The following is a 144,179-nucleotide window of genomic DNA, read 5'->3' as shown; positions in this document are numbered from 1 at the left end:
ACCAATATAGTTGCAATACAAAGTTCTTTCTACAGACTTTTGTTTGATTCATATATTACCTACCTGCGTTTGATGTTTTTACATATGTGTAAGCAAATGTTCCTTTTATGGACATGCTTGCTAATATGTTTTTCTAACTTGCCATATGTTTTCTAATGTTCCTACTATGGGCATTTTACGATATTCTTATGACAAGGGCTGTGATGTAATAACGTGTTTTCCTGACTACTGCTTATGTTGCAGAATACTGAGTAACCTGTGTGTTATGTGTGACTACTGCTAATTTGCAGAGTAACTAATGTGTAACGTTCTGACAACTGCTAAGGTAGCAGGATAGTACTGATATGTGATGTTTGGTCTAATAATTACGTTGTGTACAATACAGTATATTTTCATATAATCTGGTGTTGTGTTTCCTTTGTGGTGGGGATATTGCGTCACGTGTGTTGTGTGTGTTATGCAAACGCTTTACACATTGCCCCTGGGTTAAGCCTGACTGCCTGTGCCAAGCTACCAAGGGGGTGAGCAGGAGTTATCTTAGACGTGTAACTCCCTTGCCCTGACTAGAGTGGGTAAGTTCTGCCTGGCTGAGGTGCATACCCTAGCCAACCAGAAACCCCATTTCTAACATTGGTCGTCAGCGGTGAGGATAGGACTTGCGCTTGCACAATACCATTGTGACTCATTATTTCACTACAAGGATTGCGTTTAGACCATCACATGTTTGGCTTCTCTTAACTTTCTCTCTTTGGTCATTTTTCCTGTTTTCAGTTCTCACGCTTGGGTATTGTGGTTGTCACAGTTGAGTTATTTGTACCTTTTCAAGATGGGGCTTACCTTTGATTTAGAGGACCTGCCGTTTTACACGCAGGAGGAATTAGAGGGGTTCTGTAGAGAGAGAGGGCTGCCTGTAGAAGGGGACCTCAGGAGATATCTGAATTTCTTTGAAAGGTTTGTGACATATACCCAGGGAGAGAGTGTGCTGAGGGAGTAGCCAGAGGATCCTGAGTGTAGCGAGGGTTCCCAATGGGAGGGCTCCTAGACCTCATCCCTAGAGAGTGGTAGAGAGACTGATCAGGAGGGTGAGAATGACCGGATGGGGATGCCAGTTGACAGGGAAGGCCCCAGTGATAGGGAGTCCCTTGCTGGGTCCAGTGTAAGAAGCAGGGCTACCTCTCATTCCTTGACGCCTGATGAGCTAAGAGATAGGCGGGAAAAGAGGCACCTGAAGTTGCAGTTAGTGCGCCTAGCTGTTGAGAGAAGGGCTGAGGTAGAGAAGGCCTTAGTACAGGAGAGGATGGCAGAGGCAGAGGGGGCCTTTGCCAGAGAAAGACTCGCTCTAGAGCGCAGTCTGAAGGTTCTGGACTCACCAGCGCTGCAGGTGGAGTCCAGTGGTGGCAGCAATGTAGAGTGCTGTAGCAAAGATGTTCCTCACATACCAATAGATCTGGTACCTAGGTTCCAAGAGGGGGGTGACATACGTCAGTGGTTAAAGGAATATGAGAGGGCTCTGGTAGAGCGCAAGATCCCTGAGAAGGCTTGGGGAACTGGCCTAGGGAGCTTTATTCCGGAGGAGGGGAGGGATGCCCTACTGACTCTAGAAGAGAGTGATAGGGAGGGGTACTCCACTATGAAGAACGCACTGATTGAGAAGTATGGTTTTTCCCCTGAGGAATACAGAAAAATGTTTAGGGGTGGTAAGAAACTGTCCCACCAGTCTTGGGAGGAGTTTGTGGAGGATTGCTGCATTGCACTAGATGGATGGGTGAAGGGTAGCACAGTAAACAATTTTGAAGGGCTGTTTAATCTGATTGTCAGAGAGCACCTGCTTCGTTGTTGTTTTTCAGAGTTACGCCAACACTTGTCAGTGTGTGAGCTCTCTGACCCCAGGGAGCTTGCAAAGGAGGCAGACTTCTGGTTGCGTACCAGAGGGTCTGGTGTGGCATTAGGGGGTGTTCCTAATGAGAGTCACCTAGGTATTTCCCAACCAGGTGTGGTGGGAAAGGCTTGTGTCCCAGGTAGGTCCCTGAGTATTGGGGCAGGTAAGGCACCCCATGTCCAGTCTCAGAGGAGAGGGAATGGGGTTGGGCTGAGGCCCAGGGTACCCGAGCCCCAGTCCCAGGTCCTGGAGGGTTCCATGAGTGAACGCCAGGAGGTGAGCCTAGCCTGTGCCGTAGGGCCAGCTGTTCAGAAGGATCCCATTTTGTCATTAGGACTTGGGCGGGTGGCTGGTGATAGCGTTCCGCCGGTCCTGGTGTCTGATAGTCTTGCTCTACAGCGGAGGAGGCAGAAATCTAGGCATAGGGTTGAGAGGGGGCTGCGGACCCCAGTGGAGAACCTGGAGGGTCAGGGGTCAGCTCTGAGAGCAGAGCCCCCCAGGAATGACCTTGGTGAGACCATTTCTGGGCTGGGGGGAATCCAGACTCAGATGGGCAGAGGTCAGGAGACCTGCGCCCGCCAGACTCTTGTGTGGCCCTTGGGGAAGGTGTTTCCCTGGTGGGGGGTAGGTGTGCCCCCCAGGAAGTCCTGGTGCGCCAGGCAATGATTCAACCGCAGGGTAGTGACTCTGGGTTGGATTGCCAGATTCAGGGGGTAAGCTCTGATCTGGTAGGGGGTAGGTGTGCTCCCAAGGAAGTCCTGGTTTGCTGGGCAATAGTCCAGTCTAAGGGTGTCGTCCCTGGACTAGATAGACAGGTTCAGGGGGTAAACCCTGACCTGGTTGGGGGGGCGGTTAGTGTGCTCACCCCTTGTGTGAAACTTCTGGTGGCTTCTCCCGAGGTGGGGAGACGAAGGACTCTGGAAGTGGGGTTCAGGGAGGGGGAAGACCGCCCCGGACCCCGGTGCAACCCCAGGGTGTCGTCCCTAGGTTGGGTGGTCAGTCGCCAGGTAGTGATCCTGGGCTGGCGAGAGAGTTGTGCAGGGCTGCTGTACCCAGCACCCTGGCAAGTGTGGATTCTGGTGATACCCCTCCTAGGAGAGGAGGGCGGGATCCTAGACGGAGGGGTAGAGGGAGGAGAGCCTCGCATCTAGCCCCTGTAGAACCTATCGGTGTGGACCCTAGGTTGGTGGATCAGTGGCAGGGTAGAGCCCCTGAACTGATTGGAAGTAGAGTGGAGACAGGTTGCTTTGCACCTGGGGCTACCGCCTCCCACTCGTAATGGTTTCAGAGACCAGAGGCTCCTAGATGGCCTGGGGCCTGGTTCTGGCCATTGGAAGCTAGAAAACCCCTGTGGGTTGGCCTAGGCTGCCTGGGAAGCATTGACAGAGAGATCCAAGTGGAGTCAGGAATGCGTAGAACTGGAACATGCCCCTGCTGTTGTGGGCCTGGGTCCTTGTTCTATCGCCCCAATCAGGGAAGTACATTAAGGTATTGATTGTTCTCCCCTGGCTTTTGGCTGGTAGGGGGCTGTGTTGGACTTTTTGCCTTACACAGGGTCATCCCCACTCTTTTTGCCTCCTTCCTCCTGGTTTTCTGACCTCTCGCTGTTGGCTCTAGGACTCTGAGCAATTTATCACTGCTGACCAGTGCTAAAGTGCAGGTGCTCTCCCATCTAAAGTTGGTATGATTGGCTTATACCTAATTGGCATATTTAATTTACCTATAAGTCCCTTGTACAGTGGTATCTCTATACCCAGGGCCTGTAAATGAAATACTACTAGTGGGCCTGCAGCGCTGCTTGCGCCACCCACTGAAGTAGACTTTCAAACCTGTCTCAGGCCTGCTAGCGCATGGCCTGTGTGCGCAGTTTTCTGCCACAGGGACCTGGCATCTAAATTTACTTGCCAGGCCCAGAACTCCTCTTTTACTACATGTAAGTCACCCCTAAGGTACGCCGTAGCTAGCCCTACGGGCAGGGTGCCATGTATGTAGAAAGGCAGGACATGTGCCATATTGCATGGCCTGTCCTAGTAGTGACAAACAGCCTAACTTGGTGTCTCACTGCTGTGAGTGCTGCCTTCTCATAGGATTGCATTAGAAATGCCCTGCCTTATGTGTAAGGGGTATTGTCTGATTTATGAGGGGTAGCGTAGGCGTGTTTGGTATGGTTGTGATGGTGATAATAAATGCTGCTTACTGGTGTGGGTATATTTTTATTACTATCACAGAAATGCCACTTCTAGAAAGTGCACATTTATCTGGTGTTTTGCAGCTTGACTCCAATCCACGTCTGGGCAGAGTGACAGTTGGGGCGTTGTGCATACTTTTCAGACAGCCTGTACACAGGGAGGGTGGAGGTGTCACAGAGGTGCATCTGCATACTGAATAGTCTTCCTGGGCTGAGAGAAGGGAGAGGCGGGGCACACCTGCATTTGTAAAGACTGTGCCCTGGCCTCACACAATAGGGTCATTAATCCCCCACTGATGTTTGGAGCCTGTGCTGAAAGGAGAGAGGGGCACTCCCAGAACCAGTTGTAACTGGCTGGAACCTCCTCTCCCTACCATTGTAAAACACTATAAGAACTGACTATAAGTACAGGGGAATTTTCCCCACAATTTGGAGACTCTTGGAATCATCTTGGAACTGGACACCAAAGGCTGAAAGGACTCACCAGGAACCGCCATGGACTGCTGCTGCTGTGCTGACCTGTGACCTGCCTGGTCACTGTGAAGGACTTGCCACTTGCTGCCTTTCCGTTGTGCTGGCCTGTAGCTGGGCCCTCCACCTGAGGACCTTGTCTTAAGATTCTGCTCCCCAGGGGCAGGGTGCTGTGGCCCCTGATCCCTGCATCCATTTCTTCACGAGGGGTGCTTCTCCGTGGTTTGCAGCGCGCATATGGAGCCTTGGGAGCTCGTAGGCTCCTGGCTGCATTGTACCCCTTTAAATAAGATCACTGCAGCGGCCCGGGAAGCTGGAAGAACACTCACGCACCGCATCGGGATCAGGCGAGTTTCTGCTCGGGCCCCCGGAGGGGTCCGATCTTCTTGTGGCTTCACGGCAGGACCAGGGGAAGGTGCGGGGAGTGCCCACTTCCCCCTGGCCTCTGCGTTAGGAGCAGGACGCTCCTTTGCTGCTGTTTGGTAAAACTGGCATTATTGTGCCCCCCCCCCCTTGGTGGAAGGGCCAGTGGAAGCCCGGGGGGGGGGGCCCCAGAGATCGCGGGTCCCAGGAGGGGACTGTCATTAAACCGGAGGGGGTGCGTGGTGCCCCCCTCCTGCCCTAAGTTGTTTTTGCTGGCTTTGCCCCCCCTCGTGAGGGCCGGTTGAAGCCCTGGGGGGCCCCAAGTAATCATGGTCCCCAGATGGGCCTGTCTATAAAAGAGAGGAGGGGCATGTCGCCCTCCTCTGACCCCAGAGTATAAGGGAGGCCCCGTTTGGCGCATAGGAGCGCCGGGGGCCCCATTGTTCGCCTTCTAGGCCCTGGCGGTGCCTTCATCCAACCAGGTACTGTTTAAAGGACCAATATAGTTGCAATCCAAAGTTCTTTCTACAGACTTTTGTTTGATTCATATATTACCTACCTGCGTTTGATGTTTTTACATATGTGTATGCAAATGTTCCTTTTATGGACATGCTTGCTAATATATTTTTCTAACTTGCCATATGTTTTCTAATGTTCCTACTAAGGGCATTTTATGATATTCTTATGACAAGGGCTGTGATGTAATAACGTGTTTTCCTAACTACTGCTTATGTTGCAGAATACTGAGTAACCTGTGTGTTATGTGTGACTACTGCTAATTTGCAGAGTAACTACGGTGTAACGTTCTGACAACTGCTAAGGTAGCAGGATATTACTGATATGTGATGTTTGGTCTAATAATTACGTTGTGTACAATACAGTATATTTTCATATAATCTGGTGTTGTGTTTCCTTTGTGGTGGGGATATTACGTCACGTGTGTTGTGTGTGTTGTGCAAACGCTTTACACATTGCCTCTGGGTTAAGCCTGACTGCCCGTGCCAAGCTACCAAGGGGGTGAGCAGGGGTTATCTTGGACGTGTAACTCCCTTGCCCTAACTAGAGTGGGTAAGTTCTGCCTGGCTGAGGTGCATACCCTAGCCAACCAGAAACCCCATTTCTAACACCAAACAAAAGATAACAGACATGATTGGGGCAGTGTAGGAAGTTGGCTCTATATATACTATTTCAAAGTAAGAAATAGTGTGCAGAGAGTCCAAGGGTTTCCCTTAGAGATAAGATAGTGGCAAAAGAAGACAATTCTAATGCTCTATTTTGTGGTAGTGTGGTCGAGCAGTAGGCTTATCAGAGGGTAGTGTTAAGCATTTGTTGTACACACACAGGCAATAAATGAGGAACACACACTCAAAGACTTACTCCAGGCCAATAGGTTTTTATACCGTAGAAAATAGATTTTCTTAGTTTATTTTAAGAACCACAGGTTCAAGATTTACAGTTAATACTTTAAATGTGAGGTACTTCACTTAGATACTTTAGGAACTTTGAATGAAAACAATATAATGTACAGTCTTTGTAAAAATGACAATAAGCTATTTTCAAAGTGGACACAGTGCAAAAACCAACAGTTCCTGGGGGAGGTAAGTAAAGGTTAGATTAGGAGGTAAGTAAAACACTTACAAGTCTCAGTCCTGGGGCATAGGCAGCCTACCATTGGGGGTTCAAGGCAACCCCAAAGTTACCACACCAGCAGCTCAGGGCCAGTCAGGTGCAGAGGTCAAAGAGGAGCCCAAAACACATAGGCGCCTATGGAGAACAGGAGTGCTCCGGTTCCAGTCTGCCATCAGGTAAGTACCTGCGTCCTCGGGGGACAGACCAGGGGGGTTTTGTAGAGCACTGGGGGGGACACAAGTAGGCACACAAAACACACCCTCAGCGGCACAGCAGCGGCCGGGTGCAGTGTGCAAAACAGGCGTCGGTTTTGTATAGGTTTCAATGGAGGGGTCTGGGGGTCACTCTAGCGGTGCAGGCAGGCACAGGGGGGCTTCTCGGGACAGCCACCAACTGGGCAGGGCAGAGGGTCACCTGGGGGTCACTCCTGCGTCGAAGTTCCTTCAGGTCCTAGGGGCTGCGGGTGCAGTGTTGGTTCCAGGCGTCGGGTCCCTTGATACAGGCAGTCGCGGTCAGGGGGAGCCTCTGGATTCTATCTGCAGGCGTCGCTGTGTGGGCTCAGGGGGGGTCGTCTCTGGTTACTCACAGGCTCACAGTCACCAGGTCGAGCCAGGGGCGTTGGGTGCAGAGTGTAGAGTCTCACACTTCCGGCGGGAAACGTGATCTCTTTGGAAGTTGCTTCTTTGTTGCAAAGAAGCAGTTGGTTTTGAACAGGGTAGCTGTTTATGGGAGTTTCTTGGTCCTGTAGTCCAGGGCAGTCCTCTGAGACTTCAGAGGTCACTGGTCCCTGTCGGATCCGTCGCTGAAGCAGGTTTTCGAAGTTGGAGACAGGCCGGTAGAGCTGGGGCCAAATCAGTTGTCATCTTCCTCCTTCTCTGCAGGCTTGTAGGTCAGCAGTCCTTCTTCTTTCTTCAGGTTGCAGGAATCTGATTTCCTGGGATTTAGGGAGCCCCTAAATAATGAATTTAGGGGTGTGTTTCGGTCTGGGAGGGCAGTAGCCAATGGCTACTGTCCTTGAGGGTGGCTACACCCTCTTTGTGCCTCCTCCCTGTGGGGAGGCGGGCACATCCCTAATCCTATTGGGGGAATCCTCCAAACTTAAGATGGAGGATTTCTCAAGGCAGGGGTTACCTCAGCTCAGGACACCTTAGGGGCTGTCCTGACTGGTGGGTGACTCCTCCTTGTTTTTCTCATTATCTCCTCCAGCTTTGCCGCCAAAAGTGGGGGCAGTGGCCGGAGGGGCAGGCATCTCCACTAGCTGGGATGCCCTGGGGGGTTGTAACAAAAGGGGTGAGCCTTTGAGGCTCACCGCCAGGTGTTACAGTTCCTGCAGGGGGGTGGTGAGAAGCACCTCCACCCAGTACAGGCTTTGTTCCTGGCCACAGAGTGACAACGGCACTCTCCCCATGTGGCCAGCAACATGTCTGGTGTGTGGCAGGCTGGCAGAAACTGGTCAGCCTACACTAGAAGTCGGGTAGGTATTCAGGGGCCATCTCTAAGACGCCCTCTGGGCGTATGTTACAATAAATTGCACATTGGCATCAGTGTGCATTTATTGTGCTGAGAAGATTGATACCAAACTTCCCAGTTTTCAGTGTAGCCATTATGGAACTGAGGAGTTCGTGTTTGACAAACTCCCAGACCATATACTCTTATGGCTACCCTGCACTTACAATGTCTAAGGTTTTGCTTAGACACTGTAGTGGCATAGTGCTCATGCACTTATGCCCTCACCTGTGGTATAGTGCACCCTGCCCTAGGGCTGTAAGGCCTGCTAGAGGGGTGACTTACCTATACCACAAGCAGTGTGAGGTTGGCATGGCACTCTGAGGGGAGTGCCATGTCGACTTAGTCATTTTCTCCCCACCAGCACACACAAGCTGTGAGGCAGTGTGCATGTGCTGAGTGAGGGGTCTCTAGGGTGGCATAAGACATGCTGCAGCCCTTAGAGACCTTCCCTGGCATCAGGGCCCTTTGTACCAGGGGTACCAGTTACAAGGGACTTACCTGAGTGCCAGGGTTGTGCCAATTGTGGAGACAAAGGTACCGTTTAGGGAAAGAACACTGGTGCTGGGGCCTGGTTAGCAGGGTCCCAGCATACTTTCAAATCATAACTTAGCATCAGCAAAGGCAAAAAGGTAGGGGGTAACCATGCAAAGGAGGCATTTCCTTACACAACCCCTCCCAAACGAAAGAGGATGAGACTAACCTTTCCCAAGAGAGTCTTCATTTTCTAAGTGGAAGAACCTGGAATGGCCATCTGCATTGGTATGGGCAGTCCCAGGTCTGTGTTCCACTATAAAGCCCATTCCCTGTAGGGATATGGACCACCTCAACAGTTTAGGGTTTTCTCCTTTCATTTGCATGAGCAATCTGGGAGGTCTGTGATCAGTTTGAACTATGAAGTGAGTACCAAAAAGGTATGGTCTCAACTTCTTCATGGACCAGACCACAGCAAAGGCCTCCCTCTCAATGGCACTCCAGTGCTGCTCCCTGGGGAGTAACCTCCTGCTAATAAAAGCAACAGGCTGGTCAAGGCCATCATCATTTGTCTGGGACAGGACTGCTCCTATTCCATGTTCAGAGGCATCTGTCTGCACAATGAACTGATTAGAGTAATCTGGAGCTTTCAATACTGGTGCTGTGCACATTGCTTGCTTCAGAGTGTCAAAGGCCCTTTGACAGTCCAAGGTCCAGTTAACTTTCTTTGGCATTTTCTTGGAGGTATGTTCTGTGAGGGGGGTCACTATTGATCCATAATCCTTCACAAACCTCCTATAGTAACCAGTCAACCAAGGAATGCCCTGACTTGAGTCTGGGTTTTTGGAGCTACCCAGTCCAGAATATTCTGGATCTTGGGTTGGAGTAGCTGAACTTGGCCTCCACCTACAAGGTGTCCCAAGTAAACCACAGTACCCTGCCCTATCTGACATTTAGATGCCTTGACCGAGAGGCCTGCTGCCTGCAGGGCCTGCAAAACCTTCTTCAGGTGGACCAGGTGATCCTGCCAGCTGAAGCTAAAGAGAGCAATATCATCAAGATAAGCTGCACTAAAGGACTCCAAGCCAGCAAGGACTTGATTCACCAACCTTTGGAAGGTGGCAGGGGCATTCTTTAAGCCAAAGGACATCACAGTAAACTGGTAGTGCCCATCAGGTGTAGAGAATGCTGTTTTCTCTTTTGCTCCTGGTTCCATTCTTATTTGCCAGTACTGCCAGTGCTGGGGCCAGGTTAGCAGGGTCCCAGCACACTTTCAAATCATAACTTAGCATCAGCAAAGGCAAAACGTTAGGGGGTAACCATGCCAAGGAGGCATTTCCTTACATGCGGCAATTATTATAAACAAATCCCTCAAAAGTATAGAGAGGGAAAGTCCCTAAGTGTGAACACCTACTGTTTGTTTGTCTTTGTCACTTGATCTTGACGCCTTAGCGCGGTGGCACTGATAATGCAAAGCATAACAAGTTACCTAACTATAAACAAGTCAGCCATCTTATATGAATTAAATAATTAAATGGGCTAAGACAGAGCAACCTAAGTAGGTTAAAAGTCACTAGATGACGGGAGCACGAGTCTGCAAGAAAAAAGCTAAGCTAACTCCTGTTATCCGATTAAAACAAACTAGGATTCATTACACCCTCTCCGTTGCGTAACAGGTATGACGAAGGTACAGGAACCCAATGGATGGCCGATGGGATGACTCCGAAGACAGTCTGGAAGATGGACACGAAACCAGACCCGACAGCCTTAAAGAAATGGACAATCCCAGTAGTGCTCGAAGCATTGAATATTCTGGATACCAGTTCTCCAAAGTGCTTGGGGAAGTTGGTAATTAATAGGGATTTTTTCTCAGCTGATCTCGCTATCTGGAGAGCAAATGTCTCTCTAGCAGATGTCAAGGCGACCTGTTTTTGAAACAATAGCGCCTTTAACCTGCTCAGCCTGTCATAGTTCACATTAATAGTATCTATGTGGGGCCACATGTCAGATACTTTTATCTCTTGTGTGGGGGGGAATAAAATATGTCCACAAAACGTAACGACCTTCGAGACCGAGATTGCGTAGGCAATTCCTGGTCGCATGCCGCAACAACTTTGATCATTCAGTACCATATAACTTCCATTGGAAAGTACATGAAATACAGGTTGAATCAAAGGGAAGGGAGTACCCTTCAGAAAGCAGGCCAACTTCGCGACCCCTGCATTGCAAAGGCCGTGAAGAGACACTTGCTTACATATCATTGAATGACTAACAGTAGTCTCACATTCGCTTCCGCTAAGAAAGACCTCTGTTTCGCCGTTCAGACATTTATAATCAAAGGGCAACTACCACTCTGCCTTAATATAGCTATCGCCTAGTTGCTCGTACCTTCCCACTGCAAGATGTTTCAAGCAGCTTGAGAAACAAAAGGTCAAAATGGGTAAATTAAATATGCCATGCAAGAGCCAAATAGTTGAAGGACTCTCTACTACAGTGAAGGACAACTTGTCTAACTTCTCTACGTGAAGCATGGTGAAACTAGCTTCCCTTTTAGCAATTGTCTGTTGTTCCACGGAAAGGTTAAAAGCAGTGAATAATTTACTACCGTTAATATACTTCCATGGAATGCGGTCATTTTTCAGAGTCTGTAATGTCCAACCCAGCTGCATGATGGAACGTAGCTGTGTTTGTCCATAATATAACTGGGACAAGTCTGTCAGAGTGATATCAATAGCAGACGACACTATGTTTGATAGTGAATAAATCCTGTTGGGCAGAGTGTTCATGCCGTTGTCGACAACTGCTAAAGCCTTCTTTAAGTTTTCCTTATCCAATAGCCTCAAACGTGTAGCAGCTTCTATCTGTGAGAGTTTCCAGATTTCATTATACATAGCATTTAGGAACCTTTTCGAGCGCTGTTTCCTAGAACCTAGCAGTACATCCCGCAAGTCTACATCCTCAGAAAGAGTGTTCAGATGTTTCTTAACTGCGGCTAACATGTTAGTCTGTGCCCATTGTTGGCACAGCTTACCCAATCTGTATGTTGATATGTTGACCCAATACAAATTTCGTGTCATGCCCAGAAAAATATGTAAATTTATCAGCATAATATTTTGGGCTCCCCACTGGTGGTGTGGAACAGTGTTCCCACTGTGTGTAGTTTAATACTGGTCTGTGTCTAGTGGCAGGGTGTAGGTAGTAATGTCCCCAATTGTTATAACAGAACATTTCCCTATAATTCATTGTATGTTCATATACATCATCACTTTAAAAAATGGAATAGTCCTTCATTTCAGTTAGCAACTGTTTGGACATCCCAATCATCAGATACAACATCAGGTGTAATTACATCTGTCATAGATATTTTGAACACATATAGGCCCTCATTCTGACCCTGGCGGTCGGCGGAGAGGCGGCGGTCGGACCGCGAATAGACCGGCGGTCAGAAAAATGGCATTCTACCAGGCGAACCATGGCGGTAAGCACTATCGGGGCCAGGGAATTCCTTCCCTGGCACTGATAGGGGTCTCCCCCACCCCCCACTACCCACCCGAGTCCTCCCCCCACACCCTCCACCCTCCTGCCACCCCCCAGAGGTACGAACCCCCTCCCCACCCCCACCCCGACATGCACATACATGCACCCCGACATGCACACACCCCCAACATGCACATATACACACCCCCTACACACACATACACAACGGGGACACATAGCCGCACACATACATGCAGACATGCGCACCTGCCGAACAGCACACATTACCCATAGACACAGCAGCACCCCCCGCCCGCATACACGCACTCACACACCCCCTCTACACACTCACACGCACACCCCCATGCACGCCCACATCACACAACACCCCCCCTCCCCCTCCCCTCACGGACGGTCAACTTACCTTGTGCGTTGGTCCTCCGGGAGCCATGGGGAGGTGACCGCCAACAGAACACCGCCAACAGAAGACCGCCACACAGATATGTGGGTCGGAATTCTGTGGGCGGTGTTCTGCTGGCGTGGCGGTGGAGGTTGACCAGTCTCCACTTTTCCGCCGACCGCCAGTGTGGCTGCTGGCGGTTTCCCGGCGGAACGCTCCCAGCGGTCGGAATGCGCACAGCGGCATACCGCCGCGGTCGGCGGTCTTCACCGCGGCGGTAACTCGGCGGTCTCGCGAAAAGACCGCCAAGGTCAGAATGAGGGCCATAGTATTTGAATAACCTATGTAGGCCCATATATATCAAAGGGAACTTTGTCCCACACAATCCCATCAGAAAGGGATCAAAGGGATCAGAGCATACAGCATAAGAGCATATGAGGGTATAAAGATGATAGAGACTGGCAGAATATGGGGTAATCACCTTCCATCCCGAAGGCCACAGCGCATCTGCTCTTTATTTCCACGATGTATTGTAAATAGGGGATGCTAGCAGCATCAGGGACCTCTGTCGGGGGATGCCACCCCATTCTGTTATCTACATAAGCAATGCCCTCTAAATGTGTGTGCCAACATGGGAGGCGCTAACACCACCCGCGATATCGGGGAGATCTTGCTAGGTTCCCCCCCTGCATGGAAATACCGAAAGGCCGATATGGCCAATGTGTGCGCCCTCGCTAGAGGGAATGTGGTAATTTGTGACGAGCCTCCTGGCAGACCTATTGTGTCTGCCTGTGGGTCGAGATTGGAACCTTTTGCACAATATGTGGATGTATTTCTGAAACCTTTTCTAAGTATCACCCATGCCTATGTCTGTGATTCGATGGACATGATTAACAAACTTGAAGGCCAGAGTTTTGACAAAGAAGTACAGTTATTGGTCAACTTTGATACTGAGGTGGTCATTACAACCCTGGCGGACGGTGTTAAAGCTGCGGTAATAACGCAAACAGTCCGGCGGACAGAAAAAGGGAATTATGACCGTGGCGGAAACTGCCAACATAGACAGCCACTTTAACACCCCGACCGCCACAGCAGTACAGACAAGCAGCGCGGCGGTCACCGCCAACAGACAGGCGGAAGACAATGTACCGCCCACAGTATCACAACCCGCCAATCCGCCACCTTTTCGGGGGCGGATTCACCGTGGATAAAAACATGGCAGAAACAGCTTTTGCAATGGGAAAACGCTCACCTTAACACACTCCACGAGGAAGGAGGCCACCATGGAGCACGAACTACAAATACTCCCTGCGCTTGTCTTTCTGCTCCTCTACGATCACCATCTACGTAGGCGCCGAAGACAACGGTGAGTAGTGCACCTATGACATAGGGGAGGGGGGAGGCAAAAGTCAGGGGGACACACACGCAACACCCCCACCCCCAACCCGACCCTCACCCACTACAACACACACACCAATGCATGTCCAAACAGCACAGTAACAAACCCCCCCCACCCCAGAAGAATGCAAAGATAAAACTAAATCAGTTCAAACATTGTAATGTATAAAAATACAGTAAGCTAATATATACAGATATATATACACATTCCAGAATTGATACATTACGATTGGTAGTGCAGGTATGCACATATCAATGTCCGTGCACCACTGGGCCCAAAATGCATGGGCAAGGCCCACACTAGATACCTGTCCACAAATGGAGAGAACACTGCAGGGGCATCAGATAGAAATACAACAGGCACCTCAGGGGGAAGGGAAGTGGGGGGCACCTCAGCCGGATTACAGCACCACGCCAGATCCACAACGGGGCTCCATGCCCATTGATGTATCCTGGGGAGTGCAAAGCCACAGTCTCTCAAGTCTCTACAGTGGGTGGGTTGCCCACTGTACCATCCTGGGGAGTGGAAAGCCACAGTCTCTCAAGTCTCTACAGTGGGTGGGTTGCCCACTGTACCATCCTGGGGAGTGCAAAGCCATAGTCTCTCAAGTCTCTACAGTGGGTGGGTTGCCCACTGCATGATCCTGGGGAGTGCAAAGCCACAGTCTCTCAAGTCTCTACAGTGGGTGGGTTGCCCACTGTACCATCCTGGGGAGTGCAAAGCCACAGTCTCTCAAGTCCCTACAGTGGGTGGGTTGCCCACTGTACCATCCTGGGGAGTGCAAAGCCACAGTCTCTCAAGTCTCTACAGTGGGTGGGTTGCCCACTGCATGATCCTGGGGAGTGCAAAGCCACAGTCTCTCAAGTCTCTACAGTGGGTGGGTTGCCCACTGTACCATCCTGGGGAGTGCAAAGCCACAGTCTCTCAAGTCTCTACAGTGGGTGGGTTGCCCACTGTTCCATCCTGGGGAGTGCAAAGCCACAGTCTCTCAAGTGGATAACAGTCTCCACTGGTTCTGGAGGGGGACTGGTGCCCAGACTGCATCAGGCTCCCCGTGACGGTTCCTGTTCCGTCACTGTCCCAGCTGCACATGGGCTAACGATGCTTGATTTGACGGTCTTTTCCCTGTTCAGCGGTGCTTTGCCATGTCGGTCTTTTCCCTGTTCAGCAGTGCTTTGCCATGGCGGTCTGTGCCCTGTTCAGCGGTGCTTGACTTTGCAGTTTCTGACCTGTTCAGCTGTGCTTTGCCCTGTTCAGCGGTCTTCACAATGGCGGTCTTTTCCCTGTTCAGCGGTGCTTTGCCATGGCGGTCAGTGCCCTGTTCAGCGGTGCTTGACTTTGCAGTTTCTGACCTGTTCAGCTGTGCTTTTCTCTGTTCAGCGGTCTTCACCATGGCGGTCTTTTCCCTGTTCAGCGGTGCTTTGCCATGGCGGTCTGTGCCCTGTTCAGTGGTGCTTGACTTTGCAGTTTCTGACCTGTTCAGCGGTCTTCACCATGGCGGTCTTTTCCGTGTTCAGCGGTGCTTTGCCATGGCGGTCTGTGCCCTGTTCAGTGGTGCTTGACTTTGCAGTTTCTGACCTGTTCAGCGGTGCTTTGCCCTGTTCAGCGGTCTTCACCATGGCGGTCTTTTCCCTGTTCAGCGGTGCTTTGCCCTGTTCAGCGGTCTTCACCATGGCGGTCTCTGACCTGTTCAGCGGTGCTTGCCTTTGCTGACTGACCTGTGTATTGGTGTGTGGCATGACGGTCCCTCATTGCCCAGCAGGGCTGTGGCTGCCGGGGCCCTCCAGGGCACTGACGCTGGCGGTGCTCTCCGGACCAGTGACTACAGTGCTGCCCTCCTGGGCACTGACTCTGGCGGTGGTCTCCGGACCAGTGACGATTGTGCTGCCCTCCTGGGCACTGACTCTGGCGGTGGTCTCCGGACCAGTGACGATTGTGCTGCCCTCCTGGGCAATGACTCTGGCGGTGGTCTCCGGACCAGTGACGATTGTGCTGCCCTCCTGGGCACTGACTCTGGCGGTGGTCTCCGGACCAGTGCCGATTGTGCTGCCCTCCTGGTCACTGACTCTGGTGGTGGTCTCCGGACCAGTGATGATTGTGCTGCCCTCCTGGGCACTGACTCTGGCGGTGGTCTCGTGACCAGTGATGACAGTGCTGGCGGTGGCGTCCCGGCCATCGGGGAGGATGTCGCCCTTCTCCGCCGTGCTGCTCATCCCAGACTGTGCAGACTTCTTCTGGCCCTTCACCACCTTTGGAGGAGTCACAGCTGACTCGGCACTCCCCCTGGGACCCTTTTGAGCAGTTTTGCCGCCAGGAGTCTTCACCCTGTCCCGTCGGCCACTTTCCAACTTAAGGTGCTTTACAGGGGGTGGACTGGCAGTGCTTTGGCTCCATGTCACACTGGCTGCCCTGGTGGCCGGTGCACTCCACACACCTTTAACACGCACCACTGGTACTGGACCTTTTTTGGCTGAGGTGCTACCACGGGACCTATGAATTGGAGGGGTGGGGGTGGTGGCAAAGAGGTCAACGTTGCTGAGGAAGAGTTGCTGACGAAGACTGGGATGGGTAGCTGGAGGGGGTCTGGGAGTGGAGGAAGAGGAGGTGGTTGTAGGAGGTGTAACTTTAGGTGATTTGGGTGCAGGTACTGGAGGCTGCCGTGAGGTGGATGGATTTTGGGTGTGTGGGTGCCCGCGATTGTGTACTTTGGGAGGGGGTGTCACAGACACACTGGGAGTGGACACAGGGGACGTGTAAATGGTAGTGGGGGTGGTGAGTGCAGGTGAGCGGGGTGTGGTGCTGGGTGTTCTGGTGCGAGTCCTAGTGCCTGTAGATGTAGTGCATGCAGGTGAGAGTGTAGACGACACTAGGAGGGAGACGACGACGAGGGGGACACAGTGGAGGCAGTGGATGTTGTTGTGTCTGTATGTGGGTGATGCTTGTTTGAGTACCTGTGGTTTGTGTGGTGCTTATGTTTGCCTGAGCTACTTTTGTGTGTTGAGGTGTATGCATGCTTGTCTGATGGTGTGCTTGGGATAGGCTGGGGTACAGGGGACTGGGTCTGGGTGGAGGGAGTTGGAGGGGGAGGCTAGACACAGGGACAATGGCTGCCATCAGTGCTGAGGCCAGAGATTGCAGGGTTCGATGAAGGGCAGCCTGACCAAAATGAATGCCCTCCAGGAATGAATTACTGTGTTGCAACTCCCTTTCTACACCCTGGATGGCATTCACAATGGTAGACTGCCCAACAGTGAGTGACCTGAGGAGGTCAATGGCCTCCTCACTGAGGGCAGCAGGGGTGACTGGGGCAGGGGCTGAGGTGCCTGGGGCGAAGGTGATGCCCACCCTCCTGGGTGAGCGGGCACGGGGCGAAGGCTGAGGGGCTACTGGGAGGGCGGTGCTGGTAGAGGAGGTGGCGGCTGTACCTGTAGAAGTGGGGGGCACAGATGGTGCCGCCACCACAATGTAGCTCGCATCGGCGGACGAGTCCGTGTCGCTGTTTGGTGATCCAGTGACCGACATGAAGCTCCCCTCGCCCTCCGTCCCACTGGTGTATTCAGAGTCTGTGGTGTGGCCCTCCATGGCCATGTGGGATGCAGCTCCCTCGTGCTCCGGTGCCACTGTACCTCCGCCTGATGATGCTGATGCACACAAGAACAGGGAGAGCACAAAAAGGGGGGGACGACAGAAGAAAGACAGGTTGAGTGCATGGCTTACTGCTACAGTTGGCGGACAATACAGACACAGCAGCCCCCTGCACTACGCCGTGCTCTTGGCCTCTATAGATGCAATTCCTGGGATCTGCCCTACATGGCTATGGTGGTCATCTGCACACATAGATGACACAGGGGCATGTATACCTGTACTTGGCACTCTACAGAGGTGGGGTGGAGTGTCACATGGCTTGCATTACGGAGGGGCCTAGCCTACGGAACTCGCCCTGGCCTAGGGAAACCCACAGCCCTCCTCCCCCACCCAGACCCCTCCACTGCGCACAAAGTCCGCAGAATGAGAGTGTACTCACCCCCTTGTATCTGCTGTGATGCCCTCAAGCGCCCATCCAACTCAGGGTAGGCCACCGCCAGGATCCGGAACAACAGGGGGGGTCATGGTTCGACGGGCACCCCTCCCACGTTGGGAGGCCTTCCCCAGCTGAGCCTCCGCCATCTTCTTGCTCCAGCGGCGAATGTCCTCCCATCTTTTCTGGCAGTGGGTGCCCCGTCTCTGGTGGACCACCAGGGTCCGGACGTCCTTGGGGATGGCACGCCAAATGTCCTTCTTCTGGTGGGCTCTGACCTACATGACATGTACAGGGGAAGAAGAGAAGTCATTAACAACAGCACCGTCGAAGTGGGTGGCCCCCATCCCTACCCTTGCCATGTGGCACATGCATTCACAGTCCTTCATGTTCCCTGACCTCTGCCCCCTTCCTACTGACATCCAGCCCTCTCCACCCAGGCATAGCCCATACAACGTGCTCCCTGTGTACTTACCTGTTGGTCTGGAGGACCGTAGAGTAGCGTGTACTGGGGGAGGACCCCTTCCACGAGCTTCTCCAACTCCTGAGCAGTGAAGGCAGGGGCCCTTTCCCCAGACGCAGCAGCCATTGTCTCTTCCAGACCGAGGTCACAGCAGCACTTGCAGTATAGGTCCTCTCCTGTCGAAGATCAGGTATTGAGTGATTGAACAGATAGAAAATGGCGGTGACGTCCGCGGCGGTGACGTCCACGGCGGTGCGTATCATCACCGCCGGCACACTTCATCATTGGCTCCTGGGACCCATAGGGTCCAATGTTAACCAATGCAGCATTGCGCCACGGTCTACGACCGCCTACCGCGATGGTGTACAACGCCAGCGCAGATACCTCACATCCCATTGTCCCACTTTAGAGGTCAGACAGCCACCATTTCAGGGGCCCACATGGCTTCATTTACTACTGCGTCACACATACCTAGGTCTACACTCAACCCACATACAGGAAGAGTTTTGTATTTGGTGTTGTGTTCTGTGTAGCTGTGGGTACATACCTGGGAATTTGTTGACTCTGTGGTCGCTGTTGTCCTTCCTAGGCACCGTCAGCTGGGACATGTGAGGAGATGGCGGAATCCTCCGGTGTACCGACCGCTGGTGGACCTGTTGACAATGGAGGAGCGACATTTAATCATCACCTACAGGTTTGACCGTGCCGCAATCCAGGAACTGTGTACCCAGTTGGAGCCCGACCTGATCTCACCAATCCGCCATCCCACTGGAATCCCCTCAAGTGCAGGTGCTATCAGTGCTCCATTTCCTTGCAAGTGGGTCTTTTCAGACAACAGTGGCCATGGCATCAGGGATGTCCCAGCCTATGTTTTCCAACGTGTTGTCCAGAGTGTTGTCTGCCCTGCTGAAACACGTAAGAAGCCACATCGTTTTCCCTCAGGTGGAGGATTTGGCTACAGTGAAAGGTGACTTCTATGCCCTTGGACATACCCCCAACATCATAGGTGCTATTGATGGGACCCATGTAGCTCTGGACTCCCCCGCAGGAGTGAACAGGTGTACAGGAACCGGAAGAGTTATCATTAATGAATGTACAGATGGTATGTTTGGCAGACCAGTACATCTCCCAGGTAAATGCTATGTTCCCTGCCTCAGTGCATGACGTCTACATCCTGCGGAATAGCAGTATTCCGTTTGTGATGGGTCAACTCCAGAGGCACCGTGTGTGGCCATTAGCGGATTCTGGTTACCCCAACCTGTCATGGCTATTGACCCCAGTGAGGAATCCCAGGACCAGGGCAGAGGAACGCTACAATGAGGCCCATGGGCGGACTAGGAGGGTCATCGAATGCACCTTCGGCCTCCTGGAAGCCAGGTTCAGGTGTCTCCATATGACAGGTGGGGCCAGATGTAGCAAAGTGTTTGCGCCTCGCAAACGTCGAAAATCGCCGTTTGCGAGGCGCAAAAGCCACTTTGCTATTCAGAAATGCATTTTGGGAGTCGGCTCCGACTCGCAAAATGCATTTCCGACTCGCAAATAGGAAGGGGTGTTCCCTTCCTATTTGCGACTCGCAGTGGGATGCAATTCCATTTGCGACCGCGTACGTGGTCGCAAATGGAGTCGCAGTTACCATCCACTTCAAGTGGATGGTAACCCACTCGCAAATTGGAAGGGGTCCCCATGGGACCCCTTCCACTTTGTGAATGGACCCAAAAATATTTTTTCAGGGCAGGGAGTGGTCCAAGGGACCACTCCCTGCCCTGAAAAAATACCGAAACTAAAGGTTTTGGTTTTTTTTTAAGTGCAGCTCGTTTTCCTTTAAGGAAAACGGGCTACACTTAAAAAAAAAAAAACTGCTTTATTTAAAAAGCAGTCACGAACATGGAGGTCTGCTGACGACAGCAGGCCTCCATGTTAGCGAGTGCCTATACTCGCAATGGGGCCGCAATTTGCGACCCACCTCATGAATATTGATGAGGTGGGTCATTGCGACCCCATTGCGAGTCGCAGTCGGTGTCTGAGACACCGTACTGCATAGCAATTTGCGACTTGCAAATTGCGAGTCGCAGGGACTCGCAATTTGCAAGTGCCAAATTGCCAAGTTGCTACATCTGGCCCCTAGTTCCCTATTCTCACCAAAGAAGGTGTGCCAGATCATCATCGCCTGCTCGATGCTTCACAATCTTGCTTGGCGACGCCAGGTGCCTTTTCTGCAGGAGGATGGTCCAGATGGCGGTGTTGTGGCAGCTGTGGAGCCTGTGGACAGTGATAAGGAGGGAGCTGAGGAAGAAGACATAGACAACAGGGAGTCAGTGATACAGCAATATTTCCAGTGACACACAGATGAGAACATTTTTTTTTACTATTACATTCACTTTCACACTTCTACCTCTATCCTGTCTGTCATTTAGTAGCAGTATTTGGTAACTGAGTTGTACCTTTCCATTACGGTTTCACAGGTGTGGTTCCAACATGTGTCATCTGCTTGCATCCTTCATGGACTTGTGATGTGTGACATAGGTATGTTGGCATTACAATAGAAAACGCATTTTGACACTGTCATTGATAATACAAATTTTCCAAATCACAGACTGACTCCAGATTGTTTTGTGCTTCAAGGGTGTTTATTTAAGTGCTCAAAAATGGAGGGGGCTTGTAAAATGGTGATGGGGGATGGTGGAGGAATATCCATGGCAGAGTCCAGTCTATTCGTCTCACAGGTGCTTTGCCCATATGGGCATAGGAAGTGGAGCTGGGGCAGTTCCGATCTGGACAGGGTAACAAAGTGGGACAGTGGGAGGACAATCAGGGTGGTCTCATTTCCTGGCGGGGGTCTTGCCATCTTGCTCTGTCCTGTTCCTGGATCTCAGGGACCGCTTGCCGGGTGGTTCTCCATCTGCAGGGGGTGGGGTGCTGGTGTGGTGGTCCTGTGGCGGGGCATCCTGTCCACTAGCGCCGGCGGAGGTGGTGGGCAGTTCCTCGTCCATGCTAGTGTCAGGGGCCCCTTGGAGTGCCACGGTGTCCCTCATGGTCTTTTGTATATCCTTCAGCACCCCTACGATGGTGCCCAGGGTGGAGCTGATGGTTCTGATCTCCTCCCTGAACCCCAAATACTGCTCCTCCTGCAGGTGCTGGGTCTCCTGAAACTTGGCCAGGACTGTTGCCATCGTCTCCTGGGAGTAGTGGTATGCTCCCATGATGGAAGAGAGGGCCTCGTGGAGAGTGGGTTCCCTTGGCCTGTCCGCCCCCTGTCGCACAGCAGCCCTCCAAGTTCCCCTGTGTTCCTGGGCCTCCGTCCCCTGGACCGTGTGCCCACTACCACTGCCCCCAGGTCCCTGTTGTTGTTGGGGTGGTGGGTTATCCTGGGTTCCCTGTAGTGGTGGACACACCGCTGATTGACGTGTCCTGGGTACGGAGGTCTGGGCCCGCTGGGTGGGTGCTGTGCTGGTGTTACCAGAGGGTGGAAGGTCAGTGTTGGGCTGTGCCTGTGCGAGGGGAAGCAACTGTCCCGAGGCCCACGATGGTCCGGGCTGGTCATCTGGATCCAGTTGGACAGAGCTGCTGTCGTCACTGTGGGCCTCTTCTGTTGGTGGAGTGGAGATGTCTGGACCCTCCTGTGTGGTGACGTTCCGTAGTGGTCCTGCAGGGGAATAAGAGCATGATTATTGCATGTGTGTGTGTCATGGTGTGCAATGGGTGGGTGTGCGTGTACCCCAGTGCAAGCATTCCTGTGTGGGGGTTTGTGTGATGATGGTTAGGGGGTTGTTATGGGTATGTGCAGTGAGCATGCTTTAGTGAGGGGTGACCATGCTTAGTTGTGTCATGCAGGGCTTGGTGTTGGGATGGGTGGTTTGTGTTATTAGTACATTAGGGAGGAGTTGGAGTGATAGGGGAGGGGGTGAGGGTGGGGGTGTGTGATAGCATGCAGGTAGGGTGGGGGATATGATAGTTAAGATTTGACTTACCAGTGTCCATTCCTCCACCGACTCCTCCGAGGCCCTCTGGATGCATGATGGTCAAGACTTACTCCTCCCATGTTGTTAGTTGTGGGGGAGGAGGTGGGGGTCCGCAGCCAGTCCGTTGTACCGCGATGTTGTGCCTGCACCAAAGAACGCACCTTCCCCCGTAGGTCGTTCCACCTCTTCCTGATGTCCTCCCGATTTCTTGGATGCTGTCCCACAGCATTGACCCTGACCACGATTCTGCGACATAGCTCCATCTTCCTGGCTAAGGAGGTGTGCTGCACCTGTGAGCCAAATAGCTGTGGTTCTACCCAGAGGATTTCCTCCACCATGACCCTGAGCTCCTCCTCGGAAAACCTGGGGTGTCTTTGGCGTGACATGGGGTGGTGTGGGTGATGTGTGGGGTGGTGTATGTGTTGATGTGTGTGGTGATGTGTAGTGGTGTGTGGTGTTTTGTGCGTGGAATGTTGTATGGGTGATGGTGTTGTGTGCCTCTGTGTCACCACACCATCACCATTCCATTTGGCGGTACACATTGCAGCGCTCAAAATACACACACATCTCCAAAACACCGCCACATTGGACAATTCAAAATACACACACCTGAGACACATACAAACACCACTCCCACACACCCAACACAATATAAAACACACACCCACATCACCCACAAACCCCTACAACCAGAAATTTTGAGGAAGCCGAGAGACAGAGAGCACAGCAATTGAGAACCCCACCACACAGAGGCACACAACACCATCACCCATACAACATTCCACGCACAAAACACCACACACCACTACACATCACCACACACATCAACACATACACCACCCCACACATCACCCACACCACCCCATGTCACGCCAAAGACACCCCAGGTTTTCCGAGGAGGAGCTCAGGGTCATGGTGGAGGAAATCCTCTGGGTAGAGCCACAGCTATTTGGCTCACAGGTGCAGCACACCTCCTTAGCCAGGAAGATGGAGCTATGTCGCAGAATCGTGGTCAGGGTCAATGCTGTGGGACAGCATCCAAGAAATCGGGAGGACATCAGGAAGAGGTGGAACGACCTACGGGGGAAGGTGCGTTCTTTGGTGCAGGCACAACATCGCGGTACAGCGGACTGGCTGCGGACCCCCACCTCCTCCCCCACAACTAACAACATGGGAGGAGCAAGTCTTGACCATCATGCATCCAGAGGGCCTCGGAGGAGTCGGTGGAGGAATGGACACTGGTAAGTCAAATCTTAACTATCATATCCCCCACCCTACCTGCATGCTATCACACACCCCCACCCTCACCCCCTCCCCTATCACTCCAACTCCTCCCTAATGTACTAATAACACAAACCACCCATCCCAACACCAAGCCCTGCATGACACAACTAAGCATGGTCACCCCTCACTAAAGCATGCTCACTGCACATACCCATAACAACCCCCTAACCATCATCACACAAACCCCCACACAGGAATGCTTGCACTGGGGTACACGCACACCCACCCATTGCACACCATGACACACACACATGCAATAATCATGCTCTTATTCCCCTGCAGGACCACTACGGAACGTCACCACACAGGAGGGTCCAGACATCTCCACTCCACCAACAGAAGAGGCCCACAGTGACGACAGCAGCTCTGTCCAACTGGATCCAGATGACCAGCCCGGACCATCGTGGGCCTCGGGACAGTTGCTTCCCCTCGCACAGGCACAGCCCAACACTGACCTTCCACCCTCTGGTAACACCAGCACAGCACCCACCCAGCGGGCCCAGACCTCCGTACCCAGGACACGTCAATCAGCGGTGTGTCCACCACTACAGGGAACCCAGGATAACCCACCACCCCAACAACAACAGGGACCTGGGGGCAGTGGTAGTGGGCACACGGTCCAGGGGACGGAGGCCCAGGAACACAGGGGAACTTGGAGGGCTGCTGTGCGACAGGGGGCGGACAGGCCAAGGGAACCCACTCTCCACGAGGCCCTCTCTTCCATCATGGGAGCATACCACTACTCCCAGGAGACGATGGCAACAGTCCTGGCCAAGTTTCAGGAGACCCAGCACCTGCAGGAGGAGCAGTATTTGGGGTTCAGGGAGGAGATCAGAACCATCAGCTCCGCCCTGGGCACCATCGTAGGGGTGCTGAAGGATATACAAAAGACCATGAGGGACACCGTGGCACTCCAAGGGGCCCCTGACACTAGCATGGACGAGGAACTGCCCACCACCTCCGCCGGCGCTAGTGGACAGGACGCCCCGCCACAGGACCACCACACCAGCACCCCACCCCCTGCAGATGGAGAACCACCCGGCAAGCGGTCCCTGAGATCCAGGAACAGGACAGAGCAAGATGGCAAGACCCCCGCCAGGAAATGAGACCACCCTGATTGTCCTCCTACTGTCCCACTTTGTTACCCTGTCCAGATCGGAACTGCCCCAGCTCCACTTCCTATGCCCATATGGGCAAAGCACCTGTGAGACGAATAGACTGGACTCTGCCATGGATATTCCTCCACCATCCCCCATCACCATTTTACAAGCCCCCTCCATTTTTGAGCACTTAAATAAACACCCTTGAAGCACAAAACAATCTGGAGTCAGTCTGTGATTTGGTAAATTTGTATTATCAATGACAGTGTCAAAATGCGTTTTCTATTGTAATGCCAACATACCTATGTCACACATCACAAGTCCATGAAGGATGCAAGCAGATGACACATGTTGGAACCACACCTGTGAAACCGTAATGGAAAGGTACAACTCAGTTACCAAATACTGCTACTAAATGACAGACAGGATAGAGGTAGAAGTGTGAAAGTGAATGTAATAGTAAAAAAAAATGTTCTCATCTGTGTGTCACTGGAAATATTGCTGTATCACTGACTCCCTGTTGTCTATGTCTTCTTCCTCAGCTCCCTCCTTATCACTGTCCACAGGCTCCACAGCTGCCACAACACCGCCATCTGGACCATCCTCCTGCAGAAAAGGCACCTGGCGTCGCCAAGCAAGATTGTGAAGCATCGAGCAGGCGATGATGATCTGGCACACCTTCTTTGGTGAGAATAGGGAACTAGGGGCCAGATGTAGCAACTTGGCAATTTGCCACTTGCAAATTGCGAGTCCCTGCGACTCGCAATTTGCAAGTCGCAAATTGCTATGCAGTACGGTGTCTCAGACACCGACTGCGACTCGAAATGGGGTCGCAATGACCCACCTCATCAATATTCATGAGGTGGGTCGCAAATTGCGGCCCCATTGCGAGTATAGGCACTCGCTAACATGGAGGCCTGCTGACGTCAGCAGACCTCCATGTTCGTGACTGCTTTTTAAATAAAGCAGTTTTTTTTTTAAAGTGTAGCCCGTTTTCCTTAAAGGAAAACGAGCTGCACTTAAAAAAAAAAAAAAACCTTTAGTTTCGGTATTTTTTCAGGGCAGGGAGTGGTCCCTTGGACCACTCCCTGCCCTGAAAAAATATTTTTGGGTCCATTCACAAAGTGGAAGGGGTCCCATGGGGACCCCTTCCAATTTGCGAGTGGGTTACCATCCACTTGAAGTGGATGGTAACTGCGACTCCATTTGCGACCACGTACGCGGTCGCAAATGGAATTGCATCCCACTGCGAGTCGCAAATAGGAAGGGAACACCCCTTCCTATTTGCGAGTCGGAAATGCATTTTGCGAGTCGGAGCCGACTCGCAAAATGCATTTCTGAATAGCAAAGTGGCTTTTGCGCCTCGCAAACTGCGATTTTCGACGTTTGCGAGGCACAAACACTTTGCTACATCTGGCCCCACCTGTCATATGGAGACACCTGAACCTGGCTTCCAGGAGGCTGAAGGTGCATTCGATCACCCTCCTAGTCCGCCCATGGGCCTCATTGTAGCGTTCCTCTGCCCTGGTCCTGGGATTCCTCACTGGGGTCAATAGCCATGACAGGTTGGGGTAACCAGAATCCGCTAATGGCCACACACGGTGCCTCTGGAGTTGACCCATCACAAACGGAATACTGCTATTCCGCAGGATGTAGACGTCATGCACTGAGGCAGGGAACATAGCATTTACCTGGGAGATGTACTGGTCTGCCAAACATACCATCTGTACATTCATTAATGATAACTCTTCCGGTTCCTGTACACCTGTTCACTCCTGCGGGGGAGTCCAGAGCTACATGGGTCCCATCAATAGCACCTATGATGTTGGGGGTATGTCCAAGGGCATAGAAGTCACCTTTCACTGTAGCCAAATCCTCCACCTGAGGGAAAACGATGTGGCTTCTTACGTGTTTCAGCAGGGCAGACAACACTCTGGACAACACGTTGGAAAACATAGGCTGGGATATCCCTGATGCCATGGCCACTGTTGTCTGAAAAGACCCACTTGCAAGGAAATGGAGCACTGATAGCACCTGCACTTGAGGGGATTCCAGTGGGATGGCGGATTGGTGAGATCAGGTCGGGCTCCAACTGGGTACACAGTTCCTGGATTGCGGCACGGTCAAACCTGTAGGTGATGATTAAATGTCGCTCCTCCATTGTCAACAGGTCCACCAGCGGTCGGTACACCGGAGGATTCCGCCATCTCCTCACATGTCCCAGCTGACGGTGCCTAGGAAGGACAACAGCGGCCACAGAGTCAACAAATTCCCAGGTATGTACCCACAGCTACACAGAACACAACACCAAATACAAAACTCTTCCTGTATGTGTGTTGAGTGTAGACCTAGGTATGTGTGACGCAGTAGTAAATGAAGCCATGTGGGCCCCTGAAATGGTGGCTGTCTGACCTCTAAAGTGGGACAATGGGATGTGAGGTATCTGCGCTGGCGTTGTACACCATCGCGGTAGGCGGTCGTAGACCGCGGCGCAATGCTGCATTGGTTAACATTGGACCCTATGGGTCCCAGGAGCCAATGATGAAGTGCTCCGGCGGTGATGATACGCACCGCCGTGGACGTCACCGCCGCGGACGTCACCGCCATTTTCTATCGGTTCAATCACTCAATACCTGATCTTCGACAGGAGAGGACCTATACTGCAAGTGCTGCTGTGACCTCGGTCTGGAAGAGACAATGGCTGCTGCGTCTGGGGAAAGGGCCCCTGCCTTCACTGCTCAGGAGTTGGAGAAGCTCGTGGAAGGGGTCCTCCCCCAGTACACGCTACTCTATGGTCCTCCAGACCAACAGGTAAGTACACAGGGAGCACGTTGTATGGGCTATGCCTGGGTGGAGAGGGCTGGATGTCAGTAGGAAGGGGGCAGAGGTCAGGGAACATGAAGGACTGTGAATGCATGTGCCACATGGCAAGGGTAGGGATGGGGGCCACCCACTTCGACGGTGCTGTTGTTAATGACTTCTCTTCTTCCCCTGTACATGTCATGTAGGTCAGAGCCCACCAGAAGAAGGACATTTGGCGTGCCATCCCCAAGGACGTCCGGACCCTGGTGGTCCACCAGAGACGGGGCACCCACTGCCAGAAAAGATGGGAGGACATTCGCCGCTAGAGCAAGAAGATGGCGGAGGCTCAGCTGGGGAAGGCCTCCCAACGTGGGAGGGGTGCCCGTCGAACCATGACCCCCCTGTTGTTCCGGATCCTGGCGGTGGCCTACCCTGAGTTGGATGGGCGCTTGAGGGCATCACAGCAGATACAAGGGGGTGAGTACACTCTCATTCTGCGGACTTTGTGCGCAGTGGAGGGGTCTGGGTGGGGGAGGAGGGCTGTGGGTTTCCCTAGGCCAGGGCGAGTTCCGTAGGCTAGGCCCCTCCGTAATGCAAGCCATGTGACACTCCACCCCACCTCTGTAGAGTGCCAAGTACAGGTATACATGCCCCTGTGTCATCTATGTGTGCAGATGACCACCATAGCCATGTAGGGCAGATCCCAGGAATTGCATCTATAGAGGCCAAGAGCACGGCGTAGTGCAGGGGGCTGCTGTGTCTGTATTGTCCGCCAACTGTAGCAGTAAGCCATGCACTCAACCTGTCTTTCTTCTGTCGTCCCCCCCTTTTTGTGCTCTCCCTGTTCTTGTGTGCATCAGCATCATCAGGCGGAGGTACAGTGGCACCGGAGCACGAGGGAGCTGCATCCCACATGGCCATGGAGGGCCACACCACAGACTCTGAATACACCAGTGGGACGGAGGGCGAGGGGAGCTTCACGTCGGTCACTGGATCACCAAACAGCGACACAGACTCGTCCGCCGATGCGAGCTCCCTTGTGGTGGCGGCACCATCTGTGCCCCCCACTTCTACAGGTACAGCCGCCACCTCCCCTACCAGCACCGCCCTCCCAGTAGCCCCTCAGCCTTCGCCCCGTGCCCGCTCACCCAGGAGGGTGGGCATCACCTTCGCCCCAGGCACCTCAGCCCCTGCCCCAGTCACCCCTGCTACCCTCAGTGAGGAGGCCATTGACCTCCTCAGGTCACTCACTGTTGGGCAGTCTACCATTGTGAATGCCATCCAGGGTGTAGAAAGGGAGTTGCAACACAGTAATGCATTCCTGGAGGGCATTCATTTTGGTCAGGCTGCCCTTCATCGAACCCTGCAATCTCTGGCCTCAGCACTGATGGCAGCCATTGTCGCTGTGTCTAGCCTCCCCCCTCCAACTCCCTCCACCCAGACCCAGTCCCCTGTACCCCAGCCTATCCCAAGCACACCATCAGACAAGCATGCATACACCTCAACACACAAAAGTAGCTCAGGCAAACAAAAGCATCACACAACCCACAGGCACTCAAACAAGCATCACCCACATACAGACACAACAACATCCACTGCCTCCACTGTGTCCCCCTCCTCGTCGTCTCCCTCCTCCCTCCTAGTGTCGTCTACACTCTCACCTGCATGCACTACATCTACAGGCACTAGGACTCGCACCAGAACACCCAGCACCACACCCCGCTCACCTGCACTCACCACCCCCACTACCATTTACACGTCCCCTGTGTCCACTCCCAGTGTGTCTGTGACGCCCCCTCCCAAAGTACACAAACGCGGGCACCCACACACCCAACATCCATCCACCTCACGACAACTTCCAGTACCTGCACCTGCACCCAAATCACCTAAAGTCACACCTCCTACAACCACCTCCTCTTCCTCCACTCCCAGACCCCCTCCAGCTACCCATCCCAGTCTTCGTCAGCAACTCTTCCTCAGCAACGTTGACCTCTTTGCCACCACCCCCACCCCTCCAATTCATAGGTCCTGTAGTAGCACCTCAGCCAAAAAAGGTCCAGTACCAGTGGTGCGTGTTAAAGGTGTGTGGCGTGCACCGGCCGCCAGGGCAGCCAGTGTGACACGGAGCCAAAGCACTGCCAGTCCACCCCCTGTAAAGCACCTTAAGTTGGAAAGTGGCCGACGGGACAGGGTGAAGACTCCTGGCGGCAAAACTGCTCACAAGGGTCCCAGGGGGAGTGCCGAGTCAGCTGTGACTCCTCCAAAGGTGGTGAAGGGCCAGAAGAAGTCTGCACAGTCTGGGAAGAGCAGCACGGCGGAGAAGGGCGCCATCCTCCCCGGCGGCCGGGACGCCACCGCCAGCACTGTCGTCACTGGTCAGGAGACCACCGCCAGAGTCAGTGCCCAGGAGGGCAGCACAATCGCCACTGGTCCGGAGACCACCGCCAGAGTCAGTGCCCAGGAGGGCAGCACAATCGTCACTGGTCCGGAGACCACCGCCAGAGTCAGTGCCCAGGAGGGCAGCACTGTAGTCACTGGTCCGGAGAGCACCGCCAGCGTCAGTGCCCAGGAGGGCCCCGGCAGCCACAGCCCCGCTGGGCAATGAGGGACCGTCATGCCAAACACCAATGCACAGGTCAGACAGCAAAGGCAAGCACCGCTGAACAGGTCAGAGACCGCCATGGTGAAGACCGCTGAACAGGGCAAAGCACCGCTGAACAGGGAAAAGACCGCCATGGTGAAGACCGCTGAACAGGGCAAAGCACCGCTGAACAGGTCAGAAACTGCAAAGTCAAGCACCGCTGAACAGGGCACAGACCGCCATGGCAAAGCACCGCTGAACAGGGAAAAGACCGCCATGGTGAAGACCGCTGAACAGGTCAGAAACTGCAAAGTCAAGCACCGCTGAAGAGGGCACAGACCGCCATGGCAAAGCACCGCTGAACAGGGAAAAGACCGCCATGGTGAAGACCGCTGAACAGGGCAAAGCACCGCTGAACAGGTCAGAAACTGCAAAGTCAAGCACCGCTGAACAGGGCACAGACCACCATGGCAAAGCACTGCTGAACAGGGAAAAGACCGACATGGCAAAGCACCGCTGACCAGGGAAAATACCGTCAAATCAAGCTGGGACAGTGACGGAACAGGAACCGTCACGGGGAGCCTGATGCAGTCTGGGCACCAGTCCCCCTCCAGAATAAGTGGAGACTGTTATCCACTTGAGAGACTGTGGCTTTGCACTCCCCAGGATGGTACAGTGGGCAACCCACCCACTGTAGAGACTTGAGAGACTGTGGCTTTGCACTCCCCAGGATCATGCAGTGGGCAACCCACCCACTGTAGAGACTTGAAAGACTGTGGCTTTGCACTCCCCAGGATGGTACAGTGGGCAACCCACCCACTGTAGAGACTTGAGAGACTGTGGCTTTGCACTCCCCAGGATGGTACAGTGGGCAACCCACCCACTGTAGAGACTTGAGAGACTGTGGCTTTGCACTCCCCAGGATACATCAATGGGCATGGAGCCCCGTCGTGGATCTGGCGTGGTGCTGTAATCCGGCTGAGGTGCCCCCCACTTCCCTTCCCTCTGAGGTGCCTGTTGTATTTCTATCTGATGCCCCTGCAGTGTTATCTCCGTTTGTGGACAGGTATCTAGTGTGGGCCTCGCCCATGCATTTTGGGCCCAGTGGTGCACGGACATCGATATGTGCATACATGCACTACTAATCGTAATGTATCAATTCTGGAATGTGTATATATATCTGTATATATTAGCTTACTGTATTTTGATACATTACAATGTTTGAAGTGATTTCCTTTTGTCTTTGCATTCTTCCGGTGGGTGGTGGGGGTTGTTACTGTGCTCTTTGGACATGCATTGGTGTGTGTGTTTTAGTGGGTGAGGGTCGGGTTGGGGGTGGGGGTGTTGCGTGTGTGTGTCCCTGACTTTTGCCTCCCCCTCCCCCTCCCCCTCCCCTATGTCATAGGGGCACTACTCACCGTTGTCTTCGGCGCCTACGTAGATGGTAATCGTAGAGGAGCAGAAAGACAAGCGCAGGGAGTATTTGTAGTTCAGGCTCCATGGTGGCCTCCTTCCTCGTGGAGTGTGTTAAGGTGAGGGTTTTCCCATTGCAAAAGCTGTTTCCGCTGTGTTTTTATCCACGGTGACTCCGCCCCCGGAAAAGGTGGCGGATTGGCGGGTTGTGATACTGTGGGCGGTACATTGTCTTCCGCCTGTCTGTTGGCGGTGACCGCCGCGCTGCTTGTCTGTACCGCCGTGGCGGTCGGAGTGTTAAAGTGGCTGTCTATGTTGGCGGTTTCTGCCACGGTCATAATTCCCTTTTTTTGTCCGCCGGACTGTTTGCGGTATTACCGCAGCTTTAACACCGTCCGCCAGGGTTGTATTGACCAACTTAGTTATGAACTGTTTTGAAAAGCAATAGATTTATGACAACTCAAATCCATTTAAGAAACAAATTATTCAGTGGCTTTGCTTTATTGATGATGTGTTCATTCTATGGGGGGGGCAGTAGGAAACAACTTCAGGTCTTTCATGAATGGCTTACTCAGCGGACTCCAGATTTGAAGTTTTCCATGACCTATGATTCGGATAGTATACATTTTTTAGACTTCTGGCTCAAGTCCAATGAAGAAAGCATTGAAGTAAGTTTATATACCAAACCGACCGATAGAAACACTTTAGTGCATTTTTCAAGTAACCATCCCAAGACTTTGAAGGAAAACCTTCCTTACAGACAGTTTCTCATATTCGGAGGAACTGCATGAATAAGGAAGACTTTTTTTGAATGCTGGATATTTGACCTCAAAACTAGTAGATAGGAGTGACCAGAAAAAAATTGTGAGGGCAGCATGCAGAAGGGCATGGTTTAATCCGAGAGAGGAAGTATTGGTTCCAAAAGATCACACTAGAAATACACATTTTAAGATGTGTGATTACATATAATCCAAAAGTGAATAGGGTAAGGTCTATTATAGAAAGGAACTGGAAAATCTTGACACCCTGAGGAATACCTAAGCCCTTGTTCTCATTTAGACGAGGACAAAATCTGAGAGATATTCTCGTTCATGCATCACTTCCAGATGAGAAAGAGAATCAAGATCTGAGGACAATGTTGAAAATACCACCTGTATATGGCCATTATAAATGTAATAGTTGTGCAGCTTGTCGCTTCACTGAGAATACAAAACGATAAATGTAAATGGGAAGGAACATAAACAGCTCACATTTTCGAACTGTCATTAAAAAAATGTAGTCTATTGGATAAAATGCCCATGTTACCTGATGTACATTGGCCAAACAATACAACCAAATACAATACAACCAGGAAAAGCATATAATTTACAATATAGGTCAAGAATTCGCTGTGGAGTACAAGGGGCCCCTCATGTAGAGCATTATTTGAACAAAGATCATAAGGAGGATGATATGGAGTGGTCAGTCCTGTTTGTGGTTAAATCAGGATTGAAAGAAAATGTTATTTCATCTGCTTTAGATAAAATGGAAGCCAGAATTATTGAAAAGTATGGCACCGCCAGGATATGTTTGAATGATGCTAATGAGATGTGGTCTTTGCTTTGTAAATGAGAGGATTTGTCAACAGGCTTCATCAATGCTACACTTTTTCCCATTTTCTTTTAGGACTATCTAGGAAATTAGACCCTTTGATGTTAAAAGCATATAACTATAAGGCAGCTGTATTCCACTGGGGCATTGGCACTGTGTCTTTATAAGGGCTTAGTTATTGTAACAAGAATCATTGTGATAGGCCCTATGATGCCTTTCCAGCGAGTCATGGGGATTTTATAGATACAACCTTTTTTCAGTGGGTGTCCTTTCGAAGGAGGTAGCCGCTTAACTATAAGCGAACAGCCACTGTAAATATGTGTATTAAGACGGCCGTTACAATTGGCCTCAACCGATTACTAACTGCAGCAATCTTGAGATGGTGTTAATGATGCTCGCCCCACCTGTATCTGCAAGTGAATAATGGTAGAACTAGTTTTTCTTGTGATACTAGAATATATTTTGGTTCGTGGAAAGTGGAATAGATGTCTCTACAAGTTACGAGCAGTGGCCTTAAAACGTTGTTCAATACTTTTACTTAGTGAATGCCATCTCTAAGGAGCAGACTTTCTATGCTTTCTACCACAGTGTATAAAGGTAGTTATATACTGTACCTAGTCCATTTTGGATTGGAGTTACATCAAGATTGGATTGCAGATGGCTGATTCGATCATGTATATAAGTGTAGACAGATGGCGCTTGGTCCCTCATGGCGTCATGATGGAAGGTGTGTTTGTCTCGGGTTACTTGTTAAATAATCCTTCACAACTAGTGGGTAGTTATATTCAAACACTGTTTTAAGATGGCATCCTAAGGACCTTTGGTTCCTTCGAGTTTGGCTTGTGGAAGGCGCCTGAGTCACAGTAGCGGGCTTACTTTCCACAAGCAGATTGGTCTGCTGTGGATACGTTGTTTTCTCGCAGCAGTCGGAAGACGGTTGCTCCGACAGGGCAAATTACGGAGATTTAAGAGTCCTTCGTGGTGAAGATTAAGATACGCATCATTTGAAGACTACAAAATAATTTACATATTTAATTGCTTTCGAAGTTCGAGCGCTAACCCGCGGAGGTGTTTATTTTGTCCCTTACGGTGCAGGCACCCAAATTAACGGAATAATAATACAGAATTTAAGTACACATGTAAGTGAAGAGACGTTTGGATAAGGGTTCTGTTTCAGCAGTGCTGCATACGCTGGAGATAATTGATGGCATATGCGCTGATAGATACACATGGTAGTTATCTGATCTATGGATAACAGTGTGCACGAGATGGGGTTTTTAGACGGTTGCTTCCACCTGCCACTCATGGGAGTTCACGCTTGTTGGAATGTGTGATGAGCACTTTTGAAGAACACTGTGCCAATGCTTCCTAACTTATTAAGGAGTTCTGTGCTCTCTCTGTTCTTTTTTGTACTAATTTTGAGACCTTTTGAAGGTGAACAGGGCTCTATGTGGCCGGCCTTGGTGGCACTTCTGACATCCTCATATACAGGTATATATGTGTGTATGTGTGTATATATATATATATATATATATATATATATATATATATATATATATATATATATATATATATGTGTGTGTAATTTTAGATTGATGGGTGTATAAGTATTATGGTGCATATTTATACTCTCTTTGCGCCGAATGTGCGTCAAAAATTTTGAGGCACAATCGGCGCAAACCCTGCCCCATATTTATACTTTGATGCCCGACCCCGCGGGCGTCAAATTTCCACCATGTGCGTCATTTTTTGGAAGGGGGAACCAGCCTTGCGTTAATTATGTGCTAGGTAGGCGTTCCCTTCCAAAAAATGACTTTAAGGCCTGTGCCCCTTATTTATACTCTGGCATCATTTTGACGCACAGGAGGGGGTGGGCCTTAAAAAACAGCGCACAGCCTGATGTGCGCCGTTTTTTAACGCCTGGGTCAGGGCAGACGTTAAGGGACCTGTGGGCTCGGAAGGAGCCCAGAGGTGCCCTCCCCTGCCCCCAGGGACAACCCCTGCCACCCTTGCCCACCCCAGGAGGACACCCAAGGATGGAGGGACCCATCCCAGGGAAGTAAAGGTAAGTTCGGGTAAGTATTTTTTTCTGATTTTTTTTGTGGCATAGGGGGGCCTGATTTGGGCCCCCCTACATGCCACTATACCCAATGACCATGCCCAGGGGACATAAGTCCCCTGGGCATTGCCATTGGGCAAGGGGGCATGACTCCTGTCTTTGCTAAGACAGGAGTCATGTCAATGGAGGTTGGGAGTCCAAAAAAATGGCGCAAATCCGGTTTGAGGCCTGATTTTTGCCTCAGACCTGACTTGCACCATTTTTTGACGCACAACCCCCATTTTCCCATACGCCGGCGCTGCCTGGTGTGAGTCATTTTTTTTAACACACACCAGTCTGCAGCGCCGGCTAACGTCATTCCATTAATAAGGCGCCCGCATGGCGCGTTGGAATGGTGTTAGCCGGCGGTAAAAAAAATTACGCACAACTGCGTTGGCGCAGTTGTGCGTCAAAAAGTATAAATATGGGCCTATGTTTTATTATTGTTCAGTAGGTACCTCTGTCTTCCTATGCCCTGATGAGGCCAATAATTTGAATGGACGAAACACGTCGACATATACATTGAGGAGTTTTTTCAAATTAATGAATGATATATATTTAAAGGGTATAAACCACATTGAACATCTACAGAGGAAGAACAACTTTCCATCTGCGGTTCTGACTACTTCAGTATTATGTGGACTGGGCTTGATAGGACTGCTTTACAGCCACTTGTGTTTAAATAACGCAGGAAGATTGGAGTACGGTGGTGAATCCACCATTTTTTTTTTTTTGTTGATCTACATGTATGTATCTATCTGTTGATGTATTTTTTATTGTCTTCCTTTTGAGAAAGTTATGTTGAAGGGTAAGATTGTATGAGACAAAAACTAATTGTGAAAAGTGTCTTAGACAAAAGAAAACAATATTTAACAGTGACTAATGTAGGTTTTCACTGTTGTGATAATATTTTATGCATTTTTCCCCATTGTTTGCCATTTCGTATGAAGTACAGGTCAGCACATAAACAGGGCAGTCCCAGTGGTGGTTCCTGGCATGATCTTCCAGCAGCATCTGGTGTCCAATCCACACAGTGTCTAAAAACCTGGGGAACATTTCCTGTACTTATTATCATTTTGTCTTTGATCTCAGGAGGCACTTCAGATGACCTTTAGAAGTGCACAACACCCCCCTGCAATCCCAGCCCTGCCTCCAGACATCAGTAGGGGATAAACGAGCCCTTTGTGTGAGGGCAAGATAAGCGTCTACAAATGTAAGTGCGCCTGCATCTCCCTCTCCCAACCCAGGAAGGTCTTTCAGTATGCAGATGTAATCCTATTAAACCTCCACCCTCCCTGTGTAATGGCCGTCTGGAAAACAAGCACAAAGCCCAGTTGTCACCCTACCCCAGACATGGATTGAAGTCTGGCTACAAAGCACAAGAGTCATAAGCACAGTGAAATGTCCACTTTCTAAAAGTGACATTCCCACAATGGTAATTAAAAAAATCCACCGACACCAATAAGCAGGATTTCTCACTACCATTCCAAACATTTCCACACAGCTCCTCATAGAACAGAAAATATCACTTAGACATTTGCAAGAGCATTCTTAATGGAAATCTATGATAGGGCAGCACTCACAGCTGTGAGAAACCAAATAGGCTGTTTGTCACTACCAGGACAGGCCACACAATACGCACATGTCCTACCTTTTACCTACACAGTACCCTGCCCATAGGGCTACCTAAGGCATACCTTAGGGGTGATCTATATATAGTAAAAAGGGGAGTTCCAGGCCTGGCAAGTAAATTTAGATGCCAAGCCAATGTGGCAGTAAACTTCAAACGCAGGCCCTGCGGTGGCAGGCCTGAGACAGGTTTGAAGGGCTACTTTTGTGGGTGGCACAAGCTGCGTTGTAGGCCCATTAGTAGCATTTAATTTACAGTCCCTGCCAATGTGCACTTGCTACCAGCAGGATACAGGAGGACATGAGTCCCAGCAGCCTCAGAGTCCGTCTCGACGAAACCCAGGATAGAGGTGGAAACATCTGTATCATAGCCTGTGTTAGACTTTTCATCCTTGGCGTGGTCTCCCTTAACTTTTTGCCTCTGTTCCCCAGGTTATTGATGTGTGCTGGGCTCTGATTTTGCTGTTTTGGTTACTCTGGGCACTTTACCACTGCTAACCAGTGCTAAAGCACAAGTGCTCCTTTACAAAATGTGTATGTAATTGGCCTATCTATGATTGGAATATTTGATTTACTAGTAAGTCCCTAGTAAAGTGCACTAGAGGTGCCAGGGCCTGTAAATAATCAAATGCTACTAGTGGGCCTGCAGCACTGGTTGTGCCACCCACATAAGTAGCTCTGTAATCATGTCTCTGACCTGCCATTGCAGTGTCTGTGTGTGCAGTTTTAACTGTAAATTCGAATTGGCAAGTGACCCACTTGCCAGGCCTAAACCTTCCCTTTTCTTACATGTCGGACACCCCTAGGGTAGGCCCTAGGTAGCCCCAAGGGCAGGGTGCAGTGTATGGTTAAGGTAGGACATATAGTAGTGTGTTTTATATGTCCTGACAGTGAAATACTGCTAAATTCGTTTTTCACTGTTGCAATGCCTGTCCCTCTCTTAGGTTAACATGGGGGCTACCTTTAAATCTGATTAAAGTGTAGATTCCCTTTGGGAGCGGATGGACATGTGGAGTTTGGGGTCTCTGAGCTCACAATTTAAAAATACATCTTTTAGTAAAGTTGATTTTAAGATTGTGTGTTTGAAAATGCCACTTTTAGAAAGTGAGCATTTTCTTGCTTATACCATTTCTGTGACTCTGCCTGTTTGTGGATTCCCTGTCTGGGTCAGTTTGACAGTTGGGCTGGTTGCACCTCACACTAGACAGTGACACAAAGGGAGCTGAGGTGTAGTCTGCATTTCCTGATGAGCCATCTGTGCTAGGACGGAGGGGAGGAGTGGTCACTTACACCTGAAAGAGCTGTGCCTGCCCTCACACAATGCAGTCTCCAACCCCCTGGTGAGTGTCTGGGGCCTGGCCTGGGCAAGGCAGGATTTCACATTCAAAAGAGACTTTACTTTTAAGTAGACCAACTTCAAAGGAGAAATTGGGTATAAGAAGGACACCCAAAACCACACACTTTAGAACACTTCTGGAAACCAAGAGGACCCTCTGCCTGGAGAAGAGCTGAGGAAGAAGAGCTGCCCTGCCTGTGACTGTGCTTTGTGGAGCTATCCTGCAGTTGCTGCTTCTGCCAGAGTAAGAGGGCAAAGACTGGATGTTGTGTGCCTTCCATCTTGAGAAGAAATCTCCAAGGGCTTGATTTAGAGCTTGCCTCTTGTTGTTTGAAGTCTCAGCTCAAGTCTCAGCAAAGACTTCTCCCTTCCAGCACCTGGAGTCTCTGGAGCGACTCCTACTCTGCCCTGTAGTGCCCATCCAGTTCCTGGGACCCTGAAAGGAGAAGCTGGCAGCCTAAGAGGATGAAATCCACGCACAGAGCGCTGTACGGAGAGAAGATCAACGCAACTCCGATCTGCGGCTGAAGCAACGACGCGGCACTGGCTCCGTGGTTGAAAATCGACGCTCGTCAGACACGCAACCGAAGAATCGACGCGCGGAGCAGGAGAAACGACGTGCAGCATCGCTGACGGAGGCTGGGAGATCGCAACCGTGCTGTGTGGTTTTCGGATCAGCGTGCGTCTGGATTTCCGAAGTAAACACCGCTGGGTATGTAAAAACAACGCAGGGCCTGCCCAGACCCGAGAGTGCTGACCGGATTGACGCATCGCTCTCCTGCGGAGAGAAGAAACGGCGCGCCCGACCCGACAAAAGGAGAAATTATGCAAGGTCTCGCTCGTGAGTGGAATCGACGCATGGCAAGCCCTTTTTGACCCGTGCAGGGTTATTTTTGACTCACCCCAAGGTACATTTTCATGCTAACAGTGTTAGTGTGTGTTTTAAACTACATAAAGACTCTTTTTGCTTTTTAATTGATGACTTGTGTATTGTGGATTTTTGTCATTTTGGTCTTGTTTTGTTTAGATAAATATTTCCTATGTTTCTAAACCTGTGTGGTATAATTTTGTAGTGTTTTCATTAAGTTACTGTGTGTGTTGGTACAAATACTTTACACCTAGCACTCTGAAGTTAAGCCTACTGCTCTGCCAAGCTACCAGGGGGTATGCAGGAGTTAGTTGAGGGTGATTCTCTTTTACCCTGACTAGAGTGAGGGTCCTTGCTTGAACAGGGGATAACCTGACTGTCAACCAAAGACCCCATTTCTAACAGCCTGAATATCCTGGACTCGCAAGGATGGATTAACCCAAAACTGCACTTTGTCCATAAAAGCTCTGATGAAAGGGAGTGTGTGAGAGGGAGTCAGGTGTGACTTCTGCATGTTTATAGTGAACCCCAGCAAGTGCAGGAGGTCCGCCATAGTCTGGAGATAGAAGGCGACAACCTGGGTAGAACCCGCCTTTAACAGCCAGTCGTTGAGACAGAGGAAGACTGGCACACCTGATCTCTGCAGAAGGCCTTGGTCATTCTTTGGTACTCGAAAGTAGCGGGAATAGCAACCACGACTTACTTTTGACATCGGGACCCTCCCTACTGCTCCCTTGGCCAAGAGAGCCACAACTTCCTTGAGAGGAAGAGAAAGATGATCCTCCATCAGCCTGTCTTGAGATGGTGGCATGGGGGAGTGGTATGTGAGAGGAGGCCTCTTTTTGCATGGTTAGCCCCCCACATTTTTGCCTGATGTTGATGTGTCCTAGAAGTTGTAGTGCCCAGGGTTGCTCCTAAACAGGTTCCTTGTGCCAGAGCTCTTTCTCTAAATCTGTTTTGATACTTGGCACAATTTGATACACTCTTAAATATCACTGTAAGTCCCTAGTAAATGGGTACACCTGTACCAAGGGCATGGGATATTATGGCTAGGCCCCCGAGGGAAGCAGCATTGGTTGTGCCACCCTTTAAGGCCCTCATCCAGATGCACCTAGCACTGCCATTGCAGGCTGAGTGTTTTGGGGCAAACCTAAAAAGACAAATTCAGGCGGCGTGGTCTCGTCGGGCTGCAAGATGGCCGCTCTCTAGAGGGGCTCCGCAGGCTGGAGATAATAATCCTGTACAAATCCGTATAAACGAATGACATTGAGCCTGCCGAGAGTGGGGCACAGCTGTGGAGGCCTACTGACGATCCGGGGACGTCTGCACTGTGCTGCGGCTGGGTGCAACCTGGTGGGGTTCTCAGACGCCGGCCTAGCGTGCTGCGCACTATAGCGTACCAGAGAGGGCCATGGCGGCTGCCGGGAGAAGGGTGACACTTCTTCACTGAAGAAGCGTAAGAACATAAGGAGATCAGCAGCTAGACACGGATTAACACATAGTCATATCAGAACCTGAGCCGACGGCATTACAACTGGTGTGTGCCTGGTGGCATTGAGGTGCCCCAGCAGAGGCAGGGTGGTCCGGTAGTTGCCAAGGTGGGGGCTCCTGGTCTCTGAAGTCGGGGCCAGATGGACGCAGGGTGGTCTTCGATAGGTCCCCCCCCTTCTGAACTGGGATGCAGGGCCTGCCACGCACGGTGGGGGGGGGGGTCTGGGGCCTTCTAGGCAGTGTAGCACCCCAACAGATTGCATCGTGGCATGACCTCAGGAAGAGAGGCGGCAGGGAAGCCGCCCAGTGACAAACTTGACTTCGCGCCCCCCCTGGGTTTGCCCGCTGTTGGAGGAAGCTGCGTGGGCCTGCTTGTGCCCCTCGCCTTCAACAACGGGGTGTGGCAGGGCCCTTGGACTCACTTGTGTACCTGGTGGGTGCGGCGACCCCTATAAAGTTGTGAGCCCATGTAAACTGTGACACAAGGTGCAGGCTGACGGCGCTAACTGGCTGAAATCATGGGGAAAACAGATACCAAGCAAGAAAAGCTCACCTTTGAGGGGAAAAAAACACAACCGTAATACATAAGGTGAAAGGTTCCACAGCGCAACCATGAACCCTCAGAAGGAAGAAGACCCCAACGAGCTCGATCTTAAAGGAATACTCATGGATATGAAAACTAGCCGTAGGAATATTGATAGCAAGTTGGACCTCCTCACTGCTCACCTAGACCAGGTCAAGCAACGTGTGGACACTCATGAATACAGGTTGGATGGTCTGGAGAATTATATATCTGATATTGACGACCAACAATCTGAATCAAGGGAGCACCATTTAAAATTGGGCAAGATACTAGACGTCATTAAGGTCAAAACGAAGATTTGGAGGCTAGGTCTCGACGCAGCAACATTCGCATTACAGGAGTCCCGGAGTCCACCACAATATCTAAAATGGAAGACTTTGTTGAGTCGCTGTTGCGCAGCCTGTTTGGCACAGACCTATCACTAGTGTTTATTGTCGAATGAGCCCACCGATCGGTGGGCCCTCGACCACTGCCTGGGCGCTGGCCTGGCTGTAATCGCCAAACTACTGAATTATCGGGACAGATACACGATCCTGAAACTGGCCAGAGAAGGAGGTCAGATACAGCACAATGGCAATGCCATATCCTTTTTCCTGACTTTACCCAGAGCGTGCAGGCCGCCCGCCGCAAATTTATACCAGTGAAAAAACTCTTGCAGAATGCTGAAAATCCATACGCTATGCTATACTCTGCCAAACTCTGAGTTACCACGGAGGGTAAACCACACTTTTTCATGGATGGCAAGTCGACAATGAAGTTTTCCAAGAGTGTAATAAAAAAACGATGTTTGGTGGGAGGGTCGCCTGGATCAATCAAGCGCACCCATCTCAGTGACAATGATTGAGCAACACCTGAGACCCTCAACTCCCCAGTAGCTGTTTGTGTACTGGGCCCTTAACGCTCCTGAACACTATTTCTAGATGGACTCAAATACTTCTCCGGCCATCTGGCCATTTAGTTAGGTTTACGCCTGTAGTCGATTGGCCCCCAGGGAGGTCTCCCATGTTTCTTTCCTTTTCAAGGGTATGGGGAAGTCAGGGTGGGGGGGAGGTACTACATCTCAACCAAGTTGGGAGGTTGGAGTGGGTGTGGGTGGGGTCGGATGTTGATATGAAGTTACGTTACTCATTTGCCTTTTTTCATATCTTCCACTGACGTACACGAAAAGAACTTCACCGCCCATGACCTGTGACACCGCACCACAACATGTGTCTCGTGGACCACGGACCCCTCAAACAGCATAGGCCTCACTGATATGACAACCCTAAAGTTCCTTAACCTGGAATGTAAGCGGCCTTAATGATGGCAGAAAGACACGCCTTGTATACTCTTATTTCAATAGACACACAAATTGACATCTGTTTTCTACAACAAACACACTTGACTGACCCACAGTCCCCCTTCCAGAGGCTGGGATGCTGCTTTCTCATCCACATACTTGAACTATGCCACGGAGGTCGCTATAATTCTACGTAGAGGTCTGGCATGGCAAGTGAGTAGTGAAGTGCTTGATCCTGAGGGTCGATATGTGCTCCTTGCAGGATCACTGGGTGGGCACTGAGTCACACTGGCTGCCATATATGGTCCAAATGCAGACAACCCTGAAATCTACTCTGCACTGTGGTTCAAGATGCAGGGGTAAGGTTCGCGGAATCTTATCTGGGGTTGTGTCTTCAATACCGTTTTGGAGGACCGATGTGACAGATCGGGCACTTGCGGGGAGCTCCATCCTCGTGCCTCCAAAATTCTCCATACGATCATGATGTTCAATCAACTACAGGACATATGAATGTTGACACATCCACACGCACTTGAAGGAACATGCATCTGCACATATCACAGAATGCGGTCCCGAATAGATTTTTGGGTGGTGTCACCTGAGGTGTGATCGTGGTTGGTTGAAGTCACCCACTACCCCCATACCCTATTGGACCACGCACTGGTCCTACTTGAGCTTCAGCTCCCTCAATCCACACCCAGGCCCTTCTCCTGGGTGTGGATTGCATTACATGACGCCGTATTTCACGAAGAGATCTGTAAGGGGATCGTAGAGTTTTTTGCCCATAATGTAAACACTGTTGACTCGCCCTCCACACTGTGGGAGGCCTTCAAGAGGCACATGCATAGCACATCAGACGGGTGTTTTGAGATCTATCCGTACAACGCTTGCTAATCTTGAATGTGAGATCCGCGCTGGAGAAACTCAATACTTTCACCTTAAAAGTGCAACCCTTCTGGCAGACATTAACACCAAATTAAAAGAATTCTGGGAGGAAGCAACCCGGGAAACTTATTACCTGCACAGGGATGCTCAAGCACATAGATATGGCGAGGGCGACCGACAGGGTAGAACACTAGCGAGATTATTATGCCCCAACCTCTCCTCACATCGCTGAGATCTTGGATTCTGACTACAACTTAGTAACCACCACACCGGAGGTGGCACAGGTCTTTTCATCATTCTATGCTAAACTGTATAGGGGACCCCAGTGTTGGATGGCTCGGATCTCACAGAATACCTAGACACTATACAGCTGGTGTGGCTGGACCGTGCCCATCATGCCTACCTTGAGGCTCCTATTACAATTGTAAGAGATTGCACAGGTAATAGCGGACCTCCCAGGTGACAAAGCGCTGGGTGGGGATGGCCTTCCTGCTTCATTCTTATGTTGCTCCCCTGCTGACCCCACACCTCCTGGCCATGTATCAAGAATCGTTAGAAAAGGGTAGCCTCCCTGCCTCGCTACGAAAAGCCATGATAGTCACCTTGCTCAAACCAGGCGAAGCCAACTTCACAATATGACTCCTACCGACCATTATCCCTAATTAACGTCAACAATAAAGTTTACACCAAGGTACTAGCCAACCTATTACTACCTCTGTTACCGAAACTAATCAGGCCAGATCAGGACGGTTTTATACCGGGCTGCTCCACCTCTCATAGCCTCTGCACTATTTTTGCCATGCATCACCTCACTCCCTATGCACAGGCCACTGCAGTTCTCCTGGACGCCACCAAGGTATTTGATACATTGGAATGGTCCTACCTCTTCCCCCTTCTGGACAGAATTGGTCTTAGCACACTATTCATAAAACAGATCCGCTTATTGTACACAAACCCACTCGCCCCAATTGTGCACAAACAGATTAGTTTCAGATCCCTTTCCAGTAACTTGAGGGACAAGGCAGGGATGTCCGCTGTCACCCCTTTTATTCACCATCATGATGGAGGCACTAGCTGCACCTCTTTGGCAGCTCCATGCCCACAAGGGCATAGGACTCCCCACAAGAGCCTTGGTGGTCTCCATGTATGCTGATGATGTGGTGCTGTACACAAAAGAGTGTTCAAAAGACAATCTGGACCCAATGGTACAGGAGGAGATCAGATTCAGTTGTTATTCAGGGCTCCAGATAAATTAGGGGAAATAGACGTTACTCCCTCTCAGAGATGAGACCCAGCCTTTTCCATCTGAGTTCCCTCTTCAGTGGGCCGAAGAGCCCATACAATATCTCAGCATATGGCTAAGCCACAACATAGCCACCGTATGGCAGGCAAACGACGGAAGGGCTATGACCTGATTGGAGGACAGAATACCACTATGGATACACCTGCCCCGATCCCTAACAGGCTGTATTGCAATAGCAAAAATGGTGGTCATCCCCAAATTCCTCTATCTCTTCATTAATATCCCTGTACCTCTGATGGCTGCTTTCTTTAAACGCTTCAAATCAAACCTAAGTAACCTGGTCTGGGCAGGCAAACAACCTCCGGCAACCTGCGAACTCCTCACCCTACCGCTAGATTGGTGCTCTAAACAAGGCCTTATATGCATACTGCACTCCAGCTCAATACCTGCATTTTTGGGTACATCCTACCTTGTTTCAACCACATACTGCCTTTGAGGTGGAGAGGGCTGCCCCATGCCCTCTTGGAACAGTGCTGTTCAGTCCCTATAAGAAGCCCGGAGTGGAGATAGATAATACTGCCTGTGTCCGCTCGGCATGGGAAGGGCTGCGCAAACACACCGGACTATCCGTGTTGTACCTGCTGTCTATATCCTTGTTTAATAATCCTATGCTCTTGCCTCTTCAGGAACCAGGTGTTAAAGCACGAGCACTCAAGCACAATGTCTCGCAATTTGCAGATGTATATCCCTGCGGCCATTTCATCACACAATTACCAGAGGTGGAGGGAACGAGAAACATCCTGCTGGACACACTGACATATTACCAACTTTGAGCAGCATGTCGTACCCTGCACCCCACTTTTCCGACAGCCCCTCCAACGATGATATCCCTGGAGATGGTGCTCAGGTCCACATCACCTAAACAACTGATTACACACCTCTACACATCCACCGAAGCCTCTGCCCCACTCTTGACCATAAAAGCCAGGAGGGGGTGGGACGAGGACCTCTCTATTACACTCACAGATGAACAGTGGGGCTACTGCTGCAACCAATTAAAACACCTTTCCCCCAAATACAGACTCTGCCTCATCCATCTCAATGTTCTGCACCGTCTTTAAAGATACCCCTTACACCTTTTCAAAATTGGTCTAATTCCAGATGCTATTCTATTATGCACCTAGCATGGCAATGTTCTTGTATTCTGTCTTTTTGGGAGGAGGTGTATAAAGTCATGCAAGAAATGACAGAACATAGACCCTCCCAGACACCACTGGTGGCACTATTGGGACATGTTAAAGTGGTACCAGATAAGAGTAGACACCTAGCCCATATTTATACTTTTTGGCGCAAAACTGCGCAAACGCAGTTTTGCATCAAAAAGTATAGCGCTGGCTTGTGTGATTCCAGGGCAGCAAATTTAGGGAATCCCGCAAACCAGTGCAAAGGGTTGGCTAGAGTCAATAAAAATGACGTTAGCTGGGTGGGGGTGGGGGTGGCGGTATTGGAGAAGGGGGTTTTGCACCAAAAGATGACACAAAACCATCCATACCACATGACTCCTGTCTTATAAAAGACAGGAGTCATGCCCACCACCCCAATGGCCAGTACAGGGGACAGGGGTACCATGTAGGGAGGCCCTGAATGAGCCCCCAACGACACTTAAAAAAAAAAAAAATACTTACCTCTGCTTACATGGGATCGGGTCCCCACATCCTGTGGTGTCCCTCTGGTGTGGGTGGGGGTGTTCCTGGAGCTTGGGGTGGGCACCTGTGGGCTCTTCACATGGTGTTTTACCATGGAAATGGGTCCACAGATCCCCTAGCGCCTGCCCTGACCCAGGGGTTAAATAATGGCGCTAAGCAGGCTTAGTGCCATTATTTAGGCCCGCCTCCCTCCCATGTACCATTTTTGCACAGGAGGATAAATAAAGCGCTATGACCTTAGAGTCATTTTAGGGTTGGGAACGCCCACCTTGCATCTCATTGACGTAAGGTGGTTTGACACATCCCAAAAATGACTTTAACTCCAATATTTTGGCGCTAGACATGTCTAGCGTTAAAATATAAATATGGAGTTAAGTTTGCGCTGAATTAGCTTAAAAAAATGACGCTATTTCAGCACAAACTGAGTATAAATATGGGCCCTCATTGCCATGGTACTTCTGCTGGCGAAGCAAAGGGTGGCCATGCACTGGGGGCGGTGCCCCGCTCCCACAGTGACTGCCTGGATACATGATGTTGCATATTGCCAGGAGCAACTACACACATGCTGGGATTTAATGCCAAAGTGTTCCCGACCCAAAGATATTTGGGGCCCCTTCCGGGCATACTTATACGCACACAATATACCTGAATCCCCCACTGCCACGACACACACCGCCACTTTTTAAATGGAGGGATAGGCAAAAATACATACACGATAACCGCATACCTCACATATAATATCTAAAGTTATGTTACAAGAGCCCTATCTTGCATGCTACCATACCTCGAGAGGGGCACGAATGATAGGTGCGCGATATCCAGATTCCATACACTAGCTGCAGTGATAATGCAACAAGGATCAAGATATTTCCACTGATATCTGAGTAAGATGTTTTATTGACAAGCAAATGCATGTCAGGGTGCCATAGGTCGATGAACATATATCAACAATTTCTCCAATGTACCTCATGAAGTTTGTTTCTAGTTGTTGTACATGCAGAAATCTAATAAAAATAATTTAAAAAAAAAGACAAATTCAACATGGCACACTACCTGCACTGCATATGTTATGGGTAAGTCACCCCTCTAGCAGGCCTTCCACCCATACAATACAATATGTGAGGGCATAGTGCATGAGCAACATGCCCCCACTGTGTCCTTGCCAAACCTGGGACATAGTGAGTGAACAGAGCAGCCATTTTACCTGCATGTGCTGGACACTGGTCAAACACGAGCTCCCAAGCTAAATGATGGCCACTCTCCACCCTGAGTTGTTTGGTATCAAACAACTTAGGATGATAATTCCAAACTGGTACCAGTATTGGATTTATCCCTAAATGTACCCAGGGACTGCAGGAAAGTACCATCTTGCCTGACATGTTACCCCCATTTTTACTTGTGGGTCAGTTTGTTTTTGCCTGTGTCACTGGGATCCTGCTAGCCAGGACCCCAGTGCTCATAGTTTGTGGCCTATATGTGTTCCCTGTGTGGTGCCTAACTGTATCACTGAGGCTCTGCAAACCAGAACCTCAGTGTTTATGCTCTCTCTGCTTTTTAAACTGCAGGCTAGTGATCATTTTCACCAATTCTAATTGGCACACTGGAACACCCTTATAATTCCCTAATATATGGTACCTAGGTACCCAGGGTATTGGGGTTCCAGGAGATCCCTACGGGCTGCAGCATTTCTTTTGCCACCCATAGGGAGCTCAAACAAATCTTACACAGGACTTCCACTGCAGCCTGAGGGAAATAACGTCCACGTTATTTCACAGCCATTTTATACTGCACTTAAGTAACTTATAAGTCACCTATATGTCTAACCCTCACTTAATGAAGGTTAGGTGCAAAGTTACTAAGTGTGAGGACACCCTGGCACTAGCCGAGGTGCCCCCACATTGTTCAGGGCAATTTCCCCAGACTTTGTGAGTGCGGGGACACCATTACACTCGTGTACTACATATAGGTCAATACCTATATGTAACTTCACAATGGTAACTTCGAATATGGCCTTGTAACATGTCTAAGGTCATGTGCCAAATCTGGTATTGGGGTGCCAATCCCACGTATCCCTGGGGCTCCAGCATGGACCCCGGGTACTGCCAAACTAGCTCTCTGGGGTTTTCTCTGCAGCTACCGCTGCTGCCAACCCTCAGACATGTTTCTGCCCTCCTGGGGTCTGGGCAGCCCAGTCCGAGGAAGGCAGAACAAAGGGTGTTACACCCTCTCCCTTTGGAAATAGGTGTTAAGGGCTGGGGAGGAGTAGCCTCCCCCAGCCTCTGGAAATGCTTTGAAGGGCACAGATGGTGCCCTCCTTGCATAAGCCAGTCTACCCTGGTTCAGAGATCCCCCAGCCCCTGCTCTGGTGCGAAACTGGACAAGGAAAGTGGAGTGAACACTCCCCTGTCCATAACCACCCCAGGGGTGGTGCCCAGTGCTCCTCTAATGTGTCCCAGACCTCTGCCATCTTGAATGCAGAGGTGTGAGAGCACAATGGAGACCTCTGAGTGGCCAGTGCCAGCAGGTGACATCAGAGACCCCTCCTGATAGGCTCTTACCTGGTTAGGTAGCCAGTCCTCCTCTGAGGGCTATTTAGGGTCTCTCCTGTTGGTTTCTCTTCAGATAACGAATGCAAGAGCTCACCAGAGTTTCTCTGCATCTCTCTCTTCAACTTCTGCCAAGGATCGACCGCTGACTGCTCCAGGACGCCTGCAAAACTGCAACAAAGTAGCAAGACGACTACCAGCAACATTGTAGCGCCTAATCCTGCCGGCATTCTCGACTGTTTCCTGGTGGTGCATGCTCTGAGGGCTGTCTGCCTTCACCCTGCACTGGAAGCCAAGAAGAAATCTCCTGGGGGTCGACTGAATCTTCCCCCTGCTAACGCAGGCACCAAACGTCTGCATCACCGGTCCACTGGGTCCCTTCTCATCTTGACGAGCATGCTCCCTGGAACACAGTCCAGTGGTCCTTCTGTCCAAATTTGGTGGAGGTAAGTCCTTGCCTCCCCACACCAGACAGTAATCCTGTGTACTGCCTGATCTGCAGATGCTAGGGCTTCTGTGCACTTTTGCAAGGATTCCTTCGTGCACAGCACAGCCCAGGTCCCCAGCACTCCGTCCTGCATTGCTCAACTCGCTGAGTTGACCTCCGGCTTCATGGGACCCTCTTTTGTTATGTTGAGACGATCGCCATGCTCAGATTTCTTGAACGCCTGTTCAAGTGCTTGTGCGGGTGCTGCTTGCTTCTGCGTGGGCTCTCTCTGTTCCTGAGCACCCCCTCTGTCTCCTCCTCCAAGGGGCGACCTCCTGGTCCCTCCTGGGCCCGGGCAGCACCCATTATCTTCAGCTGCGACTCTTGCAGCTAGCAAGACTTGTTTGTGGTCTTTCTGCATGGAAAGAACTCTGCATCCTCCAGCATGCCGTTGGACATCTTCTGACCAAAGGAGAAGTTCTTGGCACTTTCTGTTGTTGCAGAATCTTTGGCTTCTTCCACCCGGAGGCAGCCCTTTTGCACCTTCATCCGGGGTTTAGTGGGCTCCTGCCCCCTGGACACTTGCGTGACTCTTGGACTTGGTCCCCGTCCTTTGCAGGTCCTCAGGTCCAGGAATCCGTCTTCAGTGCTTTGCAGTCAGTTGTTGCCTTTGCAGAATCCCCTATCTCAACTTTACTGTCTTCCTGAGGTAGTAGGGTAACTTTACTCCTACTTTTCAGGGTCTTGGGGTTGGGTATCTTGGACACCCTTAGTGTTTTCTTACACTCCCAGAGACCCTGTACATACTACACTAGGCCTGGGGTTCATTTGTGGTTTGCATTCCACTTTTGGAGTATATGGTTTGTGTTGCCCCTAGGCCTATTGTATCCTATTGCATCCTATTTTATTCTACAGTGTTTGCACCACTTTTTAAACTGTTTACTTACCTGATTTTGGTTTGTGTGTATATTTTGTGTATTTTATTTACCTCCTAAGGGAGTATATCCTCTGAGATACTTTTGACATATTGTCACTAAAATAAAGTACCTTTATTTTAGTAACTCTGAGTATTGTGTTTCTTACGATATAGTGATATATGATATAAGTGGTATAGTAGGAGCTTTGCATGTCTCCTAGTTTAGCCTAAGCTGCTCTGCTATAGCTACCTCTATCAGCCTAAGCTGCTAGAACACTACTAATCTACTAATAAGGGATAACTGGACCTGCCACAAGGTGTAAGTACCATCAGGTACCCACTATAAGCCAGGACAGCCTCCTACAGGGCCACCTTAGGGGTGTCCTCTGCATAAAAGCTAACCATTTGGCAAGGTTGCTGACTGGTTCCATCCGGCCTGCCACCTCCAGACAGCCAATATACAAACTGTGGGGAAGACCCCTGTCTCTCTGGTTAGTAAGACAATGCTCTTCCTGGGTGGAGGAGCTAACCCTCCCTCCCTCAGGAATGTGCATTTCCCTGGCAGTGAGCTTCAAAGGGCTACTGTCCTTGAAACTCAAGGCCCCAGGCCTGCTACTAGCAGCAGATGACTTCCCCCTCTTCCAACCCCCACTTTTGGCAGGAGAAAAGGTGAGAAACCACACAAAGGGTAAGAGGAGGGATCTCCACCCCTAGGGGCTTGCAGGCATTTTCCTCTATGTTAGATGGCAGGAAAATAACCAATGAAGTTTAGGGCAGTCACCCTTCCCACAGGAAGTGGTCAGTGTGGTGGGTGTAGCCACCCCAGGGTATCAGGTTCACCCTAAAGCACCCACTAAATTCAGTATTTAGTGGGCTCCCTTAGACCAAAAGATTAGATTCATCACAAAGAAAAGAAGACAGCATCAAAGAACCCAACAGCACGAGGACCTGCTGCACCAGGAAAGGCTCCAAGACCGATGCTTGCTGCACCAGAGTCCCGACAATCACCGCTGTGGAGGACCACTGGACCAACCTCAAAAGACCCGAGGACCTCCAGGCTTCACAAATAGCCTGAGATCTCCATCAAGAACCAAGACAAACCAGCAAGAACCAGCAAACTGGTGAGGGTCACTTCACTGACCGGTCGATATCTTTGCAACCAGAAGTTGCAGCTGGACCTGATGGCACACCAACGACAGCTCAGAGGAGACCTACAAGTGTGCCAACTTTGGTGGCACTGTGCCTTCCCGTGGCCGAGTTGTGCCAATACCCCAGGTACTGGTCAGTGCACGTTGGACTACAGCAAAAACAGCTCCCTCAGAGCTACAACTGGACCAGGAGGAAGCCCCAGTTAAAGGACGTCAGGAACACTCCTGGACCTCCTACCAGAGTTCCCTCATCATCCTGCAAGGCCCCCAGAAGAAGATGTACCTCCAGCTCCAAAGGGCTCCAGTGCGCACAGCCTCCAAGACCTCCAACTCGCCATGCATCCGGCCGCCTGAGCCCTACATCGTGGAATCAGCTGTATTCCATGGGTTCCTAACCCCTTGCGACCTCAACAGCCCAAGAGGACCCTAAGGCACCACCTTTAAACCTGCAAAACACCTCCTTTTCCGAGTGGCCCCTCCAAGTGGCCCTGTGCCACAATAGCCTTTCCCACTCTGCTCCCGCCAGAATCAGGAGCCACCCAAGGCTCCCCAGCTGGCACAGTGTGCTCACCACACTCATCGACCATCCTGCAAAAGAAGAAATTGGTAACTCAACTGTGTGATTTTATATGCATTTTTACAGGTGGCCTTCCATTGATTCCTATGGTGCGTAATTACGCACAGAAAAACTTTATAAAACTTTGAAAAATCATAACTCAAAAAGTACTTAATGTATCTTAACCATTTTGGTCTTAAAAAATATATAAATACCTGAAGTATGTTTATACATTTAGGTGGTCATTCCAACCTTGGCGGTAATATCAGCTTACCGCTGTCAGAAGACCGCCAACATACCGCCGCGGCCGCGGTAAACCGCCACGGTCATTCTCACCCACAACAGGCAAACCGCCAAAATACAGACATCCACAAAAGTCCGCCACACAAAAGGGCAGCGAGAAACTGGCGATGACCAAACCTCCACGGTCACACCAACAGAAATACGCCCACACAATCACGACACACGAATCCACGCGGCGGTCTTTCAACCGCGGTATTCTATTGGCGGTACACACCGCCGCGCTCAAAATACACACACACTTACAAAATACAACCACATTGGACAAATCAAAATACACACACCTGATACACATACAAACACCACTCCCACACACCCAAGACAATATAAAACACACACCCACATCACCCTCAAACCCCCACTCCTCCAGAATCGGGACCACGCACAGAGAAATAGAGATCCGAGCACCCAGACGCGCATTTTACTTTCACCCAGCAATATTACCACGCACTTCACACAACACACCAATACACATCACCACACTTAGCACCACATAATCCACCCCACACCACCCCATGGCACCGCAAAGACACCCCAGGTTTTCTGAGGATGAACTCAGGGTCATGGTGGAGGAAATCGCACGGGTAGAGCCACAGCTCTTTGGAACACAGGTGCAGCACACCTCTATTGCCAGGAAGATGGAGCTATGGAGCAGAATAGTCGACAGGGTAAATGCAGTGGGACAGCACCCAAGAAATAGGGATGACATCAGGAAGCGGTGGAACGACCTACGGGGGAAGGTGCGTTCAATGGTATCCAGGCACAACATCGCGGTGCAGCGAACTGGCGGCGGACCCCCACCTCCTCCCCCAGAATTTACAACATGGGAGGAGCAGGCGTTGGCGATCCTGCATCCTGAGGGCCTCAGCGGAGTATCTGGAGGAATGGACTCTGGTAAGTCTCATCTTCACTACTTCATCCCCCCCACCCCACCAGCATGCCAATTCATACCCCCACCCTCACCCCCATCACACCTACTCCTTGCAAATGTCTCACCATCACAACCCACCCATCCCAACCCCAAGCCCTGCATGCGACCACAAAGCATGGACACCCATCACCAAAGCATGCCCACTGCACATCCCCATCCCCCCCCAAACCACCGTCACAAAAGCCCCCACACAGGAATGCCAGCACTGGGGTACACGGGCACCCACCCATTGCACGCTATGGCACACACAGATGCAATAACCATCCATTTATACCCCTGCAGGACCCGAACGCCACGTCACCGCGCAGGAGGGTCCACAAATGTCCACTCCACCCCCAGAAGAGGCCCACAGTGATGACAGCACCTCTGTCGACCTAGATCTAGATGACCAGCCCGGCCCATCGGGGACCTCGGGACAGTCGGTTCCCCTCAGACAGCCACAGGCCACAGCAGACCTTCCCCCCTCTGGGAACACCAGCACAGCACCCACCCAGCGGGCCCATACCTCTGTCCCCAGGACACGTCAATCAGCGGTGTGTCCACCACTACAGGGCACCCAGGTTAACCCACCACCCCAACAACAACAGGGACCTGGGGGCAGTGGTAGTGGCCACACGGTCCAGGGGACAGAGGCCCAGGGGAACTGGGAGGGCTGCTGTGCGACAGGGGGGTGACAGGCCCAGGGAACCCACTCTCCATGAGGCCCTCTCCTCCATCATGGGAGCCTACCATCCTTCCCAGGAGACGATGGCGACGGTCCTGGCCAGGTTTCAGGAGATCCAGCTCCTGCAGGACGAACAGTATTTGGGGTTCAGGGAGGAACTACGAACCATCAGTTCCGCCCTGGGCACCTTTGTAGGGACTCTGAATCAGGTAGTCACCACATTGCGGGACACTGTGGCACCACAAAGGGCCCCTGACACTAGAATGGACCAAGAACTGCCTACCACCTCTGCCGGCGCTAGTGGACAGGAGGCCCTGCCACAGGACCAACAGGCCACCAGCACCCCACCCCCTGCAGAAGGAGAACCACCCCGCAAGCGGGCCCTGAGATCCAGGAAGAAGACAGAGTAAGATGCCAAGACCCCCGCCAACAAAGGATACCTCCCTGATTGTCATCTCACTGACACACATTGTCACCCTGTCCATCCTTAAACTGCCCCTGCTCCACTTCCCACAGCCATTTGGACAATGCACCTGTGATAATACTAGTCTGGACTCTGCCATGGACAATCCTCCACCATCACCCCTCACCGATTTGCACCTACCCACCAATATAGAGCACAGAAATAAACACAGTCATTGCACAAAACATTCTGGAGTCTGGCTGTGATTTAGTACAAATGTATTAGAGATTACTGTGCCAAAATGCATATTTACATTGTGATGCCAACATACCACTGTCACACAGCTGTAGTCCATGGGGAAACAAAGCAGATGTCACGCAGTGGGGCCCACATCTCTGAAATCGGAAGGGAAAGTCACAACTCAGTTACCATACACTGGGGGAAAAGGACAGACAGTAGAGACGTAGTAGTGGTTAAGTATATGTAATATGCCGGTGTGGGTTCTTACCTGTGTGTCACTGAAAATACTGCTGTATTACTGTGTTCCATTTGTCTATGTCGTCCTCTTCGGCTTCCTCGTCTTCACTCTCCACAGGCTCCACAGCTGCTACAATACCACCATCTGGACCATCCTCCTGCAGAAAAGGCACCTGGTGTCCCAAAGCCATGTTGTGAAGCATACAGCAGGCCACGATGATCTGGCACACCTTCTTTGGTGAGTAGTAGAGAGAACCACCTGTCATATGGAGGCACCGAAACCTGGCCTTCAGGAGGCCGAAGGTCCGCTCGATCACCCTCCTAATACGCCCATGTGCCTCACTGTAGCGTTCCTCTGCCCTTGTCCTGGGATTCCTCACTGGGGTCAGTAGCCATGACAGGTTGGGGTAACCAGAGTCACCAATTATCCACACACGGTGCCTCTGGAGTTGACCCATCACGTAAGGGATGCTGCTATTCCGCATGATGTACGCGTCATGCACTGAGCCAGGGAACTTGGCATTCACATGGGAGATGTACTGGTCTGCCAAACACACCATCTGTACATTCATCGAATGAAAACTCTTCCTGTTTCTGTACACCTGTTCACTTCTGCTGGGGGGTACCAAAGCCACATGTGTCTCATCAATGGCACCTATGATGTTGGGGATATGTCCAAGGGCATAGAAGTCACCTTTCACTGTAGGCAAATCCCCCACCTCAGGGAAAACGATGTAGCTGCGCATGTGTTTCAGCAGGGCAGACAACACTCTGGACAACACCTTGGAAAACATAGGCTGAAACATCCCTGATGATATGGCCACTGTTGTTTGAAATGACCCACTTGCAAAGAAATGGAGCACTGACAGCACCTGCACTAGAGGGGGGATCCCTGTGGGTTGGCGGATTGGTGACATCAGGTCTGGCTCCAGCTGGGCACACAGTTCATGGATAGTGGCTCGGTCAAGCCTGTATGTCAGTATGACATGTCTTTCCTCCATTGTCGACAGGTCCACCAGCGGTCTGTACACGGGAAGATTCCTCCATCTCCTCGCATGTCCCAGCGGACGGTGCCTATGAAGGACAACAGCGAGCACAGAGTCAATCAACCCACAGGTACGTAACCACAGCTTGCACATAACACGATTCCCAATGCATTGAATGGCTGGTATGAGTGTTGATGCAAGGCCTAGGTATGTGTGACGCAGTAGAAAGAAAGCCATGTGGGCCCCTGAAATGGCGGCTGCCTGACCTGTGAAGTGCGACAATGGGATGTGAGGTAAATGCGCTGGCGTGGCACACCGTGGCGGTAGGGGGTCGAAGACCGCGGCGCTAAGCACCATTGGTTAACATTGAACCCTATGGGTCTCAGGAGCCAATGGAGATATGCGCCGGCAGTCGCGGTACGCACCACCGCGGGCGTGACCGCCATTTTCTATCAGCTTAATCACTCGATACCTGATCTTCGACAGGAGAGGACCTACACTGCAAGTGCTGCTGTGACCTCAGTCTGGAAGAGACAATGGCTCATGCGACTGGGGAAAGGGCCCCTGCCTTCACTGCTCAGGAATTGGAGAAACTTGTGGATGGGGTCCTCCCCCAGTATGCGCTACTCTACGGTCCTCCTGACCAACAGGTAAGAACACTAGGACCATGCTTTGTGGGCAATGCCTGTGTTGAGTGGGGTGGATGAATGATGGTGGGGAGGGGAGCGATTGAGGCATGCATCAAATGACGGTGAGAGCATGTGCCACATGGCAAGGGTAGGGATGGGGGGGCCACTCACATTGAGCATGCAGATGGTGATGACTATTTTTCCCCCCCTGTACATTTCACATAGGTCAGCGCCCACCAGAAGATCGATATTTGGCGTGCCATCACCAAGGACGTCCGGACCCTGGGGGTCCACCAGAGACGGGGCACCCACTGCCGGAAGGGATGGGAGGACATCCGACACTGGAGCAGGAAGACGGCGGAGGCTCAGCTGGGGATGGCCTCCCAACGTGGGAGGGGTGCCAGTCGGACTTTGACCCCCCTGATGTCCCGGATCCTGGCGGTGGCCTACCCCGATTTGGATGGGCACGTGAGTACATCACAGCAGACACAAAGGGATGAGTACACTCTCATTCTGTTGACTTTGCGCGCAGTGGAGGTGTCTGGGTGGGGGAGGAGGGCTGTGGGTATCCCTAGGCCAGGGCGATTTCTGTAGGCTAGGCCCCTCCGTAAGGCATGGTCCTTTGCCCCCGCCCCCCACCTCTGTAGGGTGCCAAGTACAGCTAATCAAGGCCCTGTGTCATCTATGTGTGCAGATGTCGTCCATAGGCTTGCAGGCCATGTTCCACGGATTGAGTAGTCGACCCCAAGTGCGCGGCGTAGTGCAGGGGGCTTCTGTGTCTGTCCTGTCCGCCAACAGACAGGACAGACAATGCATGCACTGCAATGTGTCGCCAATGCATGCACTCAACATGTCTTTATTTTCTCCCCCCCCTTTTTTGTGGTCTTCCTGTTCATGTGTGCATTAGCATCATCAGGCGGAGGAGAAGTGGCATCGGAGCACGAGGGAGCTGCATCCCACATGGCCATGGAGGGCCATGCAACGGACTCCGAATTCACCAGTGGGACGGAGGGCGAGGGGAGCTCCACAGCGGGGACTCGGGCAGACATCAGCGACACGGACTCGTCCTCTGAAGGGAGCTCCCTTGTGGTGGCGGCAACATATGTGCCCCCCGCAACAACAGGTACAGCCGCCACCCACCGCACCAGCACCGCCCTCCCAGCAGCCCCTCAGCATTTGCCCCGTGCCTGCTCACCCAGGAAGGTGGGCATCTCCTTCGCCCCAGGCACCTCAGGCCCTGCCCCAGTCACCCCTGCTGCCCTCAGTGAGGAGGTCATTGACTTCCTGAGGACGCTCACTGTTGGGCAGTCTACCATTTTGAATGCCATCCAGGGTGTAGAAAGAGATTTGCACCAGAGTAATGCATACCTGGAGGGCATTCATTCTGGTCAGGCTGCCCTACAGCGATCGTTCAACACTGATGGCAGCCATTGTCCCTGTCTCTAGCCTCCCCCCTCCAACTTCCTCCACCCAGACCCTATCACCTGTACCTCTGCCTATCCCTGACACACCATCAGACCAGCCTGCACACACCTCAACACCCAAGGGAAGCTCAGGCAGACATAAGCACCACAGATCACACAGGCATTCACCCAAGCAACATCCACATACAGACATACCAACACCCACTGCCTCCACTGTGTCCCCCTCCTCGTCTCCCTCCTCCCTCCCTGTCACGTCTCCACTCACACCTGCATGCACAACATCTTCAGCCACTACGTCCATCACCAGCACACACACCAGAACCCCCCGCACACGTGCAGTCACCACCCCCACTACCATTTACACGTCCCCTGTGTCCTCTCCCAGTGTGTCTGTGACCCCCTCTTCCAAGACACACAAACGCAGGCAGCCACCCGCCCAACAGCCATCCACCTCACAACAGCCTCCAGCCAAAGCACCTGCACCCAAAGACACCAGACTTCATACTCCACCAACCACAACCTCTTCCTCCACTCCCATACCCACTACACCTACCCGTCCCACTGCTCCTAAGAAGTTTTTCCTGTCCAAACTCAACCTCTTTCCACCAACTCCCCCACCCCGTCCATGTCATAGGACTATAGTCAGCACCTCAGCCACGACAAAACCGGGCCCTGTCATGACAGTCTGCCATGGACTGTGGAGTCCCCCACCCTCCAGGGCAGCAAGTTCAGTACGGAGCCAAGGCACGGGCAGCCCACCCCCGGAGAAACATCCAAAGATAGGCAGTGGCCGGCGCGAGAGGGTGAAAACAGCAGGGACTAAAACCACTACCATGGCTCCGGCAGGAAGTGTGGAGACAGCCTGCACCCCGCCCAAGGTGGGGAAGGGACACAGGCGATCAGGGAAGGCTGGGAAGGGCAGCACACCCGACAACACCGCCATCAGCCCAGCTGGCCAGGAGGGCCCCGCCAGCCCCATCCCAGGTGGGCAGGAGGCCACCAACAGGCCCAGCACTTCAGCCCAGGAGGGCCCCTCCAGCCACAGGACAGATGGGCAGGAAGGCTCCGCCAGCCACAGGACAGGTGGCAAATGACCTCCACGCCATGGCCAGATCCGCTGCACTGGGCACCGCCGTCTCAAGCACCGCTGAACTGGGCACCGCTGTCTCAAGCACCACTGAACTGGGCACCGCCGTCTCAAGCACCGCTGCAGTGGGCCCTTCATCTCAAGCACCGCTGGACTGGGCCCTTCATCTCAAACACCGCTGAACTGGGCACCGACGTCTCAAGTACCGCTGCACTGGGCACCGCCGTCTCAAGCACCGCTGAACTGGGCACCGCCGTCTCAAGCACCGCTGAACTGGGCCCTTCATCTCAAGCACCGCTGAACTGGGCCCTTCATCTCAAGCACCGCTGAACTGGGCACCGCCGTCTCAAGTACCACTGCACTGGGCCCTTCATCTCAAGCACCGCTGAACTGGGCCCTTCATCTCAAACACCGCTGCACTGGGCACCGCCGTCTCAAGCACCGCTGAACTGGGCACCGCCGTCTCAAGCACCGCTGAACTGGGCCCTTCATCTCAAGCACCGCTGAACTGGGCCCTTCATCTCAAGCACCGCTGAACTGGGCACCGCCGTCTCAAGTACCGCTGCACTGGGCCCTTCATCTCAAGCACCGCTGAACTGGGCCCTTCATCTCAAGCACCACTGAACTGGGCACCACCGTCTCAAGCACTGCTGAACTGGGCACCGCCATCTCAAGCACCGCTGAACTGGGCACCGCCGTCTCAAGCACCGCTGAACTGGGCCCTTCATCTCAAGCACCGCTGAACTGGGCCCTTCATCTCAAGCACCGCTGAACTGGGCACCGCCGTCTCAAGCACCGCTGAACTGGGCCCTTCATCTCAAGCACCGCTGAACTGGGCCCTTCATCTCAAGCACCGCTGCACTGGGCCCTTCATCTCAAGCACCGCTGCACTGGGCCCTTCATCTCAAGCACCGCTGAACTGGGCCCTTCATCTCAAGCACCGCTGAACTGGGCACCGCCGTCTCAAGTACCGCTGCACTGGGCCCTTCATCTCAAGCACCGGTGCACTGGGCCCTTCATCTCAAGCACCGCTGAACTGGGCACCGCCGTCTCAAGCACCGCTGAACTGGGCACCGCCGTCTCAAGCACCGCTGAACTGGGCCCTTCATCTCAAGCACCGCTGAACTGGGCACCGCCGTCTCAAGCACCGCTGAACTGGGCACCGCCGTCTCAAGCACCGCTGAACTGGGCCCTTCATCTCAAACACCGCTGAACTGGGCCCTTCATCTCAAGCACCGCTGAACTGGGCCCTTCATCTCAAGCACCGCTGAACTGAGCCCTTCATCTCAAGCACCGCTGAACTGGGCACCGCCGTCTCAAGTATCGCTGCACTGGGCCCTTCATCTCAAGCACCGCTGAACTGGGCCCTTTATCTCAAGCACCGCTGAACTGGGCACTGCCGTCTCAAGCACCGCTGCACTGGGCACCGCCGTCTCAAGCACCGCTGCACTGGGCCCTTCATCTCAAGCACCGCTGAACTGGGCCCTTCATCTCAAGCACCGCTGAACTGGGCACCGCCGTCTCAAGCACCGCTGCACTGGGCCCTTCATCTCAAGCACCGCTGAACTGGGCCCTTCATCTCAAGCACCGCTGAACTGGGCCCTTCATCTCAAGCACCACTGCACTGGGCCCTTCATCTCAAGCACCGCTGAACTGGGCACCGCCGTCTCAAGCACCGCTGCCCCATGAGCGGCAGGGGCTGGCCCGCATCTGTGTTGGGCAGGGCTGCACGAAGCACTCTGGGCACAAAGCCCCCTCCAGAACCAGTGGAGACTGTTATCCACTTGTGAGACTGTGGCTTTGCACTCCCTAGGATGGTCCAGTGGGCAAACCACCCACTGCAGAGACTTGTGAGACTGTGGCTTTGCACTCCCCAGGATGGTCCAGTGGGCAAACCACCCACTGCAGAGACTTGTGAGACTGTGGCTTTGCACTCCCCAGGATTGAACAGTGGCCATGGAGGCCCCTTGTGGATCTGGCGTCGTTCACTCATCTGGCTGAGGTGCCCCCCCTTCCCTTCCCCCTGAGGTGCCTGTAGTTTTGCTATCTGATGCCCCTGCAGTGTTCTCTCCGTTGGAGTTAGGTATCTTGTGTGGGCTTTGCCCATGTGATTTAGGCCCAGTGGTCCACGGACAATGCATGCTACAATGCTCGGACTTGTACATTTATGTATATCAGATTTTTTGATGTGTAGATATATTTTTAAGCCAGTTATACAATATATTCCAATGTTTAGAATCATTTCCTTTTGTATTTGCATTCTTCCGTGGGGTTTGGGGGGTGTCACTCTGATGTGTTGCTATGCATTGATGTGTGTGTTGTAGTGGGTGAGGGTGGGTGTGTCGAGTATGTGTGTGTACCCGTAATATGTTCTTCTCCCCCCTCCCCTGTGTCGTAGGTGCAGTACTCACCGTTGTCTTCTGCGCCGGCGTTCGTGCTCCTGGTAGAGGAGTAGGAACACTATCGCTGGGAGTATGTGGAGTTCGGGTTCCATGCTGTCCTGATTCCTCGTGGGGTATATGGAGGTGGGCGTTTTCCCTTCGAAATGGCTGTTTCCGCCGTGTTTTTATCGGCGGGGCTACCGCCCCGGAAAAGGTGGCGGATTGGTAGGTTGTGATACAGTGGGCGGTACATTGTCTCTCGCCTGTCTGTTGGCGGTGACCGCCGCGCTGTTTGTTTGTGCCGCCGTGGCGGGCAGTGTGGTAATGTGGCGGTCTCTGTTGGCAGTTTCCGCCAGGGTCGGAATTCCATTTTTTACCCCGCCAGCCTGTTTGCGGTTTGGCCGCAGGTTTAACACCGACCGCCAGGGTTGGAATGACCACCTTAGTCTTGAGTTATTCATTGAGTGTGTGTGGTGCATGATTGATACTGTGAGTACAACAAATGCTTAGCACATCTCCTGGATTAGCCTAACTGCTCGACCAGCTACCTAAAAAATGGGAGCATTAGGTGATCTGATTTTTACCTCTGGAAACTAACATGTGGTTGCCTGGACCCCCTGCACAGTGTGCCTAGTTTTGCACACTACATAGAGCCTCCTATAGGGTAGTCATGAGGCAGAGGGAGTAGCCCTTTTGGACTATCTGCAAAACCCACCTGTTCGATGTTATGGAATGCCAGTGGGGCAGGTGATGGCGTATCCTGCTGCTAATTGAGTGCCAATGATAGCTTAAGGGCGGATTAGGAGGGTTTGGAGGCTGCAGCTGCGGGGGAGTTGCGGTGGACTGACCTGATCTCTGGCTGCCTAATCCACGAGGTCTGTGGATACCATGCCCTCTGCCACACAGAGGCTGTGGGGCATGCAAGGCACGGTGGCTGGGTAGATATTGGCACAGCTAGTAGCCTCTTCCGTAGCCACAAAGGGAGTGAAAAGTGGACTGGGTTGGCACAGGTTGGAAGATAAACCAAAGGACCGGGACTTAGCTCGAAAGTCTTTAAAATGTTAGAGCACTAGATCTGCTTTGTCTCCAAAGAGACTGGAGCCATCAAAGGGCATGTCCATCAAATAAGAAATCACAGCCCTCGAAAAACCAATAGCTCATAGCCAGGCGTGGCGCCTAGGGGCCACCATCAACAAAACCTCTCTGTCTAGCGAGTCAGTCATGTCGATTCCACAGTAAATTGTGAACATAACTGTGAGAGAGTGCCTCTTTTTGACATGGTTATACCCCCACTTTTTGCCTGATGTTGATGTGTCCTAGAAATTGTAGTGCCCAGAGCCCCTGCTAACCAGGTTCTCTAAGCCAGAGCTCTTTCCCTAAATCTGTTGTGATGTTAGGTTGGCACAATTAGATACACCTTTAGCTACCACTATAAGTCCCTAGTAAGTGGGCACCTATGTGCCCAGGGCATGGGGTACTATGGGTAGGCCCTTGAGGGAAGCAGCACTAATTGTGCCACCCTCTAGGGCCATGCATCCAGGTACACGTAGCACTGCCATTGCAGGCTGAATGTTCTGGTGCAAACCTAAAATGCAAACTTGACATGGCACACTGCCTGTGTGCCTGTCCACCATACACTGCATTTATTATGCAGTGTATGCAGCCCTTACAGCCCTAAGGCAGGGTGCTCCATATTATGTGTGAGGGCATAGCTGCATGAGCAATATGCCCCCACGGTGTCCCAGCCAAACCAGGGCCATAGTGAGTGAACAGAGCAGCCATTTTAATACTGGACACTGGTCAACACAAGTTTTCCAGCTACATGATAGCCACTCTGAACCCTGGGTTGTTTAGTATGAAACAACTCAGAATGATAAATCCAAACTTGTGCCAGCATTGGATTTATTCCTAAAATGTACCCAGGGGCCACCTTAGAGGTGTCCCCTCCTGCAAAAGCTAACCATCCTGGCATGGTTGCTGACTGGTCTTATTCAGCTGCCACCTCCAGACAGCCAATATTCATACCTTGGGAAGGAGCCCTGTCTTTCAGGTTTGTAAGACAATGCCCTTCCTGGGTGGAAGAGCTAACACCCCTTCCCTCAGAAGGTGCACTGTCCTGGCGTTGAGCTTCAAAGGGCTTACCGCCCTTGAAACTCGACCCCCAAGCCTGCTGCTAGCAGCAGCTGGCATCCCCCTTTACAAAACCCCCACTTTTGGCGGGAGCAAAGGCGGGAAACCAAACAAAGGATAGGAGGAGTGGCCCCACCTAGCATTCACCACCCCTAAGGTGTTGCCTGTGAGGTGGACCCTCTTTTTCAGTTTCCTCCATCTTCTGGCTGACCTGGTTTGCAGTGGGTACCTAGGGTACTTACACCCTATACCAGGTCCGGTTATCCCTTATAAGTGAAATGTAGGCAGCAACTAGAAGCCAGGCTTTCTAGAGGTAGCTGTAGCTGAGCAGCCAGGGCTTATCTAGGAGACTTGCAGAGCTCATGCAATACCACTGTAGTCACACACATGAAAGAAAATACTCAGTGTTACAAAAATAAAGGTACTTTATTTTGGTGACACAAATGCCAAAAATACCATAGAGACTATACTCCCTTAGGAGGTAAGTAACACACAAATTATATACACTCGTATGCAAAAATAGGTGTAAAACAGTTAGAAAACAGTGCAATTAGTGAAAATCACAATACTCAGAAATAGGCCTGGGGGAACACAAACCATATACTAAGAAAGTGGAATGCGAATGTCGGTTTTCCACCTAGGTAAGTGTAGTGTGTAGAGGGGTGCTAGGAGTACTAGAAAACACCAAAGTGGATTCCTGGACCTGAAGACCTGCGAAAGAAGGGGACCAAGTTCAAGAAGCACAGAAGAGTCCAGGAGCCCCTACTAACCTGGATGAAGGTGCAAAAGAAGAACCACTGGTGAAGAAGAACAGTCAGTACTGCACCCAAGAAGACAGATTTGGGTTTCTGGTTGGTGCAAGTGATGTCCCACGCCGGATGGAGAATTACTCTGGTTTGCGTCACTGGAGTCCGCCAAGAAGCCTTGGCACATGCAAAGCTCGCGGTTAGCAGAAAATGGCGCTGCCCAGGACCAGGAAGGAACAGGTGGACTCTACCCAGAAAGGGGAGTCAAAGGGGGCTCTCAGCCACTCAGAGAGCCCACAGAAGACCAAGCAGTGTACACAGGAGTCCCACAGCACGGGGACAAAGGAGGTGTAAAAGGAGGCCCACGCAGCACTATGACAAAGGCTCCCACGCTGCCAGAGAACCACTCAGGAAGAACACGCGGTGCTTGGGGGTACTGTCTTGCTTAGGAAGGCAAGCTCTTACCTCCACCAAAGTTGGACAGTAAGATGTCAGGACCATCAGGACCACTCCAGTCCACCACCTATGATGCAGGATCCATGCAGCTCGTCAGGAAAGGGGATCGACGCAGCCGGTTGTTGATGCAGTAGGTGCCTGCTGAAGCAGGGAAGTGACTCCTTCAACCCAAGGGAGATTCATTCATTCTTCTGGTGCAGGCTGAAGACATGCTGTCCTCTGAGGATGCACAACCGGTAAACAGTTGCAGTTGCTGCAGGAGCTGAAGATACAATGTTGCAGAAGTCATCTTTGCTTCTTTGTTGCAGTTTGTAGAGTTCCTGGAGGGTCCAGATGCAGTTTCTTCGGTAAGAAGGTGAAGAAGAGGATGCAGAGGATTCCTGCTGGAGTCTTGCAATCCGAATCTGAAGAACCACCCAAGAGAGAGACCCAAAATAGCCATGAAAGGGGGATTGGTCACCTAACCAGGTAAGCACCTATCAGGGGAGGGCTCTGACGTCACCTGCTGGCACTGGCCACTCAAATGCTCCCAGAGTTCCCTGCAAACCTTGAATCCTTGATGGCAAAATCCAGGGACCCTCTGGAGGAGTTCTGAGCAGCACCCCTGGAGTGGTGATGGACAGCGGAGTGGTCACTCCCCTTTCCTTTGTCAAGTTTCATGCCAGACTGGGGGTCCCCGAACTGGTGTAGACTGGATTATGCAAGGCGGGCACCAAATATGCCCTTCAAAGCATTTCCAGTGGTTTGGGGAGGCTACCCCTCCCAAGCCTGTAACACCTATTTTCAAAGGGAGAGGGTGTTGCCTCCCTCTCCCAAAGGAAATCCTTTGTTCTGCCTGCCTGGGCTCGAGTTTTTCAAGCACCAGGAGGGCAGAAACCTGTCTGTGAGGTGGCAGCAGTTGGGGCAGCCTTGAAAACCTCAGAAGGCTGTAATGGCAATACTGGGGGTCCTCTAAGGAGCCCGAAGAGTGCATGGAATCATTCAACCAATGCTTGCAAAAGCCTTTGGGTATGATTCCAACTTGTTTGACACCAAACATGCCCATGTTTGGGGTTACCATTATGTAGCTGGACATAGGTAGTGATCTATGTCCAGTACACGCTTAAAATGGCGTCCCCGCACTCACGAAGTCTGGGAAAATGGTCCTGGATGTCGTGGGGGAACCTCTGCTAGTGCAGAAGTGCCCTCACCCATAGGTACTCTGCACCCTGCCCTCAGGGCTGGAGGACCTCCTATAGGGGTGACTTAAGAGTGGCTGGGTTCAGTGTAAATGGCAGTGAAAGGGTGCATGTACCCTTTCACGCAGGCTGCAATGGCAGTCCTGCAGAAGCCTTTGCATGTGCTCCATATTGGTGGCAAAAGATATGCTGCAGCCCATAGATATCCTCTGGAACCCTAATGCTCTGGGTACCTAAGTACCATATACTAGGGGCTTATAAGGGGGCACCAGTATGCCAATTGTGGGTGAAATACTGGGTTACCAGTATGCAACAACCATAATTTAAGGGAGAGAGCATAAATACAGTCAAACACACTGACAAACAGCCCAAATGTGGGGGTAACCAAGCTAGAAACAGGCTACTTTCCTATAATAGCCAATTAGGTTTAGGGGAGTGACTCTTCCCACAGGAAGTGGTCACTATAGTGGGTGTAGCCACCCTAAGGTAAGTGTCCTATTAGATTCTACCAGATTCCCTCTAAAATGCCCACTAAATTCAGTATAATCAGATTCGAAAGGACAAAGAAGACCAGCACAAAGAAGATCCAAAGCAAGAAAACTGTGGACCTGCTGCATCAAGAAAAGGTGCCAAACCCTGCCTGCTGCACCCAGGACCCGACAATCTCCGCTGCGGAGGAGCTGGACACTGGACTGACCTCAAAAACCCAGAGGACCTCCGGGCTTCACAAATCGCCTAAGATCTCCCTTCTGAGTGGAGGTACTACTCTGCAAACCAACAAAGACCAACAAGCCAGTGAGGGTCATTTCACTGACCGGTCGATATTTTCCGAACCGGAAGATGCAGCCAGATCCGATGATACATCAACGACCACCATGACAAACCCCGCAAGTGTGCCAAGTTTGGTGGCACTGCGCCCTCCAGTGGGCCGAGTCATGCCAATACCCCAGGTACTGGTCAGTGGACATCAGACACTAAGAAAACCCAGAGCTGAAAAAGGACCAGAAGGATGCCCCAATCAAGGGACTTCAGGAACACCCTGGACCTCCCACCAGAGTGTCCCTGTTGTCCTGTAAGCCCCCCTCCAAGAGACTAACCTACAGCCTCTAAGGGACTCCATTGCGCACAGCTCCTAAATCAACAACTCGCCACGCACCCGGCTGCCCAGCACCCTGCAACGAGGAACCAGCTGTGCCCACAGGGTCCCACATCCCTTGTGACCTCTACACCCCAAGCGGACCCCAAGACACCACCTTTAAATCTGCAAGAACCACCCTTTTTCAAGTGGTCCCCCTAAGTGGCCCTGTACCTGCTCCAAGAGACTTTCCAACGCTGCTCCTGCCAGAACTGGGAGTTGGCCAAGCCTCTCCAGCTGGCACAGTGTGCCCACCGATGGCCTCGACCAACCTGCAAAAGCAGAACCTGGTAACAAAACTGTGCGATTTTATATGCATTTTTAAAAGTGACTGCCTATTGATTCCTATGGTGCATAATAATGGCACTGGAAGACTGAATTTAATAACATTTCAAAAATTCATAACTTAAAACGTACTTAACCAATTTTGATAATCTTGGCCCAAAAATTATATAAAAATCTAAAGTATTTTTATATATTGGTCTTGAGTTATTCCTTTGAGTATGTGAGTCACATGATTGATACTGTTTGTACAGTCAATGCTTTGCACTTTTCCAAGATTAGCCTAACTGCTCGACCAAGCTACCTAACAAATTGGAGCATTAGGTGATCTAGTTCTTGCCTCTGGAAACCAACATGTGGTTGTCTGGACCCCCTACACAGTGTGCTTAGTTTGGACACTACATAGAGGGCCAGCCTCCTACAATTACTGCATCTCTCCCATCTGTTACAGCTTAGGAGAGCACGGCCCAGGCCTCCACTGGGACCTTTGGCAGCACTTGTGCAACCATGTCCCACAAAGCATGTGAATAGCAGCCCAAAAGGCAAGCAGTGTTCACAGACTGCAATGCCAGGCTGGTGGAAGAATACCACTGGGTGGCACAGCTGACTACCATAACTGCTGGATACACACACCTCAAAACAAACCAGCATACTGTATGGATAGATGTCTGATACCACTGGGAGGGTACCTTAGAGCCATCTATGCCCCACCCCTCCCCTCCCCAAGGCGACACACAACCTGGGACCTACTTCTGTGACAATTGATTATTGGCACAATGAACTCCATGCCTTGGGATGGGAGAGGAAGTTAACGCAAGTAACCTCCCCTTTGGGACTCAAAGGCACTGGGTACATTATCAACCTCCCCGGATTTGCAAAGTGGCACCTTATTGGTATATTAGGGTTGGTGACTTTTGGGCACGCAACAATGTATGCACATTTCATGACCTGCAAGAGGAGTACAAATTATTTCCCTCCAAGCAATAACGATATCTCCAGGTGTGACATGCAGTGTGATCAGTCCTCCCAAGGGGGATGGAGTTACCGGTGTCCTCCTCTGGAGAGTAGATTACTAGAAGAGCACTTAGATAAAAAGGCCATCTCCCTCACATATAAGACATTAATAAACAACTCCCCAGATCCACTAAAGCACTTAAAATTACAATGGGAACAAGTTGTGGGAAGTCTAGATGGCGAGGAATGGGGGAAAGTGGGGATGCGATCAAGTGTTTGTTTGGTGCAGTTAACAGTCTTTCATAGAGCATACCAGTTGTGCAGAGTTAGAGCCAAGATGAGCAGAGCGTCCGACAATCTATACCTCATGGGGTGTGGATTGGAGCGGTCCTTTATACACATTATCTGGGAATGTCCAGAAATAAGGAACTACTGGTCCTTAGTGATTACATGCTTAAACAAACCCTGTGGTAATGAAATGTAAGCCTCGATTAAATGGTATTTGTTAAACATATGGGACGCCTTGGATCTCAGGAGATCGGAGATACTATTGATAATTCTCAGCATGGTGATCGTGAAGAAAAATGTCGCCAGACTATGGGGGTCACGTCAGGCACCACAGCTGAAAGAGACATGGAATGCTGCATGCTGGTGGAAAGGGTAACATATGAGAGTCGGGGTGCCCACAGAAATGGGGGAAAATATGGATGAAATGGAATTAATATAGAGGCGGACTATGCACAGCCCCCCTCCGAGATCCCACCTCTTGATCACTTTACACAGTAGTAAATACACTGGTAATGACTTGATGGGACTATGAAAAATGTGGTTTTAGTACTATTGTCTCTGCTGTGCCATTTGATCCTAGACAGGATTTTGAATGTATTGTGGTCACTTGTCAAGTCTAAAAAAAAAAAAAAAAAAATTGCATTAGAATCTTTGCAGTATTATGATGTAGGCTCCAACCACTGTTCTTTATTGCTGTTATATACTGCCAAGAGACATTTTCTCTGGCAATTACTTCGGGCGTTGAGATAATCTTTTCTTTAAAGTCAAGAGCCTTAAATCTGACAACAGTAGCCTATACAACTGCTTGGGCAGTATCAATTGACAATTTCTGTTCGGAAGAAGGCCATTTCCGTTGTAGCTTTGAAGTGAGCAGGGTCCTTCCCTGGAAGTAAGTGTACATGCTTACTTTCAAACCCTCTAAGTCAAGAGTGAATAGCAGGCTCGGTGGAGACTTCGGCCCGCCATACTACTGCTGAATATGTGACACGGGCACGCCGTGCCATAGGTCCTGGAACAAATTGTAGACAAGTGTCATAAATTCAGAAACTTCCCAGCAGAAAAAGAGATGTCCGTTATACAATAGTACTTTATTAAAAGTCCATTAGCTGCAGGCGAAATGGTGTTAGGGGGAGACCTACAGTGATTGTGTTGGCATCAGGTCACCCAGAGGAATCCGTACTAGGATACTTGTTTAGTGCACCACTCTGCTGCTCCCCACACCTGCTAGACTTGCCTAATGAGAATCTGAAAACTGTATCACGGGGCTCGATACTCCCAAACTATGTTGGTTTGTCAACATAATCCAGGAGCGAGTCACCTGGCATAGGACAGGCTAGCTGACAGCCTGGCATGATTTGCAGAAGTAGCCTCCGGCTCCAGCAGCTTCGAGGAGAGAGTTGCTCAACAGGATTCAGTTGCCTTTCTGACCATGCAGCTGCCACAAACTTCTGAAAACAGCCAAGCAGTTTGGCTGCCAAATCCCTCTGATGCTGGCCACTGCAACATATCGGAGGTTTTTCCAGTCTCTAATACAAGAAAACGGCCCACTAGAGACTTAGAGGGAGGATGGGGACCTTATGCATGGACTTAACAGCTCTTGACATTGGAACCCTAAAATCATCAAAACTAATATTTAGGTCCTCTGTCTTTCCACAGCGGGAACATCACTACGCATATTTTGAAGTCCCACTGGTGGCCACATACTCTTTAGTAAGCTCTATGAACATCACACCAGCCCCAGTGAGAGAATCATTAGGTCCAATATCTTCCACAATCACTATTAGAAGGTCTGGCACTGACAGCCCACTTCTCATTTAAAGGATGTATGTGCTAGGAGCTGGGTCTGCAATCATAAAGTGGCCATGCTGTCTAAGCAGTCCATCCTCTAGCTCTACACAGCCGAATCCATATTTAGCTGGGCCTGGCAGAACAGTCCCATCATTCACAGACAACCCTATCCTCCCCCTCAAACCGTCAGTCTGAAGCCAGGGGGGAGAAAGACTAAGGAGAATGTCACAGCTAAGTTCAATCTGTCAGCAAAAGAAACAAAGCGCTATGAAGCGGCCACCGTTTTCAGTTAGAAGGTGGGGGAATGAACAGAGATGGAGTTGGGGGGGAGAAGAAACAGGGAGATGAGGGCGGTTGGAAGGGGAAGAAAAAACAGGGAGAGGAGGGCGTTTGGAAGGGGTAGAAGAAACAGGGACAAGAGGGAGAAGAAACAGGGAAATGGGGGAGAAGAACCAGGGTCGGGAGGGCGGGTGGAGGGGTGAGAAGAAACAGAGAGGGCGAGTGGTAGGGGGTAGAAGTAGGGAGGTATCTTAGTAAGTAATATTATTGGAGTTTAAGTCAGAAACTTCCCAACAAGCAAGAAAGTATACCCAACTCAAAAGGTTAGTAATGCGTTGCAGTAAGTGAGAGGGGAGCGAGTGGTAATACGCAGAGTTGGAAGATTAAAGATCAAAATCCAGGAACTTTGCATGCTAAAAAAATATTTACACACCAAAACCAAAGGACATACCATACAGCCCAGATCGAAACCCACTGGCTCCCATGTCACAGATCCGCGATACCACCCACCTTGTACTCCTTGCACACGTCACACACTCAGGGTGCTAGCAAAGGGTCCAGTTATGACACTTCAGTAGAACTTTGGAGAGCAAAGCTGGCAGGATTCTCCTGGTAGGATTCTCACTAGCTTCCAAAGTAAACAGGCCTGTCTGATACTAAAGATTCTAAAACGGCATTCTGCCACCACCGCTAAGCATCTATGAACTGGAATATTGACAATAGTCACATATTAAAAAGCATACTTTGTATGCCCCTCCATATCAAAGACCTGATCAAGGTCTTCAGCACCTTTAAGTATACAAGTCCTCAATGTGCACACGTGATTGTTGTGTACAGTGAGCAATACAAATCAGTACCACGGATACATGCAAGAAGGTAACTCAGGGGAGCATACTTGTAAAATCAGCCAGAGGTTCTTCACATCCCAACAGCAGTCCAGTTCCACACTGTACAATGTGCTGAACGTCTAACTTAAGGTACATCCTTTATGTCTAACTGACACCTACAATATGGGTACAACAAACACCTCAAATCATCTTCACAAAAATACAGAAGGCAGGTTTCCTCTTCTGAGAAGTGTGGGAGGGAGGCAAGGGCAATAGGAAGAAGATAGCAAGCAATGAAAAGTGATGGCAGACATATATTTGTATTTTTCAGGGGCATGGTCCTCAACTATGACCAAACAATAAAGCTGTGCTCCAAAAGTGCATTCTTTCCCAAATTACTAATTTTAGACCCCACCAGAATATTGTGGTACAAAAATATTGAAGATAGAATATTGTAAGTTAAGTGAGAAAAAGGGAGGTATAGATTTACATTTCCTAACTCCACATACCTTGAAGATTTATATATATCGCATAGTTACAAATATGTGGAGTAAGGTGTAAAAAATATGTACGTACCTGACAATACTTTGGATTCCATATTCTGTCCTCCAAATGCTGTGCCATCGATATTCCGGTTTTACAGATTTAGGTGCTCACAGTGTGATTCTGTGTGAAGGAATAGGTTTGTTTTTTAAGGTACATATTAAAGCACACTCTATCAACTTTTCAAAATCCAACTTGTAATTGTATCAATTAAATGGGATTTAAAGTTAAAGGGTGTAAAGACTGACTTGCACCTTTGTTAATTTTCTGAATTGTTCAAGATTTGTGCAATGCAAAGCTTATCAAGCTCTTTAAAAAAAGCTGCCTTCAGTTCTCAGCCCTCCCACCCACCCCTCTTACCACAGGTGATGGATGTCTACACTCAAAACTGTTTGCTAGAAGATGCCCTACCTGGGAAATTCTGCGATAGGAAGTTCATCACACTTGGAAGGTCCGAAAGGATAAACCTTAACTCATGTAAATTTAGTAAACTTGATCTGTTTTGTAAAGTATGGAGTTTCCTAATTCCAACCAACTTTGTAAGGGAAGTTTTAATTTAACTCACCACTAAATTAAAAGAGCTTTACAGAGTACTTGGAGCATATTCATCAAGAACAGTTTGGCAAAATAATGGCTAGCAGTGTGTTTTAAACAATTTAGGGCTGCAACAATGATGAAAACTAAGTCGAATTTATATGTAATTTTTACACGGGATGTTGACAAGATCCCACAAGAAATTCCACAATAAGGTTGTGAGAAAAGATGGATAGTTTAATTTGATCAAAAGCACAAGTCAAAACTGCATGGAATTGAAGCACGCTCCAACATTGGCATACTCACCTCATAATTATAGGCGGGTTGTGCGAAAGTTGTTATACAAAATGAGACCTTTGTTAGACATCGACCAGCAAGGCAGGCAAGCATGATAAAGGAGAGATGACTGTGTGAGCCCAGAATGAGTCCATTTGAGGTCTGTGGTCCGCTGAGGACACTAGTTTCATCTCCAGTTAGAGGAGCTGTAAATGGATACGCAGCAGCACTTACTCTGAGTGGCAGCAGTACTTCCTCTGAGTGGTGTTTTCACAGTGTGCCTCTAGGATGCTGCTCTTTTTCCCCACTATCCCTTTCTGTTTTCTGCTACAACCATTTCACCTTTCCTGTCCCTCCTGCTCTGTATTTTGCCTTTTCTAGTTACACTCCTTTCTTCCTCTCAATCTTCTCTTTTCCCCTAGAACATCTTACCTCTAGCTTCTAATTTATCTTCGTAGTACTTATCAATATTTTTTATTCTCTCTCTAGCTCTCATCTCCATAGTCCGTATCAGACAACTGAAACTCTCTATTGGCTGTGCATGGCCATTAGCAGCACCTCCCACCTTTCTTTGACTGTGCTTTTTGCTGTACCCTAGACCCAGAAGCCTACCAACCTGGAGTCCTTCTGCAACTGAAGAAGTCCTCTCTTATAATGGAACAAAAAGTTAGTGCAATGTGGCCATTATATCCCTGCAGCTTGTTTTCAATTTATGTTGGACAGGACATCAAGCTACATTGACTTGGTGGATTTTAACTGGTGTAGGGCAGATGATAACCCGTTGATGTCCACCACTCTACCTTCACAGTCAGTGGACTTAAACGGGTCATCAACAGGAAAAGAAAATGTTTCTGGTAAAAACATCCAAAATCAAAGTTGCCATGCAAAGAAAATGCTTCACTTGAGTTTTTGTTTTGCTAAATTGCATGGCATGTGTGCCCACTGACGTTATACAGCAAAACAAAAGTGAAAGCAAAATGCGCTAATGGAATATGCGGGGATCCACACGTTCTACCACACAGCGCTCCTACACATCTCCTGATAACAATAGTACCCCACATGATTGACGGAGCTATAGCCCGTGAAAAGAAAGGATCCTTAAGTCCCCTAAAGCATGAGGAAACATCAAGATTTTGCTTTGCAAATTGACCAGTTTTGGTGGTATGGGTTCAGGAAATTGCCCTTTTTGAGATGATGACTGTAGGAAATTGGCCTCTTGTTGCAGTAACCCCCTCCACTTTTTGTCTGATATCTGATGGTAACTTGACAGAATGTGTGCTGGGATCCTGCTAACCAGGCCCCAGCACCTGTGTTCTTTCCCTAAACTGTACCATTGCTTCCACAATTGGCACACCTGTGGCACACAGCTAAGTCCCTTGTAAAATGTACTAGTGGTACCAAGGGTCCTGGGGTCAGAGAGGGTCCCTAAGGGCTGTAGCATGTATTATGCTACCCTAGGGGACCCTTCACCAAATATATGCACACTGCCATTACAGATTCTGTGTGCTGGCGGGGAGAAAAGGTAAAGTCGACATGGCATCCCTCTCTGGGTGCTATGCCCACAAACCACTGCCTGTGGAATAGGTAAGTCACCACCCTAGCAAGCCTTACAGCCCTAAGGCAGGGTGTGCTATACCACAGGTGAGGGCATAGCTGCATGAGCGATGTGTCCCTACAGCATCTAAGTCCATTCTTAGACCCTGTGAGTGCAGTGCCATATTGAGTACATGGGCTGGGAGTTTGTCATTACAAACTCCACAGCTCCAAGATGGATTCACTGAATGCTAGGAAATGTCAGTGTTGAAGTTATTGTAAAATGCACACAAAGGGCATCTTAGAGATGCCCCCTGAAATTCACCCAACTCTCAGTGTGTGGCTGACCTGTCCATACCAGCCTGCCACTACCAGACGAGTTTCTGACCCCATGGGGTGACAGCCTTTGTGCTCTCAGGAGTCAGGGACAAAGCCTGCTCTGGGTGGAGGTGCTTCAAACCTACCCCCTGCAGGAACAGCAACACTTGACGGTGAGCCTCAAAGGCTCCTGCCTTTTGTTTTGCTGCCTCAGGGCACTCTTGCTAGTGGAGATGTCCAACTCCCAGACCAAGCCCCACTTTTGGCTGCAGGTTTGGTGGAAAATTTTTTAAACACCAGGAGGAGTGTCCACCCCAGCTGGGACAACCGCTAGAGTGCCCAGAGCTGAAGTGAACCCCTCCTGGCAGAATCCTCCATGTTGCTTTGGAGGGTGATAGCCAATAGGGTTAGGAATGTGCCCTCCTACGGAAAGGGAATGGGCACAGGAAGGGTGTTCCCACCCTCAGGGTCAGTCTATAACGCCCCAAATCTAGTGTTTAGCGGCACCCCTGAAGCCTGCTTTTCAGATTCCTGGTAACCTGAAAGAAGAAAAAGGACTGAAGAGCCGCACCAGCAGTGAAGACTCCTGATGACAACTGACTTGGCCCCAGCCCTACCGGCCTGTCTGCAGCTTCAAAACTCCTGCTACAAGAAGGCGACACATCTTGCAGGACCTGTGACCTATATAAACCCCCAGATGACTATCTGCCTACCCAAGGACCAAAATCTCCCAAAGACAGCGGCCCTGTCCACAAAGAAACCTCCATGAAGGACTCCCGACCCACACGGATCCGTGAGTCCTGCCCACTCTGCACCCGACGCTCATGGCCCGATGCCTAAAGTTACCCCTGCACCCATAGCTCCCTGGCCTTAGAGAACCCTACCAATCGTCCAGCAATGTCCAGTGAGCTCTCTACTTACTTGTCCAGCCGTTGATCTTCTTCAGCTGACTCCCTGGACCATGCCTGCAGCCTCTTTGTGAGCCCTGGGGTTCCCCCATTGAAAAACATTGGGTGCCCGACACTGTGTTTGCGCTCTGCACCCAGTTGCTCCTGTGCCACTGAGGATGTGTGTTTGGTGCTGACCTGTGCCTCCCTCCCCACCCCAGTGCTGATCTAAACTCCCCAGCTCTGTGCCCTGAAGTTGCGGGTACTAACCTGCAAGCTGTTCCTTTCTAAGTGCCCCCAGTCTCCATAGTATTCCATTGTGCGCCCGACACCAACTTTGACCTCTGCACCCAGTTGGCCCAGGGTTGCTGGTGGTGCACCCTTGGTGTCCCCTTGAACCTTGCCCCGTGGACACCCGAACACCTGAAGGCTGGGACCGTAAGTCGAGTACTTACCTGTAAACTGTGTATGTTCTTTTTTCCCCCAGGACTACATTGCCTTCAATGAAAATTGCACTGTGTCGGCTTTTGATATTGGAAAGTATTACTTACCTGAAAACTGTTTTATTTGTGAATTTCAAACAAAGTACATTTGATATTTGAAACTTTACTTACCTGCAACAAAGATCCTTTTGGTTCTAGAAATAAACTAATAAAGTATATATTTTTTATACATAAACATTGGCCTGGAGTTAGTCATTGAGTGTGTGTCTCATTTCTTGACTGTGTGTGTACAACAAATGCTTAGCACTACCCTCTGATAATACCTGCTCAACCACACTACCACAAAAGAGAGCATTAGTATTATCTACATTAGCCTCTGAAATGCCTCTGGGGATACACTGGACTCTGAGGACATTATACCTTACTTTGGTATAGTACATACGGAGCCAGCTTCCTACAGTCACCCCCAATCTTTGCCCGCAGTGCCAGTGCTCTTTCTCTTAAAACAGGGTAAATGCATAAGTGTAACCCAATTGTCAAGGACTTTAGCACCCTTGTAAGCCCCTTGTAAAGGGTACCCCAGGTGCCCAGGGCATAGGTACTAAAGAGGGTGCCTAAGGGCTGCAGCAAGTATTATGCCACCCTGAAGGACCCACACTCAGGCACATGCAGACTTCTATTGCAGAATTTGTGAAATGGTACAAACCATTTTAAAAACATGACCTTGCACACACCCTATGTTCATTGCCCATACCCACTACATGTAATATATATGTCACCCATACAGTAGGCCTTAGAGCCCTAAGACAGAGTGCATTATATTGCATGTGAAGGCACATCTGCATTAGCAGATGTACCCCTGTGGTGCTTAGTTCCTTTGCTAGACATTGCAAGTGTTCAGGAAGTCAATTTGAGGACATGTACAGGGCACTGCTCATTACGAGTTACCCAGCTTCCTGAGGGCTTCACTGCAAATACTAGTCTGTGGTATCAAACACCTCGTCTTAATAAATCTGTACTGATGCCAGTATCAGATTTATTATGACATACACCCAGAGGGCACCTTAGAGGTGCCCCCTGAAAACCTACTAGTCGGTTAGTGTGTTGGCTGACTGGTATCAACCAGCCTGCTACCACAGATGAGTTTCTGACCCCCTGCAGGTGAGAGCCCATGCTCTCAGAGGCCAGACACAATGCCTACTCCCGAGGAATGTGATCACACCTCCTCCAGCAATATGGCTTGCGATATAGCATATCAGAGCCATGTGCTTTAAAGCCCATGGCACCCTTGATATGCAACTCTGGCTTCCCCCTAGACCTGAGGAATGCCACTCCCTGCCCTGAGGCCCATTTGGTACCAGAGCAGGCTGGAAATAAGATATTCATGAGGCGCGTTACACTTCTGGAATAGTCAGACCCTTAAGGTGAGCTATCTGAAGTGCACATCCAAGAAAGGGTTCCACCATCTTACTTTTTGTGAAACTAGGAATCCTAGGACAGGAATATGTCCATTTTCCACAGTAAGTAGTCATATAGGGGTTGTAGTCACCTCAGGGGTAAATCACTCATTGGCTACTACCCTACCTTCTCCTTAACACCCCTAAATTCAATATTGGGTGGTCCCCTTGACACTAGGAATTCAGATTCTGGGAACTTAAGGAAGGACACAGAAGAGAAGAAGTCTTGAGAACAGAGGTCCTGCACCAAAATTGCCACCAAACCCTGCCTGGCAGCTTGTCCCACGAAAAGTATGAAGACTGTCTCATCTAGAAGCTGAAGAGCCTCCCCAAATCCTTGGAGGCCAGTTCCACCCTTTAACAACCAAGCAGCATCTCCCTTGTGGTGGAGGAGCCTTGCCCATGCATCTGGAGGCACTAACTGTATTGACCTGGTACTTCGTCTTGTTGGCCATCGGGTCCACTGAGAGAGCAACTCACCAGGAGGAGGATGTCAATAGTCCAGGAGGTCAGCCCATTGCTTCACGAAGTCTCAAAATGCTGACCCCTCCAGAAGTCGCTCTGCACCAATACCCAGGATACCGAAGCCCTTGCAACTACCAAGACTTGTTGTGTGTGCAGTACGGACACCACCGAGGCGGACATCGACCTGCCTTTGAGGGACATCAGGATCCACAAGATTATCATCAAGAGTAGTTCTGCTCTCCCCTTCCAGGTCACTAAAACCAAGTGAGAGCCTCTAACTGCAGTGACCCACTGGACCAAACACCTCTGCACCGAGCCCCCCAGCCTGGGTTCACCGAAACTGACTGTGTTCCTGTGTGCCAGAGACCCTCAAGAGCTGAGCCTCCATTTGGGTTCTGCCGGACTTGTCCCCAGTCCCTCCTTGCAGGTCCCCCTTCCACAGACGTCAATGCGTAGTGATCGAGGCTACCAACGCAACCAGGACCACTGCACCTGGACATCCCAGGACAGGTAAAACCGAACTGCTGTTGGTTTCTTGGACCTTTGCCCCTAAGTACCTTAAGTCCTGGAAGACCCCACCACCCTCCAAAAGCGATTGCAAGTACACCTATGCAGTGTATTATTTTCCCAAGGGATAACATTATCACATTTGAGGCTCATGCCTCAAGTCTGACAGCTGTGCTATTTTTACTGTTTTACTTTCAAAACCTATAGCGTCTAAAGTACTTACCCAATATCGATGATCTTGGTGTCTAAATATATATAAAAATCTGTGTTATTTTTATACATTTGTCTTGGATTCCTTTATTGAGTGTGTGTCTTATTTATTGACTGTGTATGTACAACACATGCTAAACACTCCCCTGTGATGAGCCTAAGCAGCTCCACCACATTACCACAAGTACTATATCAAGAGACACATACAGAGAGTCCTGTTTGAGAAAAGGTAACATATCATCCCATCACAAAACATGCCCCATCAGAGTCTCATCAGGCAAGGACAAAAGGTACACAGTCATGGGAGCCCAGAAGCCTTTGGGATGTGAAGCCCTCAGTAGCTCCTCTGCATAGGTCTCCAGCTGGTCTCTACAATATGCAATGTCCCGAAACCACTGGCTCAGTGTTGGGCATGTCTTCTTCCCCCAGTGAATAGCCACCCTCCTCTTGACCAGTAGTAGAGAGGCAAGGCAAGTTTCTGATTGGCAGACTGCAATAGTTACCCTATGAGACATGTACGTGGATCGCAGGGTATAAGCTCTAATGTTACAGTAGCTAGCGTCAACGTGACTTGTTGCGAATACTTATAAATCTTCACACATCCCCATGATAGATGCAGAAAATCTGCTCCTGGCATGCCACACCTCACACAATTATCATCCAGTCTAAGCCCATATCTGAACAGTCTGGTAGGTGTATAACACATCTGCTGTAAACATTTGAAATGGATAATCCTTAAATTACCATTAGCAGTGAGCTGGCCTGTTAATGTACAGCAAAAGGTCCATTCTGACCTATGGAGTGGAGGGTCTTAGAGGGCATTCCACTTATCTAACAATGCACTAGTGTTCTTTAGTACGTCGAATTGCACTGTGGTGTAGAGATTAGCGATAAGACCATGTGCGATGAGAGAGAGTAAGTAGGGTCTGAAGCAATTGCAGGTTGGGCGGAGCCCATGGGAATTGCGGATAGTGCTCACGTAGGACTGTTCTTAGGGCCATATGTATCGTTATTACAAATTGTGATTACTTTATTGCTATTCTCTGTGAATCCCAATTAGGTAATCGCTTTTCAAATGTATGAAACCCCATGAGTTTAATTTAGCATTTCCTAATGGATCACAAGACGAACTACCTCATTAATATAAAAATCACATGGATGGTGGCCTGCTGGGCTAAGCAGACCACCATGTCTGTGATTGCTTTTAAATAAAGCATTTTTTTTTCATGCAGCCTGTTTTCCTTAAAGGAAAATTGGATGCATTTAAAAAAGAAAAATTAAGTTTCTTTAAATTTTTTAAGAGTAGGCAGTGGTCCATGGGCCACTGCCTGTTCTTAAAAAAATGTTTTTGCTACCATTCACAATGGTAGCGAATGGGTTACCACCTACTTGAAGTAGGTGGTAAAATGTGAATGTTTTGCACCCGCATATCAGTCACAAAACATTCCTACATACCACTACAATCCGGTATTAGGAAGAGACACACTTGACAGGCCCCTTCCTAATACAGAATTAGTATGTATGCATAATTCCATATTGTGATTCTGTAACGTTACCAAATCGCAATTTGAAATCCATACATACCAAGATGCATATTTGCAGTCACAAATGGCCCGATCGGGCAGTTTGCGACCGCAAAAATGCATGACACATATGACCCTTAATCTCATGTAAGTGAAGTGTAAGAGGGGTGAACCACAATTGCATTGTGACAGGCCCGAGAGCTGTACAAAGCAATTATTAGGAAAGGCGTCTCATTGTCCTAAGACTTACCTTGGATAAAAGAGCCAGAGTTCTTAGGTCCATATTTATACTTTTACACGCAAAACTGTGATAGCGCAGTTTTGCCTGTAAAAGTATACCGCCGGCTAGCACCATTTCTGGATGCCGGCCGGGCGCCATATTTATGGAATGGTGCTAGCCGGCAGTAATGCCCTGTTAGCGTCATTGAAAAATACGCTAGCCAGGTGGGGGAGGCGAAGGGGGAACCGGAGGTTGTGCGCCGAATCATGGTGCTACACTGTTTAGAGGCAAAAAAATGCCTCTAAGCAGAGTAACGCCATTTCCTGGCGCACAACCCCCATGGACATGGCTCCTGTCTCAGTAAAGACAGGAGTCATGCTCACCACCCCAATCGCCATGACCACCCCATGTCCCCTGGGCACAGCCACTGGGTCCAGTGCAATGCAGGGGGCCCCTAGTTAGGGCCCCCGAGAGGGAAGAAAAAAAAATAATACTTATCGGGACTTACCTGGGATGGGTCCCCCATCCTGTGGTGTCCCTCTGGTGGGTGGGGTGTCCCTGGGCCAGGAAAGGGCACCTGTGGGCTCTTTCTATGGTCTCTGACCATGGAAACATGCCCACAGGTCCCCTAATGCCTGCCCATACCCAGGCGTTAAGTAATGGTGCTAAGCAACCTTAGAGCCATTATTTAAGGCCCCCATGCTTGAATTTAGCACGGGGATAAATATGGCGTTAAGGCCATATCATCATTTTCTGCACAGAAATGCCTACCTTGCATCCCATTGACACAAGGAAGGTTTGCACGTCCAGAAAATGACGTTAACTCCATAACTTAGTATAAATATGGACTTAGGTTTGTGTTGAATTAGCGTCATAAAAATGACACCAATTGAGAGCAAATCAAGTATAAATATGCCCCTTAGTTCCTGTGTAACTGACAGGGCTGGATGATGAGCCAGAGGGAGTGCTGGGGTATACAATTGTTGTTTGCCTGCGCATTTGTCAAGTTCTTGCCAGGCTTTTAGGGTGCTGTGAATGGTACTAATGCTGCCCGAGCCAGGTCTCTTCTTGTATGTGAGAGCAGCGTATGCAATGGCATGGGATGTGCATCGTCATGTTCAATAGCCAGATGAAGAGTGTATCATGATGGGTGTACCCATTAATGTGCGTGTTGTGCTTGTACACATAGATAATAGAGGTAGATGTCTGGAGCATTAAAGCGTCTCTGGTCATAATGAAGTGTGAGCTGATTCCAGGTTATCCTTGGTTGCTTACCCACCCAGACCAACGATATCAGAATGGATTGTAGTGATTTGAAGAAAGCCTGTGTAAGGGGCACTGGTAAATTAATAAACAGATAAAGGAGTTGGGGTAGGGCTGCCATTTTCATCACCGCTACTTGATCACCCTGGGACAAAGGCAGACGCAACCACCGCTGCACCTGATCCTCACGTTTTTAGATTAGCTCTCCATAGTTGTATCTGATCACAAGTTTCCGGCTCCTACGCACCCACATGCCCATGTACTTAACAGGGACTGAGCACCATTGCAAGGGGAACTGTGTAGGAAATTGTGTGGGGCCTGTTGTAACGGGCAGTAAGTAAGATTTGCCCCAGTTAATGCTCAACCCACACTGCCGCTCAAACCGCAAGTACTCATGAATGAGGGAAGCGAGATGCGTTTGTGGGTCACATACATACAGCACCATGTCATCTGTGTATAATGATATGGCTAACGGGTGGAGTCTGAATTTTAAGACTGCTACTGCATGATGTTGTCTTTTCACATAGGTCAGTGGTTCAAGAGCTAATGCAAATATAGGGTTTCTGCGTGAGGTGTGACGAACCTCCTGCTCCGCTGTATCTTTATAGGTGTAATCTGTTCTCTGCCACCAAAGTGCTATTCTTGAGGTGCAACTCATAGTACCGTTCCAGGTCATGCAAAGTGGTCTCGATTTTCCATAATTGAGCCCATATATTTTTCAGGATACCTGTCTATGCCCTGATACATACCCCTCTGATGGTAGCCTTGAGGGCCTCCCACAAGATACCCACACTCTCAACAGTATCATTGTTAATAAGAAAGTATTCCACAATAGCTTTCTGAACATCCCCTCAGAATACCGGGTCCAGCAGAGCTGTAGGGCATAGTCACCAGCGGAGCTGTGTAGGCATATGTGTAGGGTTATTTAATGTCATATGTAGTGGATCGTGGTCCGATAGCATTCTGAGGGGATGATGAATGTCTCCTACTCAGATTTGGACTTCCCTCGTAACTAACCTGTAGACGGGACAAGTAACCATGTACTGATTAAGTGAATGTACCCTCCTTCACCCAATGGTGTCAAAAACACCATACATCGATAACCCCATACTCCTCCATGTCGTCTCTCAGGGTTTGGGCCGCACGTTTACCCTGCCAGCATGCAGTGGCTGATCTGTCCATTAGTGGGTCCAAATACAAATTGAAATCCCTCCCACCCATAACAGAGGTGATATATGCAACAGTCGCCCAATCAGTGTGTAATACTCTGGGTCATCAATGTTGGGGGCCATATGTATTGACCAAAGTAATCATGGTACTGCACAATTTACCCTGAACAATACCGTATCGTCCTTGATCATCTGCCTCCCAGTGTACAGGCTCAAATGACTCCCCCTTCCTGATTAAAATAAGTACGGCTCTAGCAAAGAGGAGGCCATTCAAAATCCCACCAATTTTTATCCCACCACGCTAGCTGCATGCTTCGACAAATTTGTTTCCTGGAGGAGGGCAATATGCACACGGTGGCAGTCTAAGTAAGCGATTACAGGTTGTTTTTTTTGGATTGTTTAAACCCCTGACATTCCATGATAAGAAAGTTAATCGGCCCGTGTTGGGGCTAGTTCTGGTTCTCATTCTTTGTGTGTGTCAATTCTCATGAGCGGAAATTGTGTGGGGCATTTCTCTGCAGTGTATCTAATAAGCACATTGTTTGGGCAAATACTATAATGGCAGCATACCCTCCCACTTCAGCATCCCCAACTTGCAAAAGGCACATTCATAAAAACCCAATTCCACTAGTGTCAGTAACAACCAAACATTTCCCCACATAGTAGAAATTAAACAAGGTGCCATCATGGGCACAGGGAGTGTTCCCTCGAGGGGGCAAATAGAGATCTGGTAAGCCTCAAGGTGATTGGAGGTGACCAGGAATCAGAACCAGCTAGTAAGCACCGAGGGTGTATCACGAAACTGTGCAGAAGGGTTACAAAATTAGCAGGTATGGCGCTAAAGAACACAATGGGAGGCAACTTTTGTAGTCTTTCCTTCTCTACCCACTATGCAACATTATACTCCATCACCAGTCATGAAGTCTTGTCAGGTGTGGTTTTGTGGCCCAGGCCCGCTTTTTTTACAAAGTCTTAAGCCCCTTGCAGGGTGAAGAATATCATCAGTCCGTCAGGTAGATCGATGTGTAACCGGGGATGGTACAGCATGGCAAACCCCACTCCAGCTTGTTGTAATTTCTTCTTTACTGAAATAAATTTGCGCCATGCGATTTGCCCACGGTGGTGAAGTCCGTAAAGAAGGTGATCTCATTACCCTGGTGGTGGATTGATATTTTTTCTCCCTGGATAGATGGAGCAACACATCACGGTCACAATAGTTTAATAAGTGAGCTATTTAAGAGTGCAGTGGGGCCCCAGGATGAGGTCATGCTGCCAAGGATCTATGGGTGCATTCCAGTATAAACACATTGGAGAACTGATCAGAGCCGAAAATGTCTCGTAATAGCTGTTCAACATAGAGCTGCATCTTCCCAGTGTTAGTGGCCTCCAGGATGCCAAGAATTCGTAAGTTATTTTGTCAGGACCATGCCTCGAGGTCTTCATTTTTGGCCTGAATCATTTTCATCATCTCCTCCATGTTGAGGGAGGCCTCCCTCGTAGTCTGTAAGGTATCTTCAGCTGTGGAAATACACAACTCCTCCTCTGTTATTTGTGCCGCCTGCTCATCTAGTTGGTAGTCATGTGGTCCAGTCGCAGATTTAATGTATCTATTTTACTATCAATCGATTGTATGTTTTGCTGCCTAGACAATAGCGTGATTCCCTGCAACGGACTTCATGATCAGAGACTGACGAAGTATCTTGTGGAGGTCTGCTAACAGATTTTGATTCAAAGGAGAGGCGGGATTGCTGCTTCTCTGTTTTCCCCATGTTGGGAGAATGACTGCGCAACCCAGGGAGTGCTTAACTTATATAGCACCAGTGACAGTAAGGTCCCGGGCCAGACTGGGCAGCAGTGGCACGCACTCCCTAAGTTTGAAATCAACAAATGTCACAACAAATGGTCTCTTGAACGCATCAACCGATGTCCAACACAGATCTCTTATCCCCACTCCCAGCCACGAGCGGTCTACTCTTTTGTACGCGTAGCCAAGGAGGGTGCCTACCAGCAGACTGGTATGGCCCAGTGGATCGCCCAACACCACAGTAGACTATTTGGGCAGTCGGCAGCTCACTTTATTGTCCCAGCAAATGGACTAAGTGAATGCACTTCAGTCAGCAAAGCCCACAAAACAATAGGAAAGAGCAGCCACCTGCTCTCCAATGCATCTTTAATTGCAGCATGGCACTGCTCTTTATGAACCACAGCCAGTAACTACGAATTGGAAAACTGGCCTCTCAAGTGTCCTCCACAGCAAAGTCACGTTCCCCAGGGCCCCAACCACTCAGCGCTCCACAAGTGGTCCGCAAGGACCCCTCTCCAGGGCTATACCACAGGTCAGATCTGCATTAGAGTTAATGATAGCAGCGAGCCACTTGCGCGTGCAGAGGGTCCCTTACACCAAACAGGCCTTCCTCCCTGCTGTAGGATGCAGAGCGGCTCACAGGCCATCGCTGTGCAGCCACTTCTAAAGGGGTTTTCTCCCAGCTCGCTCAGGTGGGCATGTAGAGCAGGTAAGCGGCTGCCTGGGCAGAGGAGGCTTCCATCTGACCAGGAGCCTTGGTAAACTTGTCTCCTCAATGCCTTCTCGTAGCCCAGGTAGAGGATGGTGGAGGATGCTGATGGCTGCGCTGTCCACCTCTAGCAGCTATCGGGTCTCACACCTGGGTTCCCTGGCCGCACGGCGATCAGGTCTCTCCTCCACCCCTGACTCACATGTGGTCCATGAGGGGGTATGGAGTAGAGCGCCTTTCTTGCTGGGCCAGGTGCAAGGATTCTCATTACACCTGCCCTGCCACCGGCCAGTTATTTTTGTGGCAAGGTGCCACCGCCATTGTGGCACTCCGCACAGCTGTTAAGTTGGAGTTCTCTAAGCTGCGTGGTCTTGTCAAAATGAGTGTGCGATCGTCTTACATACTCCATGCCATCTTCATCACAGGGTGCAACATCTGCCGGTTGGTTAGGTTCTCAGCTGCAGTATAATTAACGGATACTTTGTTCTGGTCTGCAGAGCTGCACTACAGTGCGGCCATTTTGCGACAGGCTCTCTAGCGCCCTGGCTATCACTTGGGATTATTAAAGCAAGCCCTGGTAAACCAATAAGGGTTGTCTGGACTTTTTGCATGGCATACTCCTACATTGGTACACTACATAAAAAGTCAGCATCCTACAGTGGATAGCTGTGGCGTTTAGCAGCCAGGGAAAACTGCCAGGCCCAGACATTTCTGAGAAAGGTACCTAGGTTAGTCTGGGGTTTGTGTAGCTTGCATGCAATGTCCTTCTGTTTCCCAGAATGTCTTGCAAACACCAAACATTGGCTAAATCACAGATTTTCCTCATATTTCTGAAAAGGAGAATTCTGGAATCTGTGAGGATCCATTACATATCTACCACACAGCACTCCCACTCTTCTCCCAAGATAAACGCTACCCCAAATGTTCATTAAATGTTATGCATCTAGTACATTAGTTACATAGGACTTCATAACAGCAATTTATTTCTATGACCAGAAATTAGATACAGATAAAGCAGACTTTCAAATGAGTCAATTCATACGGCACAGATCTTAGCTTACAATATACAAAAATTATAAAACGTTAGTTGATGTTCTGCAAGGAGATCAATAATAACACAAAAGGTTTCAGCGTCAGGTGCCCTGATTGTGGGTTGTACAATATTTGGTTCAAGGAAATGAATCCTCAGCATGTTGAACATTGCAGGGCTCACTAGATAGGAAACCATTTATGAAAGATAGATAGTTTGCTATAGCAGCCCTTTGTGACATGGTAGGTTATATTCACACTACTGCTAGTTATGGTATTTGCACCCGCTCCGCAGGCACAGTAACCAAACAAACTATCTGGTTCTTGCAGACAAAATAATGATCACTAGAGCAGATACATTATCTCATCAGGCTATATTTCACAACAGGTCAGTGTAAGCTGGAGCAATGGTTATATCCCGAAGGCAGTTTCAAGGTTTGAGTTGTAGAGGTCTACCAGACCATCAATGTTTGAAAATGATTGCGTGTCATCTGCATAGTTGTAACTGGTGAAGTTGAAAGAACTTAGATACATTTTGAATAACAGACGGGATATGATGGACCCGTGTGGGGTGCCACCGTGCTGTGTGGGATGAACTGATAGGAAAGGTGGTACCAACAATAGTTCAGAGTCACAGCTGAGAAGCCAAGAATTCAATGGTTATTAGCTGAACTCCTTTCAGACTTTTCACAAATGGTATGTCTATCAAGAATTTGCTGTGTGAACAGATTGTACAACTGTACAAAACATTGAGTCATGTTGTTCTTAAGCCAGCAACTTTCATAGCATTTCCTAATCCTATGATGAGTAACCCTCTACTGCTAAATAGCAGAAAGATAGCGTTTATGACAGTGACACAAATACCAGTCTACTGCTAAATGGCCTAAGGAACATGAGGCTCCTCCAACAATATCAAGAGAAGTCAGAAACCTAGAGGTAACCATGGATTCAGACCTAAATGTGACACCACATGTTAACAACATGAAACAGAGTAGGGGGGCGTGGCCTGACGCCGATGGCAGAGGAAGCCTCTCCGTGAGGCTCCTGCTAGCGATCCCCACTCCGGTCCAGCCTGAAATGCAGTGGACCCCCAACCCGCCCCATTGACTGGTTGAAAGTGCGAAGGGGTCCCGAGGTTCATTTTGAGGGGCCCGATCCCGAAGGGAAGAGAGTTTCGGGGCCGAATTTGCGGCCGACGGAGTGCCGCGAAAAAGAAAAAAAGATGGCGGCCGCGATCTGTCCGACGCTCCCGGCGGCAGACGACCCACTACAGCAACTCCCTGATCCTATCCAGCTCACCCCTTTGTGAGACAAGAATTACAAGGGGACCTGGCAGTTCCCTCTGGGGACCCACGCCGGTGAACAGTGGGGCCCAGCACGGCGACAGCGCTCGGCTGAGGTCTGTGGAGAACACACAACATGGCGGCCGGCACCCGAGGGAAGGATCCAATGGTTCACGGTTAGTGGCGATAATTCCGGGGTTCCCCCGGAACTCCGTTGGCAGCTCCCCTCTGAGGACGACTGATCGCAGTCTGCACAGCAACGCCGGGGGGTACTCCTGGGGAGGTTTGACTCCATGGACTTCCTGAGGTGAGCTGGAACGAGGGGGACGAAGTCGGTGGCTTGATAGGGCGAACCTGACCTGCACTGAGGCGCGGTGCATACGGCCCCCCTTTACAGGGGTCCCTCTAGATGCACAGTGCTACCTACAGGAGAGTGCAGGGGGCCCCCAGACACTGGATGAGAGACATGAATGCTTGAGGGCGCCCTCCACAAACGGCGAGACTACTTGGCTCGACAGGTCCACACCCTGACTGAGAGGAGAGAGGGAGTCCTGGCTACCTGACGTGTGGTATCCCCAGGGGTTCTTGGCGGCCCAGAGTGCGGAGTGCGGCTGGCACTGGAAGGCGATAAGCCTCTTACACGAGTACCGAGCACCGGAAACAGCAGTTCTCTAATAACAGTTCGGCGTTCTCTCTGGCAGTGAAGTATACAGCGCTGAGGTGGGAAAGTTGATGTCCAGAGGCCACCGACCAGACGGAGTTGGAACCATGCCCCAGAAGATGGGTAAAGTCGGTCGCCGGAGGGACATGGAACAAAAAAGTGGGTCCTCAGCCGAGACACAAGCAGACCCGCTTGCCCCAGGAATGACGCTTTAAGAGAGGGACGCGAAGACCCCACACTTCAAGATGTCCTACAAGCTATAACGGCTTCCCGTGTAGCGCTGGAGGGGAAAATCAACGCTTTGGCAACGGATCTCACAGTACTGTGAGATGATCACCGTCGCCTGGCCGAAAAAGTGTCCACCACCGACAAGCAACTTAAAGAGCTTCTTCCGGAGGTCAAGGATGCCACTAAGTCTACAAAGCAGCTGGAGAACCGGATCAGGACCCTGGAATTAAGGGCCAAAGATGCGGAAAATAGATCGCGACGCAATAACATACGAGTGATCGGTATGCCTGAAAGTGTTCCACAAACTGGCCTGGCGGAGTTCCTCGAGCGGTGGCTCCAAGAGGACTTAGTGAGCGATGGACTTTCTCCCTTTTTTGCGATTGAGAGGGCACATAGAGTTCCGACGTGTCCTCCTCCCCCGGGAGCCCCCCGCGACCTATAATAGCCAGACTTCTTCATTACCGAGATAGGGATTACCTGTTGCATCAGAGCAGGTCCAAAGGAGATCGCACAATGGACAATCACACAGTACGTATCTTCCCAGACTTCTCCCGGGAAGTACAGAAACAACGAGCCTCCTTCAGGGATGCAAAACAGAAACTGCGCCAATTAGGTCTACAATATGGCATGCTGTTCCCGGCGAAGCTTAGGGTAGTGGCCAAAGACAGTACACAGTTTTTCACTACGGCGGAGGAGGTATGGCAATGGCTTGATCTTCTGTCACATGAGGGGAATGGTCCTCCGACACAGAACCCTGAACATGAACGGAGGAGAGGGGCTAAAAGCAACACGACCCGTATAGTAAATAGTCCTTCCCCTGTGGAGATGCAAACTGAGAGACGAAAAGCCATGGAGGCAGCAGCTTCATTGAGCGGCTCTGATCGGGGATCCCAAGTACAGACCGCTGCGGACGATGAACCATCTGATTCGGACCATGAATCCGAGACCTCCCGTGTGTCCGACGGATCGGGCCTGGCCATAACACCGGGCACCTCAGACTGTATCATATGAGAGTCCTCCCATCGATCTACACTTGCGCCAGTTGCCCTGGTAATGAGAGCCTCCTCTGGCAGACACCGTAGTAGCTGATGAGGGGGGCGCACTAGCTGTCACTATGGCAGTCGTACCCACCAGATGGATGAGATATGGGTCCACAAGTACTACTATATCTTGCAATCCGGTAGTGGGGATCGGGCGATGGCCCACTCCTTTTGTGATCTAGGAGTTCCCCCACTTTCGATAAACTAGTTGACATTTCACGAAGTTTGGATGAGAGACGTTCAAACTTTTGTCCTGGGGAAGGGGAGTTGGGATGTTAATTGTTGGGGCTTGTTTAGGAGGAGTGATGAGTGGTGGATGTTTAACATTGGGCTGCTGGTGTTGTATAATGTGAGAGTAGGGATCTTCGTGGTATCTGCTAGCCCTGCTTGGGGCATGTCACAGATGGGGACTGAAATACAGTTATGGCGACATTAGGCACTTATAAATTTCTCTCTTGGAATGTACGGGGCATGCACACAATGTCCAAGAGATATAAGGTATTTTCACATTTACAGCGGAGAGGGATTCAGATTGCGTTGCTCCAAGAAACACATTTAACCCAGGCTGAAGGGCAAGCACTGCAGAAACGGTGGAGGGGCCAGGCATACTATACCTCTTATTCCGCATTCGCCAGAGGTGCCTTGATATGGATCAAAGCCGGGGTTCCATTCCAGTTATTGGACAAGCTCATAGACCCTGAGGGACGTTTTGTAGCAATCCGGGTTCGACTGGAGGGAAGGGATCTAGCGTTGATCAATGTCTATGCCCCGAACTGGGACCAGGGTGAGTTCTTTACACGTTTATCGGGCCTCCTGGCCACCTATTTGCAGTTCCCTCTAGTGATGGGGGGCGACTTTAATTGTGTGGCCGATCCCTCCAGGGATCGCTCCCACCCTCCGTTACATGATTCCCCTCTGATGAGAGTAGCAAGGCTATTCTCCTCCTGGCAGGCGAGCTGGGGGCTGATGGATGTCTGGAGATGGCTACACCCTGAGACCAGAGACTATTCCTACTTCTCTCCCTGGCACGAGCTCCATGTCCGCTTAGATGTGTTTTTCTGCTCCCAAGACATTTTCCCTCAGGTGCGTAATGTTGAATACCTGACCCGCACAATCTCTGATCATAACCCTCTATTATTAGAGTTACACTGGGGTTCACCCCCTTCCCGCATCCCCACCTGGCGGCTGAAGACTGAGTCCCTAGATGACGCACCCTTTCGGGAGAAGCTGAGACAACATATTACCCACTACTTTGTAGATAACGAGGCTTCAACCAATAACCCCTTGATTGAATGGGACGCTTTTAAAGTGGTAATGCGTGGGCGCTGTATTGCGGGAGCAGTGGGGGTCCGAAGGACTCTACTCAGGGACACTGAACAAGCGGAGAGTGAGCTGCGAGAGGTGGAGAAAAAAAGACCTGAAAATCCCCTCCTTCAACCTACTATCCTAGAGCTTAGAGCAACGGTCGCTGACTGTGTAGAGCGCCTTCGTTGCTTCGACTACCAAAACTATATCACACGAGCACACGGGGAGAGAGACAAAGCGGGTCGGATGTTAGCATGGGTAGTATCGCAAGCGCATAAGACATCACCTATCCTGGAAATGTTATGGGAGGGGGGGAATCCCCTTCACGGGCAGGAGCAAATTAACTCTCACCTCATGACCTTTTATAAACGATTATATAAAAGCACTCTTCGTCCTGACGGTAACTCCATCGATAGTTATGTATCAAGACTGCAGTTACAGGCACTAACACCGGACGCTGCGTCACAACTTGAGGGCGCCATTACGCAACCAGAGATTCGGAGGGCCATTAGTGAACTATCAAGGGGAAAGACTCCGGGGACAGATGGTCTCCCTATTGAATTCTATGCCATGTATATAGATTTGTTAGCTCCTAGGCTCGAGATTCTATTTCAATCCGCCAGAGACCGAGGAATTTTGCCAGCAACAGCGAGGGAGGCGGTAATAGTGCCCTTGCTTAAACCTGGGAAAAATCCTGCGGAAGCCGGGGCATACAGACCTTTATCCATGCTGAACCTGGATTACAAGATCCTCAGCAAGGTACTGGCCTCTAGGCTGCTCCCCACATGACAACACTAATACATACTGACCAGGCAGGGTTCATCCCGGGGCGCAACACAGCGGATAACATACGCAAATTTATAGCGGTCATGAATTCGACTAGCCCAGCCCCAGGAGTGCTTGCAGTCGATATAGAAAAGGCCTTTGATAGCTTGGAGTGGGCTTTCCTTTACACAGTGATGTCCCACCTTTGTTTCGGACCTGAATACATTGCCTGGGTCAGATTGTTGTATACCGAGCCCACTGCTAGGGTACGGACAGGACGGACTAAATCCAGACCTTATGCCATTGAGCGGGGTACCAGACAGGGGTGTCCTCTATCACCGCTACTGTTTGCACTGGCTCTGAAGCCACTGGCAGCCGCAGCCCGCGGTGGTGGTGGGGGTCCCGGGGGTCCCGGCATAGTGGCGGGGGCAAGAGACATCAGATAGCGTTATATGCGGATGACCTGTTGATCTTCTTGGACGATGTACACAGAGACCTTCCCCGAACCCAACAGATGCTTTCGCAATTTGGCGAGCTTTCTGGACTTCGGGTGAATTGGGGCAAGACCGGCCTGTTTCCTTTGAATGCTAATGTAACCCCACCATTGGAGTTGGGTAATGTCCAGTGGGTTCCAAGATGCCTCTCATACTTGGGGGGTCAGGATTTTCCATGACCCACAGGATATAATAGACAGTAATATTGGAGGTTCAATGCGTTCCCTCCGTTCCAACATGGCTTTCTGGCAAACCTTACCTCTATCTGTAGCGGGGAGGGTAGCCATCCTTAAAATGGTGGTGTTGCCTCGCCTCCTGTATCACTTCACGGTCCTGCCAGTATGGATTCCTAAGGCCATATTTGCAGAACTGGAGTCCATGGTCATAGCCTTTATCTGGGGGGGTGGACGGAAGCGAGTGGCTCTGGACAAACTTCAGAGGCGATACCCAGACGGAGGCCTAGTAGTTCCAGACTTTGAGGCTTACTACTTGGCAGCGCACCTCCAGTGGTTGGCGCAATGGATAGCCAACAGAGCAGCGACAGGGTTGGAGGTAAAGGCATTTACTCCCCCAGAGACTAGATTATACGAACTGTTGTTGGGGTGTCCGAGTACTGGGAAACATGATTCCCTTGAATTTAAAGTCCTTGCGCGCTGTTGGAGGAGCTTTTTGCGTAAACTTAAAGTAAAGGCTCCTTACTCCCCTGACCTACCCCTCTTGTCCCTAAGAGCTTTGCCCCATCGAGGTGACTGGGGTGGACTCCAGTCCTGGGTGGAGGCCGGGATACAGACGGTAGGAGCACTATTTAAGGAGGGAACGCTGATGCCGTTTGAAGTCCTTCGGACACAATTCGGTCTACAGAGAGGGCACTTCTTATTATATGGCTCAGTAGTGGCTAGTATCAGGAAACATTGGCTGAGACGGACAGGAGAGCTCACTGCACAAACAACCTGTACATATTTGGCGACTTCGTCTGGCACCTTTAAGGCAGTTTCTAATCTCTACAGCAGGGTTCAGGCCGATAGGATCATACCTTTGACTCAGCTCAAATCGTCCTGGGAAGTAGACCTAGGCACAACTATGTATATCCGAAGTGGACTGGGAGCGTATTCTGGGGGGCTTCCCCAAAATGACTCTCAATGCCAGATTTAAGCTGATTAATTTTTATGTACTACATAGGGCATACCTCACCCCTGAACGAATCAGCAGGTACATTGGAGTGGAAGGAGTACATTGCCCGAGGTGCGGGCTAGAGAAAGCGGAATTTAGGCATATGTTCTGGAGCTGCCCTACGGCTGAGGTGTATTGGACGGAGGTGAGCCGTCTGGTGGCTGGAGCGATAGGAAGGGAGGTCCCCTGCACAATAGGTCAATGTCTGCTTGGCTGGTTTCCACGCACGGCTAAGTACAAAATAACCAACAGGTTCCGGGACTTGGCCTACGTGCTGGCCAAGAGGGAAATAGCGATGTCCTGGAAGAATCCAGTTGGGCCGAGACTGTCCCAATGGACCAGAGAATTAACTAGGTGGGCTGGGTGTGAGAGCGCGGTTCTGCATGGTGAGGCCAGAAGGGGTTGGCGGCCCCTGGAGGCGGCGCAAGGTTGGGATGCGATATTAGACTCCTTTAAGGAGGAATGTCGATTGGGGCCAGACCCCTGATTGAATGATGATTGGATGTTTTGTGAAGTTACCTATAGACCCAATCCATTGGTGCCATTACAGATGACCCCGGGGCAGGATCCTATGGTTGGATTAGACGGGAGAAACACTCACATAGTGAGCGGAGGGTTGACTCCTTCATAACACACCTACATACAATACAACTGTCCAGATATGCTACCAGCATCATCACTGGGGGGAGGGGCACTGTTGGGGAGGTTGTGGGATGGGGGGTAGGGTAGATGTTGCAACATTAGATTGCTGTTAGTGCAGAGATGTATAGATTGAAAAAGCTATAGCCCTCAGAGTATATGTAGATTACTGTATGTTCTCTTATACTATGTTTACCTGCTCACTGGTTGATCGAAATTGCAATAAACTTTGTTTACAAAAAAACATGAAACAGAGTACCTTCTGCACAATGTGTTGCATCCTCCCATACCTTGCATGCCATCAGAAACTGCAAACCATCATACTCATAATCTCCATGCTTGACTATGCCAACAGCCTATGCCTTGGTGCACCCACCTTCATCATACACAAAATACAACCCATCCAAAATGCTGCGGAAAGATTTCTTCTCTGCCTTTATCCAAGAAAACACATGACTCCAGTCTTGCATTCACACCTCCAGCATGAAGGGCAATGTTCAAGGCACTTTGAATTGTTCACAGAGCCTCCAAGGAAAACAACTGCTATACCGACAAGCTAAATTTAAGTAATAGAAATAAATCTGGACACTGTGCTCCAGGCTTGCACTACTTATTATCATACCACCTTACAATAAGAAATCGGTAGGAGGCACTGCTTTCTCAGTGCATGCCACCAAGCTCTGGAACTCACTACCAGCCAGCATTAGAAGCATCTAGTTGAAAACATGGCTATTTCCAAGATACCTACAGCACCACACATCCCGGCAACAGAACCTGGAAAGACAGTTGCAACCTCAATCTCAATCTTTAGCTTACAATCCATAGATTGGTAACAACCCAACCAGCAAACTATTTTTGATAAGCAGGTAAGCTGAGGAGGGTGACCTATATATATACTTAAATTCATACATAACATTTCTGGCCCATACTAATACTAATACAATAACACTCAGCGGTTGTCAGCTAACTGTAACTTACACCTCTTATATTCACATCAGACTATCTTCTACAGTGGTTGATCATCACCAGAACTGTGCAGCCAGTAAGCCAGCTGTCACTAAATGAACGAGCATGGGATAACTAAAGAGATCTGTCACATACTGTGTCTCAATTGGAGGACTTTAAATAGTCCATGACTGAAGGTCCCAAATATCTATACACTCTGGCTTCTTTGCATTTCACAATGACACTCCAATATGGGATGATAGTAACAGTGCTCATCCCAGCAGATGTCTCCACTTCTCTCTCTCTTCAAACATGCCAGCTCAGGACCATAACTATACACAATATTCCTGATTGTACTATTCAGTGCAGTATCCAGCTAATCAGAAAATAATCATAAGAAGTACCGTAAAGAGACAGATAGAACTGTTCAAAGCTGCCAGTGTACTGAAAAACTATAAACTGTGCCTTTGTATCTCTCACACGTCATCATCAATCACACTGCTACACACTGTGTCACATAAAACAATAACCGCACTTTGGTAGTCATCATGCACAACATGGAAACATTTCCCACATAGGATAACAAAAGAAAGGGAACACCCTTCCAACTACACACCACCCTATATGACATATCTTGCCGCCCAGTGTCACACATAGGAGTAGTAAGTGCTATACAAATATGTAATGCAATACAAAACAATATTTATCATTTGTGCATCCCTAATTTTTGTTTTGAGTTCATTAAAATATTTGTTTCCATCACACTTCAGAATTATAAAATGAAATGTGCTTCATTTGTGCTTTCATTACTGCTGGTGTATGTTGAAATGTTTGTCCAGTTCATTTACAGGGATTTTATTTCTTTGTGAATTACAAACAAATTGACATTCTAAAGTATTTCTTTTGCACTCCCTGTATACAAGTCCACTAGAATTATACACTTCTGCGGTTGGTGCTTTTTCCACATAATTATTAATTTGCCTCATTTGCAACATAATACATAATCTGCTGCACAATCTGCAGATTGTAACAATAAAATTGTTCCTTGCTCAAACAGCTCAAAAGTTACTAAAACTAGTGCAAGAAGTGCAGTGGAAGGTCCTTCGTAAAGGTTGACTGATATATAGATGTGGAACTGCTACTTATGAAGTGAAACATTTGCCCAGACATTGCTAACATGTAAAAATGACAACATAATGAAGTGATGCTATTACAAAATGTGTGGCAGTAAGCCGCATAAGTTATGTTTTCTTGCCACATAATTTATCTAACGTTGCCTCATAATTTAGGCCTCCCCTGCCACATATTTCCAGTGGCCCTGTCTGTACCCCGGCAAGACTATCACATAGTGCACCTTACAAAATCCTCTCACTTTGCAGTCAAAGAAGTAAGAAAAGCAAACAACATATCCATCTTAAAAGAATAAGCAGCAAGTTGTCAGAAGACACAGCCTGACATTTAACCTTTCTTGGAACACACAGCAAATTTAAGAAGATAAAAACAAAATTTAAAGGGACTTTTATTGCTCCTTCAACCTCTGAACACCCGCACCTCTAAATACTGTGCCAGCTGCCTTGATCTTTTGGGGGGGGAAGGAGCACACATTATTATGTGCTGGCCGGCCCTCAAATGCTCCACTATGACGATGGCACTGGGTATCACTGGTGCATTAGTATGGAGTAAGGTGTCGGACATGGCTGAAATGCTTTTCTAGATCTCTCTGGGGAGCAGTTTGTTACGTAAGAAAAATCTGGGTTGACTTCCATTTGTAAATCTCTGTGTTGAGCTAGCAAGTGGTCTTATATTATGGTCCTGATTACAAGATGATCAGTGTTTTCCAACCCCTCTGTAAATCCCCGTTTCTGCAAAGGTCGGAATTACGAGTTGGGTGGTATTTACTGCATCCAGTAATTTCCCTGTGAGTAGGTTATCTCATCCTATGTTAAATTTTGGCAGGTGCGCTGTAAATACACACCAGCCTCCTTTATTCACCTTGCCTGGCACTGCCCAAAGGTGAACTCCTATTGGCTAGATGTCTTCACAACCATCCACATGATCACTGGACACTCTCCCCCCCCTTTTGGTAGGCCTGCTGGGTTATGTAAAATATATGGCCATGCTACTCCTACTGGCCAAACGAAGGGTGGCCATATACTGGGGTAGTAAACCTGCTACTTCCACTAAATCATGGCTGTGTGATGTGCCATATTGTCAGGAACAACTAACTACATTTGGGAACTGATGCCTTTACGCTTCCAACCCTAAGACACATGGGAGCCGTTAACCTACTTCCTCCACAACAGGGACTCTGACTCCCTCTCGGAAGATGCTGCTATTGGTGTTAACCATCCGGAGAGGGAAGAGGAACAGCCCCCTGCTTCAAAGTACCGTATGTCATGCCGATTTGAGACTTTGCCCAGCTCCCTCAAGGTTCATCTGAGCGTCCCTTTGGCGCTCTTAACACCCCCACACACCTCATCTCTGTGTTCTTCACATTGTGCCTGTTTTACCCTCACAATTGTCATTTTGTTCCTGTGTTATTTCCAATTTAAATGCCAGACATTTGGAGCGATGAAAAATGATTGATGTCTCAATAAGGACCGTATATACTGTGGCATTGCTCCTGTTTGCTCTTTCCCTACTCCCATATCTCCTCCCCGCTTTCCTACCCCATCCCCATATATTGCTGTTGTTGCGCTGTTCTGTTTCGCTGTTTGCTTTGACAAATGCCAATAAAGAAAAAAAATAGCAGGTGAAACCTGTCAGAATTTCACAGGAGAATAGTGTGTGGTACTTACGTGCCTTGCCGATTTTGGTGCGTAAGAACCAGAAACCCTATGCTATTCCCCAGAAATGTATAATAGGTGCTATTAATCGTAACTGATGAATAACATATGCCAATTTATTGTTATTTATCTGGTGCAATAGAAACTAAATGGATATTGACAAACTTGGAATCAGGGCCTCAGTAGCACCATTCCACAACCAACTTCCGGAGGTGGTGGATTTGTGGCTGTGAATGAACAATGATCTAGTGGAGGCACAGTTCTGTGTTGTTCCATAGCAGGTTGCCACACCCTCTCACCAGTGCCCACGTGTGTCCCTGAACATAGAGGGTCCCTTGTTTCATCATTGGCTATGTGTGTTCGTCACTGCACATATTCCGCTTTCCACCTTATACCCACGTGTTTCTGCACACATGGGTTCAGTCCTTTCCTCATGTCCATGTGTGGGTTCCTTCATACATAGGTATTGTCACCTCTCTTTTCTTGTGCATTTGTGTCTCTGCACATATTGGGCCTAATTTACAAGGGCAATGCGCCACCAGAACGTCACTTTTTCCGATGTTCCGGTGGCACAATGCTCTGCACCATATTTACAAAGTGGCATTAAGCCACATTTTGTGGCTTAACGCCGCCTTGTAAATATGGCCCCTTTACACCCATCACTTTGCGTGAAAGGGGCGTGCAAAGGGTGTTGCTGTGGGCATTCCACAACAACACCCATTGTATCTGTCACTGTCCCACATTTATGAGAAATCGTAAATCAGAAGGGTGGGGTTAGAGTGACTGTAGGAAAGTAACATCTTGCCTGGCATGTTACCCCCATATTTCACTGTATATATGTTGTTTTAGTGTATGTGTCACTGGGACCCTGCCAGCCAGGGCCCCAGTGCTCAAAAGTGCGCCCTGTATGTGTTCCCTGTGTGATGACTAACTGTCTCACTGAGGCTCTGCTAACCAGAACCTCAGTGGTTATGCTCTCTCTGCTTTCCAAATTGTCACTAACAGGCTAGTGACCAATTTCACCAATTCACATTGGCATACTGGAAGACCCTTATAATTCCCTAGTATATGGTACTGAGGTACCCAGGGTATTGGGGTTCCAGGAGATCCCTATGGGCTGCAGCATTTCTTTTGCCACCCATTGGGAGCTTTGACAATTCTTACACAGGCCTGCCACTGCAGCCTAAGTGAAATAACGTCCACGTTATTTCACAGCCATTTACCACTGCACTTAAGTAACTTATAAGTCACCTATATGTCTAACCTTCACCTGGTGAAGGTTGGGTGCAAAGTTACTTAGTGTGTGGGAACCCTGGCACTAGCCAAGGTGCCCCCACATCATTCAGGGCAAATTCCCCGGACTTTGTGAGTGCGGGGACACCATTTCACGCGTGCACTATACATAGGTCACTACCTATGTATAGCGTCACAATGGTAACGCTGAACATGGCCATGTAACACGTCTAAGATCATGTAATTGTCACCCCAATGCCATTCTGGCATTGGGGAGACAATTCCATGATCCCCCGAGTCTCTAGCACAGACCCGGGTACTGCCAAACTGCCTTTCCCGGGGTTTCACTGCAGCTGCTTCTGCTGCCAACCCCTCAGACAGGTTTCTGCCCTCCTGGGGTCCAGCCAGGCCTGGCCCAGGAAGGCAGAACAAAGGACTTCCTCAGAGAGAGGGTGTTACACCCTCTCCCTTTGGAAAAAGGTGTCAGGGCTGGGGAGGAGTAGCCTCCCCCAACCTCTGGAAATGCTTTGATGGGCACAGATGGTGCCCATCTCTGCATAAGCCAGTCTACAGCGGTTCAGGGATCCCCCAGCCCTGCTCTGGCGCGAAACTGGACAAAGGAAAGGGGAGTGAGCACTCCCCTGACCTGCACCTCCCAGGGGAGGTGTCCAGAGCTCCTCCAGCGTGCCCCAGACCTCTGCCATCTTGGATTCAGAGGTGTGCTGGCACACTGGACTGCTCTGAGTGGCCAGGGCCAGCAGGTGACGTCAGAGACTCCTTCTGATAGGCTCTTACCTGTGTTACTAGCCTATCCTCCTTCCTAGGTAGCCAAACCTCCTTTTCTGGCTATTTAGGGTCTCTGCTTTGGGGAATTCTTCAGATACCGAATGCAAGAGCTCACCAGAGTTCCTCTGCATCTCCCTCTTCACCTTCTGCCAAAGGATCGACCGCTGACTGCTCAGGACACCTGCAAAACCGCAACAAAGTAGCAAAGACGACTACTGCAACCTTGTATCACTTCATCCTGCCGGCTTTCTCAACTGTTTCCTGGTGGTGCATGCTCTGGGGGTAGCCTGCCTCCTTCTTGCACCAGGAGCTCTGAAGAAATCTCCCGTGGGTCGACGGAATCTTCCCCCTGCAACCGCAGGCAACAAAAGACTGCATCACCGGTCCTCTGGGTCCCCTCTCAGCACAACGAGCGTGGTCCCTGGAACTCAGCAACTCTGTCCAAGTGACTCCCACAGTCCAGTGACTCTTCAGTCCAAGTTTGGTGGAGGTAAGTCCTTGCCTCCCCACGCTAGACTACATTGCTGGATACCACGTGATTTGCAGCTGCTCCGGCTCCTGTGCACTCTTCCAGGATTTCCTTTGTGCACAGCCAAGCCTGGGTCCCCGACACTCTAACCTGCAGTGCACAACCTTCTGAGTTGTCCTCCGGTGTCGTGGGACTCCCTTTTCTGACTTCGGGTGGACTCCGGTTCACTCCTCTTCCAAGTGCCTGTTCTAGTACTTCTGCGGGTGCTGCCTGCTTCTGTGAGGGCTCCCTGACTTGCTGGGCGCCCCCTCTGTCTCCTCATCCAAGTGCCGACATCATGGTCCCTCCTGGACCACAGCAGCATCCAAAAACCCTAACTGCAACCCTTGCAGCTAGCAAGGCTTGTTTGCGGTCTTTCTGCATGGGAACACCTCTGCAAGCTTCTTCACGACCTGGGACATCCATCCTCCAAAGGGGAAGTTCCTAGTCCTCTTTGTTCTTGCAGAACACAAAGCTTCTTCCATCCAGTGGCAGCTTCCTTGCACCCTCAGCTGGCATTTCCTGGGCATCTGCCCACTTTCGACACTGTCGCGACTCTTGGACTTGGTCCCATTGTCTTACAGGTACTCAGGTCCAGAAATCCACTGTTGTTGCATTGCTGGTGTTGGTCTTCCGTGCAGAATCCCCCTATCACGACTTCTGTGCTCTCTGGGGGTTGTAGGTGCACTTTACACCTACCTTACAGGGTCTTGGGGTGGGCTATTTTTCTAACCCTCACTGTTTTCTTACAGTACCAGCGACCCTCTACAAGCTCACATAGGTTTGGGGTCCATTCGTGGTTCGCATTCCACTTTTGGAGTATATGGTTTGTGTTGCCCCTATACCTATGTGCTCCTATTGCAATCTATTTAACTTTACACTGCTTGCATTACTTTCTTTTGCTATTACTGCATATTTTTGGTATTGTGTACATATATCTTGTGTATATTTGGCATCCTCATACTGAGGGTACTCACTGAGATACTTTTGGCATATTGTCATAAAAATAAAGTACCTTTATTTTTAGTATATCTGTGTATTGTGTTTTCTTATGTTATTGTGCATATGACACCAGTGGTATAGTGGCTTTGCATGTCTCCTAGTTCAGCCTAAGCTGCTCTGCTATAGCTACCTTCTATCAGCCTAAGCTGCTAGAAACACCTCTTCTACACTAATAAGGGATAACTGGACCTGGTACAGAGTGTAAGTATCCCCTGGTACCCACTACAAGCCAGGCCAGCCTTCTACATTGGTTGTGCAGCGGTGGGATAAGTACTTGCAACTACTTACCACTTTGTCATTGAGTACTTTTCATAAGAGAATAATATACAAAACAAGTTCAGTGTATGTACACCTAACCAAAAAGTTTTGCTTTTCTTCTCTTACACTATCTGCTAAGTGCTGAAAAGTACTTCAAAACTTTCTAAAAGTTTCAAAAAGTTGAAAAAGTTTTTTTTCTGTTCTTTAAAAAGTACTGAAACTTTTTCTCTCTTTTATCTGTCTCTAAACCTTCTTCTATCATGTCTGGTGTAGGAACTCCTCTTAATTTGGTCAATACAACTTATGACCACCTTAACTTTAAGAGCCTAAGGAGTCTCTGCATTGATAGAGGTTTAGTGGTAGGAAAGAACCCTACTAGAGAATTTCTGTCTAATATGCTTATTGAGAATGATAAGGCCCAGGGTGGCACCTCATCTGAAAAGTTGATAGATAGCTCACACTCTGACTCAGGGGAACCCCTTGAGAGAGTGGTACAGGGTTCACTTCCTAATCTGCCCCTTAGCAGACCACCTATCATTACTGGTAGTAATAAAAGCTCCCATCATAGTAGGGAGGTTTTTGTTCCTGAAGGCCAGGTTGTTAGAGTGCCAACTGTTAGGGACAGGTCTCCCTCTGCTCATTCCAATATTTCTTCTGTGTCAAAACATTCCCAACCCACCCACCCTGATGACAAAATGTTAGAAAGGGAACTCAATAAGTTGAGAGTGGAAGAGACCAGGCTGAAGCTTAAACAGCAACAGCTGGCTCTAGACAGGGAATCCCTAGACTTAGAGAAGGAGATACAGAGGTTGGGGTTTGGACCCCATGGTGGCAGCAGCAGTATTCCTGATAGTAATCCTGTTAGAGAGCATGATTCCAGGAATCTGCACAAGATAGTTCCCCCCTACAAGGAGGGGGATGACATTAACAAGTGGTTTGCTGCACTTGAGAGGGCCTGTATGGTACAGGGGGTCCCTCAAAGGCAGTGGGCTGCTATCCTATGGCTATCTTTCAGTGGAAAGGGTAGGGATAGGCTCCTTACTATTAGAGAAAGTGATGCCAATAATTTTACAGTTTTGAAGAATGCACTCTTGGATGGATTTGGCTTAACCACTGAACAATACAGGATTAAGTTCAGAGAAACCAGAAAAGAGTCCTCACAAGACTGGGTAGACTTTGTTGACTATTCAGTGAAGGCCTTGGAGGGGTGATTACATGGCAGTAAAGTTTCTGACTATGAAAGCCTGTACAATCTAATCCTGAGAGATCATATTCTGAATAACTGTGTGTCTGATTTGTTACACCAATATCTAGTGGACTCAGATCTGACCTCTCCCCAAGAATTGAGAAAGAAGGCAGACAAATGGGTCAGAACAAGAGTGAACAGAAAGGTTCATACAGGGGGTGACAAGGATGGCAAGAAGAAGGATGGTAAGTCTTCAGACAAGGGAGGGGACAAATCTAAAAATGAGTCTTCATCAGGCCCACAAAAACACTCTGGTGGGGGGTGGTGGGTCCAAATCCTCTTCTAATCAAGTAAAAAAACCATGGTGCTATTTATGTAAAGTAAAAGGCCATTGGACAACTGATGCCAGTTGTCCAAAGAAAAGCACCAAGCCTCCCACTACCACAAACCCTACTGCAACCTCTAGTGCCCATAGTAATAGCAGTGGTGGTGGGAGCAAACCTACTAATAGCCAATCCAAGGGAGTAGCTGGGCTCACTTTTGGTAATTTAGTTGGGGTTGGTCTTGTTAGGGAGACCACAGAGGCTGTGCTAGTCTCTGAAGGTGCCATTGATTTGGCCACCTTGGTTGCTTGTCCCCTTAATATGGATAAGTACAAGCAACTGCCCCTAATCAATGGTGTTGAGGTTCAGGCCTACGGGGACACAGGTGCCAGTGTTACCATGGTAATAGAGAAACTGGTACACCCTGAACAACACCTACTTGGTCACCAGTACCAAGTGACAGACGCTCATAACAACACTCTTAGCCACCCCATGGCTGTTGTGAATCTCAACTGGGGGGGTTACTGGTCCAAAGAAAGTTGTGGTTGCCTCAGATTTACCTGTAGACTGTCTACTAGGGAACAATTTAGAGACATCAGCTTGGGCAGAAGTGGAGTTGGAGGCTCATGCAGCAATGCTGGGCATTCCTGGGCATATTTTTGCTTTGACAAGGGCTCAGGCCAAAAGCAAAAAGGACAGGGTGACTTGGATCCTGGAACAATGGACCAAGTGCTCCCTAAAGCTAGGGGTAGCAAGGGTAAATCCCTACCCACTATCCCTCCCTCTACAGCTGATTCAACTTCAGAGGAAGAAGAATTTTCCCACTGTGCAAACCCTTCACCAGAGGAGCTGGCAGCAGACACTGCTGAGCTTTTGGGTGGAGGGGGGCCTGCCAGGGAGGAGCTGAGTGTGGCACAGCAATCCTGTCCCACATTAGAGGGTCTTAGACAGCAAGCTGTCAAACAGCAAAATGGGGATGTCAGTGACTCACATAGAGTTTACTGGGAGGACAACCTCTTGTACACAGAGGCAAGGGACCCAAAACCTGGAGCAGCCAGGAGATTGGTCATTCCCCTGCAGTACAGAGAGTTCCTCCTAACTCTGGCACATGACATTCCTTTGGCTGGACATTTTGGGTCAGATTAAAACATGGGAAAGGCTTGTCCCCCTGTTTCACTGGCCTAGGATGTCAGAGGACACAAAAGACTTTTGTAAGTCCTGCGTGACCTGCCAAGCCAGTGGCAAGACTGGTGGCACTCCAAAGGCTCCCCTTATTCCACTGCCTGTGGTTGGGGTTCCCTTTGAAAGGGTAGGGGTTGACATAGTTGGCCCCCTTGACCCTCCTACTGCTTCAGGCAATAGGTTTATCTTGGTGGTAGTGGACCATGCCACAAGATATCCTGAAGCTATTCCTCTAAGGACCACTACAGCTCCTGCAGTGGCAAAAGCCCTCCTGGGAATCTTTTCCAGGGTGGGTTTCCCAAAAGAGGTTGTATCAGACAGGGGTAGCAACTTTATGTCTGCATACTTGAATGCCATGTGGAAGGAATGTGGTGTAACATACAAATTCACCACACCTTATAATCCACAAACAAATGGACTAGTAGAGAGGTTTAACAAAACTCTCAAAGGAATGATAATGGGACTCCCTGAAAAACTCAGGAGGAGATGGGATGTCCTGTTACCTTGCCTCCTTTTTGCTTAGAGGGAGGTACCCCAGAAAGGAGTGGGCTTTAGCCCCTTTGAACTCCTATTTGGACACCCTGTAAGAGGTCCACTAACACTTGTGAAGGAGGGTTGGGAACAACCTTTAAAAGCTCCCAAGCAAGACATAGTGGACTATGTACTTGGCCTAAGATCCAGAATGGCTGAGTACATGAAAAAGGCCAGTAAAAACCTTCAGGCCAGCCCAGAGCTCTAAAAGCAATGGCATGACCAGAAGGCTGTTCTGATTCAGGACCAACCAGGACAGAAGGTGTGGGTATTGGAGCCTGTGGCCCCAAGAGCACTCCAAGACAAATGGAGTGGACCCCATCTCATTGTTGAAAAGAAGGGAGAGGTCACCTATTTGGTTGACCTGGGAACTGCCAGGAGTCCCCTTAGGGTGTTCCATGTCAATTGACTAAAACCCTACTATGACAGGGCTGATTTCACCCTGCTCATGGCAACAGATGAAGGACAGGAAGAAGAGAGTGACCCTCTCCCTGATCTCTTCTCTTCCACAGAACAAGATGCTCTAGTGGAAGGTGTAGTGTTGGCAGACTGTCTTACTGCTGAGCAGAAAGACAACTGCATAAATCTCCTAGGTCAGTTTTCTGAACTCTCTTCTACTGTGCCAGGCACTACATCTTGGTGTGAGCACACTATAGATACTGGAGACAGCATGCCTGTCAAAAGTAAGATCTATAGGCAGCCTGACCATGTCAGGGACTGCATAAAACAAGAAGTTCAAAAAATGCTTGAACTAGGAGTGGTTGAACATTCTGAAAGCCCATAGTCCTCTCCTGTGGTGCTTGTACCAAAGCCTCACTCAAAAGATGGGAAAAGAGAGATGAGGTTTTGTGTAGATTACAGAGGTATCAACCAGGTAACAAAAACTGATGCTCACCCTATACCCAGGGCAGATGAGCTCACAGATACACTGGCATCTTCCAAGTATCTAAGCACCTTTGATTTGACTGCAGGGTATTGGCAGATCAAGTTATCAGAGGATGCTAAAGCAAAAACTGCATTTTCGACTATTGGAGGGCACTACCAATTCACAGTAATGCCCTTTGGTTTGAAAAATGCACCTGCCACTTTTCAGAGGTTGGTGAATACAGTCCTGCAAGGGTTGGAGGCTTTTAGTGCAGCATATCTGGACGATATAGCTGTCTTTAGCTCCACCTGGGATGATCACCTGGTCCACCTGTGGAAAGTTTTAGAGGCCCTGCAAAAAGGCAGGCCTCACTATCAAGGCTTCAAAGTGCCAGATAGGGCAGGGGAAAGTGGTTTATCTGGGACACCTGGTAGGTGGAGAACAGATTGCACCACTTCAGGGGAAAATCCAGACAATCATAGATTGGATTCCCCCTACAACACAGACCCAGGTGAGAGCCTTCCTAGGCCTCACTGGGTATTACAGGAGATTCATAAAAAATTATGGCTCCATAGCAGCCCCACTAATGATCTCACTTCCAAGAAGATGCCTAAAAAGGTATTGTGGACAGCTAGCTGTCAGAAAGCTTTTGAGGAGCTCAAACAGGCCATGTGTACTGCACCTGTCCTAAAAAGCCCATGTTACTCCAAGAAATTCATTGTTCAAACTGATGCATCTGAATTAGGGGTAGGGGCAGTCTTATCACAACTCACTTCTGAGGGCCAGGATCAACCTGTTGCTTTTATCAGCAGGAGGTTGACCCCTAGAGAAAAGCGTTGGTCTGCCATAGAGAGGGAGGCCTTTGCTGTGGTCTGGGCACTGAAGAAGTTGAGGCCATACCTGTTTGGCACTCACTTCATTGTTCAGACAGACCACAAACCTCTACTTTGGCTAAAACAAATGAAAGGTGAAAACCCTAAACTGTTGAGGTGGTCCATATCTCTACAGGGAATGGTCTATACAGTGGAACATAGACCTGGGAGTACCCACTCTAATGCAGATGGACTCTCCAGATATTTCCACTTAGACAATGAAGACTCATCAGGTCATGGCTACTCTTATTGTCCTTCGTTTGGGGGGGGTTGTGTAGGAAAGTACCATCTTGCCTGGCATGTTACCCCCATATTTCACTGTATATATGTTGTTTTAGTGTATGTGTCACTGGGACCCTGCCAGCCAGGGCCCCAGTGCTCATAAGTGTGCCCTGTATGTGTTCCCTGTGTGATGACTAACTGTCTCACTGAGGCTCTGCTAACCAGAACCTCAGTGGTTATGCTCTCTCTGCTTTCCAAATTGTCACTAACAGGCTAGTGACCAATTTCACCAATTCACATTGGCATACTGGAACACCCTTATAATTCCCTAGTATATGGTACTGGGGTACCCAGGGTATTGGGGTTCCAGGAGATCCCTATGGGCTGCAGCATTTCTTTTGCCACCCATAGGGAGCTCTGACAATTCTTACACAGGCCTGCCACTGCAGCCTGAGTGAAATAACGTCCACGTTATTTCACAGCCATTTACCACTGCACTTAAGTAACTTGTAAGTTACCTATATGTCTAACCTTCACCTGGTGAAGGTTGGGTGCAAAGTTACTTAGTGTGTGGGCACCCTGGCACTAGCCAACGTGCCCCCACATCGTTCAGGGCAAATTCCCCGGACTTTGTGAGTGCGCGGACACCATTTCACACGTGAACTATACATAGGTCACTACCTATGTATAGCGTCACAATGGTAACTCCGAACATGGTCATGTAACATGTCTAAGATCATGGAATTGTCACCCCAATGCCATTCTGGCATTGGGGAGACAATTCCATGATCCCCCGAGTCTCTAGCACAGACCCGGGTACTGCCAAACTGCCTTTCCCGGGGTTTCACTGCAGCTGCTGCTGCCAACCCCTCAGAAAGGTTTCTGCCCTCCTGGGGTCCAGACAGGCCTGGCCCAATAAGGCAGAACAAATGACTTCCTCAGAGAGAGGGTGTTACACCCTCTCCCTTTGGAAAAAGGTGTCAGGGCTGGGGAGGAGTAGCCTCCCCCAGCCTCTGGAAATGCTTTGATGGGCACAGATGGTGCCCATCTCTGCATAAGCCAGTCTACACCGGTTCAGGGATCCCCCAGCCCTGCTCTGGCGCAAAACTGGACAAAGGAAAGGGGAGTGACCACTCCCCTGACCTGCACCTCCCAGGGGAGGTGCCCAGAGCTCCTCCAGCGTGCCCCAGACCTCTGCCATCTTGGATTCAGAGGTGTGCTGGCACACTGGACTGCTCTGAGTGGCCAGGGCCAGCAGGTGACATCAGAGACTCCTTCTGATAGGCTCTTACCTGTGTTACTAGCCTATCCTCCTTCCTAGGTAGCCAAACCTCCTTTTCTGGCTATTTAGGGTCTCTGCTTTGGGGAATTCTTCAGATACCGAATGCAAGAGCTCACCAGAGTTCCTCTGCATCTCCCTCTTCACCTTCTGCCAAAGGATCGACCGCTGACTGCTCAGGACGCCTGCAAAACCGCAACAAAGTAGCAAAGACGACTACTGCAACCTTGTATCGCTTCATCCTGCCGGCTTTCTCGACTGTTTCCTGGTGGTGCATGCCCTGGGGGTAGCCTGCCTCCTTCTTGCACCTGGAGCTCTGAAGAAATCTCCCGTGGGTCGACGGAATCTTCCCCCTGCAACCGCAGGCAACAAAAGACTGCATCACCAGTCCTCTGGGTCTCCTCTCAGCACGACGAGCATGGTCCCTGGAACTCAGCAACTCTGTCCAAGTGACTCCCATAGTCCAGTGACTCTTCAGTCCAAGTTTGGTGGAGGTAAGTCCTTGCCTCCCCACGCTCGACTGCATTGCTGGGTATCGCGTGATTTGCAGCTGCTCCAGCTCCTGTGCACTCTTCCAGGATTTCATTCGTGCACAGCCAAGCCTGGGTCCCCGACACTCTAACCTGCAGTTCACATCCTTCTGAGTTGTCCTCCGGCGTCGTGGGACTCCCTTTTCTGACTTCGGGTGGACTCCGGTTCACTACTCTTCCAAGTGCCTGTTCCGGTACTTCTGCGGGTGCTGCCTGCTTCTGTGAGGTCTCCCTGACTTGCTGGTCGCCCCCTCTGTCTCCTCATCCAAGTGGCGACATCCTGGTCCCTCCTGGGCCACAGCAGCATCCAAAAACCCTAACCGCGACCCTTGCAGCTAGCAAGGCTTGTTTGCGGTCTTTCTGCGTGGGAATACCTCTGCAAGCTTCTTCACGACGTGGGACATCTATCCTCCAAAGGGGAAGTTCCTAGTACTCTTCGTTCTTGCAGAACACAAAGTTTCTTCCATCCGGTGGCAGCTTCCTTGCACCCTCAGCTGGCATTTCCTGGGCATCTGCCCACTCTCGACACTGTCGCGACTCTTGGACTTAGTCCCCTTGTCTTACAGGTACTCAGGTCCGGAAATCCACTGTTGTTGCATTGCTGGTGTTGGTCTTCCCTGCAGAATCCCCCTATCACGACTTCTGTGCTCTCTGGGGGTTGTAGGTGCACTTTACACCTACCTTACAGGGTCTTGGGGTGGGCTATTTTTCTAACCCTCACTGTTTTCTTACAGTCCCAGCGACCCTCTACAAGCTCACATAGGTTTGGGGTCCATTCGTGTTTCGCATTCCACTTTTGGAGTATATGGTTTGTGTTGCCCCTATACCTATGTGCTCCTATTTCAATCTATTTTAACTTTACACTGCTTGCATTACTTTCTTTTGCTATTAGTGCATATTTTTGGTATTGTGTACATATATCTTGTGTATATTTGGCATCCTCATACTGAGGGTACTCACTGAGATACTTTTGGCATATTGTCATAAAAATAAAGTACCTTTATTTTTAGTATATCTGTGTATTGTGTTTTCTTATGATATTGTGCATATGACACCAGTGGTATAGTAGGAGCTTTGCATGTCTCCTAGTTCAGCCTAAGCTGCTCTGCTATAGCTACCTTCTATCAGCCTAAGCTGCTAGAAACACCTCTTCTACACTAATAAGGGATAAATGGACCTGGTACAGAGTGTAAGTATCCCTTGGTACCCACTACAAGCCAGGCCAGCCTCCTACAGTGACACAACAAGGAGAAATACTTTTATTTCTCCTTGTTTTTGCTTTTTCTATGTGTGCCTCATTCTGCAGACATAGAAGGAACAAAATGCCATTAATGATTGTTTATGTGCAGAAAGGTGTCCCTTCCTCCACATAAACAATCAATCCCTGCAACACACTAGGGTGCAAGGGTGCCTGTGTTGGCGCAAGGCAGCTAATTTTAGCGCCAGTGCTAGGGAAAACACAGGGGTGCGCCGTGTTGTAGTAAATGTGGTGCATCTTTCTTTTTCTGAAATGACTCAGCACACCATTGCCAAATGTGGCGCATCCCTGTGCCACTTCGCTGTAAATGAGACCCATTGATTTTAAGTGCTCTCTCATCATGTGCCTGTGTGTCCAGGCCCACACACAGGCTCTGCAAACTCTCCTAATGATGTGTCTATGTGTCCCTGCACATGTATGCGCTTTGTCCTGCATTTATGTGGGACCTGCTCTGTCTTGCCCTGAATGAGTGTGTCCCGTACATCTCTGTCCTCTTCTAGCATGCCCATCTGTGTTTCATTGCACACAAAGAAGCTCTACCACCTCGCTGCTATACACCTTTGTGTGTCAATGCACAAAAAGGGGCTGTCGTCTCTCACTGTGTGGCTATGTCGCAGCACACAGAAGGATCTTACTTTATCTGTGTCACACCAATATGTGGCTCTGGGCACTGGAATGTCATTTCTTGTCTGGCTGGCACCATTCAAGTTGCTGCAAAAAGGCACCAAACTGTTTGTTTAACAAGTCCTTATACAGTTCATCTACAGTTCAACCGAAAACCTTTCTGTTTTCAGTGTCATATGTAGAAAGAAAATGTTTAAAATCAGCATTGGTGACAGTGCAATCCAATTCATCTAAACGTTTTTCTGGTTTCATTGTTATTTGTAACAAATAAAATGTTTAAATCTGCGGCTACTTTTATCTCTGAGAGCTGTTTGTTTTCTTTTCTGAAACCAGAAAGGTTTTCATTGAACAGCGGATGAACTGTATAACCCTTTCTCCAAATGCTTATTTATGGCCCAAGCTGTGGGCTCCTTGTATTTCCCAAACCAACAGAGCTTTCTGCAGAGGTCTGGATAAACAGAAAAACACTTAAGCCCATATTTATACTATTTCAGCGCTGCATTTGCGCCGCTTTTTGATGCCAAATCGGCGCAAACTTACAAAATATGTATTTTGTACGTTTGCGCCAATTTTGTGTCAAAAAGCAGCGCAAATACAGCGCTTAGTCAAATAAAATGAAGTGCTGTACAGCCTTTAATTCATTGGAAACAAACACACAGTTGCCTTTCCTCTCCTAATCACCCAGCACACGCAACGAGAAGGCTGTTTTTCAGTGAAATAGAATGCAGACCTCTCTCATAACTCTGATTGGATGTTGCCAGCCAATCAGTGTGAAGGTGTGTTACACAAAACTGAAAATGTGTTGGTATGACTGAGGGATGATGGATGAGGAGTGGGGACGATGAATGAGGTATGAGAAGTAGGAATGATGAAAGATGGATGAGAAGTATGGATAAGAAGCAGGGATGAGAAGCAGAAATAATGGAAGAGAAGCAGGGATGATGAAAGAGAAGCAGGGATGATGGATGAGAAGCAGTGATGACGGATGAGAAGTAGGGATGATGGAAGAGAAGCAGGGATGATGGATGAGAAGCAGGGATGATGGATGAGAAGTAGTGATGAAGAGAAGCTGGGATGATGGATAAGAAGTAGGAATGATGTATGATGGATGAGAAGCAGGGATGATGGATGAGAAGTATGGATGATGTATGATGGATGAGAAGTAAAGATGATGGATGAGACGCAGGGATGATGGAAGAGAAGTAGGGATAATGTATGATGGATGAGGATGATGTATGATGGATGAGAAGCAAGGATGATGGAAGAGAAGCAGGGATGATGGATGAGAAGTAGAGATGATACATGATGGATGAGAAGTAGGGATGATGGATGAGAAGCAGGGATGAGAAGTAGGGATGAAGAGTGAGGATTGAGGATGTTCTAAAATGGATGCTGTACTGCACATTCTCTGTAATGCATAATCTTATGATTAGTTTTCTTCAAAAGTCTTGCTACGTGACAGAGGCATGAAACTCCACGTGTTTCTTTAACTAATACCATCTGCAGTGTTCAGTATGTTTTGTCAATTACGTGTATCTTTCTGTAAGAATGTTTAATGTATGATGTTCTATCCTATATTTAACCCCTTTGCTGCTGGGCCTTCCCCCACTCCCCCCAGTGCTGAGCCATTTTTTGGCCTCTATGGGGTGGTTTGCGCTTCGGCCTTCATAACTTTTTGTCCACATAAGCTATGCCAAATGTTCGTCCTTTTTTTCCAACATCCTAGGGATTCCAGAGGTACCCACAATTTGTGGGTTCCCCTGGAGGAGACCAAGAAAGTGACCGAAATCCAGAAACAATTTCGTTTTTAAAAAATAAATGGGAAAACAGGGCTGAAGAAGGAGGCTTGTGTTTTTTTCCCTGAAAATGACATCAACAAAGGTCTGCGGTGCTAAAATCACCATCATCCCAGCTTTCAGGAACAGGAAGACTTGCATCGGAAGACCACATTTTTCAACATAATTTTGGCATGTTACTGGGACATTCCCCATTTTTACTATTTTTTGTGCTTTCAGCCTCGTTCCAGTTAGTGACAGAAATGGGTGTGAAACCAATGCTGGATCCTGGACAGCTAAACATTTCTAAAAAGTAGACATAATTCTGAATTCAGCAAGGGGTCATTTGTGTAGATCCTACAAGGTTTTCCTACAGAAAATAACAGCTGAAATAAAAAAATATTGAAATTGAGGTGACAAAACACCAATTTTTCTCCATGTTTTACTCTGTAACTTTTTCCTACGATGTCATATTTTTCAAAGCAATATACCGTTATGTCTGCTGGACTCTTCTGGTTGCGGGGATATATAGGGCTTGTAGGTTCATCAAGAACCCTCGGTACTCAGAGCCAATAAATGAGCTGCACCTTGCGATGGGTTTTCATTCTATACCAGGTATACAGCAATTCATTTGCTGAAATATAAAGAGTGAAAAATAGGTATCAAGAAAACCTTTGCATTTCCAAAATGGGCACAAGATAAGGTGTTGAGAAGCAGTGGTTATTTGCACATCTCTGAATTCCGGGGTGCCCATACTAGCATGTGAATTACAGGGCATTTCTCAAATAGACATCTTTTTTAGACAATGTCTTACATTTGGAAGGAAAAAATGTAGAGAAAGACAAGGGTCAATAACACTTGCTCTGCTATTCTGTGTTCCCTTAAGTCTCCCGATATAAATAGTACCTCACTTGCGGGGGTAAGCCTAATGCCCGCGACAGGAAATGCAACATGAACACATCACATTTGTACATTGAAAACTGTTTTTTGGAAAGTGCCTAGCTGTGGATTTCGAGCTCTAGCTCAGCTGGCACCTAGGAAAACCTACCAAACCTGTGCATTTTTTAAAACTAGACACCTAGGGGAATCAAAGATGGGGTGACTTCTGGAGCTCTCACCAGGTTCTGTTACTCAGAATCCTTTGCAAAACATAAAATTTAGCACAAAAAACACTTTCTTCTCAAATTTCGGTGACAGAAAGTTCTGGAATCTGAGAGGAGCCACAAATTTCCTTCCACCCAGTATTCCCCCAAGTCTCCCGATAAAAATAGTACCTCACTTGTGTGGGTAGGCCTAGCGCCTGTTTCAGGAATAGATCACAAAACGGTCAATGTTGGTCCTTACATGAGGGCAACTGTTGACACTGGGGTGATCCATTCCTGACGCAGGCACTAAGTACAGGCACTCAAGTGGGGTAGCGTTTTTATCAGGACAGGTGGGGAAACACTGTGTGGTAGGAATTTTGTGGATCCCAGTATAGTTTGTGTGACAGAAATGCAAGAAAAAAAGAGTTTTTATTCAACATTTCAGCTTTGCAGGGTATTCTGGGTAAGAAAACTTTGGGGAATCCACACAAGTCACACCTCTGTGGACTCCCCCGGATGTCTAGTTTCCAGAAATGTCTGGGTTTGGTAAGTTTCCCTGCATGGCTGCTGAGCCCAGGACCAAAAATGCAGGTGCCTGCCTTACAAAACCAGGTTGTTTTGTGATAGATGATTTAGATGTCTCCACAGTACGATTTGGGCGGTTTAATTTGGGGCTGAACTAAATTGGGGAGCTCCCAAGAGAGCACTCTTTCTGTGCTTGCCCTCCGCATGCACCAGCTCTCTGGGTTGGGCTAACCCGCTATTGTCCCGCTGCAGAGATTGTGCTTGCAAGTGGACAGCAGGACTGTCCTCATCACCTCCCTCATAATCACTGGAAGAGGAATTATCAAATGGGACTCCTCCAACTGAAAAATGCGCCATTGCCCTATCCCTCAGATACTGTCTCAGTATCTGCTGTCTCAGTCTCTGATCCTACGTCAGAGCTGTCCTCTATAACCCAAGTTAGGGCTTGAGCAGCAGTCATCCAACAAGATGTCATATCTACTGCTGGCTAAACTGTCGCTCTAAAACACTAGCCTATGTAGGTAGTCAAAACATTGCTGGTGGGTGTGTGTGTAATACCTGCAACAGTAGAGGTCACCTTACCTTCGCTTCTTCCCTCAATCCGCATGTTCTCTCAAGACACTAAAAAAAAAACCAAAAAGACACACTATTACATCACCTTGTCACACACCAAGCATCACAGTCTTTAGCCCCTCTAGTGCACAGTTCAACAATCATTATTGGTGCTCCCATTATCTCCTCTTCCGATTCCCTCACTACCACCCTACAAAAGTGCGCTTCATCTCTCCACAGCCCCCTCGCACATACATTTAATTTGTATTATAGCGCAGGTAAATGCTGGCTTTATTAATCCACTCAGCTATTCACATATAATACAGTTTTGATCCTTTCAGTAGGCATATAAACCTTCTGTGCTACCTTATGGCATCAAAACTGCCACTAGACAAAAGTCATATCCTTTTCTAGCAGCAACATAATCACAAGAGTTACTTGACTTTTTTATTGCGCCTAAAAGCTACAGTTGAAATGCGTCAGTTAAAGTATGTGCATTTCTTTGAAGACGCAAGCTGCAACTGCAAGAGAACTGGTGGTGAATCTCTCTCTCTCTCCCTCTCTCTCTCTCTATATATATATATATATATATATATATATATATATATATATATATATATATATATATGTATTTAGGCGTGGTTTTCCTGGGGGGCGGTCGCAGCCCCCAGGGAAACCACACATTGACAAAAGTGATCGCTATATATATATGTATATATATATATATATATATATATATATCTGTGATCAAAGCTACGGCCGAAACGCCTTGGAGGAGAGCCTTTTCTTCCAAATAAATCTTTATTTATATTGACACCACTTTGGAGATGTCCCGGCTTTCCTTAAACAAAGACGAAAATTTTATATATTTATGGGAGTTCCGGAGCCCGGCTGGGACCGCTGTGCCATTGCTTCTGCATTCCGAATTTTGTCTCAAGTCTAGATATATATATATATATATATATATATATATATATATATATATATATATATATAGGCATATATATATATATATAAATAGACATATCTATATATATATATATATATATATACATAATTCCTTAACCGATCATTAAGGCTCCAGCACTCCACGAAGGTTTCAAGGATTTATTATAAACAAAACAGGAACGCGTTTCGGCGTAACCGCCTTCTTCAACCTGCGGGTCGCCATTTTGGCACCCTTTATATATCCCTTGTGTTACCATGCATTTAAAGTAATACACTGCCTTTTCAAACATACTGACTTCTGTAATGTCATACATGTAAAAAAATATATATGATACATATAGCAAAATAAATTAATGTAACAAAATAAGCCAGTGTATAGTGCTAAAACACAAAATGTTATTTACCAATCTAACTAAATCTTTATAAATCTGAGTAAATTAGAATTGATGACAAGGAAACTAATTACGTATAAATCTTAAAATAAATCTCCTTGGAGAGGCCAACCAGGTCCAATCAATAAGCATAGATGTTACCTTAGACATTATTACTATGAACAATCATGAATAAGTTAAATATCATATATACTAGCAAAATCCTACAATGACTGTATCTATGTAATGTGTATGTTTTAGTTGCTGTATTACTATACATTAATCAACCACATCAGCCTAAATGAATATATAACTCTTCACTGGAGTTCAATCCTCCTGGCTCTCTAGTATCTAATGCCAATATATATCTGGACTCTAATTTCCTCAGATGTTTTTCCCTATCTCCTCCACGGATGTCCTTTCTCATGCCATCTATTACACTATACTTGACATCTTCTACACGACCTCCATGAAACTCATGCATATGTCTGGCAACCGGATAAGTCTCATCTCTATTAACTATAGCCCTTAGGTGTTGTAAAATTCGTTTATGTACCTGAAGTTTTGTACTACCTACATATAGCTTAGGGCATGTGCATTTGAGAATATAGATTACGTAATCACTTTTGCAGTCATATCTGCCTTTGATGGTATGTATTCTTTTATATGGGTATTCAATCGTTTTAATATTTTCCCCATTCTTACATGCTTTGCATTTAGTACATTTATAGAATCCATCCTGTGTCTTTAGCCAACTCATTTTCAAAGATTTCTCTAGTCTCACATCATTTTTGACCAAAATATCCCTCATCGATGTTGCTTTTCTATAGGTTATCATGGGTCTGTTACTTATTAGTGTGCCTATGACTGGATCACTCTTGAGCATATGCCAATGCTGTTGTAGTAACTTTCTTACAGAGTCGTGGGCACTGTTAAATGTAGTAATAAATCTCACAATCCCTGTGTCTTTTCGTTTGTTCTTTTTCTTAGACTCTGACAAATTCATGGTCTTTGCGGTGGTGAACAATAACTGTTCCCTCATACGGGATTTCACTCTTGTACTAGTGTTCTCTAAGATCTCATTGGTATAACCCCTCTGTTGCAATCTTTCTATCATTTCACTCTCTACATTTGCATAATGCAGTTCTGTACTGCATATCCGTTTTGCTCTCAATAACTCTCCATATGGGATGTTATTTTTCAATGATTGTGGATGATGACTTTTAGCATGCAATATGCTGTTTCCAGCTGTGGCTTTCCTATATAGTGTTGTCTCTATTCTGTTATCTGTGATGATCACTTTTATGTCTAAAAATTCAATTGTTTCTGCATCAACTTTGCCTGTGAATCTCAAATTACACATATTATTATTGATTTCTTTGATAAATTTGTCAGCGGCGGTTGAATCACCCTTCCAAATTACAAAAATATCGTCGATGTATCTAAGCCACATGACAATATTATCTTTCCATTTCTCTAGGGGGGAGTTATTCAAAATCTGTTCTTCCCACCAACCCATATAGAGATTAGCGTAACTGGGAGCAAAGCATGTTCCCATCGCTGTACCGCATGCCTGCTCAAATATCTCATTGTTAAAATAAAACATATTATGTTGCAAACACCATGAGATCATTTTAAGTAGCATTTTACTATGTTGGTAAAAGTTGATCGATCTCTGTTTAAAAAAATACTCAACTGCCTGTATTCCCAAATTATGCGGGATACTGGTGTATAGTGCTGTCACATCCAGAGTCATCAGAAGGAAATCTTTTTCCCAACTAATATCAAAGATCCGTCTTAAAAAGTCACTACTATCCTGTAAGTAAGACGATAAATTTCTGACTAAAGGCTGTAAATATGCATCTAAATACTGAGATACAAATTCAAACAGGCTCCCTTTAATAGAGACTATGGGCCTTCCAGGTGGATTGTGTGCGTTTTTGTGAATCTTTGGTATTAAGTAAAATACAGGCAATTTTGGGAAATCTACTTTGAGCAGTTTATACTCTTGTTCACTTATGAGACCCCTGTCTTTCCATTGTATCAGTTCTAAATCAAATCTTATTTTCACATTATTCACATATTCTAAATCAATCCTTTTGTAGCATTTAAGATCATTCAACTGAGTATAAGCCTCCTCCATGTATTGTTGTCTAGGCCAAATTACAATATTTCCTCCTTTGTCAGAACTTCGCACTACAATTTCTGGATTCTTAGATAGTTTAGTCAATGTTTTATAGTATCCACTAGTCTGTGTATTGTTTTGCTTAACTGTCTTAGCCCTCAAGATCTTAAAACCTTTGATTAAAGTATCAGAAAATTGATCAATTATGTATCCACTGTATGCTGGAATAGTTCTAGATTTGGGCTTCAGCCCCGATGCTCCTTCTCGATCTAAACATATGCCCTCTGCTTCCAGCCTTGCAATTAATTGTTCTTCATTAAGTTCACCTACAGTACTATCTTCCAGTTCCCACAGATCCTTCATTAACGTCACATCTTCAATAAGTAAGTTCTGACTACAGTGGCTATCACTCTGGGAACCTGACTCTTCCATATCCGCTCCCTGTGGTGATGTCATCTTGTTTTTGTTGGCATGAATTTTAATTTCCTTATAAATAGAAACAGATCTATGCGACTTTGTACATAGTCAAACTCCTGAGGCTGGCAGTACGAGAGGCCTAATGTCAAATTTTCTTTGTCCACTTCATCTAATTCAATGTTCGATAAATTAACAATCGTCTTGTCATCTCTCAATATCGTTTGTTGCTTCGAGTCATCTTTCCTCCATCTTCGATTGAAATTTCTTTTGCCCCCTCGTCTTTTCTGCCTCTGCCTCTTCCTCTTGTTCTGATTCCACCTCTCCAGGGTCTGTGATTTGTTCTTCGGTCTCTCCTTAAAAAATCAAATTCATCTCGCAATGAAGTATGAGACTTGACACGTACCGATTCTTCAAAGTCTGTGTCTGAACTCTCGCTGGTTCCCACATTGGAAGATTTGAATTCTGTATCAAAATGTTTCTTACTTGATTCTTTGCTTTTTTGCTGTCTCCAATAATCAAATTTCTTTGCAAAAGTGTATATTTGACCTGTTTCATAATCAAAAGTATCCCTGTTGAATTTACGTGACTTCTTTGAAATTATTTCTTCCTCAATTTTGCTTAATCGTTCATCCATAGCTTTGTATAATGATTCAACCAACTTTTGATCAGAAAAAGTCTCAATTAGTTTGGTAATATTATCAATTTTCTCTATAATTTTCTCCCTTTCTATTTGGGCATATTTAATCAATATCTTCATCATCCCTGCAGAGCTGGCTGCATTATGCGCTGCCCACTCTTTCAACAGTTCAGGATTCGGATCATCATATGTGGGCATGATAAAAATCCTCAAACCCCTATGTACTCGATCTACTTCTAAGTATTTATTCAACGATTCACATTCCCACCATTTATTTAACTCTTGCTTTTTTAATCTCTCTAATTCCTTAAATGTACCGTAAATATCAGGATTGTTGCCTACGAGCTCTCCCGTGGATGTTTGACTCGTATCTTTCGTGATAACTTTGGCAAATGCAAGTTCCGCTCTCATTTTTCGATTTTCATAAATATTGGCAACTTTATTCGCCATTTCAATGGTCTCGTCTCGGCAACACTGTTAATGAGTCAAAATGACTACCCAGTTGTTTTTGAATCTGTGTCAGCAAAAAGGCCAATTAGTATAATTAGAGTCACTGAATTCCGTACGTATTTACACCTGGCTGCTTGTACTTAACAGACAGTATCTGGTATGCCCTTTCAATTTAAAACATTGTAGCCCGTGTTCCGAAATATGTGAATAAATATACCGGTTGATAGTTCTTGGAGCGCCGCTCGACTTCCGTTAATAAAAACTCTGAGAACAATGTACAAGTCTCGTGTCAGATTGCTTTTGAGATAATTGAAGAGATATATCCTGAGATACACTGTTGCAATTTCACCGTAACCCTTCGTAAACTCAATCTTCCTTTCCACGATCGTGCGCCATACTTATTAAAGCAGAATCGCTACAGTTCGTGTTAGGCGCTTGGCTCCGCTTCTGGTAGGATATCAATCCATTTCATTCAGCCGCTTACCGTTCACGGCGTCAGTCTGCTTCGGCGTCCTCCGACTCCGCGCTGACTTCCCCTTGGTGAACAGTCAGCTGTTTTCTCGACGATCACTATTCCAGTGCGGGGGCAGAGAGATCAAATTATTAACACTCCGGTCAGCGTTACTCTCTGCACCTAATCGTCAATGGTGCTGGAGTGGGACGCACGCCACCTCGTCTTTCAAATATACATAACTCCTTAACCGATCATTAAGGCTCCAGCACTCCACGAAGGTTTCAAGGATTTATTATAAACAAAACAGGAACGCGTTTCGGCGTAACCGCCTTCTTCAACCTGCGGGCCGCCATTTTGGCACCCTTTATATATCCCTTGTGTTACCATGCATTTAAAGTAATACACTGCCTTTTCAAACATACTGACTTCTGTAATGTCATACATGTGAAAAAATATATATGATACATATAGCAAAATAAATTAATGTAACGAAATAAGCCAGTGTATAGTGCTAAAACACAAAATGTTATTTACCAATCTAACTAAATCTTTATAAATCTGAGTAAATTAGAATTGATGACAAGGAAACTAATTACGTATAAATCTTAAAATAAATCTCCTTGGAGAGGCCAACCAGGTCCAATCAATAAGCATAGATGTTACCTTAGACATTATTACTATGAACAATCATGAATAAGTTAAATCTCATATATACTAGCAAAATCGTACAATGACTGTATCTATGTAATGTGTATGTTTTAGTTGCTGTATTACTATACATTAATCAACCACATCAGCCTAAATGAATATATAACTCTTCACTGGATTGATCAATTTTCTAATACTTTAATCAAAGGTTTTAAGATCTTGAGGGCTAAGACAGTTAAGCAAAACAATACACAGACTAGTGGATACTATAAAACATTGACTAAACTATCTAAGAATCCAGAAATTGTAGTGTGAAGTTCTGACAAAGGAGGAAATATTGTAATTTGGCCTAGACAACAATACATGGAGGAGGCATATACTCAGTTGAATGATCTTAAATGCTATAAAAGGATTGATTTAGAATATGTGGATAATGTGAAAATAAGATTTGATTTAGAACTGATACAATGGAAAGACAGGGGTCTCATAAGTGAACAAGAGTATAAACTGCTCAAAGTAGATTTCCCAAAATTGCCTGTATTTTACTTAATACCAAAGATTCACAAAAACGCACACAATCCACCTGGAAGGCCCATAGTCTCTATTAAAGGGAGCCTGTTTGAATTTGTATCTCAGTATTTAGATGCATATTTACAGCCTTTAGTCAGAAATTTATCGTCTTACTTACAGGATAGTAGTGACTTTTTAAGACGGATCTTTGATATTAGTTGGGAAAAAGATTTCCTTCTGATGACTCTGGATGTGACAGCACTATACACCAGTATCCCGCATAATTTGGGAATACAGGCAGTTGAGTATTTTTTGAAACAGAGATCGATCAACTTTTACCAACATAGTAAAATGCTACTTAAAATGATCTCAGGGTGTTTGCAACATAATATGTTTTATTTTAACAATGAGATATTTGAGCAGGCATGCGGTACAGCGATGGGAACATGCTTTGCTCCCAGTTACGCTAATCTCTATATGGGTTGGTGGGAAGAACAGATTTTGAATAACTCCCCCCTAGAGAAATGGAATGATAATATTGTCATGTGGCTTAGATACATCGACGATATTTTTGTAATTTGGAAGGGTGATTCAACCGCCGCTGACAAATTTATCAAAGAAATCAATAATAATATGTGTAATTTGAGATTCACAGGCAAAGTTGATGCAGAAACAATTGAATTTTTAGACATAAAAGTGATCATCACAGATAACAGAATAGAGACAACACTATATAGGAAAGCCACAGCTGGAAACAGCATATTGCATGCTAAAAGTCATCATCCACAATCATTGAAAAATAACATCCCATATGGAGAGTTATTGAGAGCAAAACGGATATGTAGTACAGAACTGCATTATGCAAATGTAGAGAGTGAAATGATAGAAAGATTGCAACAGAGGGGTTATACCAATGAGATCTTAGAGAACACTAGTACAAGAGTGAAATCCCGTATGAGGGAACAGTTATTGTTCACCACCGCAAAGACCATGAATTTGTCAGAGTCTAAGAAAAAGAACAAACGAAAAGACACAGGGATTGTGAGATTTATTACTACATTTAACAGTGCCCACGACTCTGTAAGAAAGTTACTACAACAGCATTGGCATATGCTCAAGAGTGATCCAGTCATAGGCACACTAATAAGTAACAGACCCATGATAACCTATAGAAAAGCAACATCGATGAGGGATATTTTGGTCAAAAATGATGTGAGACTAGAGAAATCTTTAAAAATGAGTTGGCTAAAGACACAGGATGGATTCTATAAATGTACTAAATGCAAAGCATGTAAGAATGGGGAAAATATTAAAACGATTGAATACCCATATAAAAGAATACATACCATCAAAGGCAGATATGACTGCAAAAGTGATTACGTAATCTATATTCTCAAATGCACATGCCCTAAGCTATATGTAGGTAGTACAAAACTTCAGGTACATAAACGAATTTTACAACACCTAAGGGCTATAGTTAATAGAGATGAGACTTATCCGGTTGCCAGACATATGCATGAGTTTCATGGAGGTCGTGTAGAAGATGTCAAGTATAGTGTAATAGATGGCATCAGAAAGGACATCCGTGGAGGAGATAGGGAAAAACATCTGAGGAAATTAGAGTCCAGATATATATTGGCATTAGATACTAGAGAGCCAGGAGGATTGAACTCCAGTGAAGAGTTATATATTCATTTAGGCTGATGTGGTTGATTAATGTATAGTAATACAGCAACTAAAACATACACATTACATAGATACAGTCATTGTACGATTTTGCTAGTATATATGATATTTAACTTATTCATGATTGTTCATAGTAATAATGTCTAAGGTAACATCTATGCTTATTGATTGGACCTGGTTGGCCTCTCCAAGGAGATTTATTTTAAGATTTATACGTAATTAGTTTCCTTGTCATCAATTCTAATTTACTCAGATTTATAAAGATTTAGTTAGATTGGTAAATAACATTTTGTGTTTTAGCACTATACACTGGCTTATTTCGTTACATTAATTTATTTTGCTATATGTATCATATATATTTTTTCACATGTATGACATTACAGAAGTCAGTATGTTTGAAAAGGCAGTGTATTACTTTAAATGCATGGTAACACAAGGGATATATAAAGGGTGCCAAAATGGCGGCCCGCAGGTTGAAGAAGGCGGTTACGCCGAAACGCGTTCCTGTTTTGTTTATAATAAATCCTTGAAACCTTCGTGGAGTGCTGGAGCCTTAATGATCGGTTAAGGAGTTATGTATATTTGAAAGACGAGGTGGCGTGCGTCCCACTCCAGCACCATTGACGATTAGGTGCAGAGAGTAACGCTGACCGGAGTGTTAATATATATATATATATATACATATCTATATATATACACATATCTATAAATATTTAGATCATTGTCACCTTCTGCTCCGTAATATATATATATATATATATATATATATATATATATATATATATATATATATATATATATATATATATATATAGATAGATAGATAGATCTATATTTTTCATTTTTTTTTTTCTTAAATTTTTTTGGAACATTTTTTACACCCCTGGGGGGACGCGATGGGGCGCGATCGCACCCCCCCAGGGATAAATCTACCTTTAAAAAAAAGAGTATATGCCCGGGGGCGGCCCGTTTCTGAGGGGGACAGCCTCCCCAAGTGAAATCCCTGGTGTCTAGTGGGGTTTCCTGGCCCTCGATCACAGCGGCGCTGTGATCGAGGGCCAGGAAACTAGTTCAGGAAGGCCTCGTTTGAAAGGGGAGAGTGTCGGAAAGGCCGTTTGGGGCTGTTTTCCCCACTGGAGCAGGAACCGGCTGCACTGGTGGTGACCCGCACCAGGGAGGTAGTGTGGGCGTCGGCCAGTGGCCAACACCCACACTGTAAAGGTTAACAAACATAAAATGTTCCAAAAAAAGGTAGATATCTTTTTTAAACTTCACCCTATTGACAAAATATAGTGCCTTACTACACATTTCAAGTCATATTTATGCCGTACAAAAAAGTGTTTAGCATATTATTTTAATTTTTTTGCAGTTTTTTTTAATAAAGCCAACTTCACCCATTACTCTTTATAATAAACTCATATTCGGTAAAATAACTTTCACATACTTGCTGTGTAGTTTCTATGTTCTCTACTTTCAGAATTCCCTCAACTCAGTGCTGCAAAAAAGAATTGCTCTACTGCATTGTGTAAAAGGAGAGAGCAGAAAAGCGCCAAATCTACAAAGATATAGCACTGTTTTTCTCTCCCCTATGCTGACGCACTGTAGGCTACCTTGCACCAATGAACACACCCTTACACCATAATACAAGAGTGTGTGTGATGTCAAGCATAGGTTTTGTATTGAAATGGGATCCTTCCAGTACAAAATATTATGCTTTAACATAGTTAACAATGTCAAAACTTTGTGGGTGTGCTGTCCAGCACTGCATGCGTGCAAATGAAGAAATGTTTTCAGAAAAGAAAACTTTGCCCGAGCTTCTTTTAAAAGTTTTCTCTAACTTTACATTTGCATCGAGAAAGCATGTATTTTTGGCACAAATTCCTGTCTACTAAGGTTAGTAGATAGGAGTGTGCGTCAAAACTCATGGCCGTACCCAGTCAGTTAGCCTGGCTCCCTTCACCTTGGACACCATCAACCTCATCTGCAGAGTTCCACAAGGATAATCACTCAGTCCCACTCTGTTCAATAACAACACCCCAATTGCCAACATATCCCCTACCCACGGAATCAACATCATATCGTATGCTGACAACACTGAACTCATACTCTTCCTCTCTGACGGAACTCACTAAACGGATGAAAATCATCTGCATCTAGCTCAACACAGACAAGACAGAAGTAATAATCTTCAGCAAAGGCACCTTCCTCTGGGACTCCACCTGGTGGTCTGTTGAACATGGACCCACACGCCTCCGGATAACCTATGCAAGAACCTCAGAATAGTAATCAATACCAAACTCCCCATGAACTGCCAAGTGAATGCATTCTCCGTCTCCTGCTTCCACAAACTCAAGATGCTCAAGATGATCTTCAAATGGCCCGCCACCAACACTCTCAGAACTGTCACCTAACTCCTCATCACCAGCCAGTTAGACTGCAGCAATGCATTCTAAGCTGGAATAAACACTCAACTGAACAGATGACTCCAGACCATATAAAGCTCTGCCGCGAGGCTCAACCTCAACCTTACCCCCTCGCTTACATCACCTTGTACCTCAAAGAGCTCTTCTGGCTCACAATCCAAACAAGCACTCTTAAAACTCCTCACACACACATACAAAGCCTTACACAATATTGGCCCCAGGTACTGCATAAACTTCCAAAAACCTACTTCTCACTTTTGCTCAGCCCGACTACTACTTGCACACACACCCTCCATATGCAAAACCAGATCTGGCAGTCATGCCTTCTCCTACCTCACTACTAAAGCTTGGACCAACCTGCCCCTGCACATCAGAGCCTTCTCCTCAGCTGCTGAATTCTGCAAGAAACTGAAGACCTGGCTCTTCACCTAGCCCCCGACCTGGGCTTGACCCATACAGCTCTTGCTTCAGTGCCAGGATACCCTCCCTGGTGAGTCTGGTGAGTTGTGCCCCATACAAATACACATAAGATAAGTTACATAATATAGCTGTATTTTTTTTAACTGTTTTGTTGGGTTTTTCAGTTAAGAACAAAGACAGTATTGAAAGAGCAGCAAAGCATAACAAAACATCACATAACCTAAGCACAAAAATATGCTAAATGGAAGCATAGGTACTGAATGGGGGAATACGGGAGGCAACTGCCAAAGCGTCCCAGTTGCGGGTAACCGGTGAAGGGGCGTTGCAGTATTGCCTACCCATTAGGCTGTCTGGCAATCAGGGATAGTATCCCAAGAAGATAAAACTGGGGTAAGTGGTAGCGACTCAAACCTGGAGGAAGATTGAGTTGTGATTACCAAGAGTACTGAGGTAGGGCCAGAGCAGGGCCTTCTTCCTTGCATGAGCAGGGACTTGGATTGAGCTGGAGGATGGGCTTTTGGCACCGTGTCCCACAACCTTTTGCTTGATCAACTCTGGAAGTGTGGGATTGGTAACAAGGCTTTGCAGTGGTTAGCTTCACTCCTGCAGGATCGATCCTTTCAGGTGTTCACAAAATCTTTTCAATCTCAAATTTTTCCTTTGCAGCAGGGGGTGCCTCAGGGCTCCTCTCCGAGCCCCACATTATTAAATCTTTACATGTGCCCCCTGGCCAATATTATGGAGCGTCACAGTTTTCATATTATCTTGTACGCCAATGATAATCAATTGGTTTTCACCCTGTCTCAGGAAGTTACTGACACCGCTGCACGTTTATGGGCTTGCCTTGTGGAGGTTGCCAATGGTCGGACATGAATTGTCTCAAATTAAACCCTAGAAAAATGGCGGTGTACATTGCTGGGAACCAGACTTCTGTCTGGTCTTCTGCTTGGTGGCTTGAAGTACTTGGTCCTTTGCCTCCCCCGAAACCAACAGTCAAGACCCTTGGTATCTGGTGCAATGCTAAACTGTCTTTTGATAACCAGATCACAGCTCTAGCTGGCAAGTGCTTTGGTATTCTAAAAGTTCTTAGTAAAATTATTAGCTTTGTTCCTGAGGCTGCTAGGAAGACAGTGGTCCAGGCCTTGGTCATCTCAAGGCTGGACTATTGTAACGTCCTCTATTTGAGAGTGATGCAAACCCAGTTGCTGAGACTTCAGCGGGTGCAAAACGCTGCAGCCCGGCTGCCCATTAACATCCCTGGGCAGTAGTCTCTGTGTTTGGCTTTGTTAAAACTGCATTGGCTGCCACTTGAAAAATGGCTTACTTTTAAAGCTGTGTTTCTGTCACAGGATCCTAAGAAATAAAGGTCCTCGCTACTTGCATCTTACGTTCCTGTGCGTAACTTAAGATCCGCAAGTTATTTTTTTAGCAGCAGTGCCCAGAGCCAAAAGGACACAGATTGGAGGCTGTTCGTTCAGCTTCCTAGAGGCAAAACAATGGAATTCCCTTCCCATGTCAATTAGACAGGAACCTTCGGAACCATTGTTCCAGAAAAAGTTAAAAACCTGGCTGTTTAAGTCAGCTCAATAAGCAGGTGGCTCTTGGCTATAGGCTCTTCTCTGGTTACTGGCTCATTCTCACCTAGCACTGGGACACTCCGATCAGAGAAGCCATGCTCTTTATAAACCGTTATTATTATTATTATAACCATTTGTGGGCATTGGCCGGGTTGGCTGAATAGTGTGTGAGCTATATGGACTCCCAGTTTGCCATTGATTCTGTGCAGATAAATTTGTTTGGCCAAGCCTCCTGATGGGGTGGGGTGGTCAGGTGGTGGATGAGGTGGGTCTGAAAGTGGAGAGATGGGGGGAATTGGCAGGAAGAAATATATGAACATAGTGAACTGTCCTAGGAGGTTCATTGGATAAGTCATCATTGCAGGTAAGCTGCTGGAAGTGTTTGCGAAGAGGGTGTCCCAGGTCGCGCAGAGATCGGCTGTTTGTGAAGGTGTCAAACCTCTTCATAGCACAGGGCCTCACCCTCAGCACTTCCCAATTTCCTCAGTGCTGAATGCAAGGCAGAGTTCAGGGACACCTGTGTAGCCCTCCACTGCAGAGCTAGGGTTCTCTTGCCAGCAGGAGGGCCAAACTAGTGATGCATGTCCGCACCTTATGTTGTGTCGTGCACTTGAAGACGTTGAAGGCACAGGCCTCCCATGATTCGAGATCAATGAGCTTGGTGATCTCCTCCAACACATCGTAGACTTAACACCAATAAGGGGAGAGGGTGGAAACGACCACGGCATATGCTGTAGATCAGCTGACGCAGAGTGGCAGTGTGGCAAGCACAATAGTGCAGCGGGAAAGTAGTAAATGAACTGCTCATGTGTCAAATAGGCTTGGTGTAGAATGGAGAACTGAATGTTTTTTAATCTGGCATTTCTAGACACCCACTGGAGGAATTCTAGTGCTTATTCCCATTCTGAATCATGCAGCACATGGCCAAAATCATCCTCCCACTTGCCCCATAAGACAACAGGCCCGGTGTGTTCCCCTATGGCCATGTAGATCCATGTTATCAGGTGACGCCCAGCCCCCATGTGTAGGAGTGACTGTATGACAGGGTGTGTTTGAGGTTCCTCATCACGTGTGGACCAAAGGTTATTGCAGGTATGAAGCAGTTGTTTGTAAGTAAGAAATTGCCTTTGTGGAATAGCGTGGTGTAAGAGAAGTTGGTCAAAGGTGCAAAGGTGGCCCACAGCAAAAAGGTCGCCGACTGTGGTCAGATATTGCTTCTGCCACGTCCACATGTCAGTGCCAGAGAAGCGTGGGATCCCGTGCAGGGGAAGCGCTGGAGCATACGGCGGTATGTGATGCGTAAGGTGAGAGACTCTATCCAGGCACTTATGGGCAATTGTGACCTGTAGTAACCATGAAGCTTGAGACATGGCTTTGGGTAGCTGGAACCGTGGACAGGAGAAGGTGGCCAGAGCCTTTGCATGTTTCCCTCAGGTGTTGGCCCACTAACCATCTAGAAAGCCACTGTATCTGTGCCGCCATATAGTAGGCCTCAAATGATGGGGCTCCAACCGTTAGCTGCAACTTCAGTGCAACCCGGTGGTACATATCTCACCATATAAGTTCACCTAATAGAGTGTCCGGGTCTTGGAAAAAAGCATCAGGTGGGTGATGGGGACAGTCACAAAAAATTAATGGAGCCTCTGTAAAATTATCATTCTGGATACTATCTTCCCGGAAGTGGCTAGAGGCAGGTGCTTCCAAAACTGTACTTGGGTTTTTAAGGCAGAAAGGGCTTTTTTGGAGGTTACTCATAGAGGTCTGTTGCAGGGTGGTAAAGGTGAACCCCAAGATATTGGACAGTGACTTCCTTCAGGTCAGAAGGTTACCGCTGAGGTGCACTTTGTAGAATGGTGTAGTAGGGCTGAGCAGGTACTCACAGGATTTGGTCAAGTTGACTTGAAGGCCTGCTGCCTGGGCAAAGGTGTGAAGTGTATCATGTATGGGGGGGGAGTCTGAGTGGATGTCCTGAAAATATTGGAGCAAGTCGTCTGCGTACACAGACACTGCGTGGGTTGTCTCATCAAGGGGGATTCCCCAGGCTCCCCCTCCCAACTGATATGAGAAAGACATAGGTCCCATAGCAATGGCAAACAGCATGGGAGAGAATGTGCAGCCCTGCTGAGCTCCCCTACTCACTGAGAAGGGCCCAGGCTGATTCTGGAGGCAGGGTTCACATATAATAGTTTAGTTTACGCCAAAAGGCACTTCTCCACCCCCATCTCGGCCAGCACCTGGAAAAGATAATCCCTGGTGAGTGTGTCAAAGGTCTTCCCTAGGTCCAGTGTCAGACTTGCTGCTTGTGGTTACCTTCTAGGGGCCTGATTTATGACATGGGAGAGATGGCAGATGTTCTGGGACATACCGTACCCGAGACAAAGACGTTTTGGCTTCGGTGTAAATTCTGATATAGGCATCCATGCTGGTTTTGACGGCGGTGGGATCACGAGGGAGAGTAAGCCTTGCCAGAAAAGTGCTGGTGGCATTCGTGTCTGGAGGTGGGGACGCCTTGTATATAGAAGAGTAGTAGGCGTGAAATGCATTTAGAATATCCCACTGAGCATGCAGAGTCCTCCCAGTGGGAGAAACTATTTCTAGGATCAAGCCTACACAGGTATCCTGCCGAACCAGCCACTCCAAAAGTCGGCTGGATTTGTCACCCTCTCTGTATGTCCTCGTCACATAGGCGTTTATTTTGAAGCAGTGCAGCTGCTCCAGTAGGGGAGCAAGATGGGTTATGACCGCAGTCAGCTCCGGGCCTCTAAAAGGGTCGCGAGTCACAGCCTTCTCCAAAGTGGTAATGCGTTTTTCAGCCTCTCAGATCTCTCCCTCCACTAGCCTACGTATCCCTGCCGTCTCCTGCAGGAAGACTGGTGACCACCTTAAAGGCGTCCCATACCAGTGCCCTAGTGAACACTGTGGCCCAGTTCTCTGTAAAATTCTGTCTAATATGCTCTTTCTGAGAATCTCAAAATGCTGTATTCTCCAAGTGCTCCAGAGGGAAATGCCAAATGAGCACCGGGTGGGATCGGAGCATTCCATGCCACATCTAATACATGTAAGGCATGGATCGCAACTATGCGCCCTATGTATTCCCCAGGCCCGACCGGGTCTAGGACAGAGGTGGAGTGTAAATCCCGATCGAGATGAACGTACAGATCATGAAGAGCAAAATTGAATAAATAAATGCAGATGTGGGGGGGGGGGGTAAAATCCTCCAGGCATCTGCAGGAGCCCATTGGTGAGCCCAGCTTGTAAAACCTTCAGAATTAGTGTGTGATGGGGAGAGCAGGGGATCGCGGGGTTGGAGCCGCCCAGCTGTGTGTCTAGTATGCAGTTGTAGGCCCTGCCTAATGCCCATGGTGTGTGGGTCTTAAGTGCCAATATCCTCGAAAGCACAGACCAGAACCCCCTCCCCCGCCCCCCCAATCAGTATTAGGGGCATAAATACTGCCTTTGAGTATGTGGGAGCAGTCAAGTCGGCCGTCTACTAGTCCATATCAACCCTCCTTATCTATAATTGTGAAAGGGGATAACTAGCTAAATCCAAATAAGGGCTCCGGGGGTATGCGAAGTAGGTAGTGGCCAAAAGGGTCCCCAGCCGCTTCCTATGCAGGCGCTGTAGTTCTGTGGCGATGGTGCGAGTTTTATGAAGAAATATGATGTTTGCCTCTTGAGGTAGGAATTGAGAGAATACCGCATCCTGGCTGTGTGCATACCATGCTCTTTCAGGGTAAGGAATTGTGTTCTAGCGGAGGGGGCCATTGTATGGGAGGTGTATTGTGTGCGGTTAGTGCCACAGGTGTGCCCTTGTGTGTTCTTTCAAAAGTGAAGGTGTGGTTGTCCGCCCCTTTTAAGTCAAATGTTGTGCGCTCACTTGGTTGGGTCGCTGGGGTATGAAAAATGAAATTGGGGAATTTAAAAACGGCAACAAAAAGTGGAGCCTGCTGCAAACTGCAGCACACCTAAACTGACTGAAGCGTCTAACCACTGGGAAAAGTGGGGTAATGGTGAAGCAGTAGAAAGGAGTGCAGTAGCATAATGTATTGGAGTAGTTATGTGGCACCTGGCATTGGTGCAAAGGGACGGTAGGGTCACTCCCCCACCCTCATATGTCTCAATGTGTTGCGGCTGTGTCCCCGGTGTAGGGTGGCAGCCGCTATGGGGGGATTCAGCAATCGTGGTGCAGAGATAAGGGAGACATCGCCTTGGAGGTATTTCTTCATGTTTCGGGCTGTAGTAAGCCGGCCACTGTCTGTGGTGTCACTGGTGCGGGGTCTGAGAGCCTTTTTGTGAGCCTTCTGTCATGGCGGAGTTGTCGTCTGAGGAAAAGGTATGAGGACCTTTCTCCCCTTCTGAGGTGCTAACACTGTCCCCCAAGGATGCCACCACCTTCAGAGCCCGCACCGGTCCTCAATGATCAGTTCTATGGCTGGTGGATGCGTCACAGGGGACCCCAGGGGGTGGGAGGCACATGTGGCTCTGTTATACCTCCAATGTCGTTTTCAGGGAGAGGCAGCCCATTTCGGTCAACGCGGGCGCCTCACCATGATGGTCAGCAACCAAGTACCAGGTGGCCTGTGAGTTGGTAAAGAAGAGGGAATTGCCGGATAACAGGATTTGGAGCAGGGCTGGAATTAATAAAGAGTACTGGACACTTAGTTGACGGAGTCTTCTCTTCACCTCCAAGAAAGAGGCATGCTGGTGCTGCTCCACCTGGGTGTAGTCTGGAAGCAACATCACTGGGGCCTTCTCAAGCCTTAGTGGCCTGGCCTGGCCTGTCTACCTGCCATCAAAATGGCGTTGTGGTCCTGGAAGTGGACGGGTTTGGCCAGCATCGTGCACGGCACCGGGACAGGTCTTTGTGCTGGCACCCAGTGGGCTTTCTCCAGTGAGAAGAATGGCATGAGGCTGGAGGAGGGGACAAAAGTTTTGAACCAAGTTTCTAATAAGGCCAATGGGTCACGGCCCTCCAAACCCTTCGGTAGTCCCAGGTTCTGAAGTTTACTTCTGTGGGAGCACCCTTCTGCATCCTCTCTCTTCAAGTATCCTCACTCTGTGTTGGAGATCTCAAACGGCCAGGTGTTTGACAGGAGATTGCGGTTGTAGCTCAGCTAGTGCCTTCTTTCCTTTTTAACCCTGTCTGTCACCTTATGATGATCATCGCAAAGGAAATCCCGCTCCGCCATTATGAGCCTATATTGTTTTATGTAGAGATCAGGGATTGTTCAATAGTGAATAATGTGAGGATCTTGTCCAACTTGTCTTCCGTGGGTGCCAAGGAGCGTTGCCTTGCATCAGGCATTGGAATCTCCAGCATGACTGTTGGTGGATCTACTGTGACAGGCACCTGGGAGGGCACAGCTGGCCACGAGCGACCTACCTCAGGAGGGACATCAGTGGCGGCTAGAATACGGTTGGGAGGAGAGTGGATCTGTCATTGTCCAACTTGCTTAGCAAGCTGCTGCCCCAAAAGCTGGAAGGAGGGAGCGTCACACAGCTGTTGAGACATTGAGTCAGCATAGTGTGGGAGGATAGGCAGGGTCTGCTTCATGGGTTCCATAGGCACCAGAGATCAGGTGAGAGTAGTAGTAGAGATTGCCTGACCCCTCCAGTCTGTGCAAGTTCAGGAAGGCTGGCAAATGGGAAGCTCCTGATGTCCCGGGGCTGAGTAATGAATGCCCATCATGGCACCCCAACAGATGATTTGCTATAGCCCTGACTTGCAGGCGTGAGCCCATTACACCTCCCCAGGAGAGCTGTAGGTGGTCAGGAGCAGGGCACCCCAACTCAGGGATCAGGGGTGGGCTGGATGCTGAGAGTCCCTCATAGTGTCATCTGGGGAGGGGGGTCTCCAGCCCAGTCACCTCCCCCGCCTGGGCCGACAGTCCATGATTCCCCCCGCCCCCAGGCTCCACACGTCTGTGCTACAGGTGGGTTTGGGGGGCAGGGTCGCCGGCCTCATGTTGCCCCTAATGATGTGGCCGCCAGTTCCAGGGCCAGGACCGGGAGACAGGTGGCGTCTCAAGATGGTACACAGGCAGCTTCACCCATTCAGGAGTCCCGCTGGTTTGTTGCTGCTGAGGGCAAGCCGCCCTCAAGGAGCAGAGATCGGCATGGTGCTCGGCTGCCGAAAGCAAAGCCTTCGTGGCACCATCATTCACCTCCCACTGCCCAAGGAATACTACAGGTCCACAGTGCTGGCGTCTCTACCTCCGTGCTTGCTAAGCCTGGACCTTGCGGGTGGGCTGTGGTGGTCCACGGCTATGTTGATCCAGGCCCCCAGTAAGGGGTCAAGAAGCAAGATGGCAGGCCCCCAGCCACCTCACTAGGGGGTTTGCAGTTGTTGATGCCATGCTTCTGCACCCTGTAGATGCTTGGGCCAAAAACACAGAGCTCTAGCTTTTAGAGACCGTCATGATGGCTGGCTAAGCCAAACCTTCCCATATAGCGTAGTTGCATGGCTCTGGCTATGTACCACCCTTTGGATGCCCCCTTCATGCAAATTAGTTCCAAGTAGTGCAAAGTGCTACTTTATGCTGCCTTTGGGCTACTTTCCAATACAAAACATGTTTAAGCTAAAAAGTAAATCCCACTATCTTCCTATAGTTTGTGTACATTCATAGTAGGGAAACACTCCAGTAACATTATAACTTGTACACCATCTGCAGGTTTCCCAGTGTGCGAAACATCTGCTTGTGCCAACAAGCAATCCTGCACTGAGTACTCAAGCTTGTTCCCTAGGCAGTGTCACACTTCCAGCTTCGGCCCATTTTTGTACCCATCGCCTCCAGATTAAAATAACCAATACATTGTCAGACAGAAATATTACCTTTTACGCATTGTTTACTAAAATATAATCCCACTGGAGTTAATAATAGAACATCTACACCCAATGCTACAATATTTTTGTTAAAGGTATTTAAGACACATTATATTTCTGTCTTGTGATATTTTTGATAACAATATTCTGACATACTACTTAGAGAAAGGCAAAGGGCAAGGGAACAACCACAATTCAGCAGGTAGAGCAGGTTTCGGAAATGGTGGCCGTGGAAGGAAAATAGCCAGTCCGCAAAAAAGCTAGCCTTCACTAAGGAGTCACCATCTTATGCACACAGGGTCAAAAATTAGCCTAAATTTATATTTTCCATGTGTGAAAAGCATATATGTCAAAACACAACTTCCACACACGATGAAGGAAAACAAACCAACTTAGGGGGACTTGATGGACCTTATTAGGGAATGTCAGTGAGCATCCTCTACCCACAGGTATAGAAACAAAGTCCTACGCCCTGCAACTATAAAGCCACTACAGGGTGTGGCCAAGCAGAACGGATGCAAAACTAGTAAGCTCCTTTACCCCAAATCAATATCCTACAGAATCCTGCTCGTAATTATTCCAGGCACCACTCATATCAAAGATAACTCTGCCCCTGCTTTCTGCGGAACAGGAAAGATGCAAATAACGATTGGCTTTGCTGGGGAGCATTGCAGGGGTGCCATCGGTGCACTATGGCCTGCTTCGCTGGCAGCTTGAGCAGTTTCTCCCTGGGGTGATGGCACAACAGGATAAGGGCTTAAGTGCTGGGGATCCAAACTGCGGCCAGTGAGTGAGGCAGATTGCTGTTGATTGCTCCCTGTGAAGACTGACAGGACTGCGTCAGAGCATCGGGCCCTGGTGAGAAGCAGCAGTGGACATTTTGGATTGGGCTTGCCCGAGGGGCGGAGCTGAATAGTTCAGGGGACACTCCAGAGCCATTACATTAGCCAGATACCAGGAGACAAGGCCCCCCACCCACACGAGCTCCGAACGCTTACCGGGTGCTACAGTAGAGTAGCAACCATATTGGATTGGGCTCCTGCGGAAGGGGGCCTTCGAGATGAGACCTGAGATCCAGAGGGGCCTTTGGAGGCAACAAGAGGGGTGGCATGACACAATGTAGTCTTGGGATGAGGGAGACTCCCCACAACACGCTCGCGGAAGGCCCGAGACTGCTCTCCTCACAGAGCTCTGCGGACCAGTAATGGGCCGGCGGCGCTTATAGTGGGGGCCCAGGGAACTGAAGGAAATGGCAAGCTTGTGGTCCTGAGGGCTGCAAAGGACTCAGTTGACCTGACGTACTGGGAGGAGAGCCACCAAATTGGACTGTGACAAGGAAGGTGCGGGGTTAGGCCCTCCAAAGTTGCTCGAAGGGTGACAGACGCCACAAAAAAGTCACGTAGATGGAGTGAGTGACCCCCAATGATAGACCTGGTTGGCTGGAATGTGGAAACAGCACCAGAGTCACCACCTGATGGTACCAACAGGGAGCATACAGGCTATGTGCCATCTTGGGGAGCTCCCCTGACAATAAGAGTCTCTGTGGTGCTCAAAAATATTGAGGAGATGAGTTGCCCGCTTGGGAGAATGGGACTGGCTGAGGCAAAGACCTGGGGATAAAGGTGGCCCCTGGTTAAGACTGGCATAGCCCATACAAACGGGCCTTGGAGTGAGGGATAAGTGATCATTGCAGGCCCCAATCCATGAGGAAGGGCAAGACTTCTAGAGCAACACGATCACACAATATACACAGGGTGCCATTCAGTGAATTATGCACCAGGAGGGTGCTGGAGTACCTGCCAGCTTGGGGAACCTCTCTTCCCCTGGGAGAACTCATGAGGGCAGAACTGATGGCAACCACACAAGGTTCCAGGACAGCATTGGAGGGCAAGATTGAATTAGTTTCCATCAAGGTCAATTTTTTATGCACAGACTTGTATAAGGTGGTCAATATGGTAAAAGCAGCAGAGCAATCAACAAGAAACTGGATGTAAAAACCCCTCAAGGACCAGATGTCCAGGATGATGGCGGTGATGAAGACGGTAATAGACAGAGTGGAGGATGTCGAGGGGCTCTCGTGCCATAACAATTTAAGACTGCCACAGCGAGCCCCTCCCATGTCCCTAATATCCAAGAGTGTCTCGAACCGTATACCATGATAATTATGAAATAGCCATTTACCCCCCAAAACACCAGCAAAGTTCAAGCTGAAGGAAAGGCATTCTTTGATGTGAAGCATGCCTTACCAAACTGTGGGTAGTCACGCAAGGCAAAATACACTTATTTGAGTGCCCCGAGGAGGTGTGGTCCTGGCTTTAACTCTGGGACACCGTCGTTGGTTCAAACGTGAAGCTATCCAGACACACCACAGCCAGGAGACAAAGGAGGGCTGGCAGAGAGGGGCCTGGGCTGTGACTGTGGGAGTTCAATCTGGGATGAGTCCCCGGAACAAATAGAGGGCTCTGAGGGAACTCCAGTGCCCCCCACTGAGAGAACAGTGCCCTGCTGAGAGAGGGGATTACATTTGGCAGACATGCCTGAGATAACATGGATGAAAGCTTTCGACCCTCTGGCACCTGGAGCCCAGAGAATATCATAGACGTGGGACAAGAATTAACAGTCACAAATGTGATTTTAAGCTGTGCATCACATGGCACTTGACAGTTATATGACAAAATCCAGTGATGCAGGAATTGATAAGGGACTCTATAGAGCAGCTGAGGGAGCCTGCTCTGGAGTGCCTTGGCCGTTTCCAGTTTTGAGGCGCACAGGATGGTGCCTTGCTCCGAGCACAGTATTTAACAATAAATGTGTTCCAATATTCCAGTTCGAGTTAAGATTGATCACTGAGTTGAAGGAGGGGGAGTTGGGCAAACATACTGTTATGATGTTTATAAATACTTAACCGGGGAAGGAAGGAAGGTTACAAGGGTGGGGTTGGTTGCTAAACGTTTATGATAGCTGTGACATACAGATGGCCTGCTTATTTTTCAGGTGTCCCTTGAAGATTGAAGTAGAGGTGAGGTTAGGGTGGGTGGGCTATGGTGGGGACCCAGCCTTTCTATTCGACTCACTGGACTCATGACACCAGATAAGTATAACTTTCTTACCTGGAATGTCAATGATTGGGTACATATGTGAAAAGACATAGGGTCCTGACCTTCCTATGTTGACAGAAAATACACATTGCTTGTCTCCAGGAGACACACTTGATTGACACAGAAGCTGAGAAACTTAAAAAGAAATGTAGGGATCCGCTTTACTCGTCCACTTATATGGGATATGCCATGGGGGTGTCCGTGTTGGTGGACACCTGGGTGCCTTTCAGATTTACATGCTCAGAAGCAGACTTGGCGCTCAAGTATATCCTCATGCAGAGAACACTAGATGGGAAAGAGATCAGTATCTTCAAACTGCATGCACCCACCACAGACAGGGACTATTTCTTTAAAATGCAAGATCTTCTGTTAATCTGCCTCGAAATCCTGGTTATATGGGTGGGAGATTTCAACAGCATTCTAGATGAGGGAACCTGATAGACACGCTCAAAAACTTAACATAACACCTTACATGGTTGAGGCACTGCACCAGCTAATGGCCAACACAGGAAGATGTGTGTAGAAAAGTCCACCCACTCGTCAAGGAATACTCATGCCACTCGGACACACACCATGCCCATAGTAGGTTGGACCAGGTGCTTGTGGTGGGAGGCTTACTCACCTGAGTATGGAGTGCACAAAGCCTAGCGAGGTATTTATCAGACCACGCACCACAGATGGTTGGCCTTAAATGGGGTAGCAAAAGTGGGGAGTTGCCAGGGGTTCTGCTGGACCTTGAGTGTTGGGAGGACCTCAGTGAAAAATTAGCTGCCTACTTGACGACTAACTGGGGATCCACCACCACAAGGGGGAATGAATGGGAGGTGAAGAAAGCACTGGCCCGGGTGCTGTGCCTGGGGAAAGTGTGCAGAGGTAAGTGATACCTTTAGAAAGACTTTAACGCACAGGAAGCCCTAGTAGCAGACCTGCAGTGGAGAGATGCAGGAGGTAAAGTGAAAGGTCCGGAACTGACAGAGGCATGTAGGCCCCTGGGAGAGATATTGGACAGACTAGACAGGATGACCAGGCAGGTCTAAAGGAAGCGGCTTCACAGGGAGAGAATCAGACCAAACAGGCTACTTGCCTGGGTTCTAAATAGGGAATCCGCTGTATTACCTGTAATGATTCTGCAGTAGGCTATTGGACCACAAGCCACTTCAGAGGTCAACCATTAACCAAACCTTCAGGGAACACTTGAGTGAGGTATACCAAAGCGAGGATCCAACTACCCCAGGGGCCATAGCCTCCTTTCTGACCAAAGTAGACATCATACAAGTATGAGAAGCTTGCTGGGAAGAGTTGGAAGTGTACATCACTCAGAATTGTGGGAGTCAATGGGGGCCTTGTCTGTCAAAAAGGCTCTGGGCAGGAATGGCTTCCCGAAGTACTTTTACCAATCGTTTAAGTCCATACTAAGTGAGAAACTACTATAGGTCTTTGAGAAGCCCCGGGCACAGTGGGAGCGCCCCCCCCAAAATGTCTGAGGGCCTTATATGCATGATGCCCAAACCAGAGAGAGACCCACTAGATGTCACATCCTGTAGACCATTAACTATGGTTAACACCAACCAATGTGTAAGGTACTGGTGGTGCAGTTGAGACGGGTGGTAGGATTATTGGTCCATGAGGACCAGTGTGGATTCATACCAGGTTGGAGCACAGCCCTCAATCTGAGATGCCAGACTCATAAATTACATGCGGTGCAGGACTGGGACAATAAGGTGGTCTTGGCATCAGTGGACACTGCTAAGGCTTTTGACACACAGGAGTGGATGTACCTAGGGAGGTTTTAAAAAAGATAAGATGTGGAACAAATTTTTGCACCTGGGTCAAATTGATATATACAAACTCCAGGGCCGGAGTGAGAAACGGCAGGGTTGCATCCAAGGAATTTGAGGTGCAGCCTAGACAGGGATGACTACTTTCTGTGTTTCTACCTAGTTGTTTATATGTGATACAAACTTACTATGCCCCATAACTCACATTACAGTCAAGCGATTAAGTAGTCTATTGGTGTCCCTGGTCTGAGCAGGAAAGAGAAGGCGGATGGCCCTGGATAATCTTAAGCTACGTTAGGAGGGGGGGACTGGGGCTTCCAGATATGGAGTTGTATTACTATGCAGCTCATATCGAATATGCAGCAAAATGTGTAACTAAATCAGACAGTAGCAGGAAGTGGTTGCTACGAGCAGGGCCGGCTTTAGAGCTGGTGGTGCTCGGTGCAACAATCTTTTTGTCCCCTCTATGAACTCCCCCTCAGATTCCCTCACTGTCACCCAGCAAAAGTTCCCCTCATTTCTTCATAGCCCCTCTCTCACATGAATGTAACTTATTTTAAGGTGCTGGTAAAGGCTAGCTTTACTATTCTACAGGGCTATTCACATAAAATACAGATCTGTATTTTGCAGCAGGCATATTAGCCCTCTCCACTTCTTTAGGGTGAGTCAAAACTGCCACTAGACTAAACTCTGATCTCGCTCTCCAGCAGGACATTTTTATCGCTGCATTAAAACTGGAAGCTCAAGGAGGGCTGGAGCTGGTGCTTTTAAATTGTAAGTTATTGCTAAACACAGCTGCCCCTAAACCACCCCTGCCCAGAGTCAATGCCTCCTCTCCAGGTCAGAGCGCAGTGCGGCCGCACTGGTTGCACCGTCCTAAAGCCGGCCTTGGCTAAAAGGGATGTATGGGGTCACATCTTTGCTGAAATTATTGATGAAGGACTTGAGCCCTTTAAGGACATCAGTTTAACTATGCCCATCACATGTTGGCAGGAGGGAGGATGTCAAGTACTGGGGAATCTCTATATAGAGAAGCGTTTTGTCTCCTATCAGGAGGCATTCTCGGTATGTCAGGGTCCGAAGTTACAATGCCAAGATAGCTCAAACCACCAGGTAAATATGGAGGTAGTTCCCAGACATCTCCCCAATAGGAGGGCCTCCAGGCACTCCTAAAAGTAGGGGAGGGAGGCACTTGGTGTCTCGGATGTACAAGGCCCTCAAAACGATAGACAGGCGTCTCAGGCTACTTGGGGTGACAATCTGGGGGTACATCTCACAGATAATGACTGCAAAATAGCCTGCACTTTGGTCAATGGGGTTTCCAGGAAGGCCAGATTTAAATTAATACACTTCGCATTGCACATAGCTCAACCTACACAGGTTTAATGTGGGGCACTCTACAGCATGTCCTCATTGTGGACAGGGAAATGCTACATTCCTACACTCGGCATGGCAATGGGACAAGGTTTCAACATATTGGCAAGTGGTGGTTGAACAGTTCGGGGGGCGTTGGGTTGCACCTTGATCAGTCCCCTAGGCAACACATGTTGGGTATTGTGAGTCATCCCATAAACAGTTAGAAAAGTAGTGCAAACACTGTAGAATACAATAGGATTCAATAGGCCTAGGGGCAACACAAACCATATACTAAGAAAGTGGAATTCGAACCACTTAGGGACCCCAGGCCTAGTGTAATGTGTAGAGGGTCATTAGGAGTGTAAGAAAACATTAAGAGTGTCCAAGATACCCCACCCCAACACCCTGAAAAGTAGGAGTAAAGTTACCCTACTTCCCCAGAAACACACTAAAGTTGTGATAGGAGATTCTGCAAAGACCACAACAGACTGCAAAGCACTGAAGACGGATTCCTGGACCTGAGGACCTACCTGCAAAGGAAGAGGACAAAGTCCAAGAGTCACGAAAGTGTCCAGGGGGGACAGGAGCACACTAAACCCCGGATGAAGGTGCAAAATGGCTGCCTCTGGGTGGAAGAAGCTAAAGATTCTGCAACAACAGAAGATGCCAGGAACTTCTCCTTTGCACAGAAGATGTCCCACGGTGTGCTGGAGGATACAGAGTTGCTTCCACGCAGAAAGACTGCAAACAAGCCTTGCTAGCTGCAAAGGCCACGGTTGAAGAAAATGGGTGCTGCCCGGGCTCAGGAAGGACCAGGAGGTCGCCCCTTTGAGGAGGAGACAGAGTTGCTTCCACGCAGAAAGACTGCAAACAAGCCTTGCTAGCTGCAAAGGTCACGATTGAAGAAATGGGTGCTGCCCGGGCTCAGGACGGACCAGGAGGTCGCCCCTTTGAGGAGGAGACAGAGGGGGCACTCAGCAACACAGAGAGCCCATGCAGAAACAGGCAGCACCCACAGAAGCACTTGAACAGGGGTTCAAGAAAACTGAGCATGGCAGTTGTCTCAATACTACAAAGGAGGGTCCCACGAAGCCGGTGGTCAACTCAGCGAGTTGAGCAATGCAGGACGGAGTGCTGGGTACCTGGGCTGTGCTGTGCACGAAGGATTCCTTGCAAAAGTGCACAGAAGCCCTGGCAGCTGCAGTTCATGCAGTACACAGGATTACTGTCTGGCGTGGGGAGGCAAGGACTTACCTCCACCAAATTTGGACAGATAGACCACTGGACTGTCAGGGTCACTTAGATCCAGCTCCTGTGTTCCAGGAACCCCGCTCGTTGAAATGAGAAGGGACCCAGAGGACTGGTAATGCAGAAATGTAGTGCCTGCGTTAGCAGGGGGAAGATTCCGTCGACCCACGGGAGATTTCTTCTTGGCTTCCAGTCCAGGGTGAAGGCAGACATCCCTCAGACCATGCACCACCAGGAAACTGTCGAGAAAGCCGGCAGGATTAGGCGCTACAATGTTGCTGGTAGTCTTCTTGCTACTTTGTTGCGGTTTTGCAGGCGTCCTGGAGCAGTCAGCGGACGATTCTTGGCAGAGGTCGAAGAGGGTGATGCAGAGGAACTCTAGTGAGCGCTTGCATTCGTTATCTGAAGAGAAGCCCACAGGTGAGACCCCAAAAAGCCCTCAGAGTAGAATTTGCCACCTAGTCAGGTAAGCATCTATCAGGAGGGTCTCTGAAGTCACCTGCAGGCACTAGCACTCAGAGGCCTCCATTGTGCCCTCACACCTCTGCATTCAGGATTGCAGAGGTCTGGGACACACTGGAGGAGCTCTGGGCACCACCCCTGGGGTGGTGATGGACAGTGGAGTGGTCACTCCCCTTTCGTTTGTCCAATTTCACACCAGACCAGGGGATCCCTGAAATGGTGTAGACTGGTTTATGCAAGGAGGGCACTATCTGTGCCGTTCAAAGCATTCCCAGAGGCCAGGAGAGGCTACTCCTCTCAGGCCCTTAACTCCTATTTCCAAAGGGAGAGGGTGTAACACCCTCTCTCAGAGGAAATCCTTTGTTCTGCCTTCCTGAGACTGGGATGCCCAGACCCCAAGAGGGCAGAAACCTGTCTGTGGGTTGGCAGCAGCGGTAGCTGCAGTGAAAATCCCAGAGAGCTAGTTTGGCAGTACCCGGGGTCCATGCTGGAGCCCTGGGGATGCATGGGATTGGCACCCCAATACCAGATTTGGCATGGGAGGACAATTCCATGATCTTAGACATGTTACATGGCCATATTCGGAGTTACCATTGTGAAGCTACATATAGGTATTGACCTATATGTAGTGCACGCGTGTAATGGTGTCCCCGCACTCAAAAGGTCTGGGGAAATTGCCCTGAACTATGTGGGGGCACTTGGCTAGCGCCAGGGTGCCCTCACACTTAGTAACTTTGCACCTAGCCTTCACTAAGTGAGGGTTAGACATATAGGTGACTTATAAGTTACTTAAGTGCAGTGTAAAATGGCTGTGAAATAACATCCAGTGGCAGTCCTGTGTAAGAATAGTCTGAGCTCCCTATGGGTGTCAAAAGAAATGTTGCAGCCCATAGGGATCTCCTGGAACCCCAATACCCTGGTCACCTAGGTACCATATACTAGGGAATTATAAGGGTGTTCCAGTGTGCCAATCAGATTTGGTAACAATGGTCAATAGCCTGTAGTGACAATATTAAAGACAGAGAGAACATAAGCACTGAGGTTCTGGTTAGCAGATCTTTAGTGACACAGTTAGGCACCACACAGGGAACACATTCAGGCCACAAACTATGAGCACGGGGGTCCTGGCTAGCAGGATCCCAGTGAAACAGGCAAAAACAAACTGACACACAAGTAAAAATGGGGGTAACATGCCAGGCAAGATGGTACTTTCCTACAGGCGGCCGTAGTGTTACGCTGCATTGTGAGCTTGCTCACCAGGCTGTACCTAAATCTGGGGAAGGGCAAGCGACCCCCCTTGCCTTCCCCTGTGTTAGCCCATGGCAATATCCTGGGGACTTTGAGTAGGGCTTGTAAATCTCTAACCCTAATTATGTCAATTAGGGGCGGCCCGAACAAAGAGGTTTTGTTTTTTAATCTGTTTATTGAATTTCGCAAGAAAGAACATACAGTAACGAAACTGCAGGGTAGGATAACAGGACCTGATAAAAGTGTTGGACAATATATCATTGCAAAGGATAAAGGGTAGAACATACTTTACTCCATCAGTGGCAGAGAGGGGAAACAAGGAGGGAGAGGAGAGAGTGGAGGAAAATAGGGAGGAGGCACTCAGTCAATATGGCAAAATTTTAATACAACAGTATAACAGATTTTATGCTCCCCTGTGGAAAAGTTAGTGATAGCACATTTTCAAAGCACTCAATAAGACTTTATTCAGCATCCTCCTGGATTCTGGGAGCGATTGGTAAGTCAGTAACGTTTGCATTCAGGTAGAGTATCAGCAGGGTCCATTTGTCCTGAGGTCAGGAGGCCACCGGGATTAAGTCTTAATAAGCCTGCAATTGTTCTTGGCAGTGGGCTGTATCACACAGCCAGTCAGTCTTAAGCAGAGTCAACTCCTTCCCCAACATTCCCTCACATCTTTAACCTAAAAGTAGATGCATCACTGCTAGTTTGCGCCCATCATTTGGGATACCCTTGACATAGACCCCAAAAATGCAGTCAGCGGTGACCGCTCAATAGTATAACCAGGAATGCCGTCTATGGCGTTGAAGATCTCCTGCCAAAAGCTCTGGATCCCAAGACAGTCCCATGCTAAATGTAACAAGTCCGCTCATGGCACAGCATAGCGCAGGCAGTGTGCATCCTCTAGCAGGACTTGTCTATGCAATCGAGCAGGAGACTAATAGAGTTGATGCAGGAATTTGAAATGGATCAGGAGCAGCCTGTAGTTGGGGGAAAGAGCTTGTGAATGCGCAAAGCAATATCGCCACTAGTCATCTCTAATTGGGCAATTTAGGTCAGATATCTGCACCAGTTTCGCCCCAGGCACGCTAAGAGACACTGTCCTCTGCATCGAGAGGTACAATTTGGTAATCCAACAGTGTGGGTAGGGTGTAGTGAGTATCATCTCCAGAGCCTGAAGCGTCGCAGGAGCCTTTAGAAAGGAGCTGTGCTGTGAGCGAACAGTTGCTTGCATTTGGTTATAGGTGAAATTGTGCAACAGGGGGGTCATCAGGAGCCTGCAGGGCGTGCTCCGGCTCTATAAATGTGCCATTTGGGTATATCGCCCCCATAGTTGTCAGCTGCGGGCATGCAGCAGTGCACGCGTACCTGCATCAGCTGTAATAGGCAAGGAGTGGTTGTCTATGAGGGGCATCGATGGGGTGAACAGAAGTTCAGTTCGGGCTCAGCGTCTGAGCTCATCCCAAGCTGATACAGTGCAGGCTACAGTGTCATTCGAGCTCTCAGCCACCGAGGTGTAACATATAGGGGGTCATTACAACATTGGCGGTAAAAGCCATTTACCGCTGTGCAGAAGACCGCCAACACACCGCCGCGGCAGCGGAATTCCGCCATGGTCATTATGACCCACTGCTCGGAATCTGCCAAAA

This window comes from Pleurodeles waltl, chromosome 1_2 (assembly GCF_031143425.1).
Source record: "Pleurodeles waltl isolate 20211129_DDA chromosome 1_2, aPleWal1.hap1.20221129, whole genome shotgun sequence".
Taxonomy (NCBI): Eukaryota; Metazoa; Chordata; class Amphibia; order Caudata; family Salamandridae; genus Pleurodeles; species Pleurodeles waltl.
This window is presented reverse-complemented; position numbering follows the sequence as displayed.